This window comes from Gossypium hirsutum, chromosome D05, assembly GCF_007990345.1.
Source record: "Gossypium hirsutum isolate 1008001.06 chromosome D05, Gossypium_hirsutum_v2.1, whole genome shotgun sequence".
Classification (NCBI taxonomy): domain Eukaryota; kingdom Viridiplantae; phylum Streptophyta; class Magnoliopsida; order Malvales; family Malvaceae; genus Gossypium; species Gossypium hirsutum.
Window position 1 is genome coordinate 58,600,087 of NC_053441.1, and position 144,179 is coordinate 58,744,265.

The 144,179-nt window shown below is 32.8% G+C and overlaps 7 protein-coding genes and 1 long non-coding RNA gene across 16 annotated transcripts; 2 read left to right on the forward strand and 6 right to left on the reverse strand.

Moving 5' to 3' along the window:
* The first annotated feature begins 14,760 nt into the window (after window positions 1-14,760).
* On the forward strand, window positions 14,761-63,439 carry LOC107903641 (protein RICE SALT SENSITIVE 3). Of its 5 annotated transcripts, none has more exons than XM_016829747.2 (7): window positions 14,761-15,086; window positions 15,206-15,246; window positions 15,356-15,487; window positions 61,577-61,682; window positions 61,883-61,924; window positions 62,055-62,111; window positions 62,550-63,439. In XM_016829747.2, exons 3-7 carry the CDS (start codon window positions 15,357-15,359, stop codon window positions 63,087-63,089), a joined length of 876 nt encoding a protein of 291 aa, XP_016685236.1. In that variant the 5' UTR covers window positions 14,761-15,086; window positions 15,206-15,246; window position 15,356; the 3' UTR covers window positions 63,090-63,439. The 5 variants fall into 5 exon arrangements, with proteins under 5 accessions (XP_016685236.1, XP_016685237.1, XP_040948250.1 ...); XM_016829746.2 differs by lacking the exons at window positions 14,761-15,086; window positions 15,206-15,246; window positions 15,356-15,487 and adding exons at window positions 60,669-61,010; window positions 61,130-61,180; window positions 61,290-61,421; XM_016829748.2 differs by having other exon boundaries at window positions 14,761-15,246.
* LOC107903640 (pentatricopeptide repeat-containing protein At1g63330) lies at window positions 37,635-40,057 on the reverse strand. Its single transcript, XM_016829745.2, has one exon. It carries the CDS (start codon window positions 39,989-39,991, stop codon window positions 38,012-38,014), a length of 1,980 nt encoding a protein of 659 aa, XP_016685234.2. The 5' UTR covers window positions 39,992-40,057; the 3' UTR covers window positions 37,635-38,011.
* Window positions 63,440-77,990: 14,551 nt separating the features above from the next.
* On the reverse strand, window positions 77,991-82,460 carry LOC107903638 (myosin-11). Its single transcript, XM_016829742.2, has 5 exons — window positions 82,363-82,460; window positions 81,016-82,110; window positions 80,142-80,828; window positions 78,757-79,632; window positions 77,991-78,298 (listed from the first exon to the last, which is right to left on the reverse strand). Exons 2-4 carry the CDS (start codon window positions 82,093-82,095, stop codon window positions 79,057-79,059), a joined length of 2,343 nt encoding a protein of 780 aa, XP_016685231.1. The 5' UTR covers window positions 82,096-82,110; window positions 82,363-82,460; the 3' UTR covers window positions 77,991-78,298; window positions 78,757-79,056.
* A 792-nt stretch (window positions 82,461-83,252) lies between these two features.
* Window positions 83,253-91,474, reverse strand: LOC107903642 (uncharacterized). The gene is made up of 3 exons (XR_001685872.2): window positions 91,465-91,474; window positions 86,320-86,322; window positions 83,253-83,341 (listed from the first exon to the last, which is right to left on the reverse strand). It is a non-coding gene; the product is annotated as an uncharacterized lncRNA (long non-coding RNA).
* LOC107903639 (putative pentatricopeptide repeat-containing protein At1g12700, mitochondrial) lies at window positions 86,184-88,536 on the reverse strand. The gene is made up of 2 exons (XM_016829743.2): window positions 87,053-88,536; window positions 86,184-86,839 (listed from the first exon to the last, which is right to left on the reverse strand). The coding sequence occupies exons 1-2, from the start codon at window positions 88,377-88,379 to the stop codon at window positions 86,400-86,402; spliced, it is 1,767 nt and encodes a 588-aa protein (XP_016685232.1). The 5' UTR covers window positions 88,380-88,536; the 3' UTR covers window positions 86,184-86,399.
* A 22,476-nt stretch (window positions 91,475-113,950) lies between the features above and the next one.
* Window positions 113,951-116,009, forward strand: LOC107903637 (probable protein phosphatase 2C 39). The gene is made up of 5 exons (XM_016829741.2): window positions 113,951-114,259; window positions 114,733-114,996; window positions 115,101-115,377; window positions 115,452-115,606; window positions 115,690-116,009. Exons 1-5 carry the CDS (start codon window positions 114,227-114,229, stop codon window positions 115,822-115,824), a joined length of 864 nt encoding a protein of 287 aa, XP_016685230.1. The 5' UTR covers window positions 113,951-114,226; the 3' UTR covers window positions 115,825-116,009.
* Window positions 116,010-119,033: 3,024 nt separating this feature from the next.
* LOC107903635 (probable disease resistance protein At1g61300) lies at window positions 119,034-125,527 on the reverse strand. 4 transcript variants are annotated; one of them, XM_041092318.1, is made up of 5 exons: window positions 125,406-125,527; window positions 125,262-125,343; window positions 122,628-122,659; window positions 122,469-122,557; window positions 119,073-122,143 (listed from the first exon to the last, which is right to left on the reverse strand). In XM_041092318.1, the coding sequence occupies exon 5, from the start codon at window positions 122,131-122,133 to the stop codon at window positions 119,431-119,433; it is 2,703 nt and encodes a 900-aa protein (XP_040948252.1). In that variant the 5' UTR covers window positions 122,134-122,143; window positions 122,469-122,557; window positions 122,628-122,659; window positions 125,262-125,343; window positions 125,406-125,527; the 3' UTR covers window positions 119,073-119,430. The 4 variants fall into 4 exon arrangements, with proteins under 4 accessions (XP_016685229.1, XP_040948252.1, XP_040948251.1 ...); XM_041092317.1 differs by having other exon boundaries at window positions 122,469-122,554; window positions 125,262-125,516; XM_041092319.1 differs by lacking the exons at window positions 125,262-125,343; window positions 125,406-125,527 and having other exon boundaries at window positions 122,469-122,554; window positions 122,628-122,778.
* Window positions 125,528-130,075: 4,548 nt separating this feature from the next.
* LOC121216858 (probable disease resistance protein At1g61300) lies at window positions 130,076-138,889 on the reverse strand. Of its 2 annotated transcripts, XR_005913064.1 has the most exons (4): window positions 138,758-138,889; window positions 131,849-134,795; window positions 131,640-131,760; window positions 130,076-130,331 (listed from the first exon to the last, which is right to left on the reverse strand). XR_005913064.1 is itself a non-coding variant. In XM_041092320.1 (3 exons), exon 2 carries the CDS (start codon window positions 134,783-134,785, stop codon window positions 131,852-131,854), a length of 2,934 nt encoding a protein of 977 aa, XP_040948254.1. In that variant the 5' UTR covers window positions 134,786-134,795; window positions 138,758-138,889; the 3' UTR covers window positions 130,076-130,331; window positions 131,849-131,851. The 2 variants fall into 2 exon arrangements, 1 of the variants encoding a protein (XP_040948254.1); XM_041092320.1 differs by lacking the exon at window positions 131,640-131,760.
* Window positions 138,890-144,179: the final 5,290 nt, after the last annotated feature.

Here is a 144,179-nt window from a genome sequence, read left to right on the forward strand (position 1 = left end):
GACTTGAACAAACTGACGATCCTCTTCCGCATTCATTCACACTCATTTCTTTATTAATCTAAATGGCTAGTTATGAAATGTACTCCATTCTTATGGACCAAGATCGAACTCCAACTTTATACTTAAGAGAGAAAGTAAACAATCACCACACCACATTCCATGATTACAACAATTTATCTATTTTATTCATAGTTTCATATGATAGTGATCATAAACATTTATTTTAATCAATGTTTATTGAGTTAAATAAGCAACTTATACCTCTTAAGTAAAAGTAAAATATCAAATTCATTTTTTTAAATGAAATTAAATAATACTAAAATACCCTTTGCTCCATATGAAAAATCCGTACATTTATTTGTATTTATATATTTCCAAAGAAAGAAGGTTTTCAAGTGCATGCACCTAAAGGGTAATTTACCAAAAAAAGCCCAAAATTTTTTAAATTTACCGGAATGGGCCGGTATTTTATTATTTACCGGAATGGGCCCCTTTTCCCTAAATCGCGTCCACGTTAGCATGATGTCAGGGTATGTGTCAGCAAATCGTGGCCACGTCAGCGCGCTTTGCTGACGTGGCAACAAAGCGCGGCTCTAAGGGAGCGATTTGTTGCCACGTCAGCAAAGCGCGCTGACGTGGCCGCGATTTGCTGACGTGGCGTGTCCCTGGGGATGCCATTTAGACCACGCGTGAACAGTGCAACGGTCATAAATTTGACCATTGCCCCCCCAACGGTAAAAAAAATATAAATACCCCCACCCCTTTAATTTTTTTCACAAACAAATCCTCTTTCAAATTTCCTCTCAATTTCCTTCCAAATTGCCGTCAAATTCATATTTAATCTCAATTAGCTCTCAATTTCAATTTCAATTTGTCTTAAATCTTAAATCTCTATTTTTAAATAGTTTTAAAAAATTTTGATTTTTCCTAAATCGGAAAAAATTACTCTTAAATCCCTAATTTTTAAACCGAATTTTTTTTACGATTTCAATAATGGACGGAGAATTGACTCGTCTTGATCAGCACCACATATCCGTGGAACAAATGAAGATGGTAAGTGTTAAATTTAATTTTTAAATATTATTTAAGATTTTATTATTTATGCATTTTTAGATAATTATTAATTTATTATTTGTTATAAAAGTCTGTAGATCGGGTATTGGAATGCAATATCCGGAATACGCATGCTCCTCCATCACCGTTGATAGAGAACTACCTGCGGGAAGCGAGTTTTTAGCATGTGGCGACGGTAGGCCGGGGATGCAAGGTGGAGCTGAAACTAATCAGTGTGTTGATCGAGAGGTGGAGACCCGAGACGCACACATTCCATCTTCCTTGTGGAGAGTGCACTGTCACTTTGGAAGACGTCAGCCTGCAATTGGATTGTCAGTGGACGGGCACCCAGTCACGGGGTCTGCCCAATCTAGCGTTTGGCCAGCGGTGTGCTAAGAGCTTCTGGGCGCTATTCCGGAGAAAATAAAGGGAGGTAAGATCGAGATGGGTTGGTTGCGAGACACATTCTCGGATCCAAATGAAAATTCAACCGAAATAGAAAGAATCTGATATGCTCGAGCATACATTCTTCAGTTAATTAGAGGTTATCTGATACCGGACTTGTCATAGAGCCGCGTACATCTAAGATGGCTACTGAAACTCGTTGATTTTAGAGCAACCGGTGAATTAAGTTGGGGGTCTGTCGTATTGGCCACATTATATCGGGATATGTGCGGGGCGACGCGACCGGGGAGAGCAAAAATCAAAGGTTGCCTGTCACTACTGTAGTCATGGGCACGGTTTCGGTTTTCATTTCTACGTCCTTGAGTGAACCACCCATATACATTCCCACTAATAACGAGGTAAATTTTATATTAGATTTTACAATTTTTATGTAGATTTTTAAAAATAAAAGTATGCTAAAAGTTTATTTAATTAGGTGGAACCATCCGGCAAGTCATGCTCGATTACCTACTGAACTTGAAGATATACGGCTTCTGTTAGACCAACTGTCGGAAGCACAAGTAAGTATTAAATAAAATAGATATTTCCATCATTCGCTAGTTGATTGGTATTTAGTATTTCGTATTTGATATTATGTATATAACTAATATTTCTATAATGTTCATATAGTTTCAATGAACACCATATGAGGATCCGACAATTCGTGCAGTAATTCCGGATGAGTTCTTACAAAATCCAAACGCTTGGCACGTGAAAGTCGTGTTGATCAACTACATGACCGTGGAGTCGTACCAGTCAGACAGGGTGCTACGACAGTTTGGATTTAGACAACCGATTCCCGTGGAACCTGAGGTGTTTGACAATCAACACAAAATTGACCTTCGGCAAGTCAACACAAAATTGACCTTCGAAATGTGGGAAGATCGGTACTAATGTATACCTACTGAGAAACCAATCATCGTTCCAAAGTTAGCGTGCGTGCCGGAATACATGCCATGGTTTAAGATCCATGGCAAGTCGTATTTACTGATGTCAGAAGAGAGACAGCGACAATTACGTGTCCAAAGGGAAAGGCGCGGGCCTCTAAATCCAAGACGAGGAGACCACGATGCTGGCCCCTCAACGAGGCCCGGACATTCACCCGACCCATCATCAGCGGCGATGCAATCACCAGACCCAATGAGAGCACCGACACAGTCATTCGAGCCAGTAGTTCAACCGATGATACCCACGCAACCGCCTTTTCAGATGATGCTAAGTGCGTTTCCTAGCCCTTTTATGTATCATAACCCTTATATGTATCCTTTTCCGAGTCCTATAGTAGGTTGGAGCCAATGGCCCGGTTCAGCTCCATTTTTTGTTACACCGAGTGGACCGCTGATGTATAGGCCAGTGGCGTACGAGGAATCGCAAGAGGGGCCGACCGGGAGCTCTTCTTTTTACTAATCCCCACCACCATATGGGTTTCAAACACCATCGCCGTTGGTGATGCAAACACCTCCACATTTACTATTCTTCCAAGGTGGATCATCGCCCCAACTCTGACAACCAGATGCCATACCAGAAGAGCTAGAATCCCCGCCAAAGGAACCACAACCACCGCCGGAAGCTGGACAAAAGAGGAATCCAGCGCGTAACCGTCGACAGCCGCCATGTGGCACTGAATCCGGCGGGCACGGAGATTGATTTTGCATTTAAATTTATTTGTACAAATATTTTGGATATTTTGATATTATTTGATGAAATAAAATAGAAATTTTTTTAGTTATTACTTAAAAACCCTAAAATACACTATTAAAAAATTATAAATTTGTAATTTATAATTAAATGCATAATTTAATTGACAAACCCTAACCTTAAACCCTTAAACCCTTAAACTCTAAAAACCCTAAACCACAAACCTTAAAAATATAAATCCTCAACCCTAAACCCTAAAAACCCTAACCCTTAACTTAAAAATCACAAACCTTGAACCATAAAACCCTAAACCCTTATCCTAAAAATCGTAACCATTTACTTAAAAACTACAAACCCTAAACCTAAAAACCCTAAAACCTTAACTTAAAAACCATAAACCCTAAACCTAAAACCCTAAAACCTTAACTTAAAAACCAAAAACCCTAACCTTAAAAACCCTAAACCCTTAACTTAAAAACCCAAACCATTAACTATAAAACTTAAAAATCCTAAACCCTAAACCCTAAAATCTTAACTTTAAATCCATAACCCTTAAGTTAAATATAATTTGATAACTCTACTAACCATTAATACAATTATCAGTTAATATTTTTTACATTCACATAATGTTAGATTTGAAAACATGTTTTGACTGGTACTAACAAATAATAATTTGATATAATTTGATAATTTTACTAACCATTAATACAATTATCAGTTAATATTTTTACGTTCACATAATGTTAGATTTGAAAACATGTTTTGACTGGTACTAACAATTAATAATTTGATATAATTTGATAATTTTACTAAAAATTAATACAATTATCAATAAATAGCCCTAAAAATATAATTTAATTACAATTACATTCAACTATTCCGATTAGGGCATGATCGGCTTGTATGGCCTGGATTCCTACACTATCTGCACAACTTCTGTTGACTGGTTGTTTCTTGGATATCCATATTATTACGTATTCTAGTCGAGCAAGGTCGACCCTTTGGTTTACGACGTAATTCTCTATCCGATAACAGCTTAAAAGGAGTAAGAGATATGGGCGGCCACTTACGTTCATTTGGAACCGGTGGGAAAATGTGTCTCCAGATGCTGTACATGTTTTCTAATTTGTACACTTCGTCCACATAGCTCATTGGATTTAGACGAAAATTCTGACAAGCTGCAATAACATGAGCGGATGAATAACGAAGTGCATCAAACATCCCACGGTCATAAGTCCTATTTCGCAAGTGTACACGATATTGCTCGCCAACAACACCTTGGTGCGGTCTGTTAAACTCTATCACGCGAAACCATAAATTGACTCGACCGTGACACACTGTATGCATGGTGTTTGCCCTCGCCTTAGACTTGTTAATTTCATGAACTACCTTATTGCACCATACATGGTCTCCCTGCATCTGGCCTGCATAACTTGCTGCTCGTTTTGGAACTAGCACTGCCAAACTAAAATATGTCTCTCGCACAATCGATGTTATCTGTAGATGGCGCGTTCCTTTAATAACATAATTTATGCATTTAGTCAGGTTCGACGTTATATGGCCATATCGTACGCCGCCATCGTATGCTTGTGCCCACTGTTCAAAACGTATGTTACAAAGGTAGTCCTCTCCTTCTCCATTAATTGAACGTAAAATTGCCAACATCTCGTGAAAACGGTATTTATTTATTTCATACCTGCCAATATAAGTTCATATCGAATATTACATACCACTTCTACCAATAAAACTAATTCAAATTGACAAACGAAATAATACAGATATAGACTAAATACCCATGTTGGTCACTTGTCGTCGCTCGCTCTTAGATGGATGTTGCTTGTAGTAGTTTGAAGCAACATGTCTTAGGCAATATCTATAGTGTGTGTGCTACCATAAGCTTCTCTATCGATCAAATGTAGCTAGTATATCGGCGCCCCGATCTGAAATAACACAGATATCGGGTTGAGGGCAGACATGCCTCCTTAACCTAGAGAGAAAAAAATCTCAATCATCAGACGACTTCTCTGGTGTTATTACAAATGCAATTGGAAGAATTCTCCCACTGCCATCCTGTGCCACTAGAAGCAATAGACGATGAGTATACCTACCGAACATAAAGGTACCGTCAATTTGTACCAATGGCTTGCAGTATGGAAATGCGTCTCGGCATTGCTTAAAGGTCCAAAACAGGTGTTTGAACACTTGGCATCCACGTAGCAATCGACCGTTGTAGTACGCATGTTCCATTTCAAGGTCTGTGATGGCACCTGGGACGTATCTCTCTAGCACCTGACACCACTTCCATATTTCATTATATGAGGCGTCCCACCCACTATGCATCTTCTCCAATGCCTTTTGCTTAGCTATCCAAGCCTTGCGGTAAGAGGGCGTGTACCTCATTTGGCTACGAATATTGTCAATTAACATTGGCACTGAAGTCTTGAGATCTCCTTTTACCGTGGGCAGTATCAAGCTAGCTAACATAGCTGAATCCATCTTGGGATAATCTTGTGAAACACCTATAAACGGAGTACATTAAATAATGCAACATTATATAATAAAAGTATTATTCAAAAACCGTCAATACTGTACCTGCAGCACATGTATGTGGACCTTTGAACTTTTTAATCTCCCACAACCCTGTCCTTTTCCTTAACGAGGCGTAGATTTTCCATGAACATGTGCTGTCTTGCACCACACACTTCGCCTCAAACTTATCAAATTTGGATTTAATGACGTGGTAGTTAACGCCATTTTTTATGCTATGTTGTTTCAAAGCACCAATAAAACTATCCTTATTGGTAAACTGATTACCAACTTCAAATTCACCCGAATCTACCCCCCAAACTTGTACGATCACGCAACCGGTGTGGTAGATCTGGATACTCTAACGCATCATCTACAGACAGATCGACATTATGTATGTGGGCCGGAGGTGAGTATGCTCTAAATCGTAGATTTTCTTCTTCATCTGAACTCCTTTCACAATTTTCAGGTTCTGTTGAAATAGGCTCCGATTCAGAAAATAAGCCAACTTCTGCACTATCAGGCCCGAGCTCTCGAGGTAGATCCACATCGGAGTCATCTTCTAACCCACAATCATTTGCAGTGTATGAGGTCCCCTCACCGGTTGACGTCGTAGGGAGTACATCATCCCTTCTTCTAGGCATTTCATAACGTCCCTAATTGGATGTAGATTGTCACCCATTAGAACTTGATGCCATTCCCAAGTACGTATTTCCAGCATCAAACATCGAGCCACCGACTTACATGTCTCATCCACCGACAGAGTGTCTTGCAGGGGATGTGCATTCGACACCGCTACCAAACATAAGCTGTTCCGTATTTTGTGACCCGCTAACTGAGTGTTGACCAGGGGTCGTATATACATCTCGAACACCAGTCGCAAGTGCATCATTTGGTGATGTAAATTGTACATATAACTCAATATAAGATGCTCCACTAGCAAGATGAGTCTGCACCATTGCCTTCATGCTACGAGCACATTTTGTGTCGAATGAGTCATATGTCACCAGATCAACAGAAGAACAAAATTGATACGTGATAGACAAAACTTTCATTGGCGTCGTTCCGAAAATTTTGCGCCTAATTCTTTTACGAAGTTCTCTCAAATCTATTTTCTGGTTAAAAACCAGTCGCACCGTATTCTCCGACAAAAAAATAACATCATTCTCGGTGTGGCAAACCACACCATCGTAGTAAATAGCAACACTAATACGTTCACTCATATTTGAAACTCTAACCTTTTTAGCCTCTCTAAATTGTTTCTGCTGTGACTTATGCATTCTGAGAACATTTTTTGCCTCATTTATAGCTTCAGCCCATACATGCTACTGTAGCAAAAGCGCGTCCACGTGGGCGCGATTTCACAAATTCTTCTCATAAAGCATCCTGCTAGAAGCGATTTTATACTATTTGCTCAAAAACGTCAACTCAAAATTATTTTTGCCAGGACCAACTGTAGCAAAAGCGCGTCCATGAGGGCGCGATTTCAGAAATTCTTCTCAAATAGCATCCTGCTTGAAGCGTTTTTTATACTATTTGCTCAAAAACGTCAACTCGAAATAATTTCTTCAGGACCAACTATAGCAAAAGCGCGTCCACGTGGGCGAAGTCAGAACTATTTTTTAGGGGGCCGATTGAAATTTTAATTTTTTATAGTTTATATCTCTATAATTTTTAAATGATTAAATCAAATTTTTATAATTTTAGGAGGACTAAAGTGTAATTTTACATTTACTAATTTAAAATTTTAAAAAAATCTAAGGACGTAAATAACAATTTTATATTTTAGGGGGCGAAAGCCCTGCCAGCCCCCCTCGATTTGCCCTGCTAATGACCTAGATAAAAAAATTAATGTTATATATATATATTTATATTTATAATAAAAAAAGTTTTTAGTTGAAATGATAAAGTTGAGGTTTTGAGATTTTGATATCTTAAATTCGAATCGGACTATGCGTCAGTTTTTTTACAAATTTATTATAAATTTAAATTTAAATATTTATTATAATATTTAATTAATTAGCAATATGAATCAACCAAAAATTTAGTAATAGTATATATATCAATCACTTTCCTTTTCAGACTTTAAAGATGTTGGCCAAATAAGATTGGATCACATCTAGATTTTTTTTTTAATTTTTAAGTGAAGGAATCAAATTAAAATTTTAATTTATTATTTAAAATAATATCAAAAATAAAATAATTTTATTTTTAATTAAATTTATATAAAATGTTTCTATTTATTAAATATGAATTCCAATGACTAGTTTAAATATTGTTGAATTTTTTAAAATATATTTTAATTTTCATAGAAAAATATAATAAAATTTAAATTTTCATCCATGAGATTAATAGGAAGTTTTGTCTTAATTGGTTGATTAAATTCATCTTAATTGATTATTTTTTGAACAATCTAATTACAAGTTATGATTAAATCTGTTTTTTTATATAATGTCTAGAATTACCCACAGCCCCTCTTCAACCCATAATTAAGAGGATAATGCACTTCAGCGCACTCGAACTCACGTCCTCCTGTATTGGCAATAATGACTAAGCCAATAGAACTAAGGGTATATTTGGATGAGCGGTGCATTTACCTATGATTTGTGTAAAAACTGCGATAACAATGAGATTATATATTATAGTGATATTATAGCGTGAGACAAAAAGCAAGCTAAACGCACTGCACCGCATCCAATTGTCTATCCAAACTCACCTTAAGACTCAATCCACATCTCAGTTGGATCTTTGAATACATTATATTATTGTGACCAAATATAGAAGAGATTTTAGGTGAATTGTATATTGCAAATTAAAGGGTTTTCAAGTTACTAAAATAAGTTGACAATTAACTTATAAAAAAGACTATTTTAAAGGGTTTTTTTTCTCACCTATATTCAGGGTTTTCTTTGGACTTTTTGGCTTGTGGTTACATCATTTAGTTTGGTCAACTTGACTTTTTATTTTATTTTGCTCATAATTTTTTTAATGTATACATTCTTTTTCTTCATGCTTTTATCATTTTCCTTAAAAAAAATTATTTTTGATAGAAATATATATGATATTAAAGTCAAAGTGGTTGAAAATCTAAAGTCTAAAAGGGTCCAAATAAATAATTATACATTTTTTTTCAAATGAAAAAGGTATAAATCGAGTTGTGTACCACGATAAAAAATTTCCATTGAAATAAAATATCAATAGACACTAATCTCAAATTCAATCATCAAACAAGTCTTCCTATTTTCGTAATATGTGGTATAAAATATTTAGTTTTTTGGAGAATGACTCACTTATATTGGTGTAAAAGTAAAGTTATTTTACGTTCTTTCATATATTTTTGTATGATTAAAATTTTAATGATCTAACTGTTGAATTTATCAATATAATTGTACTTGTTACGCAAATAAATTTTCTAACTAAACCAGTATCTTTATCGTATTGATCTAAAATACTATATCTATTAATATTTATTGAGCGTATGTATTTTTTTACATAAAATAAATAGTTAGAAAATTTTAGTTTATATCGACTTTTAAATGCATGACTCTATAAATGGAATATGAAATATGACGGTTAGATCATTAAAATATTAATGGTACAAAAAGATACGGAAAAAAATATAAAACAACTTTAGTTTTACATTTAATTTTACCTCTTATTACCGGTGTAAGTAGATATTATTAATTTGTTATTTTAATTTAAAATAAAAAACGTTTTAACTTAATGACAAAATTAAAGTATTGAAATTTTAAATTTTAAATTCAAGTCTCAACATTGTTATTAAGCTATACATATGAAATTAGGGTTGATTTAGTTTGAAGAAGCAAAACATCATTGCCATATTGAACTTGCAAAAGTTTTTCTCTTCCTGTTGATGTTGCCAAGTTTGGAATAGGTTCTCCTCTTATATTGTTGAAGATGCAAATGTTCTTCCTACCATGTTGATGTTGCATCCCCCCTCGCAATGTTCAAGTCTTTCACCATATTGAAGTTGTAAAAGTCTTCTCACTGTCTTAGTGCTCCTTTGGATTGAGGCAGTGAGGCAGTGAGGCACGTTTGAAAGAAAAAGATGGTGCCAAACTCACTGCATTTGTGTTTGGTTGAGGGTATCAATGCAGTGAGGTTGCTTTTCAACCACACTGATCAGCTGATTTTCAGCTGGAGCAAATAGCAGCAGTTAGAGGCTTTCAGTGCAGTTGACATTATAACAGACCAAAATAGCCTTCCATCATCCTTCCTGTGAATTACACGTTTATCTGTTTTATTATTATTCTTTTTCGGCATAATAACCTTTTTAGTCCTCCAACTTTAGAAGAAAATTTATTTGAGTATTTTAATTTATAGTTTTTGTCAAATCATTCTAAAATAGATAAAAAAATTAGCATTTGTTAATTTTATTTGACAGAAACATGAAGAAATTGTATTGTAGATAGATTTTTAAGCAATAAACGTGAACCAATGGTTCTTGCAGATTTTTCATTCTATTATATATCAATTCTAATCTGATGTCCTTAATAGTCATTTTTCATTCTCACCTCACCGCTACAGCTGCGTTTGAATCCAAACACACACTCCACCATTGTTTCTAATCTCACCGCTACAGTACCCAATCTCACCGCTACAGTAACTAATCTCACCGCCACCGCTGTTTTTAACCTCACCCTTAATGTTGATGTTGCAAAACTTAGAATTGTTCCCCCTCTCACTATGTTGAAATTGTAAAAGGTCTTTCTCGCATTTGAAACAGATTGATCTTGATTATCACAAATGCCACCCACCTTGCTATATACGTTGATGTTGGAAAAAAAATTAAAATGTCGGTTTTGAAAAAAAAATTGAATTGATCTCCGTCTTGCCACGTCAATATTGAAAAAAAATTAAGATTAATCTCCATTGCACCATGTTGAGGTTGAAAACAGAACCCAAAATAAATCTCTTCTTTGCCACGTCATATGTCAAGTTGAAATTATCATGTGATAAAACCAAAACTATCATGGTAAAAATGATGACATCATATAAGTGTCATTATTATTATAACTAAGAGATAACTATTAAATTTTATATTGTTAGTAATTAAAAATAAAACAAAGTGATAATATCATATAATTAGTTTATCTGTAATGAATTAAATTAACAAGAGAAAAATAATAAATAAAAAAAAATTAAATTCTTGCAACAACCAAATGTAGCAGTTAAATTTTATAAGAACTTCATATTAGTAATGTAATTGACACTACAAAAAGCGTCACTTTTAAGCCATTTTGGATCCACAAATTCAAAGAACTTAAATAATCTTTGTGGAATACTCTAAAGAAGTCGAGAAACTTGAAGAAATTTGAAGAATGTCTCATCAGTTTTGAAAAAAAGTTGCATTCCAATCCAATTAAACCGTGGAGAAGAAGCCAAAAACCTTTTTTGAATAAAGCTGCCTTTTGATCCAAATCAACTAAATGAAAGAGGCCTAAACTCGTGTCAAAAATAAATTGCCATGACACTTGAAGCAATCCAAATCCATCCAAGATCAAGTCAAAAACATCCTTCAATTGAAATCAATCCACGAAAAAGAATCAAAGGATATTTTTCTTTGTATTCCATAAATTTTCAGAAATTATAACATTTTTAATATATTTTTAAATTTTATTTAGGTTAATATCATCAAATTAAATGACATCAAACTTAATTTGACTATAAAACTAAATAATAGTGATATCAAGAATGACAACTAGTTGATTGCTTGAATCAATTGAATTTGAATTTATAAATTTATCTAAAATTTTGAATTCATTTATTATCAACAAATTATCCATCATTAGCTATTTGAATACCAAAAAAAAATTATTTTTCAAATATTTAATGCCACAAAAACCCAAATTTATATACACTAAAGAATAATAAAGTTTTAACAATAATACAATTAAAGTGACTCGATGTGGTAAATACTCTAACTATTAAACTAACATACGGGGTTGGATTTAAGTAGGTGATATTCCTACTATAGAAAAGTTTCAAAGTTAGGGGTACGGATTAGGGTTGGTGAGTTAAATTAGGGTAAAAAAGTCCGAGGATATATTAAGTGGGACCCATTAAAAGATACAGTCGTGGGGTAAGAGCGAGGGGTGGGGCGGTCAATGCGGAACCCTTTCCATTATTTATTTCAGTAAAAACTCTCATGAAACATATTTGTAAGATTCAAGCTCTTTGTATCTCGTCCCACTTTGGAATCTTCAATCTTTATCAAACCCATCATAATTTTATGATTTAATAATTAAGATAAAATAGATATATTGAGATATCTTCTTAATAAGTTCATGATCGAAGTTGGTAGAGATCTAAATGAACGTATCAAAGAACTACCTGTATCAGTATATTTTGTCATGTGATCAACAATACTATTAAGAGTTCTTGGGAGTAGTTGGATACGAATCTCCTATTTCCGATGCAAAACTTGATGTAACAATCACTGTTCCACTATATTACTATTAGCTCCTCCATCAAACAAAAGTAATTCAACCAACAAAGCATTATCACACTCAACTTCAACGTTCCAACATCGCTCTTGTTTCAACTTTAAAGACTGACTTGTTACTGAAACTCATCGCATAGCCCCATATTCAATTTTTTTCTTTAAAAACTAATAAAAATATACTTATAATAAAAAAAATATAAATCAATTAAAATTTTATTTTAATATTTGTATACATATTTTATTACTATATATTAATTTAGTAATCAATTATATATATAGAATTTATTGTAATGAGTAAAAGTTATACATATTTTATTATTTTATTAAAAAATAAATAAATTAATTCATAAATTAGATTATAAGACAACCATTTTTTTATTAATAATTTTACTATTTAATCTAACCTACATAAAATATTTTATTTATTTTTAATAAATAAAACAAAAGTATAATCTAATCTTAATATATCAACAGGTGTTATTTATAAATTTATATACAAATTAAGTAGTTTTGAATCAAAAGTTACACAGTTTCCTGGGTAAATGAGGAGAGCTTTTTCAGAGCTTTTTTTGTTTTTTGTTTTTTAAAAAAAGGGGTTTAAAATGAAATTTTTTTGAAGGGTTAGTGGTTTATATAGACGCCCAAAACGGCATTGTTTTGGGCATAGGTCGACCCGAATCTGACCCGACCCGGTCTAGGGTCCGCGCATTTTTTGAGCGGAGGGGAAAATTGCGCTTTTGGCCCCTCCGCCTTTTAATATATTTTCAATTAAGTTTTCTTTATTTTTTAAATTTACCCCTTTATTTATTTTCAATTCCAATTTCATCCTGATGGAACGACGCCGTTTAGAGGAGAAGGGAAAATTTCCCTTCCAGCCCCTCTGAATTATTAGCGTGTTCAATAAGGTCCTCCGATCTTTAATTATTTGCGAATTTGCCCCAGTTTTTTATTTTACAATTCAATTTAGTCCTTTTTATTTTTATTTATTTATTTATTCTCCTTAATTAATTATGTAATTATTATTTTCATATGTAATTATTTGTTTTCTTTTTTTTTCTATATATATGTATATTTATTTTTATGTACATATTTATTTCCATATATATATACGCATATTTTTTATTATAATGTAATTATTATTTAATTTATTTATATATATTTGTATATATGTACATGTGTATATATTTGTATATTTTTAACGAATATTTTTTTCATTTATATATATGTGTATATTTATTCTTTTGAAAAAATGCTCAAATACATATATTTTTAAAAACACCTATTTTATAATCTATATATATGTATACATATTTTTTCTTTATTTTCATAAATATATTATGTATTGTATATATATAAGCTTTATAACTCAAAATTTCATATGTAAATTAGGTGTATGTCTTTTAATTTCAATGCATATATTATGTACCTTTTATTCTTTATATTTTTGTTTACTCTTTATTTGATTATCGATTTATGTTTTTGTTCATATTTTAAAAGGAATATTTTTTTATTTTGCCCATTTATTTGATACTTTGCATGTCCTCGTTTTTTTTATTTATGTTAATTTCGTTTATTTACTATTTGTATTATTTCTATACAATTGTTGTATTTGTTATCGAGACATTTATACATTCATTCAATATAGCAGTACATCATCTTTTCACTCGAATTTAAAAATAGAATTTTTCAAAATAGAGATAATACTCGCATTTTGGATTTTCAAGAAAATTGAGCCCTAACGTTTTGGGTTCCAATTTCCTTCGTTAAATCTAACAATCGAGAATTGCTCTTTAAACAAACAAAACAAAAAGTTTGTTGTCGGGAATTCAATATGTTGTGTCCTAATGCATTGGATGTGACGTGTTGATTTCTCGAGATAAATATTTTTTTAAAAAAAATAATGTTTAATGATTAAGGATTTTGAGAAATTGTGCCCTAATGTATTGGGCTGCGATTTCATCATAAATCTTAAACAATTGAACATTCTTTCAAATTTTATTACACGAGTTTGTTTTTTGGACTAACTCATCTTGAAAAAATAAAATATCGTACCCTAATGCATTGGGCGTGACATTTTCTTTTTCAAAATGAGAAAGTCTTAATAAATAATTTAATTTAATTAAGGATCGTATTTATTAAATCTCGACATTAAGACACTAATTGATCAACTTGGTACCAATTTTTGGGTGTTACGAGGTGCTAATCCTTCATAGTACATAACTGACTCCCGAACCCCTTTTTTTTTTTAAAAACTCGTAGACCAAAGTCGTTTTTCGGTGATCCAATCACACCTTAATAAAAGATTGATGACGACCCCAAATTTTCATCGACAACTAATTTTTATTTTTTTTCCAAAATAAAAATGGTTAATTTCGACAATATATATTAATTTAGTAGTCAATTATATATATAGAATTTATTGTAATGAGTAAAAGTTGTACATATTTTATTATTTTATTAAAAAATAGATAAATTAATTCAAAAGTTAAATTTCTTTTTTATTAATAATTTTACTATTTAATCTAACCTGCATAAAATAATTTATTTATTTTTTAATAAATAAAACAAAAGTATAATCTAAATTTATGTACAAATTAAGTAGTTTTGAATCAAAAGTTACACGGTTTGTGTCTTTGAGAGAGGAAAAAAAAGAAGGAAAGAAAGAGGTTTGCTTTGTGGTTTGTGATAATCTTCAAAGGCAGCAGCTTTGTTTTAAACAAGCTTAAAAACCAAGAGAAAGTAGCAAAAGGGGGCAGCCAGCAACAGCAACAGAAGTAGCAGACAGCACTAGCAGCCATTGTTCTTTTCAAAGAGAAAAAAAGAAAAAGATGGTGGGCTCAGGTTCAGCTGATAGGAGCAAAGAAGCTGTGGGGATGATGGCCCTTCATGAAGCACTTAGAACCGTTTGTCTCAACTCAGATTGGACTTACTCTGTTTTCTGGACCATCCGTCCTCGCCCGTATATCTTCCCTTTTTCCCTTTTTAAAAAATCTTTGTATTTATATCTTCATCACTTACTAAAAGTTTCAATCTTTTGTTTTGACTTAATGGGTTTTCTTCTTCGTTTTTGGTGTGTAGGAGAGTGAGAGGTGCAAGGTTGGAGATGATAACGGCAGCTTGTAAGTGTTCTTCTTTTCTTGCTGTTTGTTTCCTGGGAAAAGTTACAGAGGAAAATGAGGATAGTTTTTGATTCCATGATACGGGGTTTTCTTAATTTGTGATTTAAAGGATGTTGATATGGGAAGATGGATTTTGCAAAGGAAGGGTTACAACAGAATGTTTGGAAGAGATTGAAGGAGAAGATCCAGTGAGGAAAGCTTTCAGCAAAATGTCTATTCAGTTATATAATTATGGAGAAGGGTGGGTACTGGGTAGGTGTTTTCATTATAATAAACATATATACATATATTCAATTCAATCACTCATTGATCTCTCTCTATATAAATGGAAATCTATGTATATATGCAAGGTTGGAGATGATAACGGCAGCTTCCTCCTGAATGGACTGATCAATTGGATTCAGGCATTCAGGTTAGCAAAAATGAAGCTTTCCAATTTCAATTTTATATTTTTTGGTTTTTTCCCACTTTTAGTTGTCTAATGAGTAAGATTTTAATGTGTACATTCTTTTTCTTCATTGCTTTTATCATTTTCCTTAAAAAATATATTTTTGATGTTGCCAAGTTTGGAATAGGTTCTCCTCTTATATTGTTGAAGATGCAGATGTTCTTCCTACCATGTTGATGTTGCATCCCCCCTCGCAATGTTGAAGTCTTTCACCATATTGAGGTTGTAAAAGTCTTCTCACTGTGTTGATGTTGCAAAACTTAGAATTGTTCCCCCTCTCACTATGTTGAAATTGTAAAAGGCTTCCCGGCATTCGAAACAGATCCACCTTGGTCATCACGAATGCCACCCACCTTGCTATATACGTCGATGTTGGAAAAAAAATTAAAATGTCGGTCTTGAAAAAAAATTGAATTGATCTCCGTCTTGCCATGTTAATATTGAAAAAAAAAATTAAGATAGATCTCTTCTGCGCTGTGTTGAGGTTGAAAAAAGAACCCATAACAAATCTATTCTTTGCCACCTCATATGCCAAGTTGAAATTATCCTGTGATAAATCCCTGACCAGTAAGATCATTTTATTTTTTAAAATAAAACTTTATCCAATCTTATGACTAATTAGATTCAAATCTTATGTTTCATTGTTTTTGCATCTTATTTTTAAACATATACGTGTTATCTAAATTAACGGTTTGATAACACGCATATGCATGTGTTAGTGTTTCTCGTATTAATTTAGTGTTTCTCATATTAATTATTCATGTGTTTGTATTAGAGTTGTGAAGAGAACATGAAAAACTTAGTCAGTAAAAACATTTTTTTATATACAACATGAAAATAATACGAATACAAAAATATGTTAAAATATAAGTAAAACAAATTGTTAGCATATAAAAATTATTTAAAGAATAGACAACCGTTCAATTTTCGGTTCAATTGGTTTTTAATCTGATTTTATTGTTGGTTCAATTGATTTATAGATCAACTGGTCCATCCTTTATAAGATTGATTAATTTTCTATCAAATCAGTTTGATCAAATTTTGAAAACTGTGTAAATACCTTTGGATTGGATGAATATTATTTATTGAAATTTTTTGATATAAGGTGCCCAGATTACATATTGTGAAATATATTTATGTTTAAAGAGTTGGTTATTAAATGTAGTAAGACATATTACACTTTTAAGGGAAAAATCAAGATTCGAACCCTGAAATTGATATTGTTTGAAGAGATAAATATAAATCTCGAACATGAACTTTAAAATAAACATGAAAAATACCAAAAAAGAGTTATCCTATTTTCTAAACCTAGCGTGCAAACATTGACTACGAAATGAGTGACCCTTTTTATCTCAATGTGCCCACTAGTCCATTCAAATAAAATTTAATAAAACAAGTTTCCTTCTTCTTTTTTTAAGTAAACATCATTTTTTTTTAATATATGACATATGTGCATCTGTCATTTGTTTAGTGATTGCATGTGCATTGGGGTGGGATTATAATGCAATGGAGGAAGTGTTGGCTATTTAACTGCATATTGATATTACTAAGCCATTGTCGTCGAGCAACTCGAGATGACAGGTCATTGTTTTTGGGCAACTCGGGATGACTTAGCTGGCGATATAATCACATATCTATTTTGGTGGTTTGACCACATTTATCTGATTCGGGCAAATTGCCACACCACATCTGGCAGCATGACTACAGTATTTTGAAAAGTGGCATACACTCACTTATAGGTGTATGGGGTTGGATGGGTATTTGTTACCCTAATTGGTCTGTAGGGATGGACGGAGATGGTGTGTAGTAGATGAGGGTAGGATCTGTATCTACATCTATATATGTATCTGTATCTGCATCTGTATCTGCACCTATATCTGTATCTATATATGTATTTATATATGTATATGTATATGTATATATATATGTATATGTAGATGTATATGTATATGTATATGTATATGTATATGTATATGTATATGTATATGTATATGTATATGTATATGTATATGTATATGTATATGTATATGTATTTATATCTGTAACTGCATCTATATCTAAAATTTTCATTTGTAGCTATATCTTTCTTTTTTTCTTTTTTGTTTTTTTTTGGCGTGGGTTAAGTTACATACTGAGCTCGTTAGCTCACCCAATTTTTCTGACTTCTTAGGTAATCAACAAACTTAGGACCGAATAGTGTGGGAGCTCAGATTGATTTTCTGGTTGATAATATAAACCGTTTTATGATTAATTTATTTATGATCTTTTGGATTGTAAATTTGTTTCTGGACTTTCTTTATAGTTTCTACTCATTTTGTTGAATTTTGGTATTTTTATCATAAGACTATGATAACGTATGAATTATCAAATTAGAAATCAGTTTCCAAAATTAAAACTCTGAAAATTTCTGCTATAATGTGATTTGGTAGTTTTTCTGTAAAATAAGTGTTTTTTCGAACATGAGACTTTCCGAAAATATGTAAGAGTTTTGCCAAACTTATATTTTTGACACACACACTGAGTTAGATAAAATCACAAAAACTTTTAAGAGTTAATGTAATTCCACAAGATCTAGTCATAATATCTACGTCGAGTGTGGGGTGTTACAAAACCCATTCCTTGAAGTTTCCTCCCCTAGACCTCCTCTTACATACTGCTTGAACCCTCAATACCTAATTTAAACCATGATTAAAATTTACACAAATCAATAAATATTGTATAAAAAATAAAAAAATTAATTAAATATAATAATCATTAATATTATTAAATATAATATTTTTTGTTAGAAAAAAATATTTTCTTTAACATATTGTTTTCTTAAATCTCGTTTAGTTTATCTTGTTTGATGAACTTCAATTAATTAAATTACTTTAAATAAAAAACTTAATATTTATATAATTAAAAATATCATAATTAATATGAATTTATTTTATAATATGGGATATGATTACTCAAATCTCACTTCAGATTTCCCAATAAGCCTTCAAAATCTCAATATTAAAAACTTAAAGCTTCGAACAAGGTGTTACACCATTTTTTGATGAAAACGGGGTCAACTTGGATTTTTAAAATGAAAACAGGAGTCGCCACCAATCCTTTTTGATAAGGTGTGATTGGATCACCTTGAAAAGTAGTTGTTTTTAATAAACGATTTGATTTTATTAAAACAACGGTTTTGGTCCACGAAATCCAGAAAATAGGTTCAGGAGTCGGTTACGTACGAGGAAGGATTAGCACCCTCGTAACGCCCAAAAATTGGTACCTAGTTGATTAATTAATGTCTTAATGTCAAAAACTGAAAACTTTAAAGAGATTTAAAGTACGATCCTTAAAAACTCGAATGACATGGATTAAGATTTAAGAGGATATTTGGCTAGTTGGTCAAACGAGAAATCGAAACCCAACACATTAGGGCACATTTTCTCGAATTTCCAAACGCAAAATATTGCCTTTATTATTTTTTTTTAAAAATCCTCATTTCGAGAAAATAACGTGTCATATCCAATGCGTTAGGACACAACATATTGAATTTCCGATAACGAGCTTTTATTTATGCTTTTTTATAAAAAGAGTAGTCTCGATTATTTAGATTCAACGAAGAAAATCAGAACCCAATACGTTAGGGTCCGATTCCCTCGAAGATCCCAAATACCGAGTATTGCTTACATTTAGAAAAATTTTCCTTTTGAATTTGGATAAAAATTATACATAACGGAATAACTATTACGATAATGCAGGTAAAAATAATACGAGCAGATAAAAAGATAAATAAATAAGATGACGAATATATAATAAAAAAATCAATCATGTATACACAATAACAAGCAAATAAACAAATAAAAACTAAAGCACTTAAATAATAATAATAATAATGGGCATGTAAATAAATGAGTAAATGAACATCAAGTGAAGCAATAATAACAACAAAGAAAATAGATAAAAATTATAAAATATAAAAATATATATGTATGTATATTTAAAATTTATTAAATACAAAAATTTATGTAAGTATGTATATATAAATTATAAATTATGAAATATGGAAAACATATAGGTACGTACATGTATATTAAAAGTATATGTATAAAAAAATGTAAGGATATAAGTATATATATTTTTTGAAATTAAGAAATAGAAGTGTGTATAAATATGTATATGTACATATGGATATAGGTGTATGTATGTACAAAAAAATGAAATTTAAAAATGTATTTACAACTTTAAAAATGTACGTATATATATATTAGCAAAATATGTGTATATATTGTAAAAACGTATATATATTTAATGTGCATAACAAAATTAAGATTAAAAGGTAGAAATGAGTGAATAATAACAATAATAATTAATAATAATAATAGTATTAGATTGATTAATTTTAATGGGAAAACAACCAAAATAACAAAGAAAATGACTAAATCGAAGAAAAAAATTAAAATTCGGGGTTGAATCGCAAATAAAATCAAAGGGAACGGACTATGCTGAACGCGCGGATAACATAGAGGGGCTGGAAGGGAAATTTTCCCCTCTCCTCTAAAACGGCGTCGTTCTAATGGGACCAAATTGAAATCGATAAAAAAATAAAGGGGCAAATTTAAGAATGTAAAAAAACCTGATTGAAAAACATTAAAAAAGCGAAAGGGCTAAAAGTGCAATTAGCCCTTCCGTTGAAAACACGCGGATCCCCTCGGCAAATGGGTCGAGTCTCGGGTCAGGAGCCTAAAACGACGTCGTTTTGGGGCTTTCCTGACCCTCCCAAAACGGCGTCGTTTCTTAATGCTATAAAAGGCAGAAAATTTTTAAAATTTCTTCATTTTTCCTTTCTTTAAAAAAAACTGAGGATGCTCTCCCAAAACGGCATTGGCACCGCCGCGCACGGTTGCTGAAGAAGGCAAAAAAGATTTATTTTTTAGATCTCGACCCCCTTAGCCCAAATCCGGTCTCAAAACACCCAAAAACAAAAGAAAAAGGACCCTTAGTCCTCTCAACAACCTATTCGGATGCTAGAGAAGGGGCCTCCAATGATAAAATTGAGCAACTCCCGGTGAGTTTCTTTTTTTTGTTTTCACATATATATATATATATGTAAAATAAAATGAAAATAAGAGTAAATATCTAGATAAATACCTAAAATCGAGATAAAAAAACTTGAAAGTGTCCTTTTTATTTTCTGTTTTTCTAAAAAAGAGAGAGCCTTTTACAAGTCTTCAATCTCAGTTTTTATAGCTGAGATATACATGATTCATTTCTGTTTTTTACTCTTTTGGTTTGCTGCTTGCGTGTTCTCTTTTGTGTTGCAGGTGGAGCAGGTGGCGGTGGCAGAGGAGTTGATGAGCGGTAAAGGGTAGGTGCGGCGCTGGGGTTAGGTACAATAGAGGCTAGAGTTTTCTGAAAATATTTTAGTTTTGGGCTTGTTGGGCCTTTAGTTTTTTTCTTTTTGGGCTGTAATTTTATTGTTTTGAGTTAGGTCTATTTTAGGGTATTGGGTTTGGTTTAAGGTTTGGGGAGTTGGGTTTTTGGGCCCCAGGCAAATTTGGGTTTGTACAGTTGCCCCTCTTTGCTCGATGTCGTGTAACGAGAACAGAGTAAAGACAAAGAAAGACCAAATTTGCCCAGTCTCGCCGAGTCTTGACTTTTTCTGGTGCTTCTTTTCTTTAGGCATCCTCCTTCCAATCCACTGTGTCTTGTTGCTTAGATCCACTCCCCTGCACTTCAGAGAGATCTGACTTGTAACTTCAATCCACTCTGCTGCAACTTCAGGGATGAGATTTGTGGTTTTAGTCTGCTCCACTGTAACTTCAATGAGATAGGATTGGATTCTTCTGTCTGATCCACTGCAACTTCAGGGAGATAAGACTGGATGCGATCTACTCTACTGCAACTTCAGAGAGATAAGATCTGTGGTTTTAATCTGCTCCGCTGCAACTCAGGGAGATAGGATTGGCTTCTTCTATCTGTTTAACTGCAATGTCAGGAAATTAAGATTCGCCGTCGTAGCTTCACTCTATTTCACTGCACCGCATGGGAATAAGATTCGCCGTTGTGGCCTTAATCTTTTAATTGCAATGTCGGGGAAAACGAGATTCACCTTTGTAGCTTCAATCTGTTCCGCTGCACCGCCTAGGAAGTAAAATTTGTTGTTGTGGCTTCAATCTTTTAATTGCAATGTCAGAGAAGCGAGATTCACCGTTGTAGCTTCAATCTGTTCCACTGCACCGCTTGGGAAATAAGATTCACTGTCTTCGATCTGCTCCACTACTGCTTAGGGAGACAGAATCTACAATCTTTGACCTATTCCAATACTACTTATGGAGATAGGACTGGTGGCTTAAATCTGCTTCCCTTCTACCTTGGGAAGATAAGATTCACCATTTTTGATCTACTCCACTACTGCTTAGGGAGACAGAATCTGCAATCTTCAACCTACTCCACTACTGCTTAGGGAGATAGGACTAATGGCTTAAATCTGCCTCTCTACTATATTGGGAAGATAAGATTCACCATCTTCGATCTGCTCCACTACTGCTTAGGGAGACAGAATTTGCAATCTTCGACCTACTCCACTACTGCTTAGGGAGATAGGACTGGTGGTTTAAATCTGCTTCGCCGTCAGTACAAGAAGGTAAGATCTGCTATCTTCAGTCTGCTCCACTGTCAGTACAGAAAGGCAAGGCTGGTGTCTTTGATCTGCTTCGCCGTCAGTATAGGAAGGCATGATCTGCTATCTTCAGTCTGCTCCACTGTCAGTATAGGAAGGCAAAACTGGTTTCTTCGATCTGCTTCGCCGCCAGTACAGGAAGGCAAGATCTGTTATCTTCAGTCTGCTTCACTGTCAGTACAGGAAGGCAAGGCTGATATCTTCAATCTGCTTCTCTATCAGTACAGAAAGGCAGGATCTACTATCTTTAGTCTGCTCTGCTGTCAGTACAGGAAGACAAGACTGGTTTCTTCGATCTGCTTCGCCGTCAGTACAGGAAGGCAAAATTTGCTATCTTCATTGATCTGTTCTCTGGGGAACATGACCTGTATGTTCTATTTTATGAACCTAATTGTGCCTAGTGATTAGGATGGCATGATCAAAATGAATCAACTACTCCTAACTAGACGTGTATGAATGACATTGGAATGAATGCAGGATGTCATGAAGATGATTCCTTAATGTTTGAGTTATTATTGCTCGATCTTCATCAAGGCTTCGTTACCAATGTCAGGATGCTATCTTGCTCGGCAGGTAACACTCATCTCTTACTCAACCGGATTGGCCCCACTGTAATCTTCAAAATTCAATCTGTTATAATCTTCAAGGTTAAGTCCATTGAAATTTTGGGACATAAAATTTGAACTATCTTCCTCCAACTGTAATATAGGAGTATAAGACCTGGCTCTTTTTTAAATTTCTCCCACTGCAATTCAAGGATACATGGTCTAAAACTATTTGGTCATTGACACCATTCTCAGGGTGTCATACCAAATGCCTATACATCAATAAAGAATTTTCTTCTCCCAGAAGACCTTTTCTTATTGCTCGGTGAACATCGCTTGTTTGTTCATTGAAGCTTTGTCACCAACATGGCATCTTGTCATTTTGTTCAATCAATGTTTGGACAACAAAACTCGAAAGGATAGTCTTAATTTAGACTTTTCCTTCTTAGATATTTCAACCTTTAAACTTGGTGTGTTCTAAAAAATAGTCCTGTTTCAGGTTCCTATATTATTTAGAAACTTCTAGAGTAATATGTAAAATTTCCATTGTGAAAGTATTATTAGTCCATTAATCATTATTCTAATGCATCATGCTTGCAAAAAGAATATTAAAATGGATAAAATAGAATTGATTCGGGAGCATAGCTCGAAATGGATAAATCGTCAAAGAGAGCAAGAATAACAAAGGAATTGATTGGGAACACATATCTTGAAAAAGAATGAAGTATTTCAAGAACAAAAAATTTAATATAAAAATAGTATGAAGATTAAGTGCCCCAAATATCGCAGCTTGAACTTCTCTGTACAAACATTCTGAAGACCTTTCTGAGTTTGACATGTGTTTAGGAGATCTACTGGACTTTGTCAATGCCCCAAGATGTCGCCTACCCTTTCCTGTTGATTCAAGTATAACAAGATCACCACATGCCCCAATCTGATCAAAATTTGAGCTGCTTTGATCATCTTATGTCCCATTTTGATCAAAATTTTGAGCCGTCCTTTTTGGGTTTTCAACTTAAATCCCCTTTGGTCTCAAGGCGCCCTTTGCGGGTTTTCACCTTGGCCTCTCATTTTTCTTTTTTTTCTCTTCTTCTTCTTCTTTCTTTTTTATTCTTTTTTTTATATTTTTTATTGAATCTGAACTCATAGGATTAGGCATGTCCTTGTTATCCCTTCTGATTAGGATTGACGCTTTTTCAGATAAGGCCATCCACACAAGGTCTTTTCCAGCTTGGCATAAAGTTCTTTTTGTGTGGGAAGGATCTTCTTCGATACCAGGTCCCCCTCATGGAATTTTATAGGGCGAACTCTTTTGTAAGCTTGCATCATTTACTTTTGGCGTATTTGACCATGATGGACAACTTTGAACATTCCTCTTCAATCGGGATTGGATCCAAAACTCAGAGAAAAAGAATCTCGTCTTCAATAGGTGAAACCGCGATAGGCCCAAGAGAACGGCATTGCCCCGGCAGAGTTTTTTTTTGTGCCGTTTATTTTGGGGCGACATGGTGTTAATCTTGAATAGACTGTAAACTTTTGACTGTTGTTCCAATTTAGTGCATTGTCAGATATGATCCTCTTTGGCATTCCATACTGAAATATACTTTTTCAAGGAATTGCTGACTGTTGACTTCGTGGCATTGGCATATGAAGCAGCTTCCATGCACTTAGTCAAGTAATTGACGGCTGCAAAGATGAATTGTTGACCGCCAGAAACTTTTTGAAAGATCGGCTCAATGACATCCATGCCCCACATAGGAAAGAGTTATAGATTCCATTGATTTTTTGTAAGGTGAAATCTGTTTTTCACCTTGTTCTATCATCCTCAACAAGTCCGGAGATAAGCTATAATCTATGTCATCTTCGAAGTCATGAGATCCCTCTAAACACATGTCTCGCTCAAAAGGAGATTCAGAGTCTATAGTAGTGTCATTCATGTCGTTGATATTCAGGGACCTATTGTAGGTACAAAAGAATACACAAAGAATATATGGAATTATGTACAATATGATTATGAATGAATGTAATAATGATTTGGAAGGAAATCTAAAAGCGTGAAAGAATCAACAATAATTATTAGTAAAGAATGAAAGAATATTGGCTCAAACATGATCTCAAAGATGCATTTCATTAAAATAACGACGTTCAGACATGAGCCTATTTCACAAAAGAGTTCTTATTGCCTCTAGGCTGAAAGCAACAAGTGTGTTCTAAATATTACTCTAAGTAAGCTCTAAATACTATAGGGATCTCTTCTGTAGTCTAATTATTTAGAATACTCCCAAGTTTATAAGGATGGATATCTAATAAGGCCCCTTTTCAGTAATCTTCATGTACGGTACTGATGTAAGAGCTTCCCAACACTTCTTCCTACATCGCATTCACCCCATTATCAACATGATTGGGTAGCGGATTTTCTGCGCTAGATGAATCATCAAATTTGACGATGCCCATGCTGATAAGCCTTTCAACCACTTTTTTAAAGGCAATGCAATTTTCTATGGAATGCCCTATGATTCCCGCATAATAATCGCATTGTGCATTCGTGTCGTACCATTTGGGGTACGGAGGTTGTGGGGGTTTTGAGTAGAAAGGGGTAACATTGTGCGCATCGAATAATCTTTGATACAGCTCCTTATACGACATCGGAATTGGAGTGAACTGAAGCTTCTCAGTGTTTGGCCTCGAGTTAGATTCTTGTTTTGAAGGGTCTTGATAGCTAGCTGCTACCGTCCTTGGCTGTCCTACAATGATTGATTTTGAAAACCCTTTATTATACAATCTCAGCTTGCTCACTTCATTTTCTTTGTGCTTTGGGGTTAATCTTTTGGCACTTTCCCCCGCATCTATCTTTCCACTTCTTATTGCATTTTCAATCATCTCGCCAGACATTACCACATCTGAGAAGCTCATGGTAGCACTTCCTAACATGTGGTTAATGAATGGTGCTTTCAGAGTGTCGACGAAAAGCATCGTGGTTTCTTTCTCCAAAAGAGGTGGCTGAACTTGTGTCGCGATCTCTCTCCATCTTTGGGCATATTGTCTGAAGCTCTCACTTGGCTTCTTTTCCATGTTCTGCAATGTGATTCAATCAGGTGCTATATCCATCACATGGTTGTACTACTTCATAAAAGCTTGCGCCAAATCCTTCCACGAGCGGATGTTGGCCCGACTCAATTGGTTGTACCATCTTGCCGCTGACCCGATCAAACTGTCTTAGAAGTAGTGAATCAACAGTTGATCATTGTTGATGTATCCCGTCATCCTTCGGCAGAACATAGTGATATGAGTTTCAGGACAACTAGTCCCGTTATACTTTTCAAACTCTGGCATTTTAAATTTGAGAGGGAGCACCAAATCAGGTACCAAACTCAAATCTTTAGCGTCCATTCCTCGATGGTAATCGTTATTTTCCATGGCTTTAAATTTCTCCTCTAGCCACCTACAGCGGTCTTCTAGCTGTTTTGGCAGGTCTGCTCGTGCCTTCTCCATTTCTGCTACGCTGTCGAGATTAGGAACCACGGGATTGGTAGGATTATCCCTGGGATTGAAACCTGAGCCTATTGGAAAGTTCATCGATGCTGGGGCACCGACTTGGTATTGGGATGTAATTGTAACAGATACCCTCTGTAGGTACACCTCTGGTTGCACCTGGATATTATTTGGGGTGAATCTTGGAGGATAGGCAGAGTCTTCGTGATCATCCCCAGAATTTACCACAGGGTTCTTTCCCTTATCATGCCCCCCAGTCATTAACTGCTTTAATTGATTCAATAAATCTCTTTGGGACTCTTCCATGTCTTGCTGAATTTTAACTAGTTTTTCTTCAATCTAATCTTACATCTCCTTTTGCAATTGTTTCAATCTTTCTAATCTCTGATCCATTGATCTTGTTTTGCGACGGGTACCGTAGTGATATATAGTTGGCAGATTTTTGCTGGTTTCCAGGGTAACTGAAATAATTTTACCTAATTAGGATCACTTTGTAAAAATTTAATGTATATGATGTAATGTAATGCAAATGCATGTATGCAAAAAGAGATGTTGATTCTTGGTTCAATTCTATTAGAACAACTTTACTAGAAAACAAATCTCTTTACATAAAGCGAATATATATACGGCTTTGCCCTCATAGGCGGAGACATTCGATCATCTTCTTCATTCGAGCGTTAAGATAAATCTCACGAACTTTTCAAAATGGACGTCTCTTCTATCTCCTTTTTGCTTAACCTGGGCCACGACTCGTTGCTCACTCATCCTCGTGATACTCGTTGGCTTCTCTTTAAAAAAGTTCAGCGCTCTCGAATAATCTTTGTCATCTTGAATCCTCGGGCAATGGAGCAATGGTCGTGTAGTCCTCCATTAAACTATCATCCTTCTCTTATCACTTTTCTTGGACCATATTCGGACAACCATATTATTATCCACTTTATTAAGAAACTCATTTCCTTATGACAAGTTCTCTATTTAACAACCGAACGTGAATCAACACCTCTTTTTATGATGAAAATGCAATGCAATCATAACAAAAAAAAAGAAAAGAAAACAAGTTAATACAAAGCAAAAGCAAGCAAGAATAAATAGAACACCTATTCGGGTGAATACTAGGGGTTCGAAGTGGTTCTACCTAGGGTGGGCTCCTAAGGTTCACTACATGCGGTTCAGCTCTAAAGCAAAGGTACCCAAACCAATAGATTCCTCGATCCTCACCCATTATAGGCTCATATGAAAATCTCACGAAGACATAGGTACGGATGTATCCCAAAAGCGATCCACTATCCTGCACGGAGGTGAAAACCTCACGAAGGAGTAGGTTCTCACTTCCACTTAAAAAGGTGTGACCTACGGTCATGCAATGCAATGTGCAGAGATATAAAAATTTAAAAATACAAAACATGACGAAAACTATAACTCAAAACAAATGAAATGCAATGAAAGGATCGTATATTTAAATTAAGTTTTCAATTTTCGACAAAAAGACAGAAAATAATCAACTCGTGGCTTGACTCTCTTATCTTTGGTCCCCAGTGGAGTCGCCAAGCTGTTGACACCAGTTTTTGATGAAAACGGGGTCGACTTGGATTTTGAAAATAAAAACGGGAGTCGCCACCAATCTTTTTGATAAGGTGTGATTGGATCACCTTGAAAAGTAGTTTTTTTAATAAACGATTGGATTTTATTAAAACAACGGTTTTGGTCCACGAAATCCAAAAAAATAGGTTCGGGAGTCGGTTACGTACGAGGAAGGATTACCACCCTCGTAACGCCCAAAAATTGGTACCTAGTTGATTAATTAATGTCTTAATGTCGAAAATTGAAAACTTTAAAGAGATTTAAAGTACGATCCTTAAAAAATCGAATGACATGGATTAAGATTTAAGAGGATATTTGGCTAGTTGGTCAAACGAGAAATCGAAACCCAACACATTAGGGCACGTTTTCTCGAATTTCCAAACGCAAAATATTGCCTTTATTATTTTTTTTAAAAAAATCCTCATTTCGAGAAAATAACGTGTCATATCCAATGCGTTAGGACACAACATGTTGAATTTCCGATAACGAGCTTTTATTTATGCTTTTTTATAAAAAGAGTAGTCTTGATTATTTAGATTCAACGAAGAAAATCAGAACCCAATACGTTAGGGTCCGATCCCCTCGAAGATCCCAAATACCGATTATTACTTACATTTAGAAAAATTTTCTTTTTGAATTTGGATAAAAATTATACATAACGGAATAACTATTACGATAATGCAGGTAAAAATAATACGAGCAGATAAAAAGATAAATAAATAAGATGACGAATATATAATAAAAAAATCAATCATGTATACACAATAACAAGCAAATAAACAAATAAAAACTAAAGCACTTAAATAATAATAATAATAATAATAATGGGCATGTAAATAAATGAGTAAATGAACATCAAGTGAAGCAATAATAACAACAAAGAAAATAGATAAAAATTATAAAATATAAAAATATATATGTATGTATATTTAAAATTTATTAAATACAAAAATTTATATAAGTATGTATATATAAATTATAAATTATGAAATATGGAAAACATATAGGTACGTACATGTATATTAAAAGTATATGTATAAAAAAATGTATGGATATAAGTATATATATATTTTGAAATTATGAAATAGAAGTGTGTATAAATATGTATATGTACATATGGATATAGGTGTATGTATGTACAAAAAAATGAAATTTAAAAATGTATTTACAACTTTAAAAATGTACGTATATATATTTATGTGCATAACAAAATTAAGATTAAAAGGTAGAAATGAGTGAATAATAACAATAATAATTATTAATAATAATAATAGTATTAGATTGATTAATTTTAATGGGAAAACAACCAAAATAACAAAGAAAATGACTAAATCGAAGAAAAAAATTAAAATTCGGGGTTGAATCGCAAATAAAATCAAAGGGAAGGGACTATGCTGAACGCGCGAATAACATAGAGGGGCTGGAAGGGAAAATTTCCCCTCTCCTCTAAAACGGTGTCGTTCTAATGGGACCAAATTGAAATCGATAAAAAAATAAAGGGGCAAATTTAAGAATGTAAAAAAACCTGATTGAAAAACATTAAAAAAGCGGAAGGGCTAAAAGTGCAATTAGCCCTTCCGTTGAAAACACACGGATCCCCTCGGAAAATGGGTCGAGTCTCGGGTCAGGAGCCCAAATCGACGTCATTTTGGGGCTTTCCTGACCCTCCCAAAACGGCGTCGTTTCTTAATGCTATAAAAGGCAGAAAATTTTTAAAATTTCTTCATTTTTCCTTTCTTTAAAAAAAACTGAGGATGCTCTCCCCCTCTCTCCTTCAGCCCGATTTCAGGCCTAAGATCCGGCCGACAGTCACCGTGTCGGCCGTTGGTCGCCAGAGTCGGCGCCGCCGCGCACGGTTGTTGGCGAAGGAAAAAAAGACTTATTTTTTAGATCTCGACCCCTTAGTTCAAATCCGGTCTCAAAACACCCAAAAACAAAAGAAAAAATGACCCTTAGTCCTCTCAACAACCGATTCGGATGTCGGAGAAGGGGCCTCCGATGAGAAAACGGAGCGACTCTCGGTGAGTCTCTTTTCTTTTTTTCCTTTTTTTTGTTTTCGTATATATATATGTAAAATAAAATGAAAATAAGAGTAAATATCTAGATAAATACCTAAAATCGAGATAAAAAAAACTTGAAAATGTCCTTTTTTATTTTCTATTTTTCTAAGAAAGAGAGAGCCTTTTACAAGTCTTCGATCTTAGTTTTTATAGCAGAGATATACATGATTCATTTCTGATTTTTACTCTTTTGGTTTGCTACTTGCTTGTTCTCTTTTGTGTTGCAGGTGGAGCAGATGGTGGTGGCAGAGTTGATGAGCGGCAGAGGGTAGGTGCGGCGCTAGGGTTAGGTGCAATAGAGGCTAGGGTTTTCTGAAAATGTTTTAGTTTTGGGCTTGTTGGGCCTTTAGTTTTTTTCTTTTTGGGCTGTAATTTTATTGTTTTGGTTTAGGTCTGTTTTAGGGTATTGGGTTTGGTTTAAGGTTTGGGTAGTTGGGTTATTGGGCCCCGGGCAAATTTGGGCTTGTACACAAGGCTTCAACAGATCTTCACCGCCCACCGTCTGATGACCACCACATTCCGACCACAGCTTTTCTTTGACCAACCATAACTCCTAACCATTCGGATCATCGAACTAGCTTGAGTTCTCCAAACCGCAAAACCCAAAATGGGTGAGGGTTTCTTCTATTTTGATTCTCTTCTTTTTTTAGTTTTTTTTACTTCCCTCTTTTAATGCAAGCCAATTTGGGATTCTTGCTCTTTTTTTGCTGGTTTGATTTTGGATGCTTACTATTTGGTATTTTTGTTTTTTGCTGATTTTTGTTGTTTTGTCGTCGATTTTGATTTAAAGCTTCATAACATCGCCACAAGTAGGAGCTCCAACTAAACCGATGCCGATGAACGGGTTGTCACGGGATCTCCTTGACGTTAGCCCAATCAACCGTTTTGATGCCAGACTCAACATTTTTGCTGTCAATTTTTTATTTTCACTACTATGGAAAAAAAATCATACTTCACAATAGCTAAGAGCTTTTCTAGGTAAATTTCATGTCAAACTGCCACATCAGCTAATTGGGCTAATTGGGTTTCCAATGTGGTAAGTTAATTGTCCACATCAGTGATCCCATTAAGACAGTAATAGAACATTTTAATAAATGACTGATTTGTCAGTTTTTTATAATGTTAGTGATTGTTTTGTTATTTTTCTAAAGTTGAGTGACTGAAATAAAATCTATGTGATTGTTTTGTTAGTAAGCAAATGCATTTCTCATAGAAATACCCATAGAAAACTTACCTTCTGTGGATTGTCACTCCAACGGTCGTTAAATACTTAATCTAGAATGGTGTACTTACATATATATCTTGTAACACCCCTTACCCGAGACCGTTTCCGGAGTCGAGCACGAGGCATTACTTAGCTTATCTTACCAATTCGGAGCATAAAAACTAGGTTTGAAAATTTATTTCATTATTCGCAGCAAATCTGTCCAATCGCGCAGCAGTTACTAAATTAATTATAACTTGAGCTACAGAACTCGAAATTTAATTCCGTAAATTTTCCCTGAAACTAGACTCATATATTTACTCACCATAAAATTTTTAGAATTTTTGGTTCAGAAAATTAGTACAGTTTATTAGTTAAAGTCTCCCCTGTTTCACCACCTGACTGCCCTGACCTCTAGTCACTAAAAATAAGTTTTCTCACTGTAGGATTTTCATGTGAAGTTCTTACTTGTTTCTACAGAAAATAGACTCATTAAGAAATCTAAGCATGTAAATTTCAACTCATAACCATTTTTTTACAATTTTTAATTATTTTCTAAACTCAGAACAGGGGACTCCAAAAACAGTTCTGACCCTATCTTACTAAAATTCACATATCTTAAAATATAAATTTCCTTTTTCTACACCGTTATTTTTCCATGAAAATAGACTCAACAAGCTTTAATTCCATATATCATTCACCCTCTAATTCATTTTATACTATCTTGGGTGATTTTTCAAATTCACGTCACTGTGCTGCCTGAATTCTGTTTCTTTGCAAAATTTTATCCTTTCATGATTTCCATGCATAATTTATCACCTAATCTTTCATAACAACAAACACCTTCATCCTTAACCATTTTAATAACCATACATCATCAAATACTTACACATCACTCATTAGCAAAATCTTCATTACAAACATACAAAATAACTAAATCCCTATACATGCCATAACTCAAACGTGTTTTGATATAAAATACCGAGCAGTTGTAGTTGATAGTGTGGACGATCTCCGACTTCTTTAGGATCCTTGAAGTAGCTTTGCAATACTATAAGAGAAAGAGAAATAAAAGAAGTAAGCATAAAGCTTAGTAAGTTTACTAGCAAATAAATAACAATATTTAACTTAAATAATTAAACTCAATGTCTATATCTCTAGTTTACTCTTTAGTTAATCTCATACTAGTTCTCTTACTTGTTTACTTAGAATACTTGTGTGCATAACTTACTCAATCCTTGCTGCATCGTTGAACATCAATTGATAGTATAATAAGTTCTTAAGTCTTACAACTTACCTGAGCTTGCCATTTATGCTTTAAACTGAACTTTCATGAACATGATTCGTTTACAAGCCCGTTGAGCTACATTGGAATAATAAGGATACTCGGGTCTCTTCTGATAATAACATGCCAAAGCCATGTCCCAGACATGGTCTTACATGGGATGTTCTCGTGATGGTGCCCATGCCATGTCCCAGACATGGTCTTATAGGGGACCTCTCATCTCGGTGCCAACGCCATGTCCCATACATGGTCTTACATGGGACCTCTCGTCTCGGTGCCCATGCCATGTCCCAGACATGGTCTTACAGGGGACCTCTCATGATCTTAAGGATGCCAATGCCATGTCCCAGACATGGTCTTACATGGGATCTCTTTACCCAAATGTCATGACATTCGTATCCAGTACCATCCTTATGTATCAACCGGACTTTTAAATTTTAATTCTCTATCATTTCATGCTTGGATCATCATCAAATAAATTCATAAAATAAATTCATAATTGCTGGAAATTAACAGCATTAATAATAAATATTAAAATATTGCATTTATTTACCGTAAACTTACCTCGGTACCAATTATAGCCAAATTCACCAACTTAGTCTTCAACTTTATTCTTCCCTTTGTCTAACCTCGAGTTTCGTACTTCTTGATCTAAAATAGTAAATTTAACTTATTTAATAATCACATTCATCAAAACAGCCCTCGACTCTAACTTTTTCAAAATTACAATTTTGCCCCTAAACTTTTACATAATTACATTTTTGCCCCAAGGCTCGGAAATTAAACTTAATCTCTTATTCTTATGTTTTATAACATTCTGAACATTTTTCCCTTCTATGGCAACATCAAATTCCCACTCTAACATGTACTTATGAACATTAGGTATTTTTACCGATTATGTCGTTTTACTCGTTTTCACTTAAAATCGCTTAGCAAAAGTTGTTTAACATAATTTCTAGCTTCATATTCTATCATAAAACATCAAAATAAACACTTTTCACCTATGGATATTTTTCCAAATATAAACCCTAGGTTAAATTATTGCTAGAATAAGCTAAATTAAGCTACCGGGATCTCAAAAACGTAAAGAACATTAAAAACGGGGCTTGGGATCACTTACTATGGAGCTTGGAAGCTTGAAAACCCTAACTATGGCTTCCCCCCTTGCTGATTTCGTTCATATGAAGAAGATGATGATTTTTGCCATCTTTTTCCCTTTTAATTCATTTTAATTACTAGATTACCAAATTGCCCCTAACTTAAAAATTTTCTATTTCACTTATCTCATGTCCATTTTTGTCTACCAAGTTACCACTGGTATAATTACCATATAAGGACCTCCAATTTAAAGTTTCATAACAATTGGACACCTCTAACATGTAGAACTCAACTTTTGCACTTTTTACAATTTAGTCCTTTTGACTAAATTGAGTGCCCAAACGTCGAAATTTTCGAACGAAATTTTCAAAAAATCATTTTTGTGAAATTGTAGACCATAAAAATATAAGAAAAATAAAATTTTTCTCATCGGATTTGTGGTTCCAAAACCACTGTTCCGATAACCTCAAATTTGGGTCATTACATATCTCTTGGCAGATACTCATACTAGCGGATCTTTGAGATGAACTTCATATGAATTCTACTTTTGGCGGATTCTCCTAGTGAAGTGACAACTATCAAATTATTTGGACAGATCAGGACTTAAATTAACCCAGGCAACCTTATTACATACCATGAGAACACTCTATCTTGACGAACAACTGATACTTTAGTTAACCTTTTCTATATAGCATGAAACACTCAAATTTGGAAAATACTATAGAATTTAAACATCTTTCATATATAGCATTGATAACTCGGTCTGATGAATACTTACTACTCATAATTATGAATACGCTAGATTTCCTGTACTTACTGACTAATATGGCAGATTCACCCTTTAGATAACACTACTAGAAACTCTTTCAAGAAAGAAGGGTTGTTTTCATTTTCATTTTCTTGGAAAATGGTGAAGAAAACATTTAGGATAAAAAATTTTGAAAATGAAAATAAAAATATGTGAAAATTAGAGAATAAAAAAACATGTTTTTTTATTATTTTTGATAAAAATGGTTTAGAAAAATGGATTAGCACGACTCAAACCCAAACCACAACTGAGACGATAAACACCCTTGATCGTCATGTCATCACATGGGTTGACATTTTTTTTTTTACTTTCAATGTCTTTAAAAACACAATTTGGTTCTCATTAAAATCACCATTCAACTTGGTAAGGTTAAAAGAGTTATGCCAATATTGGTCACATGGGCTTGAACTGCTTAGGCTCCACTCATTTCTCATTAAACATTTTTTTTTTGCCCCAACATTTGCTTTGATTATTTAGTTTAAGGTTAACTTAAAGTTTTTTTTTAGTTGCCAAAGACGCTCATAAAAATCTAAGCACTAGAATCACTTTAGTTCTCTACACGTCTAGAAACTGACCCTTTATCCATCTGCACAAGACTAGCAGTAGCATTAGGCAAATTTTCAAACAAACTCAGCACCATTCCTAAATTTCTTCCAATCCTAGCCATAGAGTTTTCAACTTTGTCATGTAGTTATATTTATTTTGTTCAACCTATAGTTGCAATTTTGAATCTAGTAGAACAAAATAATATAAAATTTCCATGGTGTTCAATGATGGTATTGATTGGTTAGCAAAATCAACTATGCATGAAAAATTATGGTATTGTGCGGCACTTGTAGCTGGTTTTGATTTTGTATATGGTATTTTATCATGTATAGGCATCAATCAAGAAGGAAAGAAGAATTATTTAATGAGGTATTCTTTTGGTAGCGATTTCATCATGAGAAGGGATTTTATCCGTAAGGAGGCTGAGGAAACTTGGAGAGTCAGTAGATTCACCAGGATGACAACTGAAAAGGGATTTTATCCGTAAGGAGGCTGAGGAAACTTGGAGAGTCAATAGATTCATCAGGATGACAACTGAAGTGGATAATGATTTAGTCATGAAAAAGTTAGTAGGCTTGAAGTGCGACTTCTCTCTTAGTTCTTATTCTTGTTGAGGTGCTCTTTATCTGCGACTAAATGAAGTTGGTTTACTCAAAAGTGGTGTGGTGAAGAAACTAATGGTTAATTCGAGACTTGATCTTATCATATAAACTTAAAACAAAACTAGCAAAGGTGGAAGATGGGATTGTTCAAATGATGTGGAGCTCTTAAAGATTGTTATCCTAGAATTTTTGCTTTGGCTATGGATATAGTCGCCAAAGCTAAGGATTATTCACAAAATGGCAGATTTTACCATCAATTGTGGAGCTCCTTTTTTCGAAGGAATCGTTTTTATTTGGGAGTTGAAGTCATTGAGCAATTTGCATCGTGATACAATGTTTTGTCCTTCAATTATAAAATATTATGGAGCCTAAACATTTCGCCTAAGATACAATATTTTGCATGGTTGGTGATTTTGGAAAGGATTCCTATGATGTCTTTCCTTAAGAACAAAGGCATTTCGATCTCGGATTAGCATGTTGTTTGTGATTGGTGCAAAGTGGAATCTAAGGATGTTAGTCACATTTTGCTGAACTGTGCCCGAGTAAACAAATTTTGAGGTATTTTATCCTTTCTTTCGTTATGCTTTAATAAGTTGGTGTCTAAACCTTTGTTTAATTGGTGGTTGATGTCTATTATGGTTGCCTTGTGGACCATCCAAAGTGCTAAAAATAATTCTATGTTTAGAGGAGAAGATTTTAATTTGGAGTACATTTTTTTCTAGTTAAATTAAGATCTTTGCCTTGGATAAAAGTCTTGCCAGAATGTATGAATTTTTTTGAGTCAATGTGGGGGGAGGGGGTGTCTGCGAGATTGTGAAAGGAGTATCTGTAGCCATCATACCAAGAGTGTGATGCGTTGGGCACCATCAAATGAAGGCTGGTTAAAGTTTAACGATGATGGTTCAACATTAGGTAAATTTGGCCCGACGGAGTGGATTTTAGAAATTCGAAGGGTCATGTCATTGTTATGTTTCAGGTCCCTAAGGCATCCCAAGATTCTAATTTCACTGAAATTATGGCGATTAAGTTAGCTCTTAATTTCTTCTTAGACTCCTAGTGGATTAAAGACTAAAAGCTTATGGTTAACTCCGACTCCATAGTTGCGCTTACTTGGTGTATCAATGAGAAATCTTGGCCTTAGAAATATTGGCACAGTTTTGCAAGCATTGATGAGATTAAGATGTTCATTCATGAGGTACTGTTTAGAAAAATTAGGATAGATGCTAATGGTATGGCAGATTCATTAGCAAAATCAGGGTGCTTTTGATCTCAAATGTTTTTAATAGATTGGTGATGAGCATCGTTGAGGTTAATTGAGATGATAGTTTCATTGTAATTTCATCGAACAAGATTCACCAAATCATTTGCTGCGATTATTAGACGATCAAACAACAGTATTTTGTGCCTATTTGAACGTCAGTTCTGCTATTTTAAGGTGTGCTGCAGTTGCAATAATCATAACCAATAATTCTACAAAAATAATTAAGTTAACTAAGTTTGATTAAAGATAAATACTTTCTTTTACAATAATTTTGGTAATTAAATAATGAAAAGAAATTTTTTCTGTTAAGAAAATATTTATCTTGCATCTGTTTTAGAGGTGTTCATAGGCCGGGCCGGGCCGGGCCGGGTTCCAAAAAAATTTTGGCCCGAGCCAAGCCCGGCCCAAAATATGGGCCTGAAATTTTGTTCAGGCCTAGCTTGGAAAAAATTCTAAGCCCGAGCCCGGCCCGGCTTTTTTTTAATAAACACCAAAAAAAATATTTTAAAAATAAAAAAATAAAAAAGCATTTTAAAAGTATTTTAAAAATAAAAAATAAAAAATAAATATTTATTATATATTCGGGCCGGGCCAGACCGAGCCCAAGCCAAAAAAGTCGTGCCCAAGGCCCGGCCGATTTGCTAAACAGGCCACGTTTTTTGCCCAAACCCATATTTCAAGCCTATATTTTTACCCGAACCCTCCCATATTTTGGGCGAGCCGTCGGGCCTGGCTGGGCAGCCCTGCCCATAAACACCTCTAATCTGTTTCACTTGAAACAATTTCCAAAAAATGAGTTCAAGAAAACTTATCAAATACTGTAAAATGTTTTACATAAAATCATTAGGAAAATATTACGTTTTTCCGAAAAGCATACTATTTTCCGGAAATCATTTTCCAGACAATGTTTTCAATCAAACAAACAAACCCCAAATTTGATTGAATTCCACACTTGGAGTTAAAAGTTCTGAGCAGCCGAAAATTATACTGATGCTATTGTCATTGCTACAGATTTTGGTTTTCCTCTAAGTTCTTACCATTACCACCAACAAGATTCTCACTTACAACACAAAGTCAGAACAAAATCAACAATATTGAAAATAGACAGTAAAACTCATTCTAGTTTCCAGAATCTTTTATCACTGTACAATGATCTTTACACAATTTGTGAAACATTTCAGAGCAAGATTGATTTATTAGAGTATATGATAAGCTCCATAAATAAGGTGGCAGTGAATATATCTGCAGAAAAGCCCTTACCAACCATTTCCGTAACAAGTTGTGTTGCCTTTGAGGTATAGCTGTTGCGAAGGAACCCCTGAATCATTACATTATAACAGCAGCTATTAGGCAAACAGTCATTTTCTCCCATGCTCCCAAACAACCTGTATGCTTCATCTGGCAATCCCTCTTTACACAGTCCATTAATCATTATACAATATGTGTAAACATCCGGTTTTAAGCCATTGTCTGAGAGTTGATGAAATAATTCCTTGGCAAATTCAATATGCCCAGCTTTGCACAACCCATCAATTAGGATATTATATGGGACAATATCAAGTTCCAACCCACTGTTTCGCATTGCTTGAAAAAGTTTCAATGCCTCTTTGATATGACCTGTTTTGCATAAACCATCCAGCAAAATCAAACAGGTCGCTATATCTGGAACTTGTCCTGAAGCAAGCATCTTTATAAAAAGTTCACATGCAGTTGAAACTTTCCCTAACTGAAACATACTCTGCATAAGAGTGCTGTATGTGACAATATTCGGGATTGGTCCCTTTCGAGATATTTCATGAAAGAGTTCCATTGCTTCGTCTAACCTTTTATCTTTGCAATATCCATTGATCATGGTGCTGTAAGTAACTATATCAGGTGCACAACCCTTCTCAATCATCAAGTTGAAAACTCTTCTAGCTTTATCCATTTCATTCTGCAAGCAATGGCCATTGATTAATGCACTATAGGTAACAACATTAGGCTCAATGCCTCGCTTTATCATTGCGTCAACAATATCATTAGCTTCAGAGACCATCCCTTCCTTGCAATGCGCATCAACCAATGTACTATACGTGACAACATTAGGCTCAATGCCTTGCTTTCTCATCATTTCAACAGTCTCTACAGCTTTAGAAATTGTTCCTTCCTTGCAAAGTGCATCAACCAATGTACTATACGTGACAACATTAGGCTCAATGCCTTGCTTTCTCATCATGTCAACGGTCTCTACAGCTTTAGAAATCGTTCCTTCCTTGCAAAGTGCATCAACCAATGTATTATAAGTGTCAATATTAATTGAAATATTGTTATCAACCATTTCATTCAAAAGCCTTGTTGCCTCCTCCTGCTGGCCCAAATTACACATACCATGAATTAAGCAGTTATAAGTAATGATACCTGGTCTAATGCCTTTAACCTTCACTTCGGAGAAGAGATCGAGAGCCTCCTGTAACAAACCGTTCTTAGAAAGGCAGTCAATGACAGTGCTATATGCTACAATATCGGGTTCATAACCTCTGCTTTCCATCAGCCTTAGAAACCTAACAGCTCTATCAGTATTGCCGGTCTTAGACAACCCCTTAAGTACTGTATTGTAAACAATCAAATTAGGTTGATACCCTTTTTCAGTCATTTCATCGAACATACAAACGGCCTCAGAAATCTTACTTTGATTACAAAGCCCATTAATCAAAGTTGAAAAAGTTACAGCACTAGGTTCAACACCTAACTTCAGCATTTTCCCCAAAACAGAAAACCCAAAATCAATTCGACCTAATTGACAAAAGCAATTAATCAAGATGCTCATAGAATAAACATTATGGGAAACTCCCAATAATTCCATCTGGCTACACATAGGAACAACAATGGCATAATGTTTCATTCTAACAATGGCTGCAAATAATTTAGTGAATTCCACAATTGAAGGCTTTGGGTACTTTTCAATCATCTTATTGAACAAACTCAAAGCATGATCAACATTATCGAAGCGGTGGTCTGTTTTTCCCTTTCCTCTAACAGGCATGGACATGGGTTTCTTACTTAGGCCTTCGATGTAGGTAGCAATGGTGTTAGAAGAAGAAGAAAAAGAGTGGAAATTAGAAAGATGGCTTCCAGCATTAACAACCGAACGAAGAATAAAAGAAGGAAGCTTACCCATATCTTGAAAGCAGAAATAGCAGCGGCAGTAGCAGCGGAAGTGTAAATTTTGGGTTGCGAAGTGGTGTTTAGCGTAATTTGGGTTAATTGGCCATTAAGTTTTTTTTTATTTTTTTAATGTGAATAATTTTTAATAAAAAAATTAAACTTTATACTTATAAATCATCCTTTTAAATTTAAAAAAAGAAAATGTAAAGAATATATAAAGAAAATTTAAAATTTTCTAACATAAAAATTATGGGACCTAAATAAGTTAATTATTAATCCAAGTTTAATATTCTAAAATATTTTCTTATTTTTCTTTGAAAAAGCTTTTAAATATATATATTTTTTCTCATGCGCCTTTTTATTATCATATTTCTTATAATAATCGAATAACCTAAAGAAATTAATAGAACAATACAACACATATATTTTCTCGTTACCACAATTCTTATTTTTTAATCGACCAACTATGAATCATCTTATATATATTATAATTATAACATTACATAATATAAATATTATAAACAACCATAAAATAAATATGTAAGGAGACAAGTAATTAAAATAAATTTGTCAGCCAACGCTTCCATGGTTATATTTCTAGAAAAATAAATGAAAAAAAAATTTACATAAATTTTCGCCATAAGGCATTCCTTGGTTCTTCAACCGCTATCGCTCTATCTTCTCCTCGTCATAGACTCCTTCTTGAAAAAATTACATTTAAATCCTATATGGAAATTATAGTTCAAGGTCTACTTTCTAAGAACCATAACCTTGGCAAGAAATAATAATTATATAAAAAATATATAATATCACATCCTCTCCTATATATAACTGAAACCATGCATAAGATTTAAAAAATGTTATTTTTTATATAACCAAATCTTTCAGTGAAGCTTGTCCTGGCAATCTAGCTTATTGTAGCATGTCGTATATGATTAGTCATTTCTATCGATAGTGGACATCCTGAATAAATTTAATTGGCAATGGTGATTTAATCTTACGAAAGGAGCAAACGACATGCTATTCTTATTGCAGCATGCCTTATATGATTAGTCATTCAGTCTCCCTTTCTCTTTTATTCCTTCCCGACTTATCTTCCTTTCCAACTTTAAGCCAACTTAAATGAATTAGCCATCCTTAGCACCACCATCTTCTCTTCCTTGTTGAACACTTATATCAACAATTGGTACAGTGAATATGGATTGAACCATGACTTCCTCTTACACTAATGCTTCTCTCAACCCAACAAACTTATCCACCTTCACTAACTCAGCAAACTCAACAGCTTCAATGACCCCCATTAACCCCATTGCCCTTAAGCTTCCTTCAAGCCAAACTCTGACCTAGTTGTCTGCTTCTACCTCTTGTACCTCTCTTCCAACCCTCAGTGTTGTTCTCTTGACCTCTTGCACCATTTTCTTAACCTTTTTATCTCTCCCCCAGTCTGTTGTATCACTCTCTTAGCATCTTCCACCACTCTTCTAGTTGCTCGCATCACTCCTTCAACTGTCAACCCATAGTCCTAACCTATTTGTGCCACCTCAGCTTCAACCAACCCATGGTGTCTCTTCCTCTAACACTAAGGAACTCCTCTTGCAATACCTATGGCATGCTCTATCTTCCTGTCTCTTCACTCCACCTTCCAAGGTGGCTATTGTAACAGCCCGGTTTAGACCTTAGTTGGACAGTGGTTTCGAGACCACAAGTCTAAGTTAGAAAAATATTTTTATATTTTTTTTGTGCTTATATTACTTGAATTGACATATGTGAAATTTTCATGCTTTAATTTATCTGTTTGTATGCTTAATTGAGAAAAAAGACTTAATCACGTAAAATGCAAAAGTGACTTGCTAATTGTTAAAGTACTATAGTGATATAACTTTCATTATGTTGGGCCTTTTGTTGAAATTATACCTTTGAATTTATGGATGGACATAAATTAAATATGTAGGCTTATATGGGCTAAAGGAATATTTGGCCAAGCTAGGATATTATTAAATTATGTGTATTTCGTGTTTTGTGAAATAGGGATTAAATTATGAAAAATGTGAATTTTAGGGGCTAAAGTGCAAATTGCCCAAATTATGTGTTTATGGATGGAATTGAATGAATATGTTCATAAACAAGTCAAATTTTTATTAATTTAGGTCAATAAAAGAGGAAAATGGAATTGAATTGGGGGAAATCTAAAGTTGTTGAATAGTTGTTCTGGTTCGTTCGTCTTCATTCGAGGTAAGTTCGTAAGTAAATTATTGAATTTAAATTTATTGTATTCATTTTATGAATAGAAGAATCTAAATGTGTATGTGTACCCTATTATGTCGAATTTCATTTGACAAATGATGATTAATTATGAGTTTTAATTGGTTGATTTACGACATTCGAAAGTCATACGAACTACAGAAATGTTGAAATGTGACATCGTGTAAGACCACGCCTGAGACGTTGGCCTCAAGTTGAGATTTACATGTAAGATCATGTCTGGGACATTGGTTTCTTATATGATTATATGTAAGACTCTGTTTGGGACAGTGGCATCGTTGTTTGATTACATGTAAGACCATGTTTGGGACGTTGGCACTGTACGAGCTTTTTGAGCTGATTGAGTATCATTTCTCTAAATCTGAAAGGTGTAACGGGAAATCACATGGTAAAATCAAATGTGAGTTTGAGTTAAATAATTCCGGTATGTTAAGTTATACAAAATTGAAAGTAAAGGTAGGTAGTATATATATAACATGAAACGATGAATTAATTGTATAAAAATGATTATATATGAATGTATACATGAATAGTAGAATTCGGCCTACTGATGAAATTTTATTGAGTTCTTTGAAAATTTTGTGCTTACAACTTACTAAGTAATTTAAGCTTATTGTGTGCTTGTTCATTTATTGTTTTATAAATTTTGGAATCTTGTTACAAGTTCGGGAGACGTCAAGGAAGTCCGTCACACTATCGATCTCTATCTCGGTATTTTGAAATTTTGAACATATGGCATGTATAAGCTAGTATTTGTGTGACAGCCCAAAATTGACCCGAGTCGGGAAGTGGTTTCGGGACCGCTAAACCGAGTCATAAAAATAATTAACCGTCATAATTGATGCTCATTACATGTACATGTGCATGTGTGAAAATTTCGTGTTTGAATTTTGTTTAATTGTAGGTGAATTTTTGTGAATAGGACTTATGTGAGAAAATTTTGAAATGTGATAGGTCAAGGCATAAGGACCTATTAGTGCATGAGATAAAAAGGGGGGACTTGCATGTCAAATTCCCCCCTAAATAGTAGTGGCCGGCCATGACAAGGTGGATAGACAAATGGTGATGGGTAAAACATATTATGAAAAGTTATGACAACATGTTGTGTTAGGAACAATAAAATATGAGGGGAGTGGGAGGAGAAACCAAAGTTGTTTCATCCTTGCTCCCCCATTTTGCCGAAACTAGAAGAAAAAAAAAAGGCTTCATCCTCTTTGTTTTCTTGACCGAAAAATCAAAGGAAGAAGAAAGAGCTCTCTTGCTTTATGTTCGGTTTGGATGAGGATTAAGAAGAGGTAAGTATCTTGAAATTCTTGGAAAAATTTTGTATAAAGAAGGTGGTCAGTTCAAGTTCTAATCATTCCATGGCTTAAGTTTTGATTGTTAGGAGGTTGATAGTTGGCCAAGTAGTTTGAAGCTCTTAGCACATATATTTTTTTTCTTCTTCTTCTTTCTTGAAGGTTGAAATTTGAGTTGTTATTATGGAGGTGCCGAATGTGGTCCTTGAAGGGCCTTGAGGAACAATATATGTGGCTTGGGTTATAACATTCGGCCATGGTAGTTTGAGGATTAAGGATTTTATTTCTTGTTAAAATTGGATGAGTCCTAGTGTGTGAAGTGTTTGAACTAACTAAGGATCAAATAGATGCATGGGTACAAAGTAGGAAGAATCGGCTACTATGGTTGACACTAATGCCGAATGTAAAAAAAATGTTATAGTAAATAATGTATGTGATTTGAGTTAATAATGTGAAAAAGAATATTTAGATGTATTATAAATGATATAAAGATTTTAGAAATTATTTTGGTTAGGTGTGTGTACGATTAAGTATATTCGGCAATATACTTAAAGTGAGTACATGATATTATATGGGAGTATGTATATTCGGCCATATGAGTAAATATATAGATGATGTTAAATTTGATTATGTATAATGGGCATTAAGATGTGGAACTTAAGAAATGTAGTTATATGTGGATTTACATGATGTTATAGTTGACATTGTACATATATACATACATTCGGCCATCTAATTGAGTATGAAGGTGGTGTTAAATCTAATTGTGATGCCCATTCCGAAGTATATATATGTATATATGTACATAAGTATGCCCATTCGTGATGTTACCTTTAATTATGTGTATAATCGACTAAATGGGTAATTAGTGAGGATGGTTGCCGAATATACAAACATACATATGCATGTGTAATTGAATTATGAATGTTGAGCAAGATGGTTAAACTAGTTGATTTATTGATTAAGCTCGAGGAGTTAAAGGAGGAGAATCAAGCAAAGGCAAAGAAAAGATCATCGAGTAGCCGAGTTGGAACCGTCTTACCCAACACAAAGTAAGTCATCAAGCATATATTTTGTATTGATCTAAATAGACATAATGTCTATGTAATTATGCCGAATGGAATGATAAATTTATATACATGTATGTATGTGGTGATGAAAGTGTTGAATGAAGAGAAAAGAGGTGAGATGTATTGAGTTGTTGACCTCGGCACTAAGAATGCGGGTATAAACATTTATGATCATGAGATTGGCGCTAAGTGTGCGGGTTTAAATTGTACAGCACTAAGTGTGCGAGTTTGATTATGTAGCACTAAGTGTGCGAGTTTGATTATGTAGCACTAAGTGTGCGAGTTTGATTATGTAGCACTAAGTGTGCGAGTTTGATTATGTAGCACTAAGTGTGCGGGTTCGATTATGTAGCACTAAGTGTGCGAGTTTGATTATATAGCACTAAGTGTGCGAGTTGATTATATAGCACTGAGTGTGCGGACTTAATATATATACTTTTGAATCATTGTGGACACTAAGTGTGCGACATTATTGAGTCGATCACGGACAGCGGATCGGGTAAGTACCTTGAGCTCATGGCTAATAGGTGCTATGTCTATATTGGGAGTTGAGCTTGGCAAGTTTGAACCTATGTGACAAATATACTTGAAGTCACGTACATAAGATTTATCGTGGAATAGGTGAAAGGCCGTTTAGTTGTATGATTGTAACTAAAATAAAATGATGTATGAAAATGCCTCAAATATCCTATTGATGAGTATATGGAATGTGAATGCATGATTTGGTATGAGATTGAACCGATGGGTCTGAGGAACTATGGCATGGTTCGGTATGGATGGAGTAACTAGCCTCGTTCCATTTTGTTTCTATTCGTGATAATGTTATTAATGGATGGTAGTGCATTGCTTATGACTTACTGAGTTATATACTCACTCGGTGTTTCCTTGTCACCTATTTTAGGTTTCTTGGACTCGTCTCTTTTTGCGTGATCGGGCCGTCATTGAAGTCATCACACCGGCTAGCAAGTTTTGGTACTTTCTTCTTAGTCGGCTTAGGAGAACATTTCGGCATGTATAGGCTATTATGTTGTGTTTGAACTTTGGTATGTAAACTTTTAGCCATGCGAAAATGGCATAAATGTTCGGTTGGGTTTAGTTTCATAACGTTAGGTCGTAAATCTTGATAATTCGACCTTTTTATGCCATATGTCGTGGTTGATTATTTTGGTGTTAAAATTCATGATATGGAAATAGTGTAGTAGGGAGATGTTTGACAATGATTAGCCTTTGGTATGGCTAGTCATGATCATAATTGGTGATATGTATGAAGAATTACTAGTTAGATCAAGGAGAAATCACGAAATAGGCATAGTTGCTTTCGTAACAGATGCTTGCAGCAGCAGTGACGTGAGATTGAAAAATCACTAAAAATAGTAGGAGTGGAATTAATTGATGAATAAATTATGTAATCGAAGCTTGATGAGTCTATTTTCATATAGAAGTAACGAAACAATCATATGGACATTATGTTAAGAGATATTCAGGTTCTCCTGAGACAGGGCCAGAACGGTTTCTGGATTCCCTGTTCCGAATTTGGAAATTCATTATAAATTAACCAGAGATAATTAGGAGTCATGCCATATATGTACAGATTCCTCTCTGAGCCTAGTTTCTATAGAAACAAACGACATCAGTATTGAAGCTCTGTTCAGGGAGATATCCAATTCGTAATGCGCAAGGGTCAGTGTAGTCGATCCCTGTAACATGGGAGACTTTGACTAATAAACTGTACTAATTGGCCTGCCCAAAAATTCTACAAAAATTCTACCATATAGGTATATGAGTCTAGTTCCAGGGAAAATTTACGGAACTGGATTTCGAGTTTCAGACCTCAAGATATGATTTTTAAAGCGACTAGTACGCAGATTGGCAGCTTGTCTGGGAAATGTCGAATAAGTGGTTTGAAGTCTGTTAACACCTCGTGTTCGACTCCGACGACGGTCTCGGGTTCGGGGTGTTACAATTTAATTGGTATCAGAGCTATGGTTTAGTCGGTTTTAGGACTACCATAGCACGTATGAGTCTAGCTATACATGCCGAATGTTAATGTTTAAATGTGTGATGACTTCTGACGGTTAAAATGTTTTTGTTTTGATTAGTAAATGGACCCCGGTGTAGAAAGGACCTTAGCGGATGACGTTGAAAGTGTAGCGGCTGCTCCTGCACAAGGGACACCGCCTGTTGAACCTCAGTCATCTGCGAATAATCAAGGTGAGGGGGCTAAACAAGCCTTCTTTACCATGATGAATGAGTGGGTCACGCAATATGCCCGAACCAATCTGGCTGTCCAACAATTCCCGAATTTGAATAATCCACCCCAAGAGCCCGTAATGCCATCAGTCACTGATCCTGTGAGGCTGAGTAAGCCACCTGTAGACTTGATTAGGAAGCGCGGGGCTGAGGAGTTCAGGGCCATAGTTACTGGTGATGCTGAAAGGGCCGAGTTCTGGCTTGATAACACCATTCGGGTGTTTGATGAACTGTCATGCACACCCGATGAAAGTTTAAAGTGTGCTATATCCTTGTTGCAGGACTCAGCCTACTATTGGTGGAGGACCCTGATTTCCATAGTCCCAAACGAACGAGTAACTTGGGACTTCTTTCAGACGGAATTTCGAAAGAAATATATTAGTCAACGGTTCATTGATCAAAAGCGTAAGGAATTCTTGGAACTCAAGCAAGGCCGTATGACAGTATCTGAATACGAACATGAATTCGTAAGACTCAGTAGGTATGCCCGGGAGTGTGTAGCTGATGAGGTTGCTATGTGCAAAAGATTCGAAGAAGGATTGAATGAAGATTTAAAGCTACTAATGGGTATTTTGGAAATAAAAGAATTCGTAACACTAGTCGAACGAGCCTGCAAGGCGGAAGAACTTGGAAAGGAGAAGAAGAAGGCCGAATTTGAAGCTAGAGACTATCGTAAAAGATCGACGGGTAAAGCTCCGTTCTCAGCTGTAAAGAAGTTCAGGGAGGACACTAATAAGTCGAGGACGACTGCGGGAATTTCCATCAGAGCAAGACCATCGACAGGCTCCCGAGCTACTTCGGTAGCTAGTGTGGGCAATAATCGTCAAGAGAAACCTGAATGTCCCCAATGCGGAAGACGGCACCTAGGTGAATGTTGGGGTAAGTCTACTAACAGGGCCTGTTACGGATGCGGTTCGAAGGACCACTTCATTAGATATTGCACGGAGCTTGATGAGAAGAATAAGATTCAAGGTGCAAGACCTAGTGGAGTGACAACTAGAGGTAGACCACCGAGAATTTTAGGAGGTAGGGGTGGTAGTCAGAGAGGGGCCTCTGATACGGCTGTTCGAGCCGAGAACCGTACTCCTGCTAGAGCATATGCCATTCGCGCACGAGAGGAGGCATCCTCCCCCGACGTCATCACTGGTACCTTCACTCTCTTTGATACTAATATGATTGCATTGATTGACCCTGGCTCTACTCATTCATATGTATGCGAAACCTTAGCATCCAGTAAGACTCTACCTGTTGAGTCTACTGAGTTCGTAATTCGAGTGTCAAACCCTTTGGGTCAATGCGTACTTGTTGATAAAGTGTGTAAAAGATGCCCTCTAATAATCCGAGAATCCTGTTTTCCGGCCGATTTGATGCTTTTGCCGTTTGACGAATTTGATGTTATTCTTGGTTTGGATTGGTTGACCGCGCATGATGCGGTTGTGAATTGCAAAAGCAAGACTATTGATTTGAGGTGCGCAAATAACAAGATAATCCGAGTTGAGTCTACGGACTTAAGGGGGTTGCCAGCTGTAATATCAGCAATGTTGGCCCAGAAATATGTAAGAAAAGGGTGCGAAGCATACCTTGCGTATGTATTTGATGACAAAGAGTTAGAAAAGAAACCCGAATCTGTGCCGGTGGTTTGTGAATACCCGGATGTTTTTCCTGAAGAGTTACCGGGTTTGCCACCTGTTCGGGAGATAGAGTTTGGTATTGAGCTTGTACCTGGAACTACGCCAATTTCGATAGCTCCGTATCGTATGGCACTAACCGAGTTAAAAGAATTGAAAGCTCAATTGCAAGAGTTGACGGATAGAGGTTTCGCTCGACCAAGTTTCTCACCTTGGGGTGCACCAGTATTGTTCGTGAAAAAGAAGGACGGAACCATGAGGTTGTGCATTGACTATCGTCAACTGAATAAAGTGACGATAAAGAATAAGTATCCGTTACCGCGTATTGATGATTTGTTTGATCAATTAAAGGGAGAATCAGTGTTTTTAAAGATAGATTTGAGATCGGGTTATTATCAGTTACGGATTCGAGATTCGGACGTACCCAAAACTGCTTTCAGAACGAGGTACGGTCACTACGAGTTCTTAGTGATGCTGTTCGGGCTCACTAATGCCCCTGCGGTATTTATGGATTTGATGAATCGGATCTTCAGACCATATTTGGATCGGTTCGTAGTTGTGTTCATTGATGACATCTTGGTCTATTCAAGAGATGAGACCGAACATGCTGAACACCTGAGATTAGTGATGCAAATTTTGCGGGATAAGCAGTTATATGCGAAGTTCAGTAAGTGTGAGTTCTGGTTGAGAGAGGTTAGCTTCTTGGGTCATGTGGTATCCGCAACGGGTATTCGAGTTGACCCGAGCAAAATTTCAGCCATACTTAACTGGAAGCCTCCAAGAAATGTTACCGAAGTTCGGAGCTTCCTGGGGCTCGCAGGTTATTACCGACGATTTGTAAAAGGTTTCTCGATGATAGCCACACCAATGACGAAGCTACTTCAAAAGGATGTTAAGTTCGAATGGACGAAAAAATGTCAGAAAAGCTTCGATCAACTGAAAACTCATTTGACTGAAGCTCCAATTTTAGCGCAACCCGAATCAAGCAAAGAGTTTGTCATTTATAGTGACGCATCCCTACTCGGGTTGGGTTGCGTATTGATGCAAGAAGGCCGAGTTGTGGCCTATGCGTCGAGACAATTGAAGCCACACGAGAGAAATTATCCAACCCATGATCTCGAACTAGCCGCCATCGTATTCGCTTTGAAAATATGGCGACATTACTTGTTTGGCGAAAAGTTCCATGTATTTTCGGATCACAAAAGTCTCAAATATTTGATGACTCAAAGAGACTTAAATCTGCGACAAAGACGTTGGCTTGAGTTGTTGAAAGATTACGAGCTTGTCATTGATTACCACCCGGGAAAGGCTAATGTGGTTGCGGACGCCTTAAGCCGAAAATCGCTGTTTGCTTTACGAGCGATGAATGTGCACTTGTCTGTTCTACCCGACAATGTGTTAGTAGCTGAATTAAAGGCCAAACCATCATTGATTCATCAAATTCGTGAAGCCCAGAAAGTTGATGATGAATTGGTTGCAAAACGGGCTGAGTGTGTTCCGAACAAGGAATCGGAGTTTCAAATTGATGATGATGATTGTTTGAGGTTCAGAAGTCGTTTGTGTGTTCCAAGGAATTCAGAACTTATTTCGATGATTTTGAATGAGGCTCATAGTGGCCGAATGTCTATCCACCCGGGTAGTACTAAAATGTACAACGATCTGAAACGTCAATTTTGGTGGCCGAGCATGAAACGAGACATTTCTGAATTTGTTTCAAGGTGTTTGATATGTCAACAAGTGAAAGCGGAACATCAAGTGCCTTCAGGATTACTTCAGCCGATCATGATACCCGAATGGAAATGGGATCGAGTCACAATGGACTTTGTGTCCGGACTGCTATTGTCAGCAAGTAAGAAGGATGCGATTTGGGTTGTTGTTGATAGACTGACTAAGTCGGCTCACTTTATCCCTGTGCGTACGGATTTTTCATTGGATAAACTAGTCGAATTGTATGTTTCTCAGATTGTGAGATTACATGGAGTACCTATTTCTATCGTGTCGGATAGAGATCCGAGATTCACCTCGCGATTTTGGAAGAAATTGCAAGAAGCTTTGGGTACCAAGCTGCATTTTAGCACCGCTTTTCATCCACAAACCGATGGTCAATCCGAGCGGATAATTCAGATACTTGAGGATATGTTGAGATGTTGCATCCTCGAGTTTAGTGGTTCATGGGAACGGTATTTATCTTTGATTGAATTCGCTTACAACAATAGTTTTCAATCAAGTATTAAAATGGCACCTTACGAGGCTTTGTACGGTCGTAAATGCCGTACACCATTCTTTTGGACCGAGCTCGGTGAAAGTAAAATTTTCGAAGTCGATTTGATTAAAGATGCCGAACAGAAAGTAAGGGTAATCCGTGAAAGTCTAAAGGCAGCCACGGATCGTCAGAAATCGTATGCGGATTTGAAACGAAAAGACATTGAATATCAGGTGGAAGATAAAGTGTTTCTTAAAGTCTCGCCTTGGAAAAAGGTACTCAGATTTGGCCGAAAGGGCAAGTTGAGTCCGAGATTCATTGGGCCATACGAAATATCCGAACGAGTCGGTCCAGTCGCGTATCGATTGATTTTACCCCCTGAACTTGAAAAGATCCATGACGTCTTTCATGTATCGATGCTTCGACGCTATAGATCTGATCCATCGCACATAATTAGCCCATCAGAGGTTGAAATTCAAGCCGATATGAGTTATGAAGAAGAACCGATGCGTATCCTAGCTCGTGAAGTGAAGGAGTTGCGAAACAAAAGGGTTCCGCTAGTAAAGGTGTTATGGCTCAAACACGGGATCGAGGAAGCTACTTGGGAAACCGAGAGCTCGATGAAAGAACGATACCCAAACCTATTTACCGGTAAGATTTTTGGGGACGAAAATTTCTTAAGTGGGGGAGAGTTGTGACAGCCCAAAATTGACCCGAGTCGGGAAGTAGTTTCGGGACCGCTAAACCGAGTCATAAAAATAATTAACCATCATAATTGATGCTCATTACATGTACATGTGCATGTGTGAAAATTTCGTGTTTGAATTTTGTTTAATTGTAGGTGAATTTTTGTGAATAGGACTTATGTGAGAAAATTTTGAAATGTGATAGGTCAAGGCATAAGGACCTATTAGTGCATGAGATAAAAAGGGGGGACTTGCATGTCAAATTCCCCCCTAAATAGTAGTGGCCGGCCATGACAAGGTGGATAGACAAATGGTGATGGGTAAAACATATTATGAAAAGTTATGACAACATGTTGTGTTAGGAACAATAAAATATGAGGGGAGTGGGAGGAGAAACCAAAGTTGTTTCATCCTTGCTCCCCCATTTTGCCGAAACTAGAAGAAAAAAAAAGGCTTCATCCTCTTTGTTTTCTTGACCGAAAAATCAAAGGAAGAAGAAAGAGCTCTCTTGCTTTATGTTCGGTTTGGATGAGGATTAAGAAGAGGTAAGTATCTTGAAATTCTTGGAAAAATTTTGTATAAAGAAGGTGGTCAGTTCAAGTTCTAATCATTCCATGGCTTAAGTTTTGATTGTTAGGAGGTTGATAGTTGGCCAAGTAGTTTGAAGCTCTTAGCACATATATTTTTTTCTTCTTCTTCTTTCTTGAAGGTTGAAATTTGAGTTGTTATTATGGAGGTGCCGAATGTGGTCCTTGAAGGGCCTTGAGGAACAATATATGTGGCTTGGGTTATAACATTCGGCCATGGTAGTTTGAGGATTAAGGATTTTATTTCTTGTTAAAATTGGATGAGTCCTAGTGTGTGAAGTGTTTGAACTAACTAAGGATCAAATAGATGCATGGGTACAAAGTAGGAAGAATCGGCTACTATGGTTGACACTAATGCCGAATGTAAAAAAAAATGTTATAGTAAATAATGTATGTGATTTGAGTTAATAATGTGAAAAAGAATATTTAGATGTATTATAAATGATATAAAGATTTTAGAAATTATTTTGGTTAGGTGTGTGTACGATTAAATATATTCGGCAATATACTTAAAGTGAGTACATGATATTATATGGGAGTATGTATATTCGGCCATATGAGTAAATATATAGATGATGTTAAATTTGATTATGTATAATGGGCATTAAGATGTGGAACTTAAGAAATGTAGTTATATGTGGATTTACATGATGTTATAGTTGACATTGTACATATATACATACATTCGGCCATCTAATTGAGTATGAAGGTGGTGTTAAATCTAATTGTGATGCCCATTCCGAAGTATATATATGTATATATGTACATAAGTATGCCCATTCGTGATGTTACCTTTAATTATGTGTATAATCGACTAAATGGGTAATTAGTGAGGATGGTTGCCGAATATACAAACATACATATGCATGTGTAATTGAATTATGAATGTTTAGCAAGATGGTTAAACTAGTTGATTTATTGATTAAGCTCGAGGAGTTAAAGGAGGAGAATCAAGCAAAGGCAAAGAAAAGATCATCGAGTAGCCGAGTTGGAACCGTTTTACCCAACACAAAGTAAGTCATCAAGCATATATTTTGTATTGATCTAAATAGACATAATGTCTATGTAATTATGCCGAATGGAATGATAAATTTATATACATGTATGTATGTGGTGATGAAAGTGTTGAATGAAGAGAAAAGAGGTGAGATGTATTGAGTTGTTGACCTCGGCACTAAGAGTGCGGGTATAAACATTTATGATCATGAGATTGGCGCTAAGTGTGCGGGTTTAAATTGTACAGCACTAAGTGTGCGAGTTTGATTATGTAGCACTAAGTGTGCGAGTTTGATTATGTAGCACTAAGTGTGCGAGTTTGATTATGTAGCACTAAGTGTGCGAGTTTGATTATGTAGCACTAAGTGTGCGGGTTCGATTATGTAGCACTAAGTGTGCGAGTTTGATTATATAGCACTAAGTGTGCGAGTTGATTATATAGCACTGAGTGTGCGGACTTAATATATATACTTTTGAATCATTATGGACACTAAGTGTGCGACATTATTGAGTCGATCACGGACAGCGGATCGGGTAAGTACCTTGAGCTCATGGCTAATAGGTGCTATGTCTATATTGGGAGTTGAGCTTGGCAAGTTTGAACCTATGTGACAAATATACTTGAAGTCACGTACATAAGATTTATCGTGGAATAGGTGAAAGGCCGTTTAGTTGTATGATTGTAACTAAAATAAAATGATGTATGAAAATGCCTCAAATATCCTATTGATGAGTATATGGAATGTGAATGCATGATTTGGTATGAGATTGAACCGATGGGTCTGAGGAACTATGGCATGGTTCGGTATGGATGGAGTAACTAGCCTCGTTCCATTTTGTTTCTATTCGTGATAATGTTATTAATGGATGGTAGTGCATTGCTTATGACTTACTGAGTTATATACTCACTCGGTGTTTCCTTGTCACCTATTTTAGGTTTCTTGGACTCGTCTCTTTTTGCGTGATCGGGTCGTCATTGGAGTCATCACACCGGCTAGCAAGTTTTGGTACTTTCTTCTTAGTCGGCTTAGGAGAACATTTCAGCATGTATAGGCTATTATGTTGTGTTTGAACTTTGGTATGTAAACTTTTAGCCATGCGAAAATGGCATAAATGTTCGGTTGGGTTTAGTTTCATAACGTTAGGTCGTAAATCTTGATAATTCGACCTTTTTATGCCATATGTCGTGGTTGATTATTTTGGTGTTAAAATTCATGATATGGCAATAGTGTAGTAGGGAGATGTTTGACAATGATTAGCCTTTGGTATGGCTAGTCATGATCATAATTGGTGATATGTATGAAGAATTACTAGTTAGATCAAGGAGAAATCACGAAATAGGCATAGTTGCTTTCGTAACAGATGCTGGCAGCAGCAGTGACGTGAGATTGAAAAATCACTAAAAATAGTAGCAGTGGAATTAATTGATGAATAAATTATGTAATCGAAGCTTGATGAGTCTATTTTCATATAGAAGTAACGAAACAATCATATGGACAGTATGTTAAGAGATATTCTGGTTCTCGTGAGACAGGGCCAGAACGGTTTCTGGATTCCCTGTTCCGACTTTGAAAATTCATTATAAATTAACCAGAGATAATTAGGAGTCATGCCATATATGTAAAGATTCCTCTCTGAGTGTAGTTTCTATAGAAACAAACGACATCAGTATTGAAGCTCTGTTCAGGGAGATATCCAATTCGTAATGCGCAAGGGTCAGTGTAGTCGATCCCTGTAACATGGGAGACTTTGACTAATAAACTGTACTAATTGGCCCGCCCAAAAATTCTACAAAAATTCTACCATATAGGTATATGAGTCTAGTTCCAGGGAAAATTTACGGAACTGGATTTCGAGTTTCAGACCTCAAGATATGATTTTTAAAGCGACTAGTACGCAGATTGGCAGCTTGTCTGGGAAATGTCGAATAAGTGGTTTGAAGTCTGTTAACACCTCGTGTTCGACTCCGGCGACGGTCTCGGGTTCGGGGTGTTACAATTTGTCTTGTTTAGTCATAAAGTGTGTATATATAATTAGCCATGCGAAAATGGCTTAATCTTAATCTTAATACTTATGTGCTCGGTTGTGGTATTAGTATATTATGAAAATATATATGTGGTATTTGATTATATAGATTTGTTATAATGTTTAAGCTTGTGCATTATGGCCAGAATTTGAACTTATTATGAATGTAGGTTGTTGGTATGTATATATATATATATGTATGAGATGTGAAAATGATTTTTGAATGGTGGATAATTGTATAATTTAGCTTAGTAATATAGTAATGATAGATATGTAATGGATGAGCATGCATATATTATATAGGTTTGGATAAATGAATTTTTAGGTATAGTTCATGATGAAAATGTCATGATTTATTTTGGAGGATTAATTGTGATGATCGAACATGTGGTTAAGGGATTGGGTACGTGTACGAAAGTTTTAAGCATGTGATTTAGGTGTACTTAAAGTATTATATATATTCGAAATGGTTCAAAATAGTATGGTCTCTTACGCATAAAATTGTAATGAGAAAAATGTATGATTTGGTGTTATAATTTGAGGTATAATTATCTTGGAAATAGTTTGTGAGTTAGTTTATAATATGTATGCAAATTCGGATATTCAATAATGAAAATAAATGTATAAATTAGTAATGTAACCACTTAAGGTTGGTTTGCTATGAATAGGTTCATGAGGGTATGATATGTTTCAATATGAGTGATTGAAGTTTGCTCAAAATATTGTGGATATATGTGCACAGTTTCATGATGAGTAAAGTGGTATAATTGGCCTTACTGTAATGGTTATATATATATGGTATGGCTTGATTATGGAATTTGTAAATGAAGTATACTATGATTTGTAGTACGTGTTATAAATTGGTTTATATTAATTAGGTAAATTGAGTGTAAGACTATGATGATTAAAATTTCATACTTGACCAATTGTTGAGATTGTTTAGGCCGAATATGTTGAGTCTATATGCTATGTGATATTGGACTGTAGTATAATTTGTATGGTACAAGTTTTATAATATTATAAGCTTAGATAATATTTGAAAAATAAAGCTAATGAGATGAATTTAGGAGTTTTAAGCTCCGAAATTTGAACGGGATAAATGTATTGATGTGGTAATTTATAAAGCATGAATTGTAATGAATGCCTGTTATGAGCTGTGTTATGTTTTGTAATGTCTTACAACCCTAATCCGGCAACCAATACGGGTTAGGGGTTTTACAGCTACTACCATCATCCCAGTGGATCAAGCCTCTCACCAACAACCCTCTTACTCTCAACACCAAGTCATTAGGATGCAAGAGAAAATGTGACACAAATAATTATACTTGTTCGATTTTAAATAAATAAATATATTTTTTATTATATATTTTTTGAACATTGAAAGAGCTTTATAAGATTCCCAATTGTGTCATCTTAATGCATCCAACTCACGTGATGATATAATTTTGTTTAATTTGACAAAATCAGAAAAGAGTGAGGTTGATTTTATCAATAAAAATGTTTATTTTTAACTTTAATCCAGTTTGGGTTTTGTTTGGATTGACCAGTAAGATCATTTTATTTTTTAAAATAAAACTTTATCCAATCTAATATTTATATATCAACTCAGTTATGAAACTACAGATCATATCTATTTTTTAAAATTATAATTGATATTATTATGACGATACTTTTATCCTTTCATAATTTTATATCATCTTCAAATAGAAATAATTATAAATTACAAATCTAAGAATTAAACACGCACTGAATAGTATTAAAATGTAAATTTATTATCACTTTGCCTATATTCATCATTGAATAAACTATAATTCGAGTTGATTAGGCACGGGTCAAAAATAAATACTTTTAGGTTCAGTGATTGATTCAGATAGCGGCCCAAACCTAGCTCTTGGTTAAATTAACATTTTTTATACTCAATGAGACATCACATAGTTGATTGATACATTATGAAAATAAAGGGGTCTTAGTGATAATTTTTTTTATATATTTGAATTCCAATCATCACTTTTTTGGTGGGTTTTGATTAATTAGTCCAAAACACATTCTCAGAATAATAAGCTTATTTCTGTCCAGTGAAAATAGTGATATATCTATAATACTAATTGGACACCAATTAGGGGCAAAGCTAGAAAATATTTTTTGGGTGCCGAAATGAAATTTTATTTTTAATAATCTATATATTATTATTATTTTTAAAGGATTAATTTAAATTTTGGGGGCCAAATCAACTAAATAAAAGAGGCCCTTTGCTCCGAATGATGAATTTCTCAAAAAGAAAAACAACTCCAAATGATTAATACATATGAAAAGTCCGTACATTTATTTGTATTTATATATTTCCAGAGAAAGAAGGCTTTCAAGTGCATGCACCAAAATCCTCATAATACAACAACTAGAACAATTATCAACTCTTTTTTTTTTTTTATAGTTGGGAATTAGGTTGGAAAAAATTAAAAAATTCTCAACTTTTTAACTCAAACTCAAAAAATAGATATGTTTTAAATACGAATCGAATTTAGATAAATATAGCGTGTATTAATTTCATGTTCAAGTCTAATCCATGAACATCTCTAATAATCATCATTTATTTTTATTATTAAAAATTAAATTATGACACACTCATGACCAGGGGCATAGTCAGAATTGTTTTTTAGGAGGGCCGAATGAAATTTTAATTTTTTATAGTTTATATCTTTATAATTTTTAAATAATTAAATCGAATTTTTATAATTTTAGGGGGACTAAAGTGTAATTTTACATTTACTAATTTAAAATTTTAAAAAAATCTAAGGATGTAAATAAAAATTTTACATTTTAGGGCGCGAAAGCCCTGCCAACCCCCCTCGATTTGCCCTGCTAATGACCTAGATAAAAAAAAATTAATGTTATATATATATTTATAATAAAAAAAGTTTTTAGTTGAAATGATAAAGTTGAGGTTTTGAGATTTTGATATCTTTAATTCGAATCGGACTATGCGTAAGTTTTTTTATAAATTTATTATAAATTTAAATTTAAATATTTATTATAATATTTAATTAATTAGCAATATGAAATCAACCAAAAATTTAATAATAGTATATATATATCAATCACTTTCCTTTTTAGACTTTAAAGATGTTGGCCAAATAAGATTGGATCACATCTAGATATTTTTTATTTTTAAGTGAAGGAATCAAATTAAAAATTTAATTTATTATTTAAAATAATATTAAAAATAAAATTATTTTATTTTATAATTAAATTTATATAAAATGTTTCTATTTATTAAATATGAATTCCAATGACTAGTTTAAATATTGTTGAATTTTTTTAAATATATTTTATTTTTTATAGAAAAATATATTAAAATCTAAATTTTCATCCATGAGATTAATAGGAAGTTTTGTCTTAATTGGTTGATTAAATTTATCTTAATTGATTGAACAATCTCATTATAAGTTATGATTATATATGTTTTTTTATATAATGTCTAGAATTACCCATAGCCCCTGTTCAACCCATAAATAAGAGGATAATGCACTTCAGTATACTCGAACTCACGTCCTCCTGTATTGACAATAATGACCATGCCAATAGAACTCAGGATAGGTTTGGATGAGCTGTGCGTTTACCTGTGATTAGTGTAAAAACTGTGGTAACGATGAGATTATATATTATAGCGATATTATAGCGTGCGACAAAAAGCAAGCTAAACGCACTGCACCGCATTTAATTATCCATCCAAACTCACCCTAAGACTTAATCTACATCTCAGTTGGATCTTTGAATACATTATATTATTGTGACCAAATATAGAAGAGATTTTAGGTGAATTGTATATTGCAAATTAAAGGGTTTTCAATTTACTAAAATAAGTTGACAATTAACTTATAAAAAACACTATTTTAAAGGTTTTTTCTCACCTATATTCAGGGTTTTCTTTGGACTTTTTGGCTTGTGGTTACATCATTTAGTTTGGTCAACTTGACTTTTTATTTTATTTTGCTCATAATTTTTTTAAGTATGCATTCTTTTTCTTCATGCTTTTATCATTTTACTTAAAAAATTTTTTTTTGATAGAAATATATATGATATTAAAGTCAAGTGGTTGAAAATATAAAGTCTAAAAGGGTGCAAATAAATAATTATATATTTTTTTCAAATGAAAAAGGTATAATTCGAGTTGTGTACCGTGATAAAAAATTTCCATTGAAATAAAATATCAATTGACACTAATCTCAAATTCAATCATCAAACAAGTCTTTCTATTTTCATAATATGTGGTATAAAATATTTATTTTTTGGAGAAGGATTCACTTATATTGGTGTAAAAGTAAAGTTGTTTTACGTTCTTTCATATCTTTTTGTATGATTAAAATTTTAATGATCTGAATTTATCAATATAATTGTACTTGTTACGCATGTAAATTTTCTAACCAAACCGGTATCTTTATCATATTGATCTAAAATACTATATCTATTAATATTTATTGAGCATATGTATTTTTTTACATAAAATAAATAGTTAGAAATTTTAGTTTATATCGACTTTTACATGCATAATCTCTATAAAGGGAATATGAAATATAACGGTTAGATCATTAAAATATTAATGGTACAAAAAGAAACGAAAAAAATATAAAACAACTTTAGTTTTACATATTATTACCAGTGTAAGTAGATATTATTAATCTGTTATTTTAATTTAAAATAAAAAACGTTTTAACTTAATGACAAAATTAAAGTATTGAAATTTTAAATTTTAAATTCGAGTCTCAACATTGTTATTAAGCTATACATATGAAATTTAGGGTTGATTTAGTTTGAAGAAGCAAAACATCATTGCCATATTGAATTTGCAAAAGTTTTTCTCTTCCTGTTGATGTTGCCAAGTTTGGAATAGGTTCTCCTCTTATATTGTTGAAGATGCAAATGTTCTTCCTACCATGTTGATGTTACATCCCCCCTCGCAATGTTGAAGTCTTTCACCATATTGAGGTTGTAAAAGTCTTCTCATTGTGTTAACGTCGCAAAACTTAGAATTGTTCCCCCTCTCACTATGTTGAAATTCTAAAAGGTTTTCCCGACATTCGAAACAGATCCACCATGGTATCACGAATGCCACCACCCACCTTGCTATATACTTCAATGTAATAATCGCAGTTCCACTATATTACTACTAGCTCCTCCATCAAACAAAAGTAATTCAACCAACAAAGCATTATCACACTCAACTTCAACGTTCTAATATCGTTTTTGTTTCAACTTTAAAGACTAACTCGTTACCGAAACTCATCGCGTAGCCCCATAATCAATTTTTTTCTTTAAAAATTAATAAAAAAATATATAATAAAAAAATTATAAATCAATTAAAATTTTATTTTAATATTTTTATACATATTTTATTACTTCTATCAATTGTATATATTAATTTAATAATCAATTATATATATAGAATTTATTGTAATGAGTAAAAGTTGTACATATTTTATTGTTTTATTAAAAAAATAGATAAAATAATTCATAAGTTAGATCATAAGACAACCATTCTTTTTTATTGATAATTTTACTATTTAATTTAACATATATAAAATAATTTTTTAATTTTTTAATAAATAAAAAAAGTATAATCTAATCTTAATATATCAACTGCTGTTATTTATAAATTTATATACAAATTAAGTAGTTTTGAATCAAAAGTTAGACGGTTTGTGTCTTTGAGAGAGGAAAAAAAAAAAGGAAAGAAGAGGTTTGCTTTGTGGTTTGTGATAATCTTCAAAGGCAGCAGCTTTTTTTTAAACAAGCTTAAAAACCAAGAGAAAGTAGCAAAAGGTGGCAGCCAGCAACAGCAACAGAAGTAGCAGATAGCACTAGCAGACATTGTTGTTTTCAAAGAGAAAAAAAGAAAAAGATGGTGGGCTCAGGTTCAGCTGATAGGAGCAAAGAAGCTGTGGGGATGATGGCCCTTCATGAAGCACTTAGAACCGTTTGTCTCAACTCAGATTGGACTTACTCTGTTTTCTGGACCATCCGTCCTCGCCCGTATATCTTCCCTTTTTCCCTTTTTGAAAAATCTTTGTATTTATATCTTCATCACTTACTAAAAGTTTCAATCTTTTGTTTTGACTTAATGGGTTTTCTTCTTCGTTTTTGGTGTGTAGGAGAGTGAGAGGTGGTAACGGTTGCAAGGTTGGAGATGATAACGGCAGCTTGTAAGTTTTCTTCTTTTCTTGCTGTTTGTTTCCTGGGAAAAGTTACACAGGAAAATGAGGATAGTTTTTGATTCCATGATACGGGTTTTTCTTAATTTGTGATTTAAAGGATGTTGATGTGGGAAGATGGATTTTGCAAAGGAAGGGTTACAACAGAATGTTTGGAAGAGATTGAAGGAGAAGATCCTGTGAGGAAAGCTTTCAGCAAAATGTCTATTCAGTTATATAATTATGGAGAAGGGTGGGTACTGGGTAGGTGTTTTCATTATAATAAACATATATACATATATTCAATTCAATCGCTCATTGATCTCTCTCTAAATAAATGGAAATCTATGTATATATATATGTGTATGTATATGTTTTGTGGTGTTTGATTTTGATATGTTGAAACAGGTTAATGGGGAAAGTTGCATCAGATAAGTGTCATAAATGGGTATTCAAAGAACCAACTGAATGTGAACCCAATATCTCCAATTATTGGCAAAGTTCTTTTGATGCTGTAATTCTTTTATGCCTTTCTCTTTAATTTCAATTATTTTCCACCATTAAACTATGTTACTCGACTCAGGATGCATATACTCGTATCTAATACTCAAAACCGCAAAACCTAGCCCATAAGTTCGAGTAACATCCTCGAAATACCCGAGTCCAGCAAACTATGATTTAATCTGCCCTTTTTGTTGTTTGTTTTAATTGCAGCTTCCTCCTGAATGGACTGATCAATTTGATTCAGGCATTCAGGTCAGCAAAAATGAAGCTTTCCAATTTCAATTTTATATTTTTTGGTTTTTTTCCCACTTTTGTTTGTCTAATGAGTTGGATTTTAATGATTTCTTGTTTTTTTCTTTTTTTCAATTTTTTTCTTGAGCAGACTATTGCTGTTATTCAAGCTGGCCATGGTCTTCTCCAGTTGGGTTCTTGCAAGATTGTGAGTCTGATGAAAATTCTTTTATTTATCAATTCTTTAGTTGATTATAGCGTTCTTCGCTTTTCGATGTTGATTTTCGAGATTAGAAGTCCAGTCTTTTGATCTCATTGTGCGAATCCTCTAGATACCTTTTGATCTCATGATTACTCGTTGTTTGGTTGATTGTAGAGTAGCTTTTCGAAATGTAATTTCTGGGTTTTTTTCGACTTTTCGTGGTTCGATATTGAAGTTCGGTGGTCTTTTGATCTTCTGTGAATCCTCAGATTCATGAAGACTTGCTTTTGAATCTCTTTAACATCAGTCTGGTTTTTAATGTGAAATTTTATGATTACTAGTTGTTTAGTTGATCATAAAGTAGCTCTTTGATGTAACTTCCGTGTTTTTTCACGGTCGATTTTTGGGATTGAAATTCGGGTTTTATTTTGTGTGAATCCTCAGATATCTGAAGACCTTCATTTTGTGCTAAGAATGAGGCATACCTTTGAATCTCTTGGGTATCAATCTGGTTTCTATCTGTCCCAGTTGTTTTCATCCAACAGAAACGGTCCGTCTTTATCAACGATTCCTTCAAAGCAGACTTCCGTTCCAACCCGACCACCTCCACTTTTCAACTGGAACCAGAGACCACTTCCGCCGGCAACTAATCCAATGCTTGCTTCGCCTAATTTTCAGAACCCGGCTAGACTTGGATTTCCACAACCCAAAGACGAAACCCACATGTTTCTACTACCTCGTTCATCAGAAACCCGAATGGAAGACATGATGGTTGAGCATGAAAACGACATCAAATGGCCTAATGGCTTGAGCTTCTTCAGTGCCCTCACCGGACGAACCGAAGATGCCAAGCTTTTATTCAACTCCGAGAATTTAGGAAACAAACCAGAAACAAACCACCACTCTCTTATACTCGAAGGAAAAGACTCGAACCATAACGCAGATATCGGCGCAAACCCGAACGAGTTCTTGAGCTTAGATTGAGCTTGGACAGTCATCCAGATAATACAAGGATGAAAAACAAGTTTTAGAAATGCCTTCAATTGCCGGCTAGAATGATGATGTTTTTGTAATCAACTTTGGCCGACCATCACCAGCACGACCCAGCGAGTATCGGAACTCCGAGGCCAGGATGTACAATGATGTCATGGAAACTTTCTTGGAATGAAATGTATTAGGATTGTGGAAGAGGACATAGGTGTTTCTTTTTTATGTTCTTTTATGAATGTCTCTTAAAGCCACTAAACTCAACTTTCTAATCATTTGTTGTAGTTTATCCTTAATGTAAGTCCTTTTTAAATAGAACTTCAGTTTTGTGATAGAATATCACTTTATACATACACGTCTAAATGGTTTTGATCATATCTATTCTTTTTTTTTTACCTCTCTCCTACTTATAAATAAAAGAATAATAGGTTTCAATATACTCGAATTTACGTTTTTCTGTATTGGCAATAATATCAATTGGTATTATTTGTCAGATTATTATATTTTAATTATTCATATCTTACTAGAATCTCTATTATTATTATTATTATTATTATTTGGAAAGAGAATAAAATCTAAATTATACAAACTATGAAGTATATTTTTAGTAATATTCTCTTTTTGCATAAAGTTAATTTAGATATTATTAGAATTTTTCGAAATTTTATGATTTTTTTTTCATAAATATAACTTAAAAACATACACATCTTATAATTTTAGAATAGAATTTATGAGTATATGTTTGAGTTTTTTTATAATATTTTTATAATTTGATTTTTTAAAAGTACAAAACTAATATTTTAGCTATGGTTTAAGGGCCAAATTAGTTATTAGAGACGAAGAAAAGAGGGAGGGAGGGCTGGTAATAGATCTTTCCCCTTAAAATGAAAAATTTTTACTTTAGAACTTCCAAAATTCATAAGATCATAAATTAGTATATGCTAATATTATAATTTAACCCTAAAAAAGTGTTAGAATTTTGATTTAACATGTAATCCAAACCGAAATTTTCATTAGGAAATATCAAAGGGAAACTTTGCCAAAATTTATTTGAAATGTTTTTTTCTTGAACTCGAATAAATTTTATTTTTTTGAGATTATAATTACAATCATCCACGCAATAATAATTTCAAATTAGAAGTTGAGTTGTGGGTTTGAATCTCATACTAGAAGCAGTAGAAAGTCTCATTTTTTTTATTTTTAATTTAGTTCTTTATATTAGAATCCATTCTCAAAGCATATAAAAGTTCAAGAATAAAAAAATAAAAATTATTTTATTGAAAATTTGAAGCATTTGAAATTCAATTTAGCCAACGTTGTAAGGACTTAAAGTGACCACGTAAACATACACTTTAAAAGACTATAATAATAATAATGGCATTAAAAAAATCATTGAATTAAATAATTATAGTGATATGTAAAAAAAATATATATGTGAAATTGTTAGGATTTAGAAACTGTTCAGCCTAAGTGATCTATAAGATCTAGATATTCGACTCGAAAGAATGTCTGCCTACAGGCATAGTCAACTAAGGACCTTGAGGGAATGTTAGATGTTCACAAAGATAGCTCGCATGAGAAGCCCGCAAGGGGAGCTCGCAGAGCTCGCGTAAGCCTCGCATGAATAAGGTCATGAGAAGAGAGCTCGCGTAAGCCTTGTAGGGACGAGGTCGTGAGCTATGCCTGCGGAAGTGGTCGCAAACCCTACAAAGGATCCCTGCTCGTGATTGGCAGGTGCGAGGCTCATTAGGGGAGTTAGTCCCAGGATCAGAAAGGGCCGCGTGCTCCGCAGGCAAGCGTCCAAAGAACCAAGGGAGACTCAAAGAATGTCAGTATCATCGACCCAAAGACTAAGACAAAATAATGGATTCTATTGTAAGCTGTAATAGTAGCAGTAGGAATATGTATAAATACTCCATGTGTTTCCCTTAATACGATACGAGAAAACATTACTCAACAGAAATAATTTATATTTCTAAATGGTACAGAAAATAATTGCATAAAATAGTATTCAAATTCTGAATGCAACCTTCTATTGAATTAAATTGTGAGATATTGAATAGTTGATTAAGTTATTGCCTATGTATAAGGACATGAGTTCAACTACGTCGAAGCGTAATTATTCTTCTTTTAATTTATTACACGATAAATTTACTTATATAATATTTAAAAGATAGTAAAATTAGAACATTATAATATATTATATACTAAAATATTAAATTGATATTTCCGAGGAGAGCTTAAAAAAATCATCGATATTTGTTTTATATTTATATAATTTTGAGGTTGAAAGAGCTTTACAAGATTCCCCAACTGTGTTATGTTAATCAACTCACGTGATCCTCTCATTTATTTAATACCGCCTCTATTATTAGTTGTTTGAAGATCTGTATTAGATCTAACACAGATTCCAAAGTCCTTTAAATATAAGAATTGTTTGACCATCTCGGATGTAACATTGACTAATTACGGGGTGCGATGTAATGGTTGTTCGTCTCATCTTTTAATTATATAGTTAAGAGTTCGATATTCGCTTATAACATTAGATCATATTTTATAATCAAGTATTTATTTTTTTTAAAAGTATATCGAACGAGGAAAATTATTATTATTGACGATAAATATCGTGGTATCAAAAATGTTTTTTTTTATTTAAGAAAAAAGGGCTACAAGTTCCAACCAACCCTACTCTTTTGACAGAAAATAATATGAATTAATCATTGAAACAAATGCTTAAAGCAATTTAATAAATTAAAATAATAAATATATTTAGAAATTAGTAATTATGAAGAAAAAAATTCTTGATTTTTAATTTTTGGTTTAAAAATAAAATAAAATAAATAATGTGACATATGGTTCGAAACTATTTAATAATAACACATGAAATATGTATGATATTTATATAAAATAATAGATTAAATTAAATACATCAGATTATGAATAATAAATGAACACAATTGTTTATCATTGTATTATCATTAATCGAGAGTTGGTGTCAAGTTAATTTGTGACACCTACTCGATTAACAATATTATTAAAATAGAAATTCTATTGCATGCATATGTGTGTGTAAATTACGTATTTATAACTTAGAGATGCATTTAAAGATAACATACAAAAAGTAATAAAACCTATGGTTTAAAACTAATCAATAATAACACATGAAATATGAAAAATATAGCAATTTTGAGTTGGTGTTGAGTTAATCTGCGACACCAACTCAATTAATAACATTATTAATATATACAATTGATAGGGGTAATAAAGTGTGAATAATAAAATTCATTCAAAAAAAGTCTAAATAATAAAATTAAAATGTATAGAAAAATTATTAGAGTAAACTGCACCATTAGCCACCAAACTATGGGTAAGTTTTTGTTTTGGTCAATTTAACTAAAAAAGTTACAATTTTGTCTCTAAGCTATTCAAATTTTTATTTAAGTCGTTGAACTATTCAAAAGTTTTTATTTAAATCACCGGGCTATTAAGTTTTTTATACTTTAGATCCAAGTCAATCTAACGGTTAGTGTCGGAGATCAGAGAAAAAATTGTTTGAATTTGGTTCGTAGATTCGTGATATCCAAAGTTGTTTCATAAAAAATAAACTTTAAAAGAGAAGGAAAGAAGGAGCTTTTAATGTGTGCAGGCAGTGTAAATAGAGAACCATATAACATCGATTTTAACAGCGTTGTGACTTAAATAAAAACTTTTGAATAGTTCAATGACTAAATAATAATTTTTTTTGTTAAGTGACCAAAATGAAAACTTACTCATAGTTTAGTGACTAATGGTGTAGTTTATCCAAAATAGCAAAATAAAATTTTGGTTTAGTAGTAAATTCTTAAATTTACTAATGCAATTGACGTGGGTTCAAATCCCACCATATGCATTTTTTCATTGTTTTTAAATAAAATGACTAAAGTACCATTGAATAATATAACTTATTTTTAATAAGAAATGAAATTTTAGTAATTTCCCTAACTAATTGGTGCTCGGTTGATTCGTGACACAAACTTAATCAGAGGTTTAAGTAATAGTATAGATTAATTATTTTGGATGCATTTTTCTTGGAAATTTGGTTTATCATGTTTCAGACGCTTTAATTTCTCTCGATTTTCTAGAAGGGTATGCTATATTAGTAGTTGTCTAACTATTAGTAAAAAAAATGTGGTCACCCAACTATGAAAAGTTACAAAATGGTCACCTAACTATTAATAAATTTTAAGTAGAATTTTAAATTTAAATCTTATGAATAAAAAAACAATAAATACATTTGAAAATCCATATAATTATTTAGCTAAATGTTCAAATTAGGGTATGTTTTTAGGAATTGTTCACATAAAAGTTAAACCTTTCAAAATATTAATATAAAGGTCTAACTTTTACAAAAACGTTTAAATGAAAGTCAAACCTTTCAAAGTGAACAAACAAGGGCCAAAACTTTTTGAAAGTGCTCAAATAAGGGATTCTCAAATGTCGTATATCAGGTATCAAATTGTTTTTTTATTTTCTTTTATTTTCAAGCAATATTTAATTCAGATGTCATGTATTTTATTCTAAATACATTAAAATTTACGTAATTTTTACTCAAAATAAGCTAAGGAGCATGAAAAAACCCTACGTAAACTTTTTTTTATTAAAAGTTAAGATCTACTTTATATGATCATTTTAAAAAGTTTAACACTTATACGAGCCAACCTAATTTAAACATTTAAGCCATTTTACTTATATTTACATATACCCAAAGAAAGAAGGTTTTGAAGTGCATGCACCTAAAACCTCATAATACAAGAATTATTACTGCAACAATCAACTATATATCTTTTTCTATTTTATGGTTGGGAATTAGGTTGGAAAAATAGAAAAGATTGACCTTTAATTTTGGAGGTGGGGTGTATGATTATCATCTACTCCTATTCGTGCATACAAAATGGTAAATGATATACTTTTAGAAATATGTATACAAATTTAATCAAATTTTGGTTAAATTAGTACAAATGAGGTCTTAAAAGTTTGAAATTTTATTATGTATTCTATGCTTAAATAAATATTTTGTAGACTTATATAAAATTATAAAAAGATGAAAATTCTCTTATAATAATTGTTTTCCTTTTCATACTTTAGAGGTGTTGGTCGAGTCAAATTATATCATTAAATTAAGATTTAATTAAACCGATAAAATGTGTTTGGAATAATGTTTAGAGTTTTTGTCGGACATCTAAATGATCCTATCTCCTAATATCATAAATTTATAATAAAAATCCAACCAAACTGGAATAAGATTGAAAAATTATTTTATTATTTAAAATAATATTAAAAATTAAAAAAATTATTATTAGATATGAATTTTAAAATATATATTTAATATATTGTTGAATTTAAAATTTTCGTCAATGAGTCGATTGAGTTTTAGCTCTATTGACATTGATATTGTTGTCAGTGCAGAAAGACGTGGGTTCGAGTGTATTAAAGTACATTATTCTCTTATTTTAAAGGTTGAAAAAAACCGGATATAATAAATATTTATAATGAAATTAATGTTAAAAAGAATTTTGTGAATCAAATAAATAATCATATAAAAAAATCATACATTATTAATTGGACATTTTAGAATAAAAGTTGTTTTTTTAAATAAATAATTAAACATATTAATTGGGGGGTGAGTGATTGCAAGCAAAGGGGGGATCTTTTCCAGCCAGTTAAAATGAGATTAATAGGAAGTTTTGTCTTAATTGCTTGACTAAATTGGATCTTTGAATACATGAGAAGAGATTTTAGGTGAAATGTATATTGGTTTTCAATTTACTAAAATAAGTTGACAATTAACTTATAATAAATTAAATATAATATATTATTTTAAAAAGAAAATTGTTTGAAGTTTTTCCATAATCGGTTGATTAAATTTATCTTAATTGATTTTTTTAAACAACCTCGATTATATAATATTTACAATTATTCATAGTCCCTCCTCAACTCATAAATAGAAGGATAATGTGCTTCAGCATACTCAAATCCCTCCCTTCTCCAATATTGACTGTAATGACCATGTCAATTAAACTAAGACTCAATCGACGTCTCAATTGAATCTTTGATCTTTGAATACGAAATATAGAAGAGATTTTAGGTGAATTGTATATTGCAAATTAAAGGGTTTCAATTTACTAAAATAAGTTGACAATTAACTTATAAAAGAAAAACACTATTTTAAAGGTTTTTTTCTCACCTATATTTAGGGTTTTATTTGGACTTTTTTGCTTGTGGTTACATTATTATTTAGTTTGGTCAACTTGACTTTTTATTTTATTTTTCTCATAATTTTCTTTAATGGATACATTTTTTTCATGCTTTTATCAGTTTTTTCAAGAAAAAAAATATTAATATTAATCTCTCTATTAAGTTTACGGTTACAAATCAATTGAAAATCAACTTAATTGAGTAATGACAAAAATTTTATTACTTTACAAAGTAAATTATATTATTTTGAATATATTTTTATTATTTTATATCTTTTCTATAGAAAAATAAATAAATACGTAATAAAATTTGAACCCTAACAGCACGTTTGGTTCGCTGTAATGGAATAGAGGCGTAATAGGTAATTCTTTTGTTTGGTTGAATGTAATGGAATAGAGGCGTAATGATATTCTTGTGTTTGGTTGAATGGAATAGAGGTGTAATATCATAAGGAAAAAAGCTAAAATGACTAGAATACCCTTAGCAGAAATTTTTTAAGTTAGATGATTATTGTTATTGTTATTAAATTTTAATAAGATTATTAATATAAATAATAAATAATTTAATCATATTTTAACATAATTTTTATAAAATATAATTTAATAAAATATATAATTTAATAAAATTGTTAATAAATATTCTTATATGAAATTACTAATAAAATCATAATATATAATACGAAAATATAATTTAAAATAATTATTATTAAATATAATTTAATAAAATATATAATTTAATAAAATTGTTAATAAATATTCTTATTGAATTTACTAATAAAATCATAATATATAATACTTAAATATAATTTAAAATAATTATTATTAAATATAATTTAATAAAATATATAATTTAATAAAATTGTTAATAAATATTCTTATATGAATTTACTAATAAAATCATAATATATAATACTCAAATATAATTTAAAATAATTATTATTAAATATAATGTAATAGTAATATATAATTTAATAAAATTCTTATTCTTATATGAATTTACTAAAATCATAATATATAATACTATAAAATATAATTTAAATAATTATTATTAAATATAATTTATAATCTACTTTATTATTATTAAACTACAATACATATTTAATGTGCTAAAATATCATTTGTGGAACAAATAATTTAAATATTCTACAATAAAAAATTATTAGCAGTAATAAATAACTTTAGAATTATATTTTGCATAAACATAATAACAATGAATATTAACAAAAGGTTAAATGAGATTCATGAAATTCTATGTCACAATCTATATGTTATACAGTTTTGTCACATCAAAAAGTTAGAACATTGTATATGACATACCATCCAAAATATTACAAACAGAAAAAGTTACGAAAATGTCATCAACAAAACCATAAATTTTAATGGTCAGCAAGAAATCTTCTGACCCATTCCAACCGTACATCAGAAGGTAAACTAAAGAAAACTACCATTTGAGTTGGATGATCCGGAATTTTACTCAATGCTTGAAACCGTTCATCCACAGTTAAACCTTCTATTTCACATAAGGTTGGATATAAATTTGCCGCTTTCTGTTGGATGCCCTGGTGAACTACCACATCGGAGGCAATACTCCTACTGATTTGTTCGCCAATTGCCCGCATGTTTTCAGCCAATAAAGTGGCAGCATCATTAACTGAAGAAGAAAAATGACCAGTTGTATCAGAATTCTTTTTTTTCCTCTTTGAAGATGAGGAACCCCCTTGGTTTTTGTCTGTTTGCGGCTCCGTGGCAGAAACATCCATGTCATCGAAAGAGACATTAGCATCGTAATCATAGTATTCGTTTCTGTCTTCATTAATATCTGCAGAAGGTACATCCTCAGCATTTATTTCTTCAAGAACGTTAGCGACTGTTTGAGCGCCTTTCCCAGCCGCTCGATCTTTTGCGTATATGGCAGTAAGTTGGTCGTAGTAAGGGAAACTACGATGTTTGAACTGACAAGCTTCTTTATGACTCTATAAAAACGAGGAAATCATATTAGTTATAAGTTTGGTAAGAATAGGATAATAAAGAGTTGAACTCATTCTTACCTTTAAATAAGAGTCCCAAACCGCATCTTCAGCAACAATGACCTGCCTATGGTCGTCCCAACCAAAACCGCTATTGTTTTGGCCATTAAGCATGTCATACACTATTGACCAATCTCTTTTCAGTAACCTAATCCTTGACTCGATATTAGGTCTTGCCTTCAACATCGCATTAGGTAAAGCCTTCTCTAACATTTTTCTAACTCGTTTAAGTAACCGGCTTTGAACCCCGTATCAGCGTTAAATGTCCCAAATATTGTGCAAGTCCACCATGCAGGAAACCAGTGCTGCATCTTCTTCTGGAACCCATTTCCTTTTGGTTCCTCCAGATGATTGCGAAGGAACAATTGATTCTGGAACACCTGACATAATTATCTTAAGAAAAAAAACAAATTAAAATTAACTTTAATATCATGAATCATAATGTGAACACTTTATAAAATTAAAATTGAGTTCAATATCATGAATAAAAAACTCATAAAGAATAAAATTATAACACATGATGAATGAAAAGAAATCAAATTATAATTCAACAAGTTTAGTACAATACAATAAACACAAAAACACCACCAAAGTTTCACAAACTATATACATAAAATAACATAAACAAATGAACTCAAACTAATTTTCTCCTTAAACCTAACTAATGTCTAGATGATTGTCATTCATCGAACATTTGGTTGGCTAGTTCCATCCTCCAAGTAGCCCAAGCATCCGATGGACGAATATTGACGACATTCGGTTCATCGTCATCTAACACATTACTAGGTAATCCTTCTCCCACCTCCGCTTCAATAGGATCAATACTCATATGGGTTCGAATAAAATTATGGAGCAAACAACATGCAATAATGATCCTATTGTGCACCCTTACTAGAGCTTCAGCTTGCCAACGATTTATGTCTCGAGCAAATCGGTAGGTAACAGTCCAATACCTACAAAGGAATCACAGTCAATCACAGTCAATCAGCCAATCAACCTAGTGACAGACAGCCGCATTTTAAGCAAAAGAACGAGCAAAAGAAAAGAAAGAACAAATAACAAGGGCATAAGCATGCAATTCATTCAACAATATGAGGTCTATATCTATAGGTTCCGTAAAATACTGCAGCTAATACCAATGACAAAAACCTGCAGCTAATATCAATGACAAAAATAAATGCCAAAGGAAAAATAAATGCCAAGAGATGTATTTCCAGCATTAGAAACAAAGTTAAATAATTATAAATAATTAGCAACTAGGTGAAGTTGATGGTTTTTGCCTACCAACAGTAAGAAGTGACCGACAATGATGATGTAAAAAAAATAAGTATAAATAATTTTGAAAATAATAGTGTTGACAGAAATGAATGAAAAACATCAAGTAGAGCCATACGTGGAGGAGTGTGGGTCTCAAATAGATTTAAGGCCTTTGATGGCGGCTTAAGGAACAAGATGATGAAATAATTTATTCCTAACCAATGTTGCAGAAAGAATCACAAAAGGTTAGTTTGAATACAAAGCATAGGCCACCTGATGGAGTATACTTTATAAAATATTTCAATATTCCTTTCATACACACCAAATGATTATAAGAAACAAAGGGTTTTCAGATCTCTAAATTGGCACATAGTTCATAATTAGAGAACAGAAAACAGCCTAATCAAAGTTAATAATTTAAGCAGTGGTCATTTGCTGCACTAAAGGACAAGTTATTTTTGTCTCACTTCAAATTAAAATGCAAATAGACCATGAAAGGAAGAAGATTCCTATAACATTTCAAACCACCGAAGACCTATAACCAAAATATATTATACCCTCTAAGTTTAGAAATCAGTATGCCAGAAAATATTTATCATCAACTACATGCACATATACATAGACATAAGGAAGCAACAGAATCCAATTGTTGCATCTAAAAACTAAAAAAGAACAATCTAAGCATCTTTTTATGAAAGAATTAAGTTCACCTATAGAAACCACACAAACTAAACAGTTTATTAAAAACTTGATAGAGAAACCACACAAACTAGACTTTGATAGAGAAAAAAACCTGGCTCATTAACTTTCTCAGAAACCAAATGGAAAATAACTAAATTTTAAGGATAAAAAATCTATTTAAAAAAAAGGTCAAATTTTATTTAAAATAAAGGAAATATTTCCACTTTGACAAGCATGGAGTTGGAAATTAGTAAACATACATTTCTCATCGTTTTTTCCTCCGTTTTCTTTGAAAACAAACAGAAAACACTGAAAAGAAAGCTAGAATTCAAGCATAACACAAGAAAATAAACTTTAACGAATCTGCTAGAAGCTCAAGCAGCTCAAAGTCAAAGTAAGCTTAGTTTGAACAATTTTCTTATCATTTCCTTCACTTTTGAGGAGACGAAACCTAACAATTAAGCCAAAATATGGAAAATTGAACATGCTTCCATCTCAAAAAAGCTACTTTCTCAACATTTTTCCCTCTTTCTCATCAATCAAACACGAAAACTAGCTAAAAGAAAAATTGAAACAAGAAACTAAACCAACGAAAAAAAGAAGAAGAGATTCTTCTCATCATGTAATCACTTAAAGAGAAAGAAAACAAAGAGAAGACTCTAATAACGAGAAACGCTTACCCTATTTTAAAATGTTACAACGTTTCTTTTTTCTTAAGTCCAAAACCATAAACTGCTAATGGTTGGCTGACATGGCTGTTAACTTTACACAAATAAACCATTGCTAATTTAGTTTGATAAAACTGAGGAGGCAGAAAGCAGTGCCGATTGAAGGGGGAAACGAAAGTTTGATAAAGCTGAAGGGAAAACAAAAACCAAAGAGGAATCCATGAAAGGGGGAAAGACGGTGTGGAGCTCAATTGAAAGGGGAAATAAATTGTGATGAAGAAAAGAGGTGTGATAATTGGGTGGTGTTCGTGTGTGAAAAGGGCAATAGTGTTTTTCTTTTTAAAGGCCGCAACTCGACTCATCAACTCCAGCAGAGAAGGGCAGAACGCTACAAAGGGAGTGACTTTGGTCGAATTTTTTAGTTTTCAGAAACCTTAGATGCCAATTTTAAACGATTGTAAACAGAGATTCAACTAATTTGATGAATCTCTCATCATAGACATAAAAGGGAAAACACGTTCACAGAAAAATTTTAGGGCAGACAATATTTACCTATTGAATTGGAAAGGTTTTCTTCTGGGTTTCTTTGGAGATACTTGTTGAAATTTGAAGAACAGAAGCCTGTTTTTGGACTTCCCTACTCACTGCATTTCAAGAACAGAATGTGAGAGTTTGGTTCGACAAAACAATCACAAATGAAAGTGAAAGGGGAGCGGTGGAGGTCACTCACCTGGCAGCTTCTTTGATGTTGGGAGGGAGAGATCTGGATGTGGATTTCGGCTTGGAAGATGAGGGCAAAACAGGGCATAAAATTTCAAGAATGCTAAACGGAAGCTATTCTGAACTTTGGGCAGGGAATACAAATCGGGGAGGACTGAGGAATACGCACGTAATGGATTAGGCACGTAATGGACAAACCAGCGAACCAAACGCTGGAATAGGTAGGGCCCACCGATTCGGCGCGTAATGCTATACGCATTACATCGAACCAAACAGGCAGTTAGTTTTATAGTTTTCAGCATTTATATTTTATCATTCATTCAAAGCATATTTTATTATTTATATTAATTTTTATAAATATATTTATTACATGATTCTATTTTTAACCTTTATCGTAAGCGTAACAAAATTTAATATTTAATAAAAAGCTAATATCTAATAAAAATAATGTGGAATTAAAGTGAAAATTCCCTCAAATCTTCTTGTTCAAAAACTTATGAAGTGGGTCAAATAAATCACTAGTGTTATGATAAAACTTTTTTACACTAAGTCCAAACTTAAAATAATAAAAAAATGTTGATTAAAATATAATAAATAAAGAATTATATAATTTTCAAATGAAAAAGAGTATATAATAAAAAAACATTTTTATATTTGTTTATTAGAGTAATTATTTCATGCACTTCTTACAAATCTCAAATTATGGCCAATTGGTTGGGTGGGTGTTCACTTATCCTAGAATTAGGTTAGGTTCACATTTTTGTTGTACAAAAAAAAATGATACATGTTCATTTTTATGTACATATTTTTTTTACTATATCCAATAACATATAATATTTAAACTTGTTTATGGAGTAGACTGTTCATCCAGGCTCGAAGGCCCACTATGAGTAAAAATGTTAGGCTTGAAAAATAAGTTTAGGCAAAAAAAATTATGCTCGTTTAAAATATGGATTGAACTTAGGCTTGAACGTTCTAGACCTAAGCTTGGCTTGACCCATTTTTAAGTTCATAATATTTTATATTATGTTATTATATGTTATGTACTTTATAGCACAGTAAAAAAATTAAATCTATAGTAATATATAATACTCCTATAATGTAAACATTAAAAAAAGTTATGATGACAATATATAAAATTTTAATAAATAAAAATATATAGAATTATTAAATATTCAATTTAAAATAAATAAACATATTCTTTTAAAATTTTAATAAATATTGACATGCTTGAAATGAACCCAGGTTAATTATTTGCAAATATGAGAAGTTTGGGCAAAATTTTAAGCCTATATTCTGAATCGGGCCTGGTTTGGACAACCATAAAAATGTGTTAACATCATGCTTAAACTTATACTCAACTCGACCCATAAACACTTCTAATAACACTCTCTCCATCTTGCTTGTAGCCTCTAAAGACTCCAAAGCAATGCACGGAATAATTTTCCTTATTAAGTAATTACTTCATATATTATTTGTAGAGTTTTTAAACTTCATTTGTTTTTAAATTGAGGGAGGAATGGGTTGGGTTAAGAGGTTGTTAGCGACTCTATAAGTAAAGTTAAAAACATAACATGTGTTCATTTTTTATTATTGATATTTTATGTAAGGTTTTGATAATTTTCATCAATTAAATTGATTACACTTAACTTAAAATATTAAAGCCTATTAGGCCTTAGTTTAATGATGAGGCCTTAATATTGTCGTTTCTAAATTCGAGTCTCACCATTTATAAATCATATGTGAATTTTTAGATCAGATTTTATTTTGAATCTAGTCTCATCATGTTTGAATTTTGTCTAGAATTATTTTAATTTAAATTTGTTTATATTTCAATTATTAGTTCAATTGTACTTAAAACTCAAGATATTGAATTCATAAACTCTTTTTAAAAGAAACCCATGGATTTTTTAATTGAAGAGTAGGAGAAAAGATTGTCCATGTTTGTAGGGGTGAGCATTCTTCTCGTCGTCCTAAATTTGAATTGAATTAAGTGAAATGAAATTTGAGTCGAATCAAATCGAGTGAACTTGTTCAAGTTAAATTTAAAAAGCTAAATTAAAATATTGTTAAAATATAACTAGTTTCACGTTAAATAACATAAATTTGAAATCATATATATTTAAAAACTCTAAGAATACAAATTTGTTACAATATAATTGCTTTGGAGCCCCTTTGGAAACCTTAAGAATACAAATTAATACAGTGATAAATTTTCATTTTGGCCCTTGAATATTTATAATATACTTTTGACTCCTCTAAAAAAATTGTGGCTTCACCCTTGTTATAAACTCCTTAAAAAAATATAGCTGATGAGACATTGATTTAGTGACAAAGTTAAGGCCCTAAGAACAAAGTTTCCTATGATCAAGTCTCACATTGTGTGAATACTATGAGTGGGTTTCCTCCCGGACTTATTCTAGGTTTAAATCTCACCATGGTGAGCCATTGCTAAATTTATTCTGGTCAAGGTTCAAATATATTTAAAATTTCAATTTGATTGTATGGAATAGAAAACAACTCAGGATAAACCCATCCATGGGTCAGACCACCTAGCTGAAGATCCGTTCAAACAGGGAGAAGGTTTGGGAAAGAATATAAACTTGAAAAATGAATTTGAACAAAAAAAAATGCTCGTTTGGAAAACGGGTCAAGTATCAAGTAAGATTTTTTTTGGACCAGGCCCAACCCTAGACACAAGGCAAGTCAATAAAACTCATTTGGAACAAGAGTGAGATTCATTAATTTTCAGTTTTGAACTGAATCCAATGGTCAAATTTGACCATCAAAAATCAACTTGAACTTAAAAATGACTTGAATCTAAAATGAACTAATCGAAATAACTTGAATCTAAAATAATCCGACCACCAAGTTAAAAAGCATGATTGACAACCTGATGAAAACTAACCCGTACATCCAATTAACAGGTGTAATGCAACCTACTTGAATGAAATGTCATTTTCAAGCCTATTACCTAGATTGGGGTCTTGAATATAAGATATGAGAACAAAGGGAAGTTCAATCCGGTTTACCAAAATTAAAATGATCAAAATCTGCTGAAATGACTTGTACAAATAACTCGAAAAATATAATCAAGAAATTGAAATGACCCAAACATGAAACAAACCCGAACTTGAAAAGAGCTGAAAATTTTAAGCAATACATTTTGAAAGAAATGCGAATTTCAACCCTTATAAATTGTTAGATTCGGGTTTTGAATATCAGATACGAGTACATGCATTTTTAATTTTTATAATTTTTTTCTTATGTATTTGGAGAATTTATGAAAAAAATTTAGGTGCCAGATATGAATACTTCAACAAAAACATTCATTGAACATGAGTATCGGATATGGATACTTCAAAAACAGAGTCGGAAAAACATAGGCTTTAAGCAATGTTGGAAATCATCCAGAATTTTGAAATTTGCAATGAATTTCTCAAGAACAAATTCAACGACACCAAAATGTCATAAGAGAAACCAGCACCGTACTCAGCATTTTGCCTGATCAAGATTTATATATATATTAACATGAAAATTAGATTCAGAATACAAACTTGTTATCACCTTTAGCTTTGTTGATGAAACTGGCACATAGACCTTCCATTTCCATATCCACCCTGCAAAATAGAAATTCTATAATTAGATTTCCTAATTTAGGATGGAATTTTATTTACAGTGGATTAACGTACATAATGAATACTAGACTCTTTAACCTGCCAGAATGGAAGCATAGCAAAAGGCTCTTGATCGAGTTTCATAATATTAGATCAGAATAATGAGGGGAAAAGATAAGAATTTGCATGATACTTCCACGGGCATATTCCATTTTTTTTTTCCAAGTTTTTATTATTTGGAGGATATTTATAAGGTCATATCCCAAACCCATTTTCAGATATGTGCCGGACATACATCCTTCAAGAAAAACGAAAACAAGACGCCTAGGATGTTCATGCAGTATGCAAATTTTAGCCTGTAAGTTCAGATACTTGCAGAAAACCGATTCCAATGAAGTACAAGAACAGAATTATAAAATGATCATATAAAACTAGCCTGCCAAATTCAGAACTTAATTTACCATTTTAGAAGCATGATTTCAGAAGCAATGCCTGGTTCTCAAATCCTTGTATTCGCTTTCAACACTACACTTCCCAAAGATCCATCATTTTGGTTGCATGCATTGAATGACCCAAATGGCAGGCATGGAAAGTTAAAAGCAAAACATGATCCAGGGTGGTGCCCCAAATGGTGTTGTTTTCGAAGAAGCATTAAGAAATTATGCGGAGCTGCAGAAGAGAAAAATGGCAAACCCAGACTTCGCACTGAAGAAGGCAAGTTGGTTTTTGAATCCATAAGCATAAAAAAGCTACCCTAATCATCAGGCACCGGACATTGCAGCCAAATCTGCTAATTTCGTACGGCCAAGGCGTGTTACAAGTTCCAGGGAGATGAAGTGTTTCGGTAAATCTTCAAATTCTTCTTCTTTCAGATTATATTTTGGTTGAAGCTCTTTTGCTTCAGAATTAGCTGCATCAGCCTCTGCAAGTAGAAGGTTGGCCTCTTCCTCATCACCCAACTCTAGAGCTGCTGATCGTTCTGCTTTAGCAGCACCAGCAATTAGAAGTAACCTCTGGAACCTAGCCATTGCCAGTTCTTTTTCTTTCGATAAAATCAGTCCTTCAATTTCCTGCAATTTATCCATAGTACGCTTTATCTCTTCCTCCAGTTTCCCAAGATCCAACACGGCTTTGTCCATTTCGATCTGTACACTTTCCTTTTCAGTGCTTAAAGATTTTGCTTCAGCAGCTAATCGTGCAGCTTCCTTGAAATTTCTCGAAGCAGCAGCAACCTTCTTTTCTGCTTCGAGCTCCGGAACCATTTTGTCTATGAAATAGACCCTCTGCTTTAAAGATGCTATATTTTGCTGAATGCTCGATTTTGTTGAAGATAATTCCTAAAATCCATAGAGGGGAAATTTAATCAACTACTAGCACCATAAAAGGGAGGGGAAAAAGAGAAACAAATACTGAAATCTTGTGTACTACGATTATTAGCAGGTACTAAAATCAAATGAAACAGACTACTATACAACATCATGGTATTTAACAATCCCCTGATCGATTTTCATGATACTGAAATTGTTCTATAGGAAGAATTGGTTATTGATGGATTCAGTAATGATATTAAGGATGAGTATATGATGCTTTCTTAGATGTATGATTACAGTATGTTGATAAAGAACTAATCCAAGGCAAGACGAGGAATTCAATCTAAATTGTGCGTGTTCAAATTCACAAAGTAGGACCATTAGATAGTGCTTTAGAACAGCTTGAGGGTTTGAATCTCATACTGGATGAAGGAAATAAGAATGTACCTCATGTTGGGAGTCAAACGATGAAGTAATGGAACATAAACAATATAGCAAAATCTGTATCTTTTATGTATTGGAGAACAAAAACGAACCTGCAAGGAGGCTCTCGCTGTAGAAGCCTCAAGTTGAAGTATTTGGACATCCTTAGAAAGCTTCTCTTCGGTCTTCGCGAGCCTCACTTTATCTTCCATTGACTTCAAAACGGAGGATAGCAAACTTTTTCTTAGTCCAACAACTTCCTGGTACATTTTTGCTTCTCCTAAAGAAATCTCGGCAAGTTCCTTGAGTTTAATACCCCTATATTTTTCTTCAGCAAGGAGTTTGTCGATTTCTTCCGTTTTCTTTGATATAGTTTCACTGTCTGTTTCCATCTGGGAAAGATGAGATTGTAAGCTTTCATACTTGGAGTCAATGCTCGATTGCATCTCTTGAAACCCAGATATTGTATCAGCAATCCTTTGATCTACTTGTTTCATTTTAGAATCATTTTCGGCAATTTCCTTTTCCTTTTCTTTCACTAAGGCAATTAGTTTTTGCAGTTCATCGGTCAAGATATCCTTTTGATTACAGAGAAATTCTTTTTCTCTCTTATCATCTTCAATCAAGCTGTCAAGGGAAGTGTTGAATGCCGCACGAGCATTGTCTACTAAATGTGCCTCAATTTGTAATTCTATCTTGTTCAACTCCAAGGCTTCAGTCGAAGAAAGCCATTTCTCCCTTTCTTCTGAGGATTGAGCTTCTGATTTCTTGAAAACCGAATCAGCATTACTCATAGCATCCTATGGAAAGAGAAACAAGGATCAGACCTGAAAAGCACAACCATGTAATAGTGGAATCCCCCTCATAACACATAAGCTAGCAATTACTTGTAAAAAAACTCACTACATATATAAGCAATTTAGATCCATGAAAGATTAATACGATAAGCCATTGGGCAATTTTGCCATTGATGGTAGGATGACTGACCTCAGAGAAACCATGGAGCAAAGTGGCACACTCCTCCTCAACTGCAATCTGGCAGTTGAGAACCTCAAGCATTTTGGAATCAATAGCATTGCATTGAGCCTCAGCATCTCGAAGAGCAGTAAGAAGAGATTGTTTATCCTTGTCAGCAGCAGCAAGGCTCTCATTGATCCTATCAGCAGCCTCGAAATCTTCAGCTTCACAAGCATCCTCCAATTGCTTTTCAAGCTCCCCATGTCTAATAGTCGCTAAATGAAGATCATCAGCAGCCTTTCTTCTCCTCCTGATGGAGTCCTTCCGAGCTGCAGATACGGAGACAGCCAATTCACGAGCATGGTTGAGCTTATCAAAAATCCGGGCCTTGATTAGCTCAAATCGGGATTCAGCATCATCAACAGATTGTTGTTGTTGTTGTCGTTGTTGTTGTTGCTGTTGCTGCTGAGCCTGGACTTGATGGAGTTCTGAATCAGACTCCGAAACCAATGATACTGTAGTACTTGTAGTCACACTGGTATGAAGAGAAGGAGATGGTTGCACATGATCGTTAACATTGTGACTATTCAAATTATCATCAGTCCGATCATCTGTACCATATCCAATCCCAGATCCGGTACAAGTACCATGACCATCAGCATCAATATTATTAATCTGGTGATCTCTACCATATCCAATCCTGAATCCAGTAGCTTTCTTTTTCTTTCGAAAAGTTGAAGATGTCTGCCGAGCGAAGGCAGTTGCAGAAGGTGGCCCTGGTTCAGGTTCATGTTTGGCTTCGGGTTGGAGTTCAGGCTGATCGAGTGGGGTTTGAAGAACAAGGTCAGAGAACAGATTCTCATCAAGGGGCTCCTGAATCCCTTGATGCTGCTGCTTTGAATTTAGTGAATCGGGTTTGGGTTCAGGTTCGGGTTCAGGTTTGAGTTCAAGTTTGGGATGATCAAGATCTTGCTTTTGCTCTAATTCACGGTCTTCTACCAACTGGGATGGTGTAAAAAGCACCATCCCTTCAAACAAAGAATCCATATCATCAACATCCATCTCCATATCCCTATTTTCTGTGATTCCACCTCCACCTGCCGTCTCCATTTCAGCCTTCTTTCCCTAAATATTTTCCCACAAACCCAGAAAATCACATATCAAACAGAACATTGAAAAGCAATAATTCAACACCCAGACTGATAAAAAAGAAAAATAAAGAAACCGATCAAGATCTTATTGCGATGATTGCAAAATTTGACCCTGAGCCTGATTCAAATTCAACTAAAACTCCGCACTAACAACACTCGAAAACACCATTATTACAGAGATTTAGGCTTATCTACAAAAAATTAAAAAAAAATTCGCTTTTCATACCTGTTTTCAAATGGAATGTTGATAATTTACTTTGATCCAAGTTCTCCCAAGAATTGTCCTCACCCTGTGAAATTCTCTTTTGCCTTTTTGTCATTCACATTTATGGGCTTGGGCTATTTTATCCAGATTTCATTTCTAGGCCTCTTTCCTTTTTACTTCTGGTCTTTAAAGTAAAAAAAAAAAAGAAAAAAAAGAGTAAACTAACAGCTTGTTTGGTTCACCGTGTTGGGTATGCGATTACGCCTCTATTACGTGCGCCCCACCAATTCCTGCGTTTGGTTCGCTGTAATGCCCTATTACGGGCTTATGCGGTTACGGACGTAAACGCGATATTCCCTGCTTCCTGGCCGATTTGCATTCCCTTCCAAAAACCACGATTACCCTATTACGGACACATTCCCGAAAACCTTCTCTGTTTTACCCTCGCCAAAATCGACCTGCAGCCTCTCCCTCTCCCTCCCTTTCGAAATCGCCGAAATCGACCTCCCAACAGAAGCTGTTTCTGCAAAATCACCTCTACCCTCTCCCTCTCCGTCCCTCTCGAAATCGCCTCTCCCGTTTCACTCCATCGTCTCAGATCTCCGGCCCAACTGTTTCGGTAAGTGGTTCTTCTCTTTTTTTCATCTGGGATTTTTATTTTCTTCCTCTTGATTTTCTTTTTTATCATTTTATTTATTTATTCCCACCGATTATTCCTACCAGCCGAATGTTGTTTATTTTTAGAACTGATTTGGTTTAGTGGATTTTGCCCAATGATGGAAAACTCATTGAATGGAGCAGTTCGACTGATTTTCGCTTTAGAGCATTTACTATCATCATCTGTTGTTCAATTCCTTTTCCTCTTCCTCTTCCTCCCCTTCTGTTTCTCCATCCTTTCTGGTTCCTGTCGATAACTCTCTCCTCTTTCCCTGTTCTCTTTCTCTATTCTTTCTATCTATAATTCTATTTATCTTCTTATTGACACAGATGATGGTTGATACTGTGAATGACCAGATATAGCTATGAGATCAGAAGGCTTTGTTGAACATTTTGATTGTAGGATCATCATTCTATTTTTTTTTCTCATGTGATTTGCATCTTGATTATACTCATGCGTACCTTTAGCTAAATGCATTGTTATTAGCGGTTTTCTGCAACGGGATTGTATTTTTGGCTGTTAATTGGCCCTTAGTAACTCCAGTACAGTATGGAATTGTAATGCTATCGAATAGTTGTATGATCTCATTGTATATGTTGTATGGGTCTTTAGTTTCATTTATCTTATGAACTATGTCAATCTCACTGGCAATGTCATACTTGAAATTAGTCTTTTGTTGCTAGATGAAGCTTCATTTCCTTCTTGATGCTTTTATTGCGTCTATTTCATCAATTATTGTATCCGTTTCTTCTTTAGTTGCTAATTTGAAACCATTAAACATTTTAATTGTCTGAGAAAATATTGTGAACTCTTTTTCTGGTTTAATCCCAACTGGTATTTGTAAGTACGTTACCTTCCTAGTGATTCACTATGGTTCTAGTCAATATTTCACTGCTTTTGATACCATCTGTGTGACATATGCTTAATGAATTTCAAAGGTTTTGGCATGTGCCCAATGGCGAGAAGAAGCTGATACATTGGGTAGTTCTTTTGCTACGTAGTCTTGTTGTTGTTTACCTTTTTCACCGAGCTCTAAAATTATTGTAGAATAATTAAATTATTTGTTCCACAAATGATATTTTAGCACATTAAATATGTATTGCAATTTAATAATAATAAAGTAGATTATAAATTATATTTAATAATAATTATTTAAATTATATTTTATAGTATTATATATTATGATTTTAGTAAATTCATATAAGAATAAGAATTTTATTAAATTATATATTATTATTAAATTATATTTAATAATAATTATTTTAAATTATATTTTAGTATTATATATTATGATTTTATTAGTAAATTCATATAAAAAATTTTATTAACAATTTTATTAAATTATATATTTTATTAAATTATATTTTATAACAATTATGTTAAAATATGATTAAATTATTTATTATTTATATTAATAATCTTATTAAAATTTAATAACAATAACAATAATCATCTACCTTAAAAAAATTCTGCTAAGGGTATTCTAGTCATTTTAACTTTTTTCCTTATGCTATTACACCTCTATTTCATTCAACCAAACACAAGAATACCATTACGCCTCTATTCCATTACATTCAACCAAACACAAGAATACCATTACGCCTCTATTCCATTACATTCAACCAAACAAAAGAATTACCTATTACGCCTTTATTCCATTACAGCGAACCAAACGTGCTGTAAGGGTCTGTTTGATTGAAGGAATTGATTTTTCGGAAAATCATTTCTAACTTTTCCAGCGTTTGATTGGTGGAAAACATTTTCCATTTGAAAAATGAACTCCAAAACAATGGAAAATGGGTTACATTTTAGGGAAAATGCCTTACTCTTTCAATTTCCGTAAGACATTTTTCATGCTCTCCTCTCTATCGCCTCCTTCATTCATTCCTTCATTTCCGGTAAAAAATTGCTTCTGTTTATCGATTTTCCAGTAACTTGTTTTTTTAATTATTCAATACTTGTTTTTTTAACACAATTACAAATAATTTATTTGATATTAATTTTTTTCAATTTATAACGATTAATATTGTAGCTTAATAATTGAGTATTATTATAAATAAATCATTGCAATATATGTAAAAATAATTTAAAATATAAAAATTTATTAATATATATCAATATATGTAAAAACAATTTTTTCGAAAAATATTTCCAGGAAATCTGCCAGACAGCCGAAAATATTTTACACAGATTCAATCAAACACTAGAAAATATTTACCAGTAAATCATTTTACAGAAAAGTAAAACATTTTCCCGAAACCATTTTACGGAAAATATTTTACTGGCAATCAAACAGACCCTAAATACAACGAGACTCAATTACAAAACATCAACTCTTACGTAACACGACAGATTTTAAAATTGGTATATAAATAAATTTAATTTCTAACTTAATATTTGTATATTAATTTAATTTTAAATTTACAAAATTTAACTTTTAATGTTTATACATTATATAATTTGATCATTCGTTGTAGTTTTATATATCTTTATGATTGTTTTACTTAAAAAACTAAAGAATAAAATTTATCAGTTAAATTTAATAAAAAAAATATAATTTTGGCCTTTTCTTCACCGATTTCATACAAAATTGCATTTGAATTGTTCAACCTCGATTCAGGTGAGTTGCTCTTGTTATCGTTTCCTTCTTTTCTTTTTTTCTTTTACAATTATTTACTCGTAAAGGAAATCTATTTTATATATACATATACATATATATATTATAGCAAAGCTATGATTAGGGATGACAATTCGGATGTTAAAATTAACTATTTGTTAATAGATACGGATAGATCCCTTAGATATCCATTATCTAAATCCGTATTCTACATAAATACTTAGAAATAATTAACTTAACTGAGTTTGACTAAAAATGAATATTTTATCTTACAATAGTTTTCGTAATTAAATAATGAAAAGATATATATTTTTCATCATGAAAATATTTATGTATTTCTGAAAAATGAATTCAGGAAAATAATGTAAAATGTTTTACCTATAACCATTTAAACATAATAAAATATTACATTTTTCAGAAAATCATAGTATTTTTCTAATCATTTTCCGAAATTTGTTTTCACTTAATCAAATAAACCCTAAATTTGATTAAATTTTACATTTTTAAGGAGTTAAAAGTTCTGAGCAGCCTAAAGTTAAACTGATGCTATTGTCATTGCAACTGATGTCGGTTTTCCCCTAATTTCTTAACATCACCACCAAAAAGATCAAGAAGTTGCTAAGATCAAGATCAACAAGCTACACAAGTCAGAACAAAATCAACAACATTGAAAATAGACACTACACCTCATCCTAGTTTCCACAATCTTTTATCACTGTGCAATGGTTATGTACAACTGATTCACATTGCAAGTGATGATCTTTACACAATTTGTGAAATATTTCAGAGCAAGATTGATTTATTAGAGTGTATGATAAGATCCATAAACAAGGTGGCAGTGATTATATCTGCAGAAAAGCCCTTACCAACCATTTCCATAAGAAGTTGAGTTGCCTTTGAAGTATAGCTGTTGTGAAGGAACCCCCGAATCATTACATTATAACAGCAGCTATTAGGCAAACAGTCATTATCTCCCATGCTCCCAAACAACCTGTATGCTTCATCTGGCAATCCCTCTTTACACAGTCCATTAATCATTATACAATATGTGTAAACATCCGGTTTTAAACCATTGTCTGAGAGTAGACAAAATAATTCCTTGGCAAATTCGATACGCCCAGCTTTGCACAACCCATCAATTAGGATAGTATATGGGACAGTATCAAGTTCCAACCCACTGTTTCGCATTGCTTGAAAAAGTTTCAATGCCTCTTCGATATGACCTGTTTTGCATAAACCATCCAGCAAAATCAAACAGGTCACTCTATCTGGAACTTGTCCAGAAGCAAGCATCTTTCTAAAAAGTTCACATGCAGTTGAAACTTTCCCTAACTGAAACATACTTTGCATAAGAGTGCTATATGTGACAGTATCCGGGATTGGTCCCTTTAGAGATATTTCATGAAAGAGTTCCATTGCTTTGTCTAACCTTTTACCTTTGCAATATCCATTGATCATGGTGCTGTAAGTAACTATATCAGGTGCACAACCCTTCTCAATCATCAAGTTGAAAACTCTTCTAGCTTTATGCATTTCATTCTGCAAGCAATGGCCGTTGATTAATGCACTATAGGTAACAACATTAGGTTCAATGCCTCGCTTTATCATTGCGTCAACAATATCCTCAGCTTCAGAGACCATCCCTTCCTTGCAATGCGCATCAACCAATGTATTATACGTGACAATATCAGGCTCAATGCCTCTCTTTATCATTGCGTCAATGATATCCTCAGCTTCAGAGACCATCCCTTCCTTGCAATGAGCATCAACCAATGTATTATACGTGACAACATCAGGCTCAATGCCTTGCATTATCATCATGTCAACGGTCTCTACAGCTTTAGAAATTGTTCCTTCCTTGCAAAGTGCAGCAATCAATATATTATAAGTGTCAATATTAATTGAAATATTGTTATCAACCATTTCATTCAAAAGCCTTGTTGCCTCCTCCTGCTGGCCCAAATTACACATACCATGAATTAAGCAAGTGTAAGTAATGATATTTGGTCTAATGCCTTTAACCTTCACTTCGGAGAAGAGATCGAGAGCCTCCTTCAACAACCTGTTCTTACAAAGACAGTCAAGGATGGTATTATATGCTACAATATTAGGTTCAAAACCTCTGCTTTCCATCAACCTTAGAAACCTAACAGCTCTATCAGTATTGCCGGTCTTACACAACCCCTTAAGTACTGTATTGTAAACAATCAAATTAGGTTGATACCCTTTTTCAGTCATTTCATCGAACATAAAAACGGCCTCAGAAATCTTACTTTGATTACAAAGCCCATTAATCAAAGTTGAAAAAATTACAACATCAGGCTCAACACCTAACTTCAGCATTTTCCCCAAAACAGAAAACCCAAAATCAATTCGACCTAATTGACAAAAGCAATTAATCAAGATGCTCATAGAATAAACATCATGGGAGACGCCTAATAATTCCATCTGGCTACACATAGAAACAACAATGGCATAATGTTTCATTCTAAGAATGGCTCCTAATAATTTAGTGAATTCCACAATTGAAGGCTTTCGATACTTGACAATCATCTTATTGAACAAAATCAAAGCATGATCAACACTATCGAAGCGATAATCTTTTTTTCCCTTCCCTCTACCAGGCATGGACATGGGTTTGTTACTTAAGGCTTCGATGTGGGTAGCAATGGTGTTAGAAGAAGAAGAAAAAGAGTGGAAATTAGAAAGATGGCTTCCACCATTAACAAGTGAACGAAGAATAAAAGAAGGAAGCATACTCATATCTTGAAAGTAAGCAAAGAGAGGTGAGGTTGAAAATGAAAGCAGAAATGGCGGCGGAGGCAGCAGCAGCAGAAGTCTAAATTTTGGGTTGCGAAGGGGTGTTTAGGGAAGCGTAATTGGTCATGTTTAAGCTTTCCAGCAAAAAGGTTTGCGCTTTTTATTTTAAGAATATAAAGAATGTTTATGTTTTTATTTTGATTAATAAATTAAAGCAACCTTTCTTTGATTAATAGGTACAATTATTGAAAGGAAACATTATGCTTTAATTTTGGCACTTGAGTAGATTGCCTACATATATTGAATAAATTTAAATTAAATAATTTTAACTAAATCTTATGATACTGAATGATATGGTACCTCTGAGGAACAGAATCGTAACTTGTCTAAGTTACAGGTTTAACCTAGATCTTTAGACGAACGTAAATTGAAATGAGAAACAACGAAAACAAATTAGTTGTCACAAAGGGGACTCAAACGAAATCAAAACAAAAGAAAGATGAACTGACTGGTAAAGAGTCCAATAAAGAACGAATTAGGGTTTCTTGAATGGAAAAAAAACTGTGCTTGAACCTCAAGAAAATACCCCAAGCAGATCTGGAAAAACAAAACACAAACAGATTTGTTAAAAGTGATCTTAAAAACAAAAACAAACTATTTTGTGCAAGAGTGTTTGAAACAACATAAAAAGACTAAAACTCCTAATTTTGATGTTTCTTGATGGAACAAGATAGGAGAACGTCTTTCTTGAAGCAACTTTAACCTAGAACGAAAATCAATAAAATCAGCAAGCCAAAACAATAAGAATTAACTTAAATAAGCAAGAAATAGATAAATTAATGATAGAAAAAATAAGATGACGTCCTAAGAAGCCTTGGAAACATTAAGAGTCCACAACTCCTTTTAATGACTCTAATTCTCCCTCTAAGAAAGAGATTTTGGCAATAAAAAGTTTGAAAATGATTCCCACAACCTAAAAGATTGTTAGAATAGCTTCTAAAAGAAACTCAAGAACAATTCTTGAAGAAAAAACTCAAGCAAAAGTATTATTAACTCAAAAAAACATAAATAAATTGTGTGTATAAAGGTGGACAGCTATGCTACTTATAGATCCCAAAATAAATTTTCTTAACCCTAATGACTAACTAACATGACAACTATCAAATAAAAAAACTAATAATTTTAAGTGTGGACTTCTAATGGGAATTCATCCAAAAAAATTAAATGGGCTCATTGGGTTGAATTCTTACATGATGATCCACCTATTAAACTAAAATTGGACCTAAAGTTTAAATATTTTACAATTTGGGCCACTTTAATCATTCGGCTCGATATTTAATTTACATTTCAAACTTCAAGATGGGCTTGTAGACATCTTAATGGGCCATTTTTACAAGAACTTAGTCTTGTGATCCGTATTATCTCGAAATTGGCTCGTTCAAGCTCGTACATGAAATCCAGTGCGCGTTGGCTACAAGATTCGGTTTTTTGGACCAAGATTTTCAAGATTTGAAATCTTGATTCTTGAAATTGTTCGAAATATCAAAATTGGACCAAGATTTAGTTTCTTGATTTTCTTGAAAACAAGAAAGCAAATATTGGTTTTCTTTTTTCGGTCGTGTGCGCATCTAGGGCCTTCATAATAAAGTCTTGGATGGTCACGTTCAATCTTGTTCGGATTTGCTTGGCCTTCGGCCTCATTATTGGGTCTTGAAAAAATTTGAGTCCATCACGTTAATAAACTTGATTTTGTGCCTTGCGACTCGTATCATCTTACATATAAATAAATATTTTTAACAAAAATTGGGAGTTTGTTTTGTCACGTGGTAGAGGTCGAAACTTGGATGTTGCCACGGTTGTTATTCAATTCCATTAGGTTGGATACAAGTCCAGGTGATGATAAAACGATATGCGCCACTCCAAACAAATTAGGTGATGAAATAATGTGGTAAAAGTTGAATTGGATTTTGAAGTCTTGTATATTGTTCAGCCCATTATGTGTTTGAAAGTCATCCAATTTGCACCGTGTAGAATGTACAATTTGATCAACTTGTTCATTCATTATTCATGTTCCGATGAAGCTCATCTTGAAAATCTAGTTTATCGTAGTATGTCGTATCTGATTAGTCATTGTTATCAGCGATAATCACTTTGGTTTCGACCAAAACAAAAGGATGAGTTTCATAAAATAATAATTTATAGGTTGTAAGGTGCCTAAAAACCATGAAAGATGATCTTAATACAATAATAATTCTCATTTACTAACATTATATCAACTTTTTAATGTTCCTTTGTTACAATGAATCTAGATTTTTCACTTAAAAACGATAAAAACAAACTTATATCAACTATATTTGATAAAAAAAATACTAAAAAAAAAACTCAAAAGCTAACACGTGAACCATACTCTTTTTTTTTTCTATCTAGATAAACTATATTTCTATTACTCAAATAATCTCAAATATTAAATCTGTTAAAAAAATTTCTAATCAATAATAAGATATCACGTCTTATGTCCCTTTACTCTATTAATTAAAAATTTTAAAAAAAATCAATTTAACTTTTATAAATTTATTCCAATTGAGTTTTAGCTCGTTTGGCGTCGATCTTATCGTCAGTGTACGAGAAAATGGTTTCACTTTGAGCATACTGAAATGCATTTATAGTTCTATTTAAGAGATGATGGATAGTTCTAGGTATTGTATCAACAAAAAACTTTAATAAATTTATTATTTTTTTAATAATCTCATTATAGGTTTGATTATATTTGGTTTTTTTTTTACATAATGCCTAGAACTACCTATAGCTCTTCCCTAACTCATAAATAGAAGGATAATGCGCTTTGGCGCATTCGAACCTATGTCCTCCTGCATTGACAACTATATCCATAACTCGATTGGTAAATTTTTTTACCACTTTTATTTGGTTAAACCGTGGAAAGTTAAGGGTATCGAGTTATGACTCAATCGGCATAAATTTATAAATGTAACTAATTATTTTTTACTCCAAAAAATAGCCGACAAGAATTTTTATTTCAATTCACAACAACTCTTAATTCTTTCTTCATCTAACTTCATATAACAAAAACTCTCTTAATTTCCTTATCTTCCTTTGAGCGAAACTCCCATGCACTTCCACTTCATTTGACAAAATTCATTCTATTTGTCGGATTCAAGAGTTGTTTGAATCAATTTCTTTGAACAAAATAGACCCTTAATTGGTGAAATTTCAGTTTGGAAACCCTTCAACAGCGCCGTTGATTTGTTGAAATTTTATACCAATTTGGTGGAAAAGAAGACACAAATGCATCAGCACACTATCTAAAGACAAGAATGGAATAGAGGATGGGAGTATCTGTATAAGTTGAAACCCCAAGTCATGGTAGAGTTGAAAATTTCTGCAACCGAAACTATGATTCGGACCTCCCCCTGCTTTGATTATAAAGACCGTAATGCTCTTCAATCCTCAGTCACCATTAACATGCTCAAAGCTTCGATTTTAAAAATTGTAGGACTTCGACAGGTTGAAAACGTTGTCCATTTATGTCACTCCTTTGCAAATTCGAACTAAAGGGTAAGTAAAACAAATGAGCTCTTCTCGGTTCTTTCACAATTTAGCATAAACATGGGCATGTTGCAAATGCATAAGAAGTCAAACACTTGACTCTCAAGCTTGGAAATATTCTGATAAACAGATGCATGAAGCACTGTTACCTTCTTTGCACTACAGCAAAATGTGCTTTTAGCGGCATATTTTGTGGCGTTTGCTAAACAAACGCCGCTAAAAATCGAACATTAGCGGCGCTAATCCTAAAACGCCGCAAAAACACGAAGAACTAGTGGCGTTTTTAAAAAAACACCGTAAAAGAACACTATTAGTGGCGTTTATTTGTAAGCGCCGCAAAATACCTTAACCAAAACGCAGCGTTTGGTTTTGAGGTATATTAGAATTAGTGGCGTTTACCATAAAACGCCGCAAAAGAACAGTATTAGCGGCGTATTACTAGAAGCGTCGCAAATATCTTAATCAAAACGCACCGTTTAGTCTTGAGGTAGATTAGTGTTAGTGGCGTTTTTAAAAAAACACCGTAAAAGAACATCTTTAGTGGCGTTTATTTTTAAGCGCCGCAAAATACCTTAACCAAAACGCAACATTTGGTTTTGAGGTATATTAAAATTAGTGGCATTTACGGAAAAATGCCGTTAAAGAACAGTATTAGCGGCATATTACAAAAAGCGCCACAAATATCGGTACTAAAACGCACCGTTTGGTGTTGAGGAAGGTTAGCATCAGTGGCACTTATTAAAAAACGCTGCTAAATATCGAGATATAGCGGCGTTTTGATGGAAACGCCGGTAGAGGTATCTGAGGTAAAAATTTCAGCAAAACTGTACCGTTTTATTTTTTCCTATTATTGCTTTAGTGGCGCTCAGTAAAAAATGCCACGAATTCCGCTATAAGTACCTAATCTGTGGCGTTTCCTTCATAAACGCCGGAACAAAAATAATCAAAACGGCTTCGTTTTGTTTCATTATATTGCTATAGTAGCGCTTGGTAGTAAACGCCGCAAATATTTCGGCAAGATGCTTTTCTTGTTTGGTGGAATGTTTGTTAAAACGACGCCACTTTTGTTTTCTGTATTGGTATTAGTGGCGTTTTATGCAAAAACGCCACGAAAATTGCCAATTAAAATTTTAGGTTTTACGGTTTAATATTTAAGTTTTATCGTATACGGTTTAGCGTTAATGATTTAAGGGTTACGATGCAAATTTTTAGCGTTTGGGGCTTATGGTTTATACGAGTTTAATATATATATATGCGCTATCACTACCATTCTCCTATTTGATCATAGTTTAAAAGAAGCAGGCGCATGAAATTCAATTTCACTAAAATTCAACTGCAGGAGACAATATTTCAGCATTAAACTTATTAATTAAGGTGATTGTTGCTAAAATCAATGGATACAATGTCGTTTATCATTCTTTCCGTTGAAACGCCCTTTCAAACCTGAGTAAATGCAAATTGCCTTTTTCTTCGACTATAAAGTTATAATTTATATTTTTCAGTTTTAAAATTTGGTTTAATATTCAAAAAATTTCGGGATCGATTGGATATTGAATTCGGATTTATAATATTCAAAGTAAAAACAACGCATAATTAGTGATGTATTGATTTCCAGACATCGCAAGGGTACTAAAGTTTTTCTATGTATAACTTAGAGCATAAAATTAAAATTGTAAGACATTATTGGAATAGTGTCAATAATTTATAAATTGGAATGGCGATAGTAGTTAAATAATACATATATACTTACATATATAAAATGATTTTTTTTTAAGATTTGTAAAAAAATAAATACGTATGATCTGTGCCATAATTTTTTACTATTTTAATTGAAATGAAAATAATAATTTCATATTAATGCATCAATTTAAAATAATGTCATAATATTTATCCAATTTGAAAATCCACTAAAAAAAGAAATAGTTATAAATATAGACATATAAAATATTATTAAAATTAAATAAGTAGTGGCGTTTCAACTAAAAACGCCGCAATAGGTAGGCTTTAGCGGCGTTTCTTTTAAAAACGCCACAAATAAATTTGCAAAACGGCTTCGTTCTGCTTTCTCTATATTCCTTTACTGGCGTTTTCTGATAAAACGCCGCAAATATGTCTGCAATAGGACGATAAAACGACGCCGGTTTTAGTTGGATCTGGTGGTATTAGCGGCGTTTTTTGAAAAAGTGCCGCAAAGAAAGAAATAATATATTGCCATTTCCGGATTAATATTTATAAAAAATTGTATGTGGTTTGGGGTTTTAGGGTTCGTTACACAATGTTTATTATGTTAGGATTACAATTTTGACGATATGGGTTTAGAGTTTAGGTTTACAGCTCGGGGATTTGTGTCCAAGGTTTAGAGTTTACATTTTACTGTTAATATGAGGCTAGGCAATTTACGGCTTATAAGATAATGAAATTTAATATTTTAGGGCTTCAAGTTTATGGTTTATGATTTAGCGTTAATTATTTATGGGTTATGATGTTGATTCTTGCGTTTTAGATTTAGGGTTTGTATGATTTACAATTTAGGGTTTAATGTTGTGGCGGTTTTAGGGTTTTTGACCTTGGTATATATATTTTGATACAGAAGTCAAAAAAAATCCGAATACCATGTTTTTTTCTTCTTATTATGTCATTATTAGGTTTAGAACCGACAGGGTTTAGGGAAACATGTATATATGCATGGCACGACATCATGTATGATGAAACAGTTTAAATTTGGGTACGAGGTAGCATACGTTACCAATATTTGCATAACTTAAAGCATAAAACTAAAATTGTAAGACATTATTATTGGAATGGTGTGAATAATTTATATATACTTACATATATAAAATGGATTTTTTTTTAATTTGTACAAAAAAAAGGAATATGTTAAATCTCAGTCATAATTTTAAACTATTTTAATTGAAATGAAATTAATAATTTCATATTAATGCATCAATTTAAAATAATGTCATAACATTTATCCAATTTTAGAATCCATTAAAAGAATAAATAGTTATAAAAATAGACATATAAAATATTAATAAAATTGAATGATTAGTGGCGTTTTCACTCAAAACGCCGCAATAGGTATGCTTTAGCGGCGTTTCTTTTAAGAACGCCGCAAATAAATTCATAAAACGGCTTCGTTCTGTTTTATTGTAATTTAAATAATATGAATATTTAGTGGCGTTTGGAACCAAAACGCCGGAAATTGTATTTTAAAAATTGAAGAAAACGGCCCGTTTCATTGACGAGTATAGGGTTCGGCGGCGTTTTTTAAGAAAGCGCCGCAAAAGGTGTTAGGTTAGTGGCGTTTTCTTTTAAGCGCCACTAATATATTAAGACTAAACTGTGCCGTTTTTTGGGGATATCGATTTTGGGGTATATCCCCGCAGCCAGCCCCAATTCCCATCTCAAATCCCTAATCCTAATTGTTCAGCGCAGCATCTCCCATTTCCCCTCCGTTTTCTTCATCTCTTTCATCTCTTTGTTTGTGCGTTTCGGTTTATTACAAAAAAAACCATTAAAAAGGCCAGTTATGGCATTCTATTTGTTGAAAGCCGATCCTTATTTGCGGCAAAGAAGAGGGACAACGTCGACGAACATCTTAAGGTTCGAATGCCTGATTCTTCGTATTTATAGATTTGGTTTTGTCGTATTTTTAATTTTGATTTTGCTTTCTTATTGGTTCAGGGTTTCCGGCGTGTTCATTGTCTTTAGGGTTTTCGGTGTCTTCGACCTTTTTGTTCATCCTCGATCGTGAAGGTAAGTTACTGCTTCTATTATTGTTCATTACAGATTTTGGTTGAATGGTTTAAGGTGTTAGGAAATTTGTTCATTACTGTTTTGTTGAATGGTTTAGGGTGCTAGGAACCGTTTTTAACTATTGTTTTTTTTTCTCCAGTTTTCGGTCAATCCATTCCATTGCTTTCATTTCTTTTTGATTCATCGTTCTTAAGGTACAGAACACATGCTTTGTCTGTTGATTTGTTGAACTCGTTTTGTACTGTTTGACATCATTATTTTCAGTCAATTTGGTACTGCTTCTATTGTTCATTACTGTTTTTGTCTGTGGTTTAATTTGTTAGGAACTGCTTTTAACTTGTGTTTTTCTTCTCCAGATTTTGGTCAATCCATTTCATTGCTTTCGTTTCAGTTTTCGTCATCGTTCTGAAGGTACAGAACACATGCTTTGTTACTGTTTATGTGTTGAACTCATTTGGTACTGTTTTATTTCGAGGTATGGAACTTTGATGTCTAGTTTAGGGTTTAATTTATTAGTTTATAAAACTGTTATGTTAAATGTGGTGCAGCTGATTACATTTCCAGGTAAAGAGTTTACATTTTTAAGTTGAATTTTATTAAGCCATGTTGTTATTTAGTATGTTTTTTAAGGTCATATATATATACTCTTTGTTTTTTTCCTACTGTATTTGATTTCTTGTATGATTTTACTACTTAACTCGAGTTTGTCTATTTTCATATGTTTTTCTCAGTTACAAGTTATCACTATTTTTTAATTACATACTGTCTGTTGAAATATAATGTTGGGTTCCACTTTCATTTTGTGGTTTGTAAACTATGAATTCGGTTTCTAAACTTTCAATGGGTTTGTAATCTGATTCAAATCAGTCCGTTTACAGTTAAATTAAAAATGCAGGTGATCATGAGCATGTGTTAGGTTTTATTTATTTGAAATGATATATTTTACTTAATTGGTAAGAGTTTGCAATGCTTAGAAATTGAACACAAAAGATGGTTTCGTAGCAATCAATCGTGCCAAAAACGCAAGATGTTTCGGTTTGCAATACTATATCGTAAATATTAAAATATTGGGCAGAAATATTATGTCGTAAATATTTAAATTTATATTCTGTTTTTATATTACATATATTAATATGGGCATTTTAACCTATATTTCATTTTTTGTAATAGTAACATTTTAAAATTAAAAAGATTTCTAAATGATAATTTAATATCTATTAAAACCAATATTTTTAATATATCACCCCATATATGGTATGGGTACATAACCCATATTTAAAACTTGTTACTATACAATTTGTAAGTTTTCAAAATAATTGTACTTAATTGTTTTAATATCTATATAAGTTTTCTAAATTTATAAGTTTTCTAAATAAGTTTTGCGTTTCTTTTTTTTTATTAAGATTTATTAGTATTAAATTTACTTCGTTTTCTACATAAGTGTTCTAAATTTGGGAGAAATAAAATATATGTGTATTAAGTTTATAAGTTTTCTACATAAGCTACATGATACACCACTTACATATCTTACAAAACTTCTATGATACATAATACTTTATGTTATAATACATAACTTGTATATAAGCTTGCATAACTTAGATAAATTAAATAACTTACATAACTTATTATGTAACAACATAATAAACTACATAATACATTATATAATAACATAATAACTTAAATAACTTATATAATAACATAATAACTAACATACAATATATAAACATATATAGAAACTAACATAAATTAAATAAGTTACATAACTTACATAAATTAAATAACTTACATAACTTACATAAACAACATAAATTACATAACTTAAATAGGAATGCATAACTTACATAACCTACATAAATTAAATAACTTACATGACTTACATAAATTAAGTAACCTACATAACTTACATAAACTTGTATAAATTAAATAACTTACATAACCTACATAAATTAAATAAGTTACATAACTTACATAAATTAAGTAACTTACATAACTTACATAACTTACATAATACATAAAAATATATCATATCACAAATTTCCGTAATTCATATCATATCACAAATTAAATAACTGGCGTTTTTGATACGACCCCGTCCTGGAAACATTTCTTGGCTCGACTCACGAGCGAGGCTCGTTATTCTCACAAGCTCGTCCCAGCTCAATTTGGGCGGATTCTAGCTTATGGAGCTAGAATGCAATTTATTAAGTTTGCATTTAGATGATGGAATAAATAAGTTGTTGATTAGTTAATTAAATAAGTTAATTAATTTGTTTAAAAATCTGGACATTTTTATTTTAATGTGTCTTAGTTTATTACCTATTTAATAGATGTCTAATAGTTAATTAAGTGTGTCTAAATTTAAGACAAATTTAATTCATGTTGTCAATTAATTTTTCCAGACGAATTTAATGTGCAGGATATTGTGTACTTTGGACGAATTTAATGCTGTTAATTAATGTGTTTTGCTGCTGTTGTTTAATGTGCTATTGTTTAAATGCAGAATGTTAAACATGTCATGGTTCAGCCGAATTAATGTGTGAGATTTAAGCTAAGTAAATTTGTTGAATTTGCTAGGACAATGTACATGGACGGCAAAGAAGAGGTGGACAACATCATGCATAATTTGTGGAACAAATTAAGGAAGCATTTGACCAACATCATGCATAATTCATGGAAGAATTTGAGGAAGCATTTGACCAACATCAAGCATAATTCATGGAAGAATTTGAGGAAGCATTTGGCCAACATCATGCATAATTCATGGAAGAATTTAAGGAAGCATTTGGCCAACATCATGCATAATTTAAGGAACAAATTGAGGAAGCACCATGGCCGAATTTGGCTTCCAATTTTACCCATTCGACTACCCTTTTGTTTTGCCTATAAATATGTGTTAAATTTCATTGTAAGGGGGGGGGGAAGAACCTTGAATTAATGTTTTTACATTTTGTGAGATTGTTTACAACTCTCATTGTTCTCCAAAGACTCGTTTGACTTATCAAGTAACCCTTGTGGCGTCAACCCATTCTTCTTATCCGAACTTATCACTTTGCATCCAAAGTGTGGCGTTCAAGTTATACCGAGGTTCCTATCATCTTTGATAGTGGGTCAAGGTTCCATTTTATTCGTTTTCCATCCATACAACATTTAACCTTTCCTAAGTATTCGTATAAGTCCCGGGTTAACACACTTATATTGTGTTGGTTAAACTTGAATACTTGGTTTTCATTCACCTATCATCCTCAATACACTTCATAACCCCTTTTGAACTAAATTTGAGCCTTTATCCCTTCTTTCTTAACCTATCTTCGACAAACCTTGATATTACTCCAATTCACGATCGGGTACATCAACGACTCGACTCTCATCACTGAGGCCGGGGCGTATCATCTGGTATCAGAGCTAGCCGAATCGGAGTAAGAATCATCATCTTTGATATTATGGTTTTGTAAAAAAAAATCAAAAAAAAAATTGCCTACGGTCTAGGCGCGGACGAAAAGAACGTGAAAGATCCGTAAAAAAAAATATCTAATTTATTATTATTTTTTCTTTTGTATTCGGTATTAAAAAAAAGAGAAATTCAAAAAAAATTCGGAATTAAAAAAAAAGTGATTGAAATTCATTTTAAGTTTTGTTTGATAGCCTACCATTTCCGACATCATTGCCCACCAAGCCAACTCAATTTTGTAAGCCGACGAAAAACGGTATTGATTCGTCTATCTAGTTTGTGGAGAACTTCGAGAGGCGAAAATCGAGTGGAAAAAGGCACGAGTGGTGAGTACATTAGAGCGAGCAAAAGCCATTAAACAAGTGTAAACACGAGTGGAGTGTTATCCAATTTTCTTTGTGAGTGAAACGTGAGATTTTTTGTGATGAGGTATTTACTTTCTATTTTATTTTAATCATTTTTTAGCAAAAAAAAATCATGTCACAAGAATTTTCCGAATCAGATTTCCAATATTTGAAGCAAGAGATACATAGAATGGTGAAATCAAATTTTGATAAATTGCATGATCGATTGGATCGAGTGGAGGAAAGAGCCAGACGAAAACAAAATCTACCAAATCGAGAAATGGAGTCGAGATCATTGCGGCGATACGCGTCCAAAGACTACTCGCTAAGAGATTCTTATCGGGATTCCTATTCGTCAAGGAATTTAAGACGCGACAGCCTAGAGCTTGCAACTTCTCGACATGACGAACGAGAGAGGACGAGTTATTCATCGTATGATTCAAAGAAGTCCTTCCCGGAGGATTGTTCCCGAAGAAATGGACGAGAAGCCTATGAAAATATTTTCTCTTCCTTTGGGGAAAATGATTATATTTTTGATTCTTTCGTGTCGACTGCACATTGTAATGAAATCGAAAAAGTGAGAGAAAAAGAAAATGAAGAGAAAGAATTAGAAAAAGAAATTGAGATTGTACAAGAGTGCGAGCGAGAAAAAGAAAATGAAAGAAATGAAAAAGAGATTGAAAAAGAAAAAGAAATAAAAAAAGAGAGTGATGTCGAAAATAAAATTGAAAACGAGAGAGGAAATGAAAAGAGAAAAAAAGAAGTTGAGATTAAAAAAGAAACGAGCGAAAAAGAGACAAATGAACTAGAAAAAGTGAGGAGCATTTCAACTAATCCATATGAAACTTGTTCTTGTTCTGTTTCTGCTTTTCAGGTATCCAAAAGGCCGAGTGACGATAATTTACAACTCCAATACCTTTCCAAGGAGAGAAGGTTCACCTTGGTTGAAAAAGGTAACGTTCTCAACTATCTTAGTTCGCCTATGCCAAAAGAGGAGCGAGGTATGAGTTTTGAAATTCTTAAAGCACCTCTGTTTTATTCGATTGTTGATGGAAACCTTGTTGATGAATTGTCCTTTAGAAGTGATCTGAACTTTGATGTGGTTACTTGCCATCCTTTGATTGATGATAATACATTTGCGCGGAATGATGGCAAGAAGAATAACGCTTTTGGAAATTGCGATGCTGATGAGTTTGTTAGTAAAATAATAATTATTCGGCATTTGCAAGATAAAAAGACATATAAGCCATTCCATCGGCTTGATTTGGGTAAAAATATTCACTCATTGATCTTTTGTGAGAAACTACTTTGTATAAACAAGAATGTGCGTATGAGATTTGAGACGTATGAATGCTTGAAAACATGCATGTCTTTGATTTGTTTGTTTGATATGACGATGACATGTAAAATGGTTAGTGCACTTAAAGTTGAAGATGGTGCCTCAAATCTGCTTTGTTATCCAAATTCTGCATTTTTGAGCAAAATTGATCGACTGAAATTTAGATTACATGATCATTTGGATGAGTTCTCGATGTATTTTGATTATAATTCCAATTTGATTATGATGCATGCTCTATTGTCGAGTATGGAGATCCATTTTGAAAAGGTTAATTCAAGCAAGGAATTTCGACTACTCTACATTGCCGAGGAGAGAAGGTTTGTGTTGACCGAACAAGGTAAAACTGATCTTTGTTTTCCTACTTTTAAAGGTAAGCCTCATGAACTTTTTGAAACATCGTTGTACTCTTTAGGTGGTGATAAAGATAGTGTTGTTGATTTGACTCGTTATTCACATGCTGGTTATGACTTATGGAAACAATTTGAGACATTTGAATGCCTTAGAACATGTTCATTTTTGTTTCGAATAATTGACGAGGCATTAGCGAGTAAATTAATTTGTTTGCATGATTGTCAACATGTTGCTTTGAATCTGTCCACTCGCATGGAACTTTCTTGTTCTATTCTGCTTGCATATGGATTACAAATTTATCTGAAACACTTTTTGCTAATTCATGGTTATTCCTTTCAGTTGTTCCAATTCCAATCCGTCCCATTCGACCGAGGAAAGCTGAGTAAAAGTTGCTGTGTTCGAGTGAACCAATGGCTCGACTTGAGGACAAGTCGTTCTAAAGAAGGGGGGATGATACGACCCTGCCCAGGAAACATTTCTTGGCTCGACTCACGAGCGAGGCTCGTTATTCTCACAAGCTCGTCCCAGCTCAATTTGGGCGGATTCTAGCTTATGGAGCTAGAATGCAATTTATTAAGTTTGCATTTAGATGATGGAATAAATAAGTTGCTGATTAGTTAATTAAATAAGTTAATTAATTTGTTTAAAAATCTGGAAATTTTTATTTTAATGTGTCTTAGTTTATTACCTATTTAATAGATGTCTAATAGTTAATTAAGTGTGTCTAAATTTAAGACAAATTTAATTCATGTTGTCAATTAATTTTTCCAGACGAATTTAATGTGCAGGATATTGTGTACTTTGGACGAATTTAATGCTGTTAATTAATGTGTTTTGCTGCTGTTGTTTAATGCTGCTATTGTTTAAATGCAGAATGTTAAACATGTCATGGTTCAGCCGAATTAATGTGTGAGATTTAAGCTAAGTAAATTTGTTGAATTTGCTAGGACAATGTACATGGACGGCAAAGAAGAGGTGGACAACATCACGCATAATTTGTGGAACAAATTAAGGAAGCATTTGACCAAAATCATGCATAATTCATGGAAGAATTTGAGGAAGCATTTGACCAACATCAAGCATAATTCATGGAAGAATTTGAGGAAGCATTTGGCCAACATCATGCATAATTCATGGAAGAATTTAAGGAAGCATTTGGCCAACATCATGCATAATTTAAGGAACAAATTGAGGAAGCACCATGGCCGAATTTGGCTTCCAATTTTACCCATTCGGCTACCCTTTTGTTTTGCCTATAAATATGTGTTAAATTTCATTGTAAGGGGGGGGGGAAGAACCTTGAATTAATGTTTTTACATTTTGTGAGATTTTTTACAACTCTCATTGTTCTCCAAAGACTCGTTTGACTTATCAAGTAACCCTTGTGGCGTCAACCCATTCTTCTTATCCGAACTTATCACTTTGCATCCAAAGTGTGGCGTTCAAGTTATACCAAGGTTCCTATCATCTTTGATAGTGGGTCAAGGTTCCATTTTATTCGTTTTCCATCCATACAACATTTAACCTTTCCTAAGTATTCGTATAAGTCCCGGGTTAACACACTTATATTGTGTTGGTTAAACTTGAATACTTGGTTTTCATTCACCTGTCATCCTTAATACACTTCATAACCCCTTTTGAACTAAATTTGAGCCTTTATCCCTTCTTTCTTAACCTATCTTCGACAAACCTTGATATTACTCCAATTCACGATCGGGTACATCAACGACTCGACTCTCATCACTGAGGCCGGGGTGTATCAGTTTTAACTTACCCGTGCAAATTATTGTCAACGTCAGACTTCAAGATCGCAGAAATGGACCGGTCTTGGATGAATTTGTCAAGGGTTAGCAACGATTATCGAAATGGAGTACAGTATTTTCTAAATTTTGTATTTCAATATGCAAGCCAAGAGAACATGATTTTGTGCCCCTGTAAGAAGTGTGTGAACATAAACTGGCATTATCGTGAGGTTGTGTACGAGCATCTAATTGTTGATGGGTTTGTTCGGGGTTATAAACAATGGTTATTCCATGGAGAATGCCCGCCTAGTACTTCATCTTCAAGAATGGATGTATCTAATTCTATGAATGCTTACAATTAGTCTGGTAGAGGGGATGACATAGAAGGTATGTTGCGGGATGCATTTAATATGCACAATCACGGTGTCCAGTCGTTCTCAACAGACTTTGTGGCTTCTGATGATTGTAATGTTGGGAGAAATGCTTTTACCGAACCGGGAAGTAGTGTACCTCATGAAGAGCCGAATGAAAAAGCGGCGAAGTTCTATGCGCTACTTAATGACATGAACGAAGAACTGTATGAGGGATCAAAATTTTCAAAAATGTCTTTCTCTGTTCGTCTTTTTCAGTTAAAATGTTTGGGCGGGTGGACCGGAAACTCGTTGACAATGCTGTTAGAGTTTTTAAGAGAAATGTTTCCGTTTGAAAAAATCCCTCAGTCATGCAAAGATATGAAGAAAATGATAAAAGATTTAGGCCTTGGGTACAACAAAATCCATAGTTGCCCAAATGACTGCATGTTGTATTGGGGTGATCGGAAAAACCAACAGTGCTGTCATGTATGCGACCAATCCCGTTGGATAAATAGAAATACAGAAGATGGGAACGACGATGAAAATGATGCACAGCCAAGAAAGAAGCCGGTCAAGATTTTGCGGTATTTTCCGCTAATACCAAGGCTTCAAAGGCTTTTCATGTCGTCGAAGACAGCGGAGTCAATGACGTGGCACCATGAAGGACGAACCGATGATGGACTATTAAGGCATCCGGCAGATTCTTTAGCTTGGAAATCATTTGACAATAAATTTCCAAGCTTTGCAAGCGATCCGAGGAGTGTCAGACTTGGCCTAGCATCTGATGGATTTAATCCTTACAAGATCATGAGTACTGCATACAGTACATGGCCAGTGGTGCTTGTTCCTTACAATCTGCCTCCGTGGATTTGCATGAGGCAATCTTCCCTTATCTTATCTATGATTATCCTTGGAGAGAAAGGGCCCGGGAATGATATCGACATTTATTTACAGCCACTTATTAAAGAGTTAAAACAATTATGGGCTGGTGTCGAGACATACGATGTGCTGAGAAAGGAGAACTTTAATTTACGTGCAGCTTTGATGTGGACCATTAATGACTTCCCCGCTTACGCCAATTTATCCGGTTGGAGTACCAAGGGTCGTTATGCGTGCCCCTGTTGTGTTGCACAGACATGTTCGCAATGGTTATACAATGGGAAGAAGTTCTCTTACATGGGGCATCGTCGGTGGTTACCGAAAAATCATAGATTTAGATTTCAGAGTTCGGCATTTGACGGTACTGAAGAGTTCAGATAAGCTCCTTCGCAGACAAGTGGATCTGAAATCTTGTTAATGTTGGAAGATATGAATTTCAGTTATGGGAAGATGAATCAACTGGCAAACACGCAAAGAAATAGAAGATCAAATGATGAAGCTGATGATAACTCCGATGAAGATGACGATCCTAATGAGGCGGACTTGTGGAAAAAAAGAAGTATTTTTTTTGAGTTACCTTATTGGGAGCACCACATTTTATGACACAATCTTGATGTTATGCATATTGAGAAAAATGTCTGCGAGAACATTGTCTGTACAATTTTGAATGTAGACGGAAAATCAAAAGACAATCTTCAGAGTCGACTTGATTTAGTTCAGATGGGAATTCGACCTGATCTTCATCCGAATCCACTTCCGAATGGTAAATATCGGTTGCTGCCTTCAATTTTCTCAATGTCGAAGAAAGAGAAAGAAGTGTTCTGCATGGTGTTGAAGGATATAAAGGTTCCAGATGCGTATGCATCAAATATATCTCGATGTGTTAGTGTTAAAGATCGAAGACTATATTCGCTAAAGTCACATGACTATCACATCTTGATGCAAGATTTACTGCCAGTTGCTCTACGATGTTGTATTTCGAAGAAGGTGACGTCTTGTATAATTGAACTATCCAATATAATGAAAGCCATTTGTGGCAAAGTTTTGGATGTTCAAGAACTTCAGAAGGTACAGGATCGAGCCGCTTTAACTCTATGCAACATGGAGAAAATATTCCCACCTTCCTTCTTCACTATTATGGTTCACTTGATAATCCATCTCCCGCATGAAGCAATTCTTGGCGGACCCGTTTTCTATCATGGATGTATCCCATAGAAAGGTGTTAATTACAATTTTGTAAATTTTCCTTCATTCACCCATGTGCCTTTAGTTACAACTTTTGACAATGTTATATATTGTGTTTAGGTTCCTATCAAAATTAAAGTCTTATTGCCGCAACAAGCGTTATCCAGAAGGATCGATTGCTGAAGGCTACTTGGCAGAGGAATGTATGACCTTCTGTTCAAGATATTTGGAAGATGTTGAAACAAGGTTGAACAGACCAAATAGAAATGCTGGACTCACGGATCATAACTTTTCCGACAGTTATTTGTTCCAAAGTTTTGGAGAACCAATCGGTAAAGTTGAAATTGCAGAATTAGATGATTTATCGTGGGTACAAGCACATCGATATGTTCTGTTTCACCACGAATCAATGGAACCTTTACGCAAGTAAGTTCTAGAAATTTGATAAATATTTATCATTTCAAAAATTGTTTATAGTTTAACAAACTTAACATATTTGTAACATAGTGAGTACAAACAAATATTGAGATCTCGTTCGCGCTCCCGAAGAACACAACATCGAGATATCAATAAGTTGTTTACAGAATCTTTTCATGAATGGTTAAATCAAACGGTATGTAATTGGAGCTTTCACCGACAAATAATAATATTTGTTCAAAACATTTTTAATTACTCAGTTTACTTTCCATTCAATAGGTTTGGAGTGGGAAGAACGTCACCGACGAAGTTAAATGGCTTTCCCAAGGTCCAAATCGGGTGGTTAAAAGATATAGTGCATTCCTCATAAACGGATTCAGATTTCATACAAAATATCGCGAGATATTGAGGAGAACGCAAAATTGTGGAATAGTTGTTAATTCCTCAATTACAAGTTATGCTAGTGCTAGGGACAATAATCCTGTGGAGGGAAATGTGGAATATTTTGGACTTCTTACTGACATAATTGAGTTGGATTACTACGGCAAATGGAAAGTTGTCTTATTTCGAGGTGATTGGGCCGATGTTAATACTGCACGTGGAATCAAGCAAGATCAATTTAGTTTCACAATGGTAAACTTCGCTCGATTGATTTACACAGGACAACAATTGATTGATGAGCCGTATGTATTTTCTTCTCAAGTCAAACAAGTTTTTTACTCAAAAGATCCAACTAATGAGGGTTGGTACGTTGTACTCCGTAACATCCCTAGAGACTTGTTTGACATGGGCAGTGGAAGTAGAGATGACATTGATGACAGAACACAAACTTTACCATTTCCAGAACAGAAATTAAACGAAAACATCCCTAGTACTAGTACACAATTTCAATGGGTCCGCCAGGATACGGATGAAGATATTTACGAATTATAATGTAGTCAGCTTTTACGATTATCTAATTATATTTACGAATGATGTTATTGTCGTAATTGTATACTAAGTTTTCAACTAATTTATTTGTATTGCAAATAAAATGCCTAGAAGAAAAGTGCGATCGCACCGCATTGTTCAAGGTACTCCAAACTCGGCGGAAACAAACAGCACTGAACAACAGACTGCAATTGGATCTTCGAATGTTCCGGTTACACCTGAGGAACATATAGAAGTTCAAAGTAATTTAACATTTAATTTTCATGTGTGCTGACTTCTTGTTTATTTTTTTAAATTTCGTATATTACAATACTTTTATTTTTCAGATGAAACTGGTGAGACGCGGAGAGTTCGCGAACGTACAGTACTGAGCGATTTATACGACCTAGATCCAGTCGAGCGTGTCCAAGTATCCAGTAATAGCTTTGGTCAGCCTGTTGGATCAGAAGTCCGCCTTTTAGCAGGATACATGGGCATTCTAGCACGGAATGCAAATATGTTGTCAATTAACTTCGAGTCATGGCATAAAGTGCCCGAGAGTAACAAGAACCAAGCTCTCGATAACATTAAGGTAACAAAACGTGTATGTCATTTATAATACTTGGGTTTAAGTTTCGTTTACATTTACTTTCTTAAGTTGTGTTTTTGTAGGCGAGATTTACTTTAGAGGTCTCCGATGCTTATGTAAAGAAGGCATTGGGAAAAAGATGGAGAGACCATAAGAGCACTTTAAAGAAAGAATATTTTAAAACAAAAACAACACTCGACGAGAGATTACAAAATGTCCCGCCGGGAATGCTGAGGTACCAGTGGGAAGAGGTCGTTAGATTTTGGACTTCGAAGAAAGGAGAGGTATGTGTAACTTATAAAATTTTGTAATTATTTTGGTGTATAGTATTTCCTAATTAACGTACTAATAATTTCATAATGTAGGATCGTGAACAAGTTGGAAAACAGAGTAGGCAGCAACAAAAATTCACTCACACAGCTGGGTCGAAAAGTTTTGCGTGTGTAGCTCATGCAGAGGTATTTTGAAATGCTTTTAATATGGGCAGATATTTATTACTTTCTATCAATTAATATTTTTACTATTGTATTGTAGGAACTGTCGTCCGGTCAAAAAGTTGGACGACTTCAACTTTTTGACATTACACATAGGAAGAAAGATGGAAACCCTATGACTCTTGAAGCTGCAGAAATTATGGTACGTTTGCTTAATACAATTTCACTTGTTTTAATTATTTATATAGTGTTTACTTTCTAATGATTTATTTCATTTATTATAATGCAAATATTGTTAAGTTATGTTGCATTCTTATTTTTAATATATATTGCGTTCCTATCTATGTGTGATTTATTTTTTAGGAAAAATTAAAGAATAAAAAGGCGGAGTACGACGCGATTGCATCCAGTGATAGTTCTGTTCATATTGACGACATTGATAACCGGATTATCACTGAAGTTTTGGGTCCTGAAAGGTATGGTCGGGTTCGATTCCAAGGATCTTTTGTTAACCCGTCCTAATATTTTGGATCTAGCTCGCAACAGCATATGCCTTCGGGGAGTCGAGCTGAAGCTGAAGTTCAGAGGTTAAGAGACCAGATTGCTCTGATGCAAGCACAACAACTGAGCAAATTACACAACTTAAAGTGGAGGCAACATCGAGAGAAGCTGATGTTCAAAAAAGATATGAAGAACTCCAGCTACAACTTAAAGCAGATGCAGCAGCGAGAGAAGCTGAGGTTCAACGAAAGTATGAAGAACTCCAGCAGCAGCTTAGAGCAGATGCGGCAGCAAGAGAAGCAGAGGCGACAGCGAAAGAAGAACAGGCTACAGCAAGGGAAGCAGAGGCTAAAGCGAGGGAAACAGAGGCTGCAGCGAGGGAAGCAGAGCAGCGTCAAAAGTTCGATGAACTCCAGCAGCAGCTCCAGAGTATGATGAAGATGTTTCAGCAGTCGCAACAGCCGCCGTCTTAGACTATCGTGTAAATATACTTCAATTTTGACTTTCAATTATCATTTTAACTTTTAACATTTTTGTAAGAATAATACGAATTTGTTTATATTTATTGATATTTATTATATTATTTGTTTAATCCATAGATTTGTTACTTTTGGCTGGTTTAGATATGATTTCTTTTGATTTGTTTTTTACAGGAGGGCAGAAAATATAAAAAAATAAAATTTACAAATCTGCCAAATTTAGCGGCGTTTTCTGGATAAGCGCCGCTATAGATCAAGGTCTATTGAGGCGTTTTTGGGAAAAGCGTCGCTAAAGGCCATGGTCTATAGCGGCGTTTATATAAAAAACGCCACTAAAGACCCTGATCTATAGCGGCGCTTCCAAGAAAAACGCCGCTAAAGACACCAATCTATAACGGCGGTTATATAAAAAATGCCGCTAAAGCTCTTAGTCTTCAGCGGCGTTTGTGATAAAAGCGCCGCTATAGACCAACACCTTTAGCGGCGTTTTTTGTGAAAGCGCCGCTAAAGGTAGCGGCGCTATCTTTAGCGGCATCTTTTGCATAAGCGCCGCTAAAAGTATTTGCGGCGCTAAAAAGCACCGCTAAAGGCCTAAAAAAGCGCCGCTAAAAGCCTGTTTTGGTGTAGTGTTGAAACACGAGCATTTTCAATCTCTTGCCTTGTAGATAAAAGTTCACCGCCACGTGCTGAAGATCGTCTCGGCCTCTATTGCCAACAAATAAGTAAGTGAGAAATCCAGCATCTTAGTTGAATATTGTAGCTTAATTGAGACCTTGGAGATGTATGCTTACCGAAGAGCGATAAGAATCAATACTCTGAAGCAATAATGAATTCGTCTGAGATACATATATGGTTGATCCAATTTGCAACGGTTTAAGATTCCTATGTTGTGTTCCAATAGAGGTTTCGGCCGTGCTCAGTGAAGATAAGTTGGCACCTGACAATGAGCTAGAAGCCCCTGAACTAAGGTTCGAGTTTTGCAGGCCTTCAGCACTAACTATAGCCGATATAAATGGCACAACACCACTGTAATCAATGGTGGCTTTATAATCGAAGAAGCAGCGGCGTATCTGGGGGTGGCAGGGCCTCGGGCCCTAAAATGAAAAATTGTTCATCTATGTATTTTAGAAATTTTAAAATTTTAAATTAATAAAGGTAAAATTTCATTTTGATCCGTTTAAAATAATAAAAAATTAATTTAATCTTTTAAAAATTATAAAAAATATAAGCTATTAAAAATTAGAATTTAATTTTGACGTCTAAATATTTTTTTTTGTCTTCGCCCCTACGAAGAAAGGAAGGTCCGAATCATAGTTTCAGTTGCAGAAAGTTTCAAACTCTACCATGCTTGGGGGTTTGAACTTGCCACGGGTTTGGAACTAGGAAGTTATCACCTTCTGGAATGAAAAAGTGTATAATAATTATAGAGACGTACTTAAGCTTTAGTCAAAAGTAAAAAAATATTACGTGTCGTTATTTAGTTAGTTATTTAATTAGTTAACGTGTTATTAGTTTAAACAATTATTTTATTTAGAGTGACTAAATTAAAAAAAAAAACTTAGAGTGACTAAAATAAGACAAGCCTTATTTTAGAGCGGCATTGGGTGGGTGTAATTTACCATTTTTATAATATTAATATCGTTCAACTTTTTAATTAAAATAGTACATGGTTATATTTAATTTGAATGTCCTAAGAGTTTTAAACACTTGAACACTGACACGTGTCTTTTTATTTCTTTTAGGTTTGGGTTATTTTTCTAATGTTATAAGATGATGGTCAAATTTCAATTTTGGCCCTTAAACTATAGCCGATATGAATGGCACAACACCATTGTAATCAATGGCGGCTTTATAATTGAAGAAGCAGTGGCATATCGGGATATCCTTTAGAAATTTTAAAATTTTAAATTAATAAATGTAAAATTATACTTTGGCCCCTTAAAATGATAAAGCTTTGATTTAATCCTCTAAAAATTATAAAAATATAGGCTATTAAAAATTATAATTTTATCTCAAACTCTAAAAATATTTTTTGACTTCGCCCAGCCAAGAAGGGAAGGTTCAAATCATAGTTTCAATTGCAGAAAATTTCATCTCTACCATGCTTGGGGGTTTGGAACAAGGAAGTTATCACCTTTTGGAATGAAAAAATATTTTAGAATAATTATAGTGAGGTCCCTAAAATTTTATCAATAGTAAAAAAAAAATGTCACCGTTCATTTGGTTAATGTGCTATTAGTTTAAACAATTTATAGTGACTAAATTGAGAAAAAAATTAGAGTGACCAAAATAGGACAAACTTTATTTTAGAGTGACATCAGGTGTAATTTACCCTTTTTATAATATTATTAATATAGTTCAACTTTTCAAGTAATATATTACATGGTTATATTTAATTTGAATGCTCTAAAAGTCTTAAACTCTTCATACTGACACGAGTCTTCTTATTTCTTTTAAGTTTGGGGTTTTTTTTAAGATGATAGTCAAATTTTAATTTTGGCCCCTAAACTATTTTGAAACTTAAGATTTAATCTATATACTTTAATTCTTGGCGTAGTTTGGTCCATTTACTTTTATAATGCCATTAATAACTCTAAATAGTTAATAATATTAACTGTTTTAATCAAAATGTTGGTGTCAATTTTTCTTAAGAACACAATTCTAATAAGAAAATTATTTTATCACAATGGGTTTGATAAAAAGCTTAAAGGTGGTAACAACTAAACATGAATTTTTAAAATTGTGAAATAAAAAGAATAAATTCTTAAAAATAAAAACAAGAGATTAAATTTTAAATGTACGAAATATATAAGGACTTAGAATATAATTTAATCTTTAATTATTTATTCTATAAATGAAGACAAATAATTTGGTTGTCATGAACATGGGAAGAAATGATGATAAAAGATGGTTGGTTGAATGTCACCATTTTGTGGATATTTTCTTTTTCTTTTTAATTGCGATTTCGACTCTTCCTTTTTTCTGATTTGACAACGATTGGTGGTAGAAATAACTCACCACTCAACTCATTCATTATTATCTTCTACAGAGAGGATGAAATCGATAAAATTTATAAACGTGAAGGTTTATTTTGCTAAATTATTTAGAATTAGGATTAAATTAATAAAATATGAAAGTGTTAGAGAATTAAATGTGGTACTATATCAATTAAAAAAAGACTACAACATTATTTTTGTTATCGATTTAAGGGAAGGTTTTCAAAACAGAATCGATCGAAAACATTACTGATGAAATTGGATTTTTTTTTTGTAATTTGGCGACCAAAATAGAAATACGTTAATAGTTGTGTGATTAATTGTGTAATTTACCCAATAAGTATTGTTTCCAAAAAAATAAAAGAAATTATTTTAATTTTTAAAAAATAAAAATCTAAACTATTAATAAAATCTTTGATTGAATTGGTGTCACGAATTAACCAAATACTAACTCGTTTATACTATTAATAAAACTCTTGACTGAGTTGGTGTCACGGGTTAACCATATATCAATTCAGTTAGGAAATGACCAATATACTTTTTTATTAAATGACTACTATTATTATTTTGATGGCCTTTCTTTGTCTTTTTATACTTTTATATAGTTTTAAAATAAAAGAACTAAAATTTATATGACAAGGGATTAAACCTATGTTTAATAGATTTATAAATAAATTCTTTACGACTGCACTAAACTTTTTTTTAATATTAACTTTTAACATAAAATGTTTTCTCTATTAGAGAAAGGATTGTATGAAACTGTGATTCTATGTCATCCCTATCCCTTTCCAATAAGAGAATTTTGATTTGTCATTCTCCTGCTAGAAAGAGATAAAGGTGATGTGGAATCGCAGTTTCATACAATCACTTCTCCTTACTATTAATAAAACCACTAACGGAATTGGTGTCACGAGTTAACCAGGTATTTATAAATAACTTTTAATATTATATTTTTTCTCACCAAATTTGTGTATCTATATCTATATTTACTATTATTTAAGTGTTTTATTGAGTTGATTGAGGGCGTAATCAACTCAATTGTTAAATTACGAAATGTACTTCCATAATTCAACTAAATTATATTATTTGAGGCGGCTTTAGTCTTTTTCATTTAAAAAATAATACATATGGTGAGATTCGAACCAAAACTAATTACATAAGTAAAACTTTTAATTTACCACTCGAATAAATCTTTATTTTAATATGTTTTTACATTTTAATTATAATTATAATTATAATTATTCACACTTTATTACTTCCATCAATATATATTAACTAATATTAATAATGTATTTGATTGAGTTTGTGTCACAAGTTAACTCGACATCGACACAAGATTGATAACAATACAATGATAAACAATTAAATCTATTGTTTTAATTTTAATATCGTACATATTTCATTTGTAATTTATTATTAATTAGTTTCAAGTCATACGTTTCGTTATTTATTATATGTTATTTTTCTATATACATTTGTGTTTTATATTTGTAGTTTTCACACACGTGTGTAATAAGATTTTTAGTATAATTAATGGCACTCACAAGTTAGCTCGAAGTTTAATTTTTAAAAAATGGATAGATTTTAATATTAAATAAACAACCCATGCTAAATAATTATAGTACATTTAATACTACTAATATGATTTATATACATATTTCAATTTTATTTTACTCACGAGCTAAATTATTAGTTCTAAACATTATGCTTTATTATTTATTATATGTTATTTTTAAACACATATTTGAATTCTAAATCCATGATTTCCACATATACGTGCAGGGTCGAAGGTAGAAATTTTTTTTAGGGGTTGAAATTAAATTTTAATTTTTACTATTTGAATAACCTATATCTTTATAATTTTTAAATGATTAAATTAAATTTTTATCATTTTTAAGAAGGCTAAAATGTAATTTTACCTTTATTAATTTAAATTTTAAAAATTTTAAAAGACCTAAATGAAAAATTTTTTATTTTAGAGACCTAGGACCTGGGACCTTTGTTAGCCTCTAGCTATACCTCTGCATACGCGTGAAATAGAATCTCTAGTTAAACATTAAAAAAAAAACTATAGGTGTGACGTTTTGATTAGCTATGAGCACCACATGATCTAAAAAGAAACGGTGTTAGGAACATGGGGAGTTGGGTTAGAGAGGGAAAGTTGAAGTATCAATGTGGGCAAAAATAAATATTAATGTGAGAGAAAATGACAAGTTTAGGGGCTAAAAGTAGAAATAAACCATTTTATATTTTTATAAAGTAAAAAGAAAGAAAAAGGAAAGCAAAAAAGAAGAAAAAAAAGATGGGTCATAGGGAAATGTGAAGAACGCGTCATGTAGTTAAAGCAAAGAACGCGGCGTATGATCGGATGACCCTTCTTCAATCTTACACTTACTTTCTTTGTCTCCCCCTCTTGTTTCTCACTTACAATCTCACTTTCTTTCTTTTTTTTTCCTTCCTATTTTTGGCCTTCTCTTGGCCACTGTGTCTTCTTTCAACAACAAACAACATATATAACCATATTATATACATACATACACAAGGTCTTTCCTTCTAAGGAAGCCATGACTGGCAAAGAAATCCTCCACAAGATGAAGGTATCCCCTCTCTTTTCTGGGCTTTCTTTAAATACCTTTTTGTTTATAGTTCGACTTTCCATGATCTGTTGTGTGAATATGAATATATGTATGTATTGAAGAAATGGGTTATGATTTTTCTTTGAAAGAACCCATTTGCGGCATCTTGAAGTGATTGATTTTGGATTTATTATATATGGGGTTTGATTATGATTGTTTTTTCTTGGAAATTTGGAAATTGGAGTAAATTGTTTCTAAGAATTAGTTTGTGGGAAGAATTGGATGTTTTTGGATGATTTGACCTCAATAATTTCCCAAGAAAATGAAATTGTTAAAAAGTTTTGAATCAATTAGCTGCATTTTGGAAAAGAATTGACCCATTTCCACCATAATGCTTTACGGGTGATGGCCTGTTTTTCTTCATCAATGGCGATTTCTAGGAAACGTGGTGTAAATTTACTGCTTATTGAGCTGTTTATATTGATTCACTGCAGGAGAAAGTTCAAGAAAAAGTAGGCTTAAACCCTTCTAATAATGCTGAATCTGGAAAAGGGAAGAGTAAGATGTCGAAGAATATAACACATGGTTATCATTTAGTGAAGGGGAAAGCGAATCATCCAATGGAAGACTACGTTTTCGCGGAGTTTAAGCAAGTCAATGGCAGTGAGCTCGGTTTATTTGCCATATTCGATGGCCATTTGAGCCATGTTATTCCCGATTATTTGAAGGCGAACTTGTTTAACAATATCTTGAATGAGGTAATCTATAATAAGCTGGATCTTACGGTATCTTTTTCCTATGCATTGACTGTGTTTTGCTTGTAGTTTTAACTAAGCGCCTCTGTTTCTTTTTATGCGAGCAGCCCGACTTTTGGACGGAACCAGAGAATGCGATTAGGAAAGCGTATCGTTTAACGGATACAAATATATTGGAACAAGCCATTGATTTGGGCAAAGGGGGTTCAACGGCTGTGACAGCAATATTGATCAACTGCCAGAAGCTGGTAATAGCAAATGTTGGCGATTCCCGGGCTGTGATTTCTAAGAACGGCGTGGCTAAGCAGCTTTCAGTTGATCATGAGCCCGCTTCTGAAAGGGAGAGCATTGAAAATAGAGGCGGTTTTGTTTCGAACTTTCCAGGTAATGGGTGCCTGATCTTTTGGGGATGACGCTCAAGGTTACACCAGCTTTTCCTGATATTGTTTTTGTTTCAGGGGATGTCGCGCGTGTTGACGGCCAGCTTGCGGTGGCGAGAGCATTTGGTGACAAGAGTTTAAAGAAACATCTTACTTCGGAGCCAGATGTGAGCATTGAAACAATCGATGATGATACCGACCTCATAATATTGGCTAGTGATGGTTTATGGAAGGTAAGCCCTATCTAATCACATTTTTCTTTTATTGAACTTGCGTGTTGAACCTGAGATTTAATGGTCTGTTCCTTAAATTCCAGGTAATGTCAAACCAAGAAGCTGTCGACGCTATCAAAGGCATTAAGGATGCTCGATCTGCTGCAAAGCACCTAACTGAGGAAGCTGTTAAGAGAAACAGCAAGGATGACATTTCCATCATTGTTGTAAAATTTTAGTGATCTGTAAGTGTGGCAACTTCACCTGTTTCCGTATGATAACGAACTCTTTTTTGTACCTTTCTTATGTTGGATAGAATGTTATGCATATTTTGTGTGGTGTCCTAAGCTTTCTATACATAGGCAAACTGTAATGAAAGAAACTAAAGTTGAATTTGTAGAATTGGAACATAATATTCTACCAAGCTTTCAATCGCTTTAGCGGTTCAGCTGATTGGATACCTAATCTGCCATGAAATTTCAAATTTGTTCTTGAACAATCTGAATTTCCTTCAGATGTTATCCCTTAGATTCCCTTGGATAATTGAATTTTAATTCCGATACCTGACATCGTTATAAAATCCTTCATCATAGTATAGTAAGTTGATGTTTTGGTTCTTAAGATTGGTAGCATAAGCTGATTATGACTGCAATGACTCCCTTTCGATTGCGGGCAAATGCATCCGATAAACTGAGCTTGGATTTTTCGACTTGGGAAGAAGGCTGTGACAAGCCATCACTGAACCCTATCTTCCCATAGCAACCCCTTCTTCTTCTTGGTCATCTTCTCTGTATTGTCAAGTTCTTGAGCTATGAAATCCTTATTTATGGCAGCTCTGAAACCTGCAGCTTCCATTGCAGGAGAAGGAGATATAAATAATGAAGAGTGGTAATGAAATGTTGAAATCAGAGTAAGATGGAAGTGGAAAAAGTTGAAGGACCACAAGCTAACATTAATTTGTCTCATGTTTGCTTTATGCAGTTCAGGATTACTTAATTTTTTTTTTATTGGTATATTGATGGGTAGTGCTTTCGTCTGGCTTATATGAACTTCACTTTGTAGTTTGATGGATGGCAGTCATTGACTTGAGAATATACAATGACTTATGAGATTATTGAAATTCATGCTTTTTATCTTTTTTAACAATGTGTTGTCGATAGTGTTTTTATTCGTAGTTGACTTGTATAAATTTCACTTTGTGATTTAGCGAGTAGTGTGTCTATTGGCCCAACAATCGAGGAATATATAATGCATATTATCACGAGTTGTATAGTTGTTGATTGAAGGATCTAGAGTTATATTTTTGGAGATATATACGTCTCACTTTTGCAGAGAGCTACTAAATGGTTCACGAAGGGGCCCTGACTAAACGGTTTATGGGGGGCTTGATTATCGATTTTTGGTGTTATGCCTCACCTCTATGGAGAGCCGCTGGACAGTTCATGAAGGGCTCTTGACTGTTAATTTTTGGAGATATGTCTCATTAGGGGTGAGCAAAACTTGATTCGACTCGAAAAAATCGAAAAAAATTTTGAATTTCGAGTTAAACGAATCTAGTTATTTGAGTTAATTGAGTTAACTCGAATTTTTTTTTCAAATTTCGAATTTGAATCGAGTTGAGTTTTCGAATTCGAATAATTCGAATAACTCGAATATCAAACTATAATATTTTACATTTTTACCCTAAACTCCCAAGCCTTTTTACTTTTCCCTCAAAATTTTTACTCCTTCCCACTTTCCCCCCAAAACTTTTACTTCCCTCCCTTCCCAACCCCCAATCTACCCAAAATTTATTTCCCACCAAAATTTTATTCTCCCATTTATTTTTTCTTAAAATTTTACTCTAAAAAACCCTCAAAATTTTTTATTTTTCCCCAAAATTTTTACTTCCTCCCACTTTTCCCCTAAAACTTTTATTCCCTTCCCATCTACCCCAAACCCTTCCCCTCTAATTTTTTTTAATATTTTCCCTCCAAAATTTTACTCTCCCTATTTATTTTCCTTCAAACTTTTATTCCCCAAAAATTTTTATTTTCCCCCCAAATTTTTACTTCTCACCCTTTACTCTCAAATAAAAAATCAAAATTATCCAAAAAAAATCACTAAACATAAATAGTAATAATTTTATTTATATCTACTATTTATAGTATTAAATTAAATTTCACATTTTATATTATTTATATTATTGAATTGTTTAGTCATATTGAATATTTATATTAAAATTGAATTATTAATTATGCCATAAAATATTCGTGTTAAAATTTTATATTGGTATCAATTTCACATTTTATTTTTAAAATAACTTTTATTAAAAAATTATATTTTTACATTTAGTATATTTTTTAATTCCAAAATACATAATGACAAGAATTTGAAGATAATTGAAATAACTAAACAAGCAAAGAAGCTAACCAGTATATAAAAATTAATAAATAAATTTGATTAAGGTGGACAAATTTTATTATGATGGGTGACGATGGTTATAAGGACTCAAAATTATTTTTTAAAATTTAACTCGAACAAATATATTCGATTTGATTCGATTCGAATTCAATCTCACTCGACTCGATTCGAGAAAACTTCAAATAAAGTTAGGATGATAAAATGAGATTCGAAAACTCGATTAACTCGAAAATTTTTGATTTGATTCGATCGAATGCTCGCCCCTATGTCTCACCTTCGTGGAAAGTCGTAGACTGTTAATTTTTAGAGATATGTCTCACCTTCGTGGAAAGTCGTAGAATGGTTAACAGAGAGACCCAACTATCAATTTGTGGAGATATGTTTCACCTCCATGAAGAGCCATTGAATGGTTCACGGAGGGGCTCAAAGGTGCCACCGTTAGTCTTACAACTAGAGATATTCAGTAGGTTAATCGACTCGAAATAACATTAACCGAATTAACCGACCTTTCAAAATTTTTAACCTCTAACAAAACTGAATTTTTTTCAAAAAAATTAATCGAACCGAAATTTTTTAAATTTCAAATTTTGATAACTAAAATATAACTTCTTGAAAAATTAATGGTTAAAATTATAGTTTATCTTTTTTTTTTAAATTTAAAAATAATAAAAAGTGCATTTACAATGCTATGTAATGTATAAGATGACATGACAATTTCACAAGTTATTGACAAGTGTTTAACATTGCCATGTCATCTTAGTCACTAACTATTGGATGGCTAATCATTAGTATTGATGTCTAAATATATAAATTTAATATTTGGGTCATCAAATTCAAATATATAAAATAGACAATTTTATATAAATATGATATAATAGTAATGACTAATAGCATAAAAATAATTTATTGATTGCATACCCTATTTTATAAACTAAAATATAATTATACTATAAAGTTCTATATTTAAATAAAATTTGAGTTGATCGACTCAAGATATGGTGAGGTCTATAGTTAATTTCTATTCCATATTATTTACTTTAAAATTGGAAGCATAAATATATTTTTATATAAACTTTGAAATTTACGACCATAATAATATCAAAATAAGTTTATAACTTAAATGTTTTAATTGTAAATATGAATATATAAAATTAAAAAAAAAACCATAGATTGTCCATATCTCTTGTCCTCGGCGGGGGGTTGAAGCGAAGAACATTTTTAAAGTTTGGATGGTCATCCCACTCCAACGATTCCCACCATTCTTTCCTTGACCTGATGGTAAGAGAAGGTGGAGCATATGCAAATGGCTGCCCACTGCCAACAAGGGGAACAAATGGAGGAATTCTCTTCAGTTTATCACAGTCTTCTGCAACTTTGATAAATTCGAGAGAATCGCAAACCATCACTCCACTTTTGCTGCATATGCTCTTCAAATTTGGTAATTACCGGAATGACAACTTTCTCAATTTGGGAAGATGGAATTGGATTAATGCATCACTCCCTTTTTCTTCAACTTCTGATGTTGCTGCTCCCAATATTTCTACTATCTCATCACATTTTTCCACCCAAATATCTTCCAGGTTTTGGAGGTTTGGAAGCAACCAATGTGGAAGCAACGTCTTCATACTTGAGCATCCCTGTACAAAAATTTTCTTAAGATGGGAAAAGGTGGCAGACGGAACCAATGTTGATGTTGTTGCTGAACCAATTCCTTCATCATTCATAATAAGGGCACTCAACTTTGGCAGCCATTGAAGATTCAACACCTCGAGGCTCTGAAATGGATGAGCGGAAGAAGAGGCAAAAGAGGACAAGGGAACAACACACTCTATCCATTTACACCCCCAAATACTACAAATCCTCAAGTCAATCGCATTTTTGAAGGAAGAATTATCATCGACTAAGTTTCTCAAATAGTCGCACCTTAAAATAATCAACTCTTGAATTTCAATTGGGTGCATAATTAACTCACCTTCCCAATTCTGGACTCCTCCAATTGTTACTACTTTATCTGTTGTACTACCCATAAGAGATGAGCCCACCTGTAAATAATACTTGATGAGATTTTTCTTACTTTGTTGCATTGAGGAGATGAACTTATTCAATTCACCGATGTCTTCGAAACGTCCGGTAAAGCACTCCAACTTCTTCAATGGTTCCATCTCCTCTGCTTTTAGACTTGTTTTTTCATTGCTCTCATGAAAACCCAAGTGCTGAAGGTGAACGAGTTTTGGTAAAAGTCCAGCTGGTATCTCTTTCAGAGTGCGCACACTAAGATCAAGATATCTTAGCTTTATCAGCATATCCATTCCTTCAGGGACTTCCTCAATTTGAGTCCTAGAGAGATCCAACTTCTTCAATTCTTGAAGCATCGAAAGACATGGCAGATCTCTTATTTCTTCACAGCCACGAAGCAACAATGTTGTGAGGTTCTTTAGTTCAGAGATGGAATTTGGTAAACTCTCGATCTTTGTAAAAGCCAAATTGAGAACACTAAGACAAGGCATGTTTGTGAAGAAAGAAATTGAGATCTTCTTTATAGGGTTGTTCTGCAATAACAAGGTTGTGAGCAGTTGGCATTTTGTAGGCAGCACATCTATGGAAATTTCTGATATGGAGTTATACATAAGTGACACTTTCTCAATATCCGGACTCCATTGCTCCTTTTCTGGTAACTCTTCTAATTGCAAACTTGCTTTTATCATATATCGAGGATTCATTCTTGTGATCGACAATGCCATCTCTCTCACTGCATCATGCATCTTTATGCAAGATTGATTACGTATATTGGTAATATTTTCCAACAAGCAATTCTCTTCTAACTTCTTCAAAATAACATGGCCCTTTTCTTTCATTTCTTGTCTTGTACCCATATCATCTATGAATCCCTCCTCAATCCAGCACTCAATTAGCTCATCCTTCCAAATTTGAAAATCTTCAGGATAAAATGCGCAATATAAGAAACAATGCTGCATTTTCTCATCCTTTAAGTGATCGAAGCTAAATTTCAAACGCTCTATCACTTTAGCTTCCACTCCTTCCACTTTTTCTATTCTCTCTTTCAATTCCTTGAGTGCGTTTTTCCAAATAAGAGGGTCCTCTTCTCCTTTCAATGTACTAGCTACGACGACAATTGTAAGAGGCAGACCCGCACATTCTTCGACAACGAGCCTCAAAATTGGCATTACAATTTTATTTTGCACTATGTTAGGCCCAACTTTACTCAAGAATAGTGTCAATGCCTGTTGTGCTGAAAGGGGCTTCACTTTTATCACCGTGCAACCCATATACTTACAGACATGCTCCGAACGGGTTGTCAACACCAACTTGCAGCCATTGCTGTCACTCGGCTCAAGGATCCCAACTTCTTCTAGAGAGACTTCATCCCACACATCATCTAGGATTAGAACGTGCTTTCCTACTTTCTTCAGCATTTCTGACAAGATTGCAGCTCGTCTGAGCTTGTCTCCTTCTATGGCCAAATCTTCCTTCAACTTCAAAGCACTTGCAATATCATCTTGTACCTTCATTACATTGAACTCCTTTGATATGGTAACCCAGATTACTCTTTCGAATCTTTGTTCTTTCAAAAGATCATTGTGGATGTGCTTCATGATTGTGGCTTTACCCACACCGCCCATCCCCCAAAGCCCAATCTTTTTTACCTCCTCTTGCATCAAACATGCCCAAATCTCTTTTCTGGCAGCTTCCTCCCCAACTAGTTCTGATGTTGGCAGTGGCAACCCAGCACTTGGACCATCCATGGCAAGAGCTTCAGAGGCATTAGGAGCTTTATCACGAAATTCCTTCATTTCTCGAGTCTTTTCATCAACCAGCTTTCCGTTCCAAGCACGACAGAGATATCTCCCGTTTCTGACTTTAATTTCTACATCCTGTGCTTCCGCAATCATCTCTTTCGCACCTTTCAACCAATTTTCAACTCCTTGCTTTGGTATCTTCCCTCCAGGAGAAAGAAGCTCTGCTTTCAATTGCAGCTCTATGTCTGCCATTTTACAATTCAATTCATCTCTGATCCTCCCGAAGTTTCTCACATAATCATTCAGCTTTCTGTGATATTTCAAGTATTTACAAAGAGGAGGTCCAAGACAATTTGCAATGCCAACACCGGGCTCTACGTATTCCATTGCTCTGCCCCTGCAACGCAATCATATATGTTAGTGTATAGGATTTTTGAATAATTTTTTATATGTAAGTGTAAGCATGAAAAGGAAGCATAAATGCAATGGCCTTTATTAAATGGAGCTATGGATAGGTGGCAGACAGAAACATGATGAAAATCTGGTCACCAGAGTTAACCTCTCAATGTATATAAAATGCTAGATTCAAGTGTGCAACAGTTCATTACGGAATATTAAGAGCTAAAATGTTCCACAGTTTGAGATTTCTATCTATGATCCTGTCTTAAAATCTAAAACTGTTGATAATCAGTAGAGGAAATCATAGCTTCAGATCTTATTACCTGACTTAGTGGCTGAAAAGTGTTGAGAGAGTAGAACGGAAAAGGAAGCAGTGAAGTTGAGTTCCTTGACAATCTTACAAAGCTAGCTGCTATAACAGTAGCAGATAATCAAAAGCAAAGAAAAGCATGTGATGAATTAAGCAAATGAAAGAAAATTACCTTGACTGGATGCTTCAAAATTTGTGATAGACCTTGGAGGGAAATTATGAAGTCAGGCAGAATTATTAGTAAGATATCCTATTTTTATTACTTTTTCTGTTAGCTTTTTTTCTTGCTGTCTGCCATTACAGATGGCATTATAATTATTCTCATTATCAATTTAATTTACGATAGCGTATAAAATTATAATTATAAAAATTTTAGAAAAAAAATTATTATATATATATATATGAGTAAAAAAAATTATTATCAATAATGTTAACTGTTATGCCAGATATAATTTAAACTGGACTAACGGGTAAAAGAACTTTTTAATTTTGGTGTTGAAGGGGAATAAAAACAAAATAATAAACAATGAGGGTTTACAAAGAAATTAACCCTATTTAAGATTTTGTGCCGCCACGTAGCCACACAACATTCTTAGAGTTTATTTTCAACAACCAATCAAAATGAGAAATTTGCATATCAAGTCTTTGACTATTTTTAGTTATCACATTTTAGTCTGGTATTACCAATATGCTAGGCGACACCAGCCGAATACTGTAGCAAATGTCTTATTTTTATAATTAATTTATTTTCATATCATTTTCGTAATTAATTATTTTTTGTATGATTTGGATAAAAATTCCCTATGTTGAATAATATACATATTCTATTTATAAATAATTTTGAGTTTTTTTAATACAAAATTAAGACAAATTTTTTATTTTACCAAAAAATTAATTATTAGTTACTAAACTATGAGTATTTTGATTTTTTTTCCTTAAATTGCTAAGGAGTAAAATATTTTTATTTTATTGACATTTGTGTTTGAAATTATTTTTAATTTTTAGTATTTGTTTTAAAATATTTTAAATCTATTGCTAAACAACTAACAACATTTTAACACTAATTTTAATTTTTATAATTATTTTTGGAAGAAATTTAATTGTTTCTATAATGAAGAATAAAAATTATAGTTTGTTAATCCTGATCAGACCAAAAAAAATTAAATATTTTAGTTATAAATTATAAATTTATTTAACAACATTTTTACATAATTATTTTTTAAAAATACATTATTAAAATCTGTTAAATATTTTTAAATTTGTTTTAAATTTGGCATGTTGTTCGTCGAAAACAATTCGAGAAGAAGAGTTGAAGTTTCAAGACGATAGATTCTGTTCGTGGACCTAAACTCTCAATCTATGATGATAAGCCCCGTGAAAAATGCTAACAAACTTAGGCATTTCACTTCAAGAACTCCAATTGATCTCACAAGCTTAGCCAACAAGGATGAATTAGTGGTTCCACCAACTCTTTTTCACCATAAAATTTTTAAAAAAATCTTTCACTGCTTTTCTAACAAATTTTCTTATTTTTAACACTCTTTGTACAGTTGTTTATATTGGTGGAGCAAAAATGAATTGGAAGATGCGGGTTTGACATTTTGGTCAATTAATATTAAAAAGCTACAAAATATTATTAATGAATTGTTTGAAAATTTTCTTTTAAGTCGTCGGATTGTTAAAATCATTGTTATATGGCCTTCATTATTTGCCTGCTTACACCAATAAAAAACTCTTCTACCTCTACTTTTCTATAGTTTAGGGATTTTTTTATTATATATAAAATAACTTTAAATGTCATGTATATACGAATCAAAATCCAAACAGTTTTCTTCTCCATTCTTCGACATCAACTATTAGATTGACTTGATCTAATATGCATTCTTTACTCATCGATGAGTATTGATCTATCGTACCGTTCATCGAATTGCCACTTTAACCTCGCTAGTCAGACTTTAGAAAAAAAAAGATAATAGTTCAATAACTTAAATAAAAACTTTTGAATAGATCAGTAGCTTAAATGAAAGCCTTCAAATAATTTAATTATCATTTTATATTTTTTTAAGTTAAATGATCAAAACGTAAATTTATTAATAATTTAACAACCTTGAGTGTAATTTACCCAAGTAATTATCCTTTTCCATCACAAATTAAAAGAAAAAGGGAAATGTCTTTTATATACGGGAAACTTGGAGGGGTTATTTGCAACATAATCCCTTTAATGTTTTTAATTTATTTTAAAAGGGCTTTCACCTTTTTAACTTTCTCATTTAGTCCTCATATTTTAAAATATTATTTAATTTTAGAAATATGTTACGTTTACATATGAATGAATCCAATTATATTTTTTTATAAATATTATGTTTTAAAAAAAAGCATTTTTTATTTTTTAAATCTTAATGTTTCTAGAAATTTTACATGGAAATTAAAAAAATATTATGTCGTTTTACGATACTTTCCTAACTCTTATTGGAAATAAAACTATGATCTTAGTTTTGTCTCACCTTAAATCATTTTGATTAATATAAATATTTTAATAATAAATATTTAGAAGGTCATATTGGGAAGCATATATATATATATTAGAGAAGAATAAGAGGGTAGAAGGAATGATAAGAGAGGAAAAGTGTTTAAAAAGACCAGAGTTAACCTCTCAATGTATATAAAATGCTAGATTCAAGTGTGCAACAGTTCATGACGGAATATTAAGAGCTAAAATGTTCAACAATTTGAGATTTCTATCTATGATCCTGTCTTAAAATCTAAAACTATTGATAGTCAGTAGAGGAAATCATTGCCTTATTACCTGACTTAGTGGCTGAAATGTGTTGAGAGATTAGAACTGAAAATGAAGCAGTGAAGTTGACTTCCTTGACTCTCTTACAAAGCTAGCAGATAATAAAAAACAATCATTGCATAGTCATGAATGAAGCAAATGAAAGAAAATTACCTTTGACGGGATGCTTGAAATTTGGTGATAGACCTTGGAGATCAAAACAAATTAAAACCAGTGAAGAAGAAAGAATGTTGTGGCAGAAAGGAAAAGCATGTCATGAATGAAGCAAATGAAAGAAAAGTAGGTTGGAATTTTGTGAAAGAAGAAAGAATGTTGTGGGTACAAAGGCAGAGGTATTAAGTAAGGAATCCCATCTTTTTTCACTTTTCCTTTGCTTCTGCCATTATAGTTGGCATTTTGGGTATTTGATTCTCAGCAGTTGTATCTATCAGCTGATTTACAATTTGATTCTTCTTTAAATCTGTAATAATTCACTAATCTGCCATGTCCTTTCCCTTCATTCTGGACATTACTAACAAGTTTTGCAGTCATCTTGGTGCTCAATTGTAACAACAACAGCAGCAGCAGCAGCATAATAATGGGCAAGTATGGCATAAGAATGCCTAATTATACACGTTACAACTTGAAATTAAATATACTAGTCGGCATCCTATAAAAAAATATAGTTGTTCTTACATATGATGTTTGTAAGACGTGAATAATGTGAATCAATCTATTCAAGTACATATAAATTCCTTCATAAGTTACATTTTTAAATCCAAATTGAGGTTTATTGATTGGGTGTTCACCGTTTTTAAAAACAGTCGAAATTCAAATTATCACTGTACCCAAATTTGAAATTGTTTTAAAATTTTAGAATATTATAAAATTAAAAATTAAATAACAGTAAATAAATAATTATTTTTAAACCCTCTAAGATTTCTCTTTATTATCTATATCGAAATATCTAATATCCCTTCTTCAAAAGAAATATAGAAAAAAAAAATTAAGCAAAATCATTTGTTTTCTGCATTTTACCTCTTATGTTCCTTAACATAACTTTTACATTATAAGAAAATATAAAATTCTAAATATAATTTATTTTTACAATTTGAGTTTTGAAAAATAATTTAAATGTAATGAAATTTTGAATTGAGTTTGAAAAATAAAATTTTGTGGTATATTTTGCATCTTTGTACTAAAAAACGGCATCAAGTTCAATTTCATAATAAGCTTCTGTCATACCAGTTCTAGATGTGCTTCAAAGATATGAAACTCAACTTGATAATATTACTAATTTGGTTTTGTTTTGTTTTTAAATTGTTAGTGGATTCTATTGAATGGTAATTTCCTTTATTTCTCATACAATTTAGTCATTCAACAATATATTCAAGATTTTATTTGCAAAATAAGATATATGATTATGAGGGTGTTTTCGTCTTTTCATATATTTATAAATCAATAAAAATTTATCCATAACAAGATTTGAACCAAGGACACCTTGCATATAAATATTTTTCATTTACTTTTGAACTAATCAATTTTTACTTTTTACTTTTCACTTTTCACTTTTCACTTTAATAAGTATATCCGTATTCTAAATTTTTATTTATTTGTGTACACAAAAAACTATTATTGATTTAGTGTCACAAATAAACACGACATCAACTCAGGATTGAAGTCAAAACAAAGATAAACAATTGTATTTATTTAGTATTTTTAATCTGATGTGTTTTTTTTGTTTAAATTTCATGTGTTATTATTAATTAGTTCTAAATCTGATTGCAAGTTAATTTTATATATTTAATGTACCTAATTTTGATAAAATTTTTAATAAGATGCTACTAAACTTGTGATTTCTTACTTAAATTTTATTAGGGACACAATTGGAGTGCTAAAGTTTAGAAACAAACAAATCGGACTAAATTAGAACAAAGAGCAAGTGTGGAGGCTAAATTGAAAGTTGCAGAATTATTTTTATGCTGATAAAAATATTAGATTTTTTTTGCTTTGACAAATTCTATTTTTGGAAAAATCTAATTTAGTGGTTGCTTGTTAAACACGATTCTAGGAGTAAAATTATGTGAAGTTGATTCTTTGAGATGTGTATATAAAGATTTGTAATTGTGACATGAATACACACTTTCAATTTAAAAAGGCAATTTAGCACATTCTTGTGTCTATTGCATTTAAAGCAATCTGTCATTGTTTTTCTCTTTTTATATTTTGGTGCAATTCCCATTTTAGTTTCCTCTCTTCTTAACTCATAATCCAATCAAGTATGATTAATTTCATGTTCAATTAATCTCCGTTTAGCTTTAGTCCGGTTATCATTTTAGTCAAGAAACATGAGAAATGAACCCACGCTAAAACCTTACAATACGATATTCATTATGTCTCCAGAATATGAGATAGTTACAATTATCCCTTAAAGTTAAGTCAATTTCAACTTAAAAAGTGTGGATTTGAGTTGTTTGGTGTACAGTTGAGAAAATGAGTTGGTTACATTAGTCCCCAATTTTTATACTCTTTATCAATTTGATCTTGATAATATATAAATTGGTAAAAAATTAAAATTATTTTTAAAATTTTTATAAAATTATAAAATTAAAAATTAAATAAAAATAGATAAAAATTCAAAAATAAATAAAGTGAGAGAAAATTAGGGGTAATTATTTTTAAACCCTCCAAAATTTCTCTATATTATCTGTATCAAAATATTCAATACCCATTTTTTTTAAAAAAAAAAGAAAAGAAAAACATTAAGCAAAATTATTTGATCTCTGTTTTTTACTTACAATTTGGGTTTTGAAAAATAATTTATAGGTAATGAAATTTTGAATTGAGTTTGAAAAAAAAATTGTAGTATATTTTGTATTCTTCTAAAAAAAAATGGCATTAGGGTCAATTTTATAAGCCTCTATAATACCAATTCTAGATGTCGTTTAAGACCATGAAACTCAACTTGATAATAGTAATGATTCGGTTTTGAGAAATATTGAGGAATCATGTAATGATCTAACTCTTTTTTTTTTTTGGTTTTGTTCTCTTTTTAATTTGTTATCGAATTCTATTCTTCATCTTCTAATATTCCTAGATTGTTTTATGAAAAATTACTGTAGAAGTTCTTTATAGAAATCGGTATTCTTGCTATGCTCCATTCAATGCTCAGTGAATTCTTTTTGTCAGTGCAAAACGTTGACAATCATTAGGTTTTATTGTATCCTCAAGATCAATTTGTGAGTAACTCTTTTGCACAGCGATAAATAAGTGGGGGTAAATAGAACTTTAAAATAGTGGTATCGATACACGTATTGAAACCTTTTTTAATTTCTCATAAATTCATTTTTATCACCACACACCAACAGTAGCAGTTATGGGAACAATAATCAAAGAAAACAAACAATATTATGAGTCAATTTTAATGGTGTTCGGGGCAACTTTTATTTTTAAGTTCCACAAAGGCAAAGTAAATTCCATCTTTTCTTATTATTAGTTTTTTCCTTTGCTGTCTTCCATTATTGTTGGCCCCATTGTTCTCTACTATGATTATAAAATATAATATTTATAAATCATATGTATCTAAATTAGAGCAAATAGCAGTCTTATGATTTATAATGCAACATTTCATGTAGCCTCAGTTTTCAATTCTTTTAGTCTCCTCCATGTTCCACCTTCAAGAAAAAACAAGAGAGAATGAACCTAAATTTGGATACCTAATCCTTCCTCTATGGAATCAGAGTTACCTTCAGATTTTAATTCCAATACCGACATTGTAAAGCCCTGATTATTTAACTTTGTTTCTGTGAATTTTATCACAAATATGTATTTGCTTCAATGGCTAAGTGTTTTTGATTGTGTGTTTGATGTCTTGAGTTCAAGTCCTACTTTTGGAAATTTTTGCTATTTGTGATCCTAGCCTATTCATTGGCGGTTTGGCTTATATTCTATTGCAAGTCAAGTTATATTAGAATGAGCTTTTATGTTTGAGTAGTAAGGTGTTAGCTTGTCTTGAGGTTTTGTGTTCAAAACTTTGTACGAATGTGAATCATAATTTTTGTTGCGGTTGTCTAATAGGGGTTAACTTCGGTAAAGTTGAAATTTTGAGGTAGTTGGATGTGGATTGAAGTGTTGGATTTGGTGGGATTAGGTTGATTAGTGGGTTAGTGTAGAGTTGGGGGAAATTAGTGATATTTTATTAAAATTTTATTTTTAATTTTTTAATTTTAATTTTATTCTTCTTTTCCCCAAAAAATTTCCTCTCTTTCTATTATTTTATTTTATTCAAAATATCCAGTAAAACTATTTTAAGAAATTGAAGTTCCAATATTAAAATTTAATATACAAAACCAAGTCATGTAAATTTTTAAAGCATTTCATGTTGTTTAAGGCTTCTAATTTTATTATGTAAAAATAAAAATTTATTTGCAAAAGTTTCAAAATATGCCCAAAACTCTTTGATCACCGTGTCACGACCTCATGATTTCCATGTGGCAACATCGACCCAATATCGGTATCGCAAATTTTCAAGTACTTGTGTTGGACACTTTGACACCCTCATACACATACCAAATTGAGATTTCATGCTATTCTCCCTATTTTAACATGTCATATAACTTACATTAACATGTTTTGACATCTCAAGTAAATTACTATGCTATCATGCAACCCTAAAGTCACAATTCAATTACTCAAAATGTAAATTTGTATTTTAAGCATTTCTAAGTGCATAATTGATACAAAACATACTATATGGTCATTTTGGACTTACCTCAATACGCAACAAGCCAATCCACCTGCAATTTACATGTTAGCCAATAAACAAGTACACAACACCTTACTAATTCAACCAATAACATTCATTCTCAAATCTTCCATTGAAAGCATTCATTCGAACCAATTTTAAAAGTTCTAAAAACCATTTAAACGATCCTTATTGTCCATTAATAAACCCTTAACAGTTCAAAGTCTAAAACCCTCTAGATTAGTCCCACATTGCCTTCCTTATTGATTTAAAAACACACCAAACATACTCAGGTTAAATTGTCTTGCTTTGGATCACTTGGCAGCTCACTTCTCCTCTTTGTTTCAGCTATATCTCTGCATTGTTAAACATAAAAGAGTGTGAGCTTTTTCAAGCTCAGTGAGTGCTTAGAGATTGCCACAAGTAATCACAATATCCAAAGTTAGAAGAAAGCATACAATCACTATTAAGCACGGTGAGCATAGCATTCACATTAATATGTTGCCACAATGTGATTATGAAGCATATGTACAAAATATATTGCATTGGGTAACCAAATTTCCAAATACGGCCAATATAATGTGTAGCGTAAAGCTATCACCCTCCAAACACATCCACTTAAACATGTATATGTATTGTTTTATGCACACTTTCACATATCACACAACTCATGTTCATATCACATATTCAAGTCTCATATCATGCACTTACAAGTGCTCACATTATGCTCAAATAGTCACAACATATAGATCTCATATAGTGTATATAAAATCAGCAAGACTCATATCATATTCAGTCATAAACACATAACATTTTTATTTTCATCTCAATATACAACACATAACATATCACATTTAAGCATCGTTTGCAAATCATCATTAGTTTAGGTAGAAACACTTGCTCTTGAAAATTGGAAGGTGTGGATGTGTTTGGATAGCTAGAAAATCATTAAGGATGAGTTAATTTTGAGAGAAAATATTATAGTTAAATTTGGGGAAATTTTTAATGTGAAATTCAATGGAGGGAAACGAGGTCGGGTTAAAGAAACGGGGAAGATGAGCAGTTTTTTTAAATAAGGAAAAATTGCATTTAAAAAACTTCCAGTTTTCCTTTATTTTTCAATTCAGACCTTAGTTTAATTAAAATATAGTTTTCTCAATTATTTTCAAACCCAATATTTAAAAAAAATCCATTTTAACCAAACTAATTCCCGAACACCCAATTTTAATTTCTTAACATAAAATTATTAATTATATTAATTATAATATTTTATTTAATTAATTCCTACTTATTTTAATGATCTAACTTAATTACTATTTTTGATTCACTAACCCCCGATTTACTATCCCGATTTTTGAGATGTGACATGACAACATTATGTAAATATGATATAATAATAATCACTGATAGCATACAAATAAATTATTGATTACATACCCAATTGTATAAACTAAAATATAATTTTACTACAAGTTCTATAATATGATATCTAATGGGTTAATTTTTAAAATTGCATATTTTAAAATTAAAAAAATTATAAAAATGTTAATTGTACCCTATTGTATTTGTACATATATATATATATGAGAAGAATAAGAGAATAGAAGGAATGGTAAGAGAGGGAAACTGTTTAAAAAGTGGAGGCAGTTTGATCTCTTATTTACCTTTGCCTCTCAGTCTCCATGCTCTTAACCTCTTCCTTCCATCATTCCTTTTCTCCTCTCTTTTGCACTATCCTCCCCCCGACTTCTTTCCCACCAACCCTTTTATCTTTCTCTTCAACATCTTCACAAATATACTTCAAATTTTATTAATATGGAGAAGTTAGTTTTATCAAAATAAAAAAATAAACTAAACCATAAATGGTTCATACCTCCTATCCTCCAAAGGGGTTGAAGCGAAGAATATTTTTAAAGTTTGGATGGTCATCCCACTCCAACGATTCCCACCATTCTGTGCATGAGAAGATGGTAAGAGAAGGTGGAGCATATGCAAATGGCTGCCCATTGCCAACAAGGGGAACAAATGGAGGAATTCTCTTCAGTTTATCGCATCTAGTAATATGGATAAGTTGGAGAGAATCACAAACCATCACTCCACTTTTGCTGCAAATGCTCTTCAAATTTGGTAATGCCCACAATTCCAGTTCTCTCAATTTGGGAAGATGGAATTTGATTAATGCATCACTCCCTTTTTCTTCAACTTCTGATGTTGCTGCTCCCAATATTTCTACTAGCTGACTACAAGCACCCACATGTATTTCTTCCAGGTTTTGGAGGTTTGGAAGCAACCAATGTGGAAGCAACGTCTTCATACTTAAGCTTCTGTATATCGTAATTTCCTTAAGATGGGAAAAAGTGGCAGACGGAGCCAATGTTGATGTTGTTGCTGAACCAATTCCTGCATCTTTCATAATAAAGGCAGTCAACTTTGGCACACCACGAAGATATAACACCTCGAGGCTCTGAAATGGATGAGCGGAAGAAGAGGCAAAAGAGGACAAGGAAACAACAGACTCTATCCCTTGACAATCATAAACCCTCAAGTCAATCGCATTTTTGAAGAAAGAATTATCATCGACTAAGCTTCTCAAATAGTGGCACTTTAAAATATTCAACTCTTGAATTTCAATTGGGTGCATAATTAACTCACCTTCCCACTTGTGGACTCCTCCAATTGTTACTCTTTTATCTCTTCTATGAGGCATATTTGAGCCCACACTATATGAGCCCACCTGTAAAGAGTACTTGATGAGATTTTTCTTACTTTGTTGCATTGAGGAGATGAACTTATTGAATTCATTGATGTCTTCGAAACGTCCGGTAAACCACTCCAACTTCATCAATGGTTCCATCTCTTCTGCTTTTAGACTTGTTTTTTCATTGTGCACATCAAAACTCAAGTGCTGAAGGTGAACGAATTTTGGTAAAAGTCCAGAGGGTATCTCTTTCAGAGTGCGCACACTAAGATCAAGATATCTTAGCTTTATCAGCATATCCATTCCTTCAGGAACTTCCTCAATTTTAGTCCCAGAAAGATCCAACTTCTTCAATTCTTGAAGCATCGAAAGACATGGCAGATCTCTTAATTCTTGACAGCCACGAACCAACAATGTTGTGAGGTTCTTTAGTTCAGAGATGGAATTTGGCAAACTCTCGATCTTTGTAAAAGACAAATTGAGAACACTAAGACAAGGCATGTTCATGAATAAAGAATATGGGATCTTCGTTACTGGGTTCCCCCGCAATAACAAGGTTGTGAGCACTTGACATTTTGTGGGCAGCACATCTGCGGGAAATTCCGTTATGGAGTTATACATAAGCGACACTTTCTCAATATCTGGACTCCATTGCAAGCCTGCTTGTACTATATATCGAGGATTCATTCTTGTGATCGACAATGCCATCTCCCTTACTGCATCATGCATCTTTATACCATGTAAACCAAATTCAGTGGTAATATTTTCCAACAAGCAGTTATCTCCTAACTTCTTCAAAATAACATGGCCCTTGTCTTTCATTTCTTGTCTTGTACCCATATCATCTATGAATCCCTCTTCAATCCAGCACTCAATTAACTCATCCTTCCAAATTTCAAAATCTTCAGGAAATAATGCGCAATGTAAGAAACAAGATTTCACTTTCTCGTCCTTTAAGTGATCGAAGCTAAATTTCAAACGCTCTATCACTTTAGCTTCCACTCCTTCCACTTTTTCTATTCTCTCTTTCAATTCCCTGAGTGCGTTTTTCCAAATAAGAGGGTCCTCTTCTCCTTTCAATGTACTAGCTACGACGACAATTGTAAGAGGCAGACCCGCACATTCTTTGACAACGAGCCTCAAAATTGGCATTAAAGTATGATTTTGCACTATGTTAGGCCCAACTTTACTCAAGAATAGTGTCAATGCCTGTTGTGCTGAAAGGGGCTTCACTTTTATCACCGTGCAACCCATATACTTACAGACATGCTCCGAACGGGTTGTCAACACCAACTTGCAGCCATTGCTGTCACTCGGCTCAGGGATCCCAACTTCTTCTAGAGAGACTTCATCCCACACATCATCTAGGATTAGAACATGCTTTCCTACTTTCTTCAGCATTTCTGACAAGACTGCTGCTCGTCTGAGCTTGTCCTCTTCTTTGTCTAAATAATCCTTCGCCTCCAACGCACTTGCAATACTATCTTGTACCTTCATTACATTGAACTCCTTTGATATGGTAACCCAGATTACTCTTTCCAATCTTTGTTCTTTCAAAAGATCATTGTGGATGTGCTTCATGATCGTGGTTTTACCCACACCGCCCATCCCCCAAACCCCAATCTTTTTTATCTCCTCTTGCATCAAACATGCCCAAATCTCTTTTCTGGCAGCTTCCTGCCCAACTAGTTCTGATGTTGGCAGTGGCAACCCACCACTTGGACCATCCATGGCAAGAGCTTCGGAGGCATTAGGAGCTTTATCAAGAAATTCCTTCATTTCTCGAGTCTTTTTATCAACCAGCTTCCCGTTGCAAGCACGACAGAGATATCTCCCGTTACTGACTTTGTTTTCAACAACTTGTGCTTCCCTAATCATCTCTTTCACAGCTTTCAACCAAATTTCAACTCCCTTCTTCGGTATCTTCCCCCGAGGACGAAGAAGCTCTGCTTTCAATTGCAGCTCTGTATCTTCCATTTTGCAATTCAATTCATCTCTGATCCTCTTGAAGTTTCTCACATAATCGTTCAGCTTTCTGTGATATTTCAAATATTTACAAACAGGAGTTCCGAGAGAATTTGCAATGCCGACAACAGGCTTTACGTATTCCATTGCTATGTCCCTGCAATGCAGTCATATATAACAGTAGCAGAGAATGAAAATCTGTGAATGTATTGGATGAAGTATTAATATGTCTGTGTAAGCATGAAAAGGAAACATGAATGCAAGTTTCAAGCAATGGCGTTTATTAGATGGAGATATGGATGGGTGGCAGACAGAAACATGATGAAATTTTGGTCACCAGAATCAAGCACTCAATGTATATAAAATGCAAGATTCAAGTGTGCAAGAGTCCATTACAGAATATGAAGAGATAAAATGTTCAACAGGAGATTTCAACATTATATTGCTTCTGGGAAGCTCTTTTTGTATTAATTTCTATCTATAGTAGATTATGTCTGCTGGTCATCCACTCTTAAAATCTAAAACAGTTGCGGATAATCAAAAGCAAAGAAAAGCATGTCATGAATTAAGCGAATGAAAGAAAATTATCTTGACTGGATGCTTGAAAATTTGTGATAGACCTTGGACATTGAAACAAATTAAAAGCAGTGAAGAAGAAAGAAATAAGAAGAAAGTGAATATAAAAACAGGGGAATTATGAAGTCAGTGGCAGGTTCCACAAAGGCAGAATTATTAGTAAGAAATCCTATTTTTATTTCTTTTTCTTTTCGCTTTTTTCCTTGCTGTCTGCCATTACAGATGGCATTATAATTATTCTTATTATCAATTTAATTATAAAATTTTAGAAAGATTTTATTATATATCTATATATGAGCCACAGAAAATTACTATCAATAAAGTTAACTGTTATGCCAGGCATAATCTAAAATGGACTAATGGGTAAGAGAACTTTTTAGTTTTGGTATTGAAGGGGAATAAAAATAAAATAATAAACAATGAGGGTTTACAAAGAAATTAACCCTATTTAAGATTTTGTGCCGCCACACTGCCACACAACACTTTTAAAACTTATTTTCAACAGCCAATTAAAATGAGAAATTTACATATAAAGTCTTTGAATATTTTTGGTTATCACATTTTAGTCTAGTGTTGCCAATATGCCAGCGACACCAGCAGAACATCGTAGCAAATGTCTTATTTTTATAATTAATTTATTTTCCATACCATTTTAATAATTAATTATTTTTTGTATGATTTGGATAAAATAATTAATTATTATTATTTTTTTGTTCTTAAATTGGTAAGGAATAAAATAATTGATGGAGATAGTTACGTGGGTTGAAACATATGTAAAGACTTGAATGTGGGAAATGGAATGTCCCCATCAATTTTGTGTTTTAAATTATTTTTAATTTTTACTATTTCTTTTAAAATACTTTAAATCTTTTGCTAAACAACTACCCACATTTTAACACTAATTTTATTTTTTATAATTGTTTTTGGAAGAAATTTATTTGTTTCTATAATTAAGAATAAAAATTATAGTTGTTTAATTCTGATCAGACAAAAAAAGTTAAATTTTTTAGTTATAAATTATAAATTTATTTAACAACATTTTAAATAATTATTTTTAAAAATACATTATTAAATATTTTTAAATTTGTTTTAAATTTGGCACGTTGTTCGTCGATCAATCTTTGCATTTGCATGTAATGAGCAAGGAAGCTAGGAACAAGTAATACGCAAACTATATTTTGCATATGCATGTGCCATAGAATAGTGGTGTAAAGGGATGGTAAAATGATTAACCGAATCGAATTACTTAAAATGTAAAAAATTTAACCGTTAATTGAATTGAATTTTTTTCAAATACATTAACCAAATCAAAATATTTTTGTAGGTTAACCGAATTACAGAAATTTATATTGATACAAGTAACTCAGCCCAATTCAAAGGCCATAATAGAGATGATATAAGTTTCTCTCAAGGCCCAATTATGAGATCCAAATCCAAACAGATAAAGTCAAAACTCAACTTATTTGTTCGAGACTTTATCACGAAAACAATTCGAGAAGAAGAGTTGAAATTTCAAGATGATGAATTCTGTAGTAATGATGAATTAGAAGGGACTAATTCTGTTCGTGGGCCTAAACTCTCAATTTATGATGACAAGCCAATGTGGAAAATGCTAACAAACTTAGGTATTTCACTTCAAGAACTCCAATTGATCTCACAGGCCTAGACGTTTCATATTGAGTTTGAGTTTTAGGCTTAATTTTTATTATATATAAGCCCAATATTTTATTTATCAGCTCTTATTATTTTATTCCAAATTTTTTATAATTATTAAGTATTTTAAGTTATTTAGGAGTTTTATGTTAACAAGAAAGTTTAGTTTAAAACCACTCCTTGTTTAGATTAAATTAGAGTTCTAGTATACTTAAGAGTTTTATTTAGATTTATTTAGCGGGCCTATATATAGGCATTTGCATTGTACACAATTGATACAATTCATTATTATTCTGTTTGTCTTTGAGTTAATAAATTCTCTCTGGGTTTTTTCTTTTCAATAATTTCTATTGAGTTTTTTTTAGAAGAGTTTTAACAATCTTTTTAGATTGTGGGGATCATCTTCAAACTTTTTCTTGCCAAGATTTCTATCTTGGAGGGGAAATTAGAGCCACTTGAAGGGAGTTGTGGATTCTTCGTGTTTCCAAGGTTTCTTAGGACTTCTACACGCCACGTTCTATCTTTCCATTTATCTTATTTATTCGCCTTATTATTATTCTAATCTTTGATTTATTATTTTATTATAGTTATTTATTTTAATTTTTTTATCTGACTTGGATTCGATTTCGTTTCAGGTTTGTGTCAAAATCCAAGTTTCTTTTCGAAAGTCTAGAGCCCTAAGTCAAATCTACGACTTTGATAAACTCTACGATCTGCTTTTGTGTTCATCTGTCTCATTCTTTATCATTTGGTATCTGATTTGGGTATTTTAAGTGTTCTTTTTTTTTATAAACTAATTTCTAGAAATAGCTTCAAAATAATTTTTTTTTTCACCCCGACAGTTTTTTGAAAAAAGTATTTTTTAGTGGGTAAAGGATTTTCAAATGATTTGAAATTTTACATACTATTTCTTGACACTATTTTAGGGTGTAAAAAAATATTTACCACAAAAAAGTGATAAAAAAAGTACAAAAAAATAATATAATAAAAAAATTTTGTGGGCTGAATTTTGTGCTGAAACTTTGCAGATCAGATCTACATTAATTGAGGAGGCTCCAGTTTAAATTTTGTGATTTTTTGAAATCGAGAACACCTCGAACGGAGTTTATCAATTCAAGTTTTCGGGTTTCAGCAATTTTCATTGACTCTTAGCTTTAAGTTTTCATTTGTTTTTACTTTTTATTTATTAACACTTTCTTGTTTTACAACAGAATTCTTTGATGTCTAGTCCAAGTTTGGACTCATAGTGCTATTAGGTTTGCTTTGATAGCTTGATTCTAATACATTCTCACTGATTGATACAGACAATTTTTAAAAGACTCACAAGACTCACAGTAGCAGATAATGAAAATCTGTGAATGTATTGGCTTTTTGATATGTCAGTGTAAGCATGAATGCAAGTTTCAAGCAATGGCGTCTATTAGATGGAGCTATGGATGGGTGGCAGATAGAAACATGATGAAATTCTGGTCAAGTGTGCAAGAGTTCATTACAGAATATTAAGAGGTAAAATGTTCAACAGCATGGGATTTCAACATTATATTGCTTCTGGGTAGCTCTTTTCGTATTAATTTGTATCTATAGTAGACTATGTCTGCTGATCATCCTGTCTTAAAATTGATAATCAGTAGAGGAAATCATTGCTTCAGATCTTATTACCTTGACTATCTTACAAAGCATAGCTCTTTTCGTATTAATTTGTATCTATAGTAGATTATGTCCGCTGATCATCCCGTCTTAAAATCTAAAACTGTTGATAATCACTAGAGGAAACCATTGCTTCAGATCTTATTACCTTGACTATCTTACAAGGCTAGCTGCTACAACAGTAGCTGATAATAAAAAACAATCATTGTATAGTCATGAATGAAGCAAATGACAGAAAATTACCTTGACTGGATGCTTGAAAATTAGTGATAGACCTTGGAGATCAAAAGAAATTAAAAAGAGCGAAGAAGAAGGTGAAACAGAAATAAGCAAAATTGTGATAGGAATTAATGGGAAAGTACGTGAAGAAGAAGAAGAAAGAGAAACTAATTAATGATTGATAATTAATGGGAAAGTACGTTAAGAAGAAGAAAGAGAAAACAATTAATGATTGATAATTGAAAATAATTAATGATTGATAATTAATGGGAGAAAGAAATCCATTTTTTTTACTGTTTTCTTTTTGACTTTTTTCTTTGCTAATTAATAATTGGCATTAGATGATGATGATGATAATAATAATAATAATAATAATAATAATAATAATAATAATTAGGTTTAATGATTAATTTGGCCATTAACTTTTACTTGTTTTGTCAAAATGGCCGTAATTCTATTTATGAGCTTTTCTTTACCACAACCTTTGTTTCAATATTTCTTTTCTTTCTAAAGTTTTCAATCTTTTATATGTTTGTTTACTGAGAAATTTTTCTACTGAGTTAGTTTTTTTTAAAAAATAATTACATTTGTTTTCTTTAAATTAAGATTTTTTTCAATTTAATTATTATTTATTTTAATATTCTCTACATGTAATTATCTTATTGGGTTATCTAACTAATAAATTATATCTCATTAAAAATATTCGACATATGATATTCCACATTATTGCGGTTAACTTTTTTAAGGTACTTTCATTAAATCTATGAAAAAAAGAAGATTGAAACAAAAAAAAAGGTTGATAGCAAAAAAAAAAAACCTCAAAAACACAATTAGAGCCATTTTAATAAAATAATCAAACGTTAAAAGCTAAATTTATCATTAAATCTAATAAATAATCGAAAAGTATGGGACAACAGGGTATAAGAATGCATAATCATATGTTACAACTTGAAATTAAATATACAAGTGAATGAGTAGTATTAGGGTGTGAAATTAAATATGAAACTTACTATCTGGTTTTATATTATGTGTAAATTGTACTTGATTTCATCTATATGTTTAGCTATAACTAGAATTTAGTGAATTCATCACTTAAATGGGCTGAATTGAAAATTTATGTGAATATTAGCTATTATGAACAAGTATAAGGTGCAAAATGTAACTTTGTTTTGTTTTTCATTTGTTATTACGTTCTATTAAATGATAATTTTCTTTATTTCTCAATAAAATCCAGTTATTCAACAACATATTCAAGATTTTATTTTTTAGAGTTTTTATATGCATTTTCCTATTTTATAAATATTTTTTAGTTTTTTTTATAATTTTATACAAAATCAAGGTCAAATTGACAGAAAATATAAAAACTGATGACTAGAATTATTATTATTATACCAACTAAAACAAGTGCCACTTAACAGTCGGGTGACAAAAAGAAAATAATTTCAAAAATATTAGTGATCAAATTGTAGCAGTTTTTAGTTAAGTAATCAAAATGAAAACTTATCCATAGTTGAATTTTACCCTAAATTCTTTTAAAAATTTTAGTTTAGAATTGTTTTATCTATACTATGTATTAAGCATTTTACTGGGTTGGTGTCACTTATCAATTGGGTCCCAACTCAAACAATTATAATGGTATTTGAACTAGGGGACACCATGCGTATAAAGCTTTTTCATTTACATTATAACTAAAACAATTTAAGGTTTTCATTTGAAACTTTAATAAGTATATTTGTGTTCTAAATTTTTATATATTTGTATATATAAATAATGCCATTGATTTAGCGTCATAAATGAACATGACACCAACTCAGTATTGAAGACAAAACAATGATAAACATTTGTATTCATTTAATATTCATGTGTTTTTGTGTTTAAATTTTGTTTCACTCTCAATTTAATCTAATTTTTATTTTAATATCATACATATTTCATGTATTATTATTAATTAGTTCCGAATCATACTATTCATCATTTATTGTATGTTCTTTTTAAACACAAATATGTGTTCTAAATATGTAATTTTTACACGCATATGCGTATGATAAGATTTCTAGTGTTATTAAAACATTTTAAAAAATTATAATTATTAGACTCCTTGATATAGTCTTAAAAACAATCTAAAATTTTTTCAAGCCTAACCCATTTTTAGCCCAGCTCAGTCAATCTAGAAAGTCCATTTGAGAGTTCAAAAAATAATAAAATATTAAAAATATTTTTATATTCTTAATTAAATTTAAAATTTAAAAATATTTTTTATTATTTAAATTGAATTCGAGTTGGAACAGCTCGTGACATAAAAACCTTGTCCAAGCCAAACTCAACCATGGAAGAAGAAACACATTTTGTTTTTACAATTTGGGTTTTGAAAAATAATTTAAATGTAATTAAAATTTGAACTGAGTTTGAAAAAAAAATTGTGGTATATTTTGTAATCTTTTGACAAAAAAAATGACATCTGGGTCGATTTTACAAGTCTCTGTTATATCAGTCCTAGATGTTCTTCAAGAGCATGAAAGTGAACTTTTCTATTTCGTTTTGTTTCTAATTATTTGTTATTGGATTCTATTGAATGATACTTTTCTTTATTTGTGATACATTTTAGTTCTTCAACAACATATTCAAGATTTTATTTTTCTAGAATTTTATATACTTTTTTTCTATTTTATAAATGATGTTAATTTTTTATATAAAATCAAGGTCAAATTGATAAATATATATATAATATATATATACACGTAAATTGAGGACAAAAATTGTAACGCCACAAACTTGGTATATACGTTATGGTTGAATCTGGAGGAATTACATTAACTTGTTTAAAAACCCAGAAAATAAATTTGAAATTGTGTGTTTTGACAATATTAATTCTGGCGAATCGCTTTTCAATTTTTAAGAAAACAATCATTAAAACTATTTATTTTGTTATAGAAAAACACTTAAGTGATTACTTTATTTTGCAGTGGAAATTTTAGAGTACTAAAATTTGAAAACCACGACTTAATTTGTAAAACACAAAATCTTGTAGTTTTTAGTAATAATTACTAAATCCAACTATGCAAAGCAAAATCTGGAAAAAGTTTTTCAACCCCCCCAAAAAAAAAAATCAGAATGTCCAGAATAATTTAAAAACATGAACCATCATACTTAAATAATTGAGAACTCAATTTGATCTCCTGCACGTCGCCTAGTCCTAAATATGTTGATTAATTGAGAAGTTAGAAACATTGGGTAAGCTCATAGGCTTTGTAACATCCCAAACCCGGCCTAGACGTTATGGCCAAATCTGGAGATGTTACTACAATTTATTTGAAAATCCAGAATCTGTTTGACTTATAAAACAATGCTAGCTCTTATTGAGTAAAATCCGAGTTTATTTGGGGAAAATATCCTGCTTAACCATTTTGATAAATTTGTCGATTATTTACTCGTAAAACACTTATGTTTGCAGCGAAAATTCTTAGTTGAGTCCAATTTTGAAAACACAGTTTGTTGCTATATAATTTAAAAATTTGTAGATCGAATTTAAACCAAGCAAAAATGTTTAAATTAATAAAAAAACGAAAATAAACCTAAACTTAAAAACAGTCCAAAAATAGTTCAAAACCAAAATAGAATAAACTAGATTAAAGTAACAAATATAACAAGAAGATAATTAAGCGAGCTCCAGTCGCACCGACCCACCTAAGTCGAAGGATTACCTAAGAATAAGAGAAATTCAGAGTGAGCTTACAAGCTTAATGTGTAACTTATAAGAGTAAAAATATCAGATATAATTTTCAAACATGCTTTCAGAAGTCAATCAGACATATATCATATACAGAAACAGAATCAGAGCATATCAGATGTAGATTACAATCCCACTCCGATCCGTTACACACCATCTCCGACCATCCCTACACAGCATATAGGGTATTAAATACCCATCAAACCCTACACACCGCTTAGTGTTGGTATGAAACTTTTCAAAATATTCACAGCCTAACTGCCAGATCAATATAGGTGATTCATCGCCAAATGCTGAAATATGTGTGGCTGAGCCACCAAATATGGCAAATGAATTAAACTCCCACACTTCCTCTGTAAACACAAATCTCATCCTAATGCACATGTAGAATTAACAAATGTCAGAAATGTACATGTCTTACATGCTTTTATAACAGATAAACATTTGTGTTCTAAATTTTTACATATTTGTGTATGTAGATAATGTTATTGATTTAGCATCACCAACTCGGGATTGAAGATAAAACAATGATAAACATTTGTATTCATTTAGTATTCTTAATATGGTCTGTTTTTGTGTTTAGATTTTGTTTTACTCTTAATTTAATCTATTTTTTTACTTTAATATCATACATATTTCAGTTGTTATTATTAATTAGTTCCAAATCATACTTTTCAATTCATTGTATGTTATTTTTAAACACAAGCCTGTGTTATAAATACGTGATTATCACATGCATAATTGTGTGATAAGGTTTCTAGTGTTATTAAGACCTTTCAAAAAAAAATTGTAATTATTAGACTCCTTGATATACTCTTATAAATAATCTAAAATTCTTTCAAGCCTAAACCATTTTTAGCCTAGCTTGGTCAATCCAAAAAGTCCATTTGAATGTTCAGAAAATAATAAAACATTAAAAAACATTTTTATATTTTTAATTGAATTTAAATTTTAAAAATATCTTTTATTATTTAAATTGAATTCAAGTTGTAACGGCTCAAGACATAAAAACCTTGTCCAAGCCCAACTGGACCATGGAAGAAGAAACATAATTTTTTTTTTACAATTTGGGTTATGAAAAATAATTTAAATATAATTAAATTTTGAATTGAGTTTGAAAAAAAATTATGGTATATTTTGTTATCTTTTGGCTAAAAAAATGACATCAGGGTCAATTTCATAAGCCTCTGTAATACCGGTTCTACATGTTCTTCAAGAGCATGAAACTCAACTAGATAATATTACTAATTTGGTTTCGAGAAACGTTGAGGAAGTATATAATGATCTAGCTTTTCTATTTTGTTATGTGCCTAATTTGTTATTGGATTCTATTGAATGGTACTTTTCTTTATTTCTCATACGATTTAGTTCTTCAACAACATATTGAAGATTTTATTTTTCTAGAATTTTATATACAATTTTCTATTTTATAAATGATTTTGAGTTTTTTTTATAATTTTTATATAAAATCAGGGTCAATTTGATAAAAATATAAAAATTAATGACTAAAATTGTAACATCCCAGACCCGACCTAGACGTTATGGCCAAATTTGGAGGCATTACATTAGCTTATTTAAAAACCTAGAAATTGAATTTGAAATCCTGTGTTTTGGCAATATTAATTCTGGCAAATAACTTTCCAGTTTTTAAGAAAACACTCATTAAAACTATTTATTTTATTATAGAAAAACACTTAAATGATTACTTTATTCTGTAGT

Bases quoted from the DNA above. Each gene is read 5' to 3' on its own strand.
- LOC107903640 (XM_016829745.2), bottom strand. From the start codon at position 39,991: ATGGGTAAGCTTCCTTCTTTTATTCTTCGTTCGGTTGTTAATGCTGGA.
- LOC107903641 (XM_016829746.2), top strand. From the start codon at position 60,880: ATGGTGGGCTCAGGTTCAGCTGATAGGAGCAAAGAAGCTGTGGGGATG. The intron at 61,181-61,289 runs GTAAGTTTTCTT...TGTGATTTAAAG, and splicing joins GGAGATGATAACGGCAGCTT to GATGTTGATGTGGGAAGATG. The intron at 62,112-62,549 runs GTGAGTCTGATG...GTGAATCCTCAG, and splicing joins AGTTGGGTTCTTGCAAGATT to ATATCTGAAGACCTTCATTT.
- LOC107903638 (XM_016829742.2), bottom strand. From the start codon at position 82,095: ATGGAGACGGCAGGTGGAGGTGGAATCACAGAAAATAGGGATATGGAG. The intron at 80,829-81,015 runs GTCAGTCATCCT...CTCTTTCCATAG, and splicing joins TGCTCCATGGTTTCTCTGAG to GATGCTATGAGTAATGCTGA. The intron at 79,633-80,141 runs GTTCGTTTTTGT...TATGGATTTTAG, and splicing joins CAGCGAGAGCCTCCTTGCAG to GAATTATCTTCAACAAAATC.
- LOC121216858 (XM_041092320.1), bottom strand. From the start codon at position 134,785: ATGGAATACGTAAAGCCTGTTGTCGGCATTGCAAATTCTCTCGGAACT.
- LOC107903635 (XM_016829740.2), bottom strand. From the start codon at position 122,133: ATGGAATACGTAGAGCCCGGTGTTGGCATTGCAAATTGTCTTGGACCT.
- LOC107903639 (XM_016829743.2), bottom strand. From the start codon at position 88,379: ATGAGTATGCTTCCTTCTTTTATTCTTCGTTCACTTGTTAATGGTGGA. The intron at 86,840-87,052 runs GTAAAAGGTTAG...TATGCAAAACAG, and splicing joins GATCAATGGATATTGCAAAG to GTCATATCGAAGAGGCATTG.
- LOC107903637 (XM_016829741.2), top strand. From the start codon at position 114,227: ATGACTGGCAAAGAAATCCTCCACAAGATGAAG. The intron at 114,997-115,100 runs GTAATCTATAAT...TTATGCGAGCAG, and splicing joins TTAACAATATCTTGAATGAG to CCCGACTTTTGGACGGAACC. The intron at 115,378-115,451 runs GTAATGGGTGCC...TTTTTGTTTCAG, and splicing joins TTTTGTTTCGAACTTTCCAG to GGGATGTCGCGCGTGTTGAC.